Genomic DNA, 127887 nt, shown 5'->3' on the forward strand with positions numbered 1-127887 from the left:
AACATCAAACAGTGCATGTCCTCGTCCTACCATCCCCAAAGCGACGGTCAAACTGAAAGGGTTAACCGCACACTGGAGCTGATGCTTCGTACTTATATCAAATCTGACGAACGCGAGTGGGAGCGTTTGCTTCCGGCGTTGGAACTTGCTTACAACACAACAAGTGATTCATCCACCGAGCTCTCTCCCTTGAGGTCATGATTGGCGAGAACCCGTTGACTGCTGCGAACCTTGATATCGTGGGCGCGTTAGCCCCTACGCTCACCCTTCTGATGACTAAGCTCTTCCGGCAACTCTGCGACAGAGCACAGAGCCACATACAGAAGGCAAAATGGCAGCAGAAATATTACGCAGACAAAAAACGCCGAGCTGTGGAGTATGCAGTGGGCGACAAGGTTTGGCACAGCAGCAAGCATCTACCGGCTTAATCTAGCTGCCCGAAGTTCGAGCACCGTTACCGAGGACCCTTTCAAATCATTGAACGAATAGACACCGTCGCTTACAGTCTTGCTTTACCTCCTACTTATGAATGCCACAACGTTTTTCATGTTTCGCAGCTAGTTCCCCACCGCCCCCGCCCTCCACACTTGGTTCCCCCGAAAGCTGACGCCGCCTGGCCCCCTATCCGCAATACAGCAGGCAATCCGACGGAGGAGTACGAGGTCGACTATATTATGGACCAACGCGGCTCAGGCGCGGACGCCCAGTACCTCGTGAAGTGGTGCGCTATTGCCAGCCCCAGTCTCCATGCATTTTCAGGAACCTCTAGTGTATGCATGTTAATTCGCAGACAAATTGCCTTACTTTGATCCTAGTTAAGAGGGTCCGTTCCCCCTCCAGTGTTGCGACCCCTTGTAGGTCGCTAGCTAGCTATCTTCTATTGGTCGCCAGCAAGCCCTATTGCAGTGCCTGTGCACTACAACTGGGCTGCATCTCCCGAGCGGCGTTGGTCCGCATATAGTCGACTTCATATTCCCCTGTTGGACTGCCTGCTGCATCGCAGATAGGAGGCCAGGCGGCGTCGGCTTCCACGGGAACCAAATCGGGAGGGCGGGGGCGGTGAGGAACTAGCTACGAGACGTGGAAAACGTTGTGGCATTCATAGGTGGGGGGCAGGGCGAGACGGTAAGCAACGGTCCCTATGCGTTCGATGACTTCAAAGGGTCCGCGGTAACGGGGTTCGAACTTAGGGCAGCTGTTGAAAGGCGGTAAGTGCTTGCTGCTGAGCCAGACCTTGTCTCCCACTGCATACTCCACAGCTCGGCGTTTTTTATCTGCGTAATATTTCTGCTGCCATTTTGCCTTCTGTATGTGGCTCTGTGCTCTGTCGCAGAGTTGCCGGAAGAGCTTAGTCATCAGAGGGGTGAGTGTAGGGGCTAACGCGCCGCGCCCACGATATCAAGGTCCGCAGCAGTCAACGGGTTCTCGCCAATCATGACCTCGAAGGGAGAGAGCTCGGTGGATGAATCACTTGCTGTGTTGTAAGCAAGCTCCAACACCGGAAGCAAACGCTCCCACTCGCGTTCATCAGATTTGATATAGGTACGGAGCATCTGCTCCAGTGTGCGGTTAACCCTTTCAGTTTGACTGTCACTTTGGGGACGGTAGGACGAGGACATGCACCCTTTGATGTTAAAGCGGCGACAGAGTTGGTTCCAGAGATCCGACTGGAAACGGGGGTTGCGATCCGATATGAGTACCTCTGGAAAACCGTGATAGCGGATAAGACGGTCTGCGAGAAGCTCCACGGTGTCTGCTGCTGTGAATGTCTTTGCAGGAACGAAATGAGCCATCTTGCTGAGGGAGTCGACTATGACAAGAATCGTGTCGTGCCCTGTCGTTGTAAGGGGAAGACTCACGTTCGCCCACCGATGAGAAGGGATGAGTAGCTGTTGAAGAAGGCCTGCAGGCTTCTGGTTGAGGGACTTTGACGCTCGACAGTGAGTGCATGACTCTACATAAGCAGTAGTTTAGGCGCGCATTCCTGGCCAGTAGTAGTGCTTGCTGAGAGCCGCAAAGGTCTTTTCCTGGCCTCGATGCCCGGCTGTGACATGGTCGTGATGTGAATGAGGAGCTTGAGTAAGGAACTCAGGGAATTGTGGGACGCAGATGCGCCACAGTCCATAAACGCGGATGTGCAGGTAAGGCTGGACGTAGCGAAAGGTGAATTGGCGATTACGAAACTCTATTTGCAGAGCTTCTCCTGGTTGGTTTGCTGCGGCTTTGTAGGGAACACGAAAAACGGGACATTTCGAGTAAGCTTGCGGCCAATGGCGCATATCAGGAGGGTCAGCTGGTGTCTTCGTTGTGAGTGTAGGATGTTCCACCTCTGGATTGGGTTCCGGCGGCGCAGGCGAAGGTGCGGACGGCAGGTTGCGTCGTCTGGGTCGTCGTGAACGAATTCCGGCGAGCTCCCTGTAGTTGGCAGCCCGACCACGAGAGCGGGGAGCCGCGCTGGCTAGTCCTACTTCGAGCATCAGTGGTGTCGATGGTGTGTCGTGCGAGCATGTGTTAGGAAGACCGGGACGGCGAGACAAGGCATCAGCAACTTGATTGCGCGCCCCTTGAACATAAGTGGTGTGCAAATCCGGGAGCTCCGCAAGAAAATCTAGCCACCGGGATGTGCGTCCGCGCAGAGGCTTCGATGTTTGGAGTCATTGGAGATGGGTGAGAGCTTGATGATCAGGGTAAGCCGTTACTTTGGAAACACGGAGCAAGTGCGACCACTTGTCCAGTCCATGACCAACGCCAAGAGTTCCTGATCGTAGATCGAGTATCTCTGTTGCATGGGGTTCATGACTTGGCTGAGGAAGCCGATGGGCTTGCCGTCTTGTTCCAGAACTGCTCCGATCGCATAACCAGAGGCGTCCGTGTATAACTCGAAGAGTTTCGTGGTGTCGGGGACTTGTAATGTAGTGAAGTCGATTAAGCGCTGTTTGTTTGTTTGAGCTGCCGCACCGCTTGATCGGAACTATAGATAAGTACATCATCTAGGTACGCAATAACCCCCTATCCCAACAAAGGTTGTAGATAGGCATTAGTATTGGCCTGGAACGTAGCGGGAGCACCCTTAAGGCCAAAGGGCATTACTCGGTACTCGAATAGCCCGAGAACGGACCGGAAAGCTGTCTTCCACCGGCCTTCCTTAGCCATACGTATTTGATGGAATCCTGCTTCAAGATCCAAAGTGGAAAAATACTTGGCGCCTCCCATCATCTCCAGAATGGTTTGATTGGGAGGTAGCGGAAAATCAGGGACTATCGTAAAGGCATTTAGAGCCTGGAAATTAACAACCATAAGCATCTTCCGCTCACCGGAGCCATCATCACGCTTGTCTACCATGATCGTAGGAGGGCAAATAGGCGAATGGGTCGGTCCAATCCAACCATTGTCCGATAATTTAGCTATCTCCTGTTTGTGGAATGTGAGCTGATCTGGGGTCATACGGTACTTTGCAGATTTCTCTGGAAGTTTTCCAGGCACAAGTAGGATATGGTGATCATGAGGGGGCTTCGGCGGTAATCCCTTAGGTAAGTTATCGGGAAAGACCGCTCGATACTCCCGCAACACCTGGACAATCTCACATGGAATATGCTGCCCCTCCGTCAAATTTTTTCATTCATCGAACAGAGTGTGCTCGAGTTTTGCCATAGGCCAGGGAGACTCCTCGTCACTCTCCGCTGCCGCCGAGGCGATTGAGGCCCCAGCCGGAGGACTTGGGTTGATTCCCAATTAACGCGCAGCAAAGCGCGCCTTGCGATTCATCCGAGAACATTAGGGGCACCGCCGAACGGGCTTCGGGAAAAGCCAGTATGAGATGCAAACCGTGGAATGGAGCCCTGAGACTCTTTGTGTCAGCCGCCGCCTGACGAACGAGCGAGGTTATCCGCGCCTGCGCCTTAGTCTTCGCGTTGGACTTATACCTCCTTGGCGACGGGCGTAGGAATATAGCTGCCTCCTCGGCTGACATACCTGCCACTTGTTTGGCCAGTTATCTCTTATGCTTGCTCTGCCGGGGTCCTTGGGTGGACTAGGGTGGAGCTGTCACTTTGCAGCTTTGCTTCACCAGTCCTAACGACCGGCAACTCGCACCGCTGGTCATTCACATAGGTTCGGAGTTTGTCGGAGCGGAAATACCAGGCCACCTTGCATTCCGTCAGCCAATCCATGCCCAAGACTAAGTCATAGGGAACGGGTCCCACTAAAATGTCCCCGGAAAAACGTGCATATCCGCATCACATCGTCAATCCCGTCACAACCCGATCAATGCGCAATTGTTCACGTGTAGCTACAGCGAACCTATGCTCTTCTGGAAGTTTCTGCACCTTCAGCTGCAGTCGTTCGACTGTTTTAGGACTAATGAAACTTTTCAAGCCCCAGTGTCCAAGAGGGCCTCACAGGGACTCCCTGCGAGCTCAACACGAAGTACCGCCGTCGCACCCACATAACACAATGCTTCCCCTTGGTTGTAAGGCTCTTTCGTGCAAGTTTCCCTCCACCAGTGTGGCACAATCTCTGTCGCGTCTGATCCATAGCCGTCTTCTGTTGCCTCTGCAGACTTCCTGCTGCTATCCGTCGTCGCTCCCGGAGCCTCTTCACTCAGGATCGACGCCGACCCAGACTTCCACCGCGTTTCCAAAAGCGGATGAGCCCCTTCCGCGTGCCCACCACTCGTATTACTTTCTTCCGCAGTGCTGAGGAGTTGGTTTCCCCACTCAAGGGAGACTGGAGTGGCATTAGGGCCAGTTGCTACTGCACAAATCATCCCTTTGCCATCGCTACGCGGCCTAGAACGCTTGTCTCCAACCAATACGTTAGAGCCGGGCCCACAAGGTGGTCAATAAGTCCGTTTCCCCACTCGCGCGGCTCCAATCACATCTGGGTGTACCGGCACTCGATGCGCAGCAGAAAGACCTGCATAGTGCTGCCGTCTTCTGATAGTATGGTAAACGGTGCGCCCGATTCCACGTTCCCCCCTATAATAGTTTTTATCACACTCATAGCGGACTGGAATTGGTCCCACATGAGGAAGGGACTATCCCCTGGCATAACATGCACTACAATGACAATGGAGGGTCCACCTACAGTACTGAGTCAGAAGCAGTATTCACAGAGGCTGGAGCGCTATCCGTTTTATGCTGGCATTTCTTCTCCCAATATAAATTTCATTATTATTGAAAAGGCATAGCTATTTCTTAAATTCCACCGCGCTTCGCTCACGGGGCCCTATGCTTTGAACTTTCTGACGCACTACAATCTTCGCTACAATCACTCTTAGAACGCTTCCTCTGCCAAATTGCAGAAGAAGCCAATGGTATGCCCATTCTGTAATGGCTGGCAGAATATCCCTTGCATCTTTGACTCCGCACTGCCCCCTCGTTTTGCTGTGTGCCTCTGCGCGTGCTGCGCGTTACGGTTACTCCAGCCGCTGTCACCATTTGAGCCGAAGCCTCTTTTGCTATTTCTTCCCGTAAGCTTTTATATGTTAACACTGCACTGTGCGGCGTCAGCAACTGCCGTCTACGCTGTTCTTTGTCACAATTACAGTCTATCATAAAAACCGAGTGCAGCAGCTGTTATGCGTCCCCCAATAGGCCACAAGGTTCTTTTCCTTTGCCCCGTGGCACTCTCCATCAATACGCCCTATATTGTGAGTGGAATCCTATTCTTGGTGTCTAAGTGACCCTATGTAAGAACATTCATGGGTCACGTGCCTCTCCATGGACAGCCAAAAACTTACCGCGACTACACCGTAGCAGAAATGTGACTGTAGTGCAGTAGGTCCCGCAATGAAGAAACGAACGGCCGCACAAGCTGTTTTCAACGCCTCCTGAAGAGATTGGTGCGGGAGTGAGCTAATTCCACAGGGCCCAGTTCGCTTGCGCCAGAGCTCTCTTGCTCCCGCACACTCCTTCAGCTTCTTGGCCAAGTGAGATGCATGACAATTAGGCAGATCATCTTACAGCTCTACTTCAGGGGCATGGAGAAGCTTGAGATGATCATTTGCCCTAATTTGTCGTTCTCTCGTGCAAATTGAAGGCCCAGGCAGAAGCATCCAAAGAACTAATTGATGCGTGTTCAAAAATGTGGCCGAAGAAGCGTTCTGCCTCTGACCTCCTCTATAACCTACACTATTAGTTCCTCTGGGCTATATCTTTTAGACTTTTTCTTCTGCGTCTCTGGTTCTGGAGGTAACTGGGACCTCGTCAGAGAGCGACAGTTCCCTTCAGTCCGCTCGGAGCTACTGCTAAACGATCATAAGGGCGCAACTGCCGATCGCGGGAACCAAAAATTCCGTCGACTGTAGGGTCCTCGAGGTGGCCTCTGCTTCCCACACAGTCCATTTTGGGTCTCAGCATGAAGACTAATGCGGAGTCACCCAACGTCACCAAGGCCCACGTGCTGTTCGCTTTGTCCACACGTGAGCTCAAGACCGAGCTTTGCTACGTCGCTGCAGTTACAAAATTAATTTTGCTGCCAAATGTTCCTGATTAAAAGTTGTGCGCAGTACACTTACCCCCATATGTCGCGGTTGCCTCGCTGTATACAGCAGGGTTGCCGACCCACCCACTGAGCGCTTCCGAACGACGACCCACATGGTGAACGATGGCATCGGGGGTAGTACTGATTACTACACTTAGACCAACAACCGGGGGAAAATAATGAGGGCTAGAGAAAAGGACTCTTGGAGGAAGTGTTGCGCAAGGTCCACCACGGCAAGACCACGTGCTTTTTAGGGCTGGCAGGAGCTGCACGCAGTACGACGAATGCGCGGTGTCTAGCCAGCGCCCCGTCAGGTGGCGCCTGGGGCTACGAAGCAATGCACATGAGTAAAAAAGATAGTTTCAAACCGTAAGAATGCTAGAAGCAAATAAATAAATAATAAGCTGACGTAATAAGTCATATTGCTGTCCACACCGTGGCGCAGTTTAAGAGGAGCCAAGCCTGTAGGTTGCGTTCACACTACTACAGGGGAATAGTGTTTAAGCCTTTTTGTGTCTATAGAAGGCTCATTGTCCATTTGGTAATGCGTGAGTTATGTGTTCTGGTTAGATAGCTAGAGAGTGGTGCTAGGCGTTTATACCACTGGGCCACCACGCATATGCAGGCGCCTAGCAGCTACATGCAAACAAAAGGAAGCGTGTCAATTGACGGATTGATAGTGCCCTAGTATATATAAAGCTAAGCAGTATCTGCACATTCAGGCCTTTTCTTTCAAGAGCTTTCTTGAAGGGTAGGACACTCTCCACAATTCTGGGACATCGAAGAATAACCCTACTGCTACGATGACCACACACCAGCAAAGCTCAAGTAGCGAAGAGTCAGCCAAGGGATAGCGCCTCTGGCGATTCGTACCGCGTAGAGCGAGAAAGAGCAGCCAAAGGCCTTTTACTGGTCTTTTTCGCGGAGCACACATATAAGCAGAGGCATGAGTAACCTCCGCAAAGGCTACACACGGACCAACTAAGAAGATTTGGGTCCAGCGGCATGCAACAGGTCATGAAGCCAAAATAGCGGAGAAAAAGCAAACCCAGGGTCACCTATGATAGAGGATTCGTGTCAATTGAGGTGAACGAAAATATAAGGAGTGAATAACGAGCACTGCTCTTCTAGAGAAAGAGGGTTGGTCGCTAAGAGGAAAAGACAACGACAAAACAAGTATCTTTGGGGTCCTGCGGCTAGCTTAGGAGAGTCGTTCGAGACTTATAGCCGATCTTCAAAGAAAGAGAGCACTCACTTGTTCCTTGAAGTCTTCATCCATGCTATGGTTATCTGAAAAACGTATTGGAAATAGTTTGAAAGTGCGTCGGACAGAGATCTCAAAGACGAGCCCTCATGCCATGGTTCCTTTTAACTGGGCAGAGGCCTCAAAGGTACGCACTCGTGCCATAATTGCTTAACGAGCTTTCCAATAATATTGCTAGCGCATCTATCTCCGGTGAAAATAATATCTCCCAAGGACAAACTACGGAAAATTCTTAGCGTAGTGCGCTATTGTAGCTATGGAGCTGGAGGCGACGTCTCGCTGGGGTAAACCTTGCCTGCGAACGCACAACGGCTTGTCGTTTTTCGGGCAACAGGCACGAAGAAATCGGAGCGGGCCCCAGTCTTCTTCATACAGCGATAGCACTTCCCAAACTGTCTCTTCCAACGGCAGGCCGTCACTTGCTTTAAAAATACCATTCTACCCTCATATGGGAGAGAGTTTAACTACTTCATCTTCTTCCTATTAGCTCAATCATTCTTCGGGAACAATTGAGTTTTTTAAAAATCCAGAAAAACCAGAAATGATCTTTAAGTATTCCATGTAACATAATAGCTGTGAATAAAATAGTGTTTCGGCAGAAACACTCCCTACCCCTTCCCAAACTTCATCCGGGCTTCATGTAAAGGTAGTCAGAGCCCTGTAGATCATTCATATGATGTGTAGTGTCCTGGAAATGCCTTTGATAAACATCATCGCCCCAAATCATTGCTTGAAGGTGATGAAGCTTTCGCTGAAGTGACGGTTTCTTTGCCGTTGTGAGTCAGGCTCCCTTAAGCCTAATGTAACCCGTGACCGGGGTGAGCTACCTGTCTGGTGATGATTTTCTGTTGGTGTTAGGCATGATTTCAAGGCATAATAATTCCACCCTCCCACGTCGATGCAGCTGGCTAGGAAACCAGCAGTTACAATGTCCCCAATGCAAAAGGTAAGCATATGTCAGGTCGAAATATCCTCTTTACTGCCTCATGAGGGTCATCTCTCAGCTACGAGACGGGCCAAACCACAGAGGGACTCTTCCCCGAGCGCTGTTCCTGGTGGTTGCTGGGCCTTATACCGACTTTGCTATCTGAAGGCACCATAGTATCTCTGCGAAAAGAGTGTATGCACGTGACGTCTGTATGTTCGTGCGAAATGTGTTTAACGTCTGTACTATGTGCATTGAGTGAGCGTTCCTCAACAGTGGTACAGGCAACGTACCCAATACAAGTTGGTCCAAATAGCTTCCGAGCTACTGCAGCACGGTCAATAAAGTGCCTGGCTTTACGGTATTGCTTACATTGCGTTTGGGTGCACATTATGCTCCAATGCCCCACGGAAACACCTGCTCAACTACGTCATGGATGTACCCCATCTGACTACACAGCTTACCTTCCAAGCTGCCACGGAGTAGACTACAGTCTCACTGATATTTAGTTTACTTGTCACTGCTCACACTACTTCGAAAACTTGCCGGTACGAAGGGCGAAATCAATCCGGCGCCAGCCCAATTTGTACGCGAAGAAACCCCAATAGACGCTGCGCCAGCGCCTCCCAACCTACCCCCTTGAACAGACGAGGCAGCGGGCTCTCAACATAAGCACTGGTTCAGAAAAGCTACAGCTACGCGTAGCACCTCCTTAGTAGCGGCACGATCGGCTACCGACGCATTCAACAGCTTCGAACCTCTACAGGTACCCAATGATCAACAATCTCGGAGACTATCTACCTAAGAAGCAAAGAGGATTTATTCTCCACAGCAGTGCACTAGCACGACTGCGTTGGATGCATACCGCTGGGAAATTTTGGTAGAGTAAAATAAACATATATTCTCGCTGTCACCTCAAGAAACAAAGAGGCTCCACTTCCTACAGCAGAGCAGCAGTGACACCGCTTCAACCACATGCTGGCGACGGTGCTGCTGCAGTACTGCACAATGCCGCTACAAGACAAACGGCCGATTTATGACTTTCGCTGCGTTTTCAGTACCTACTCTTCCTGTCTCCTTATGAAGTCACTGCCTCCGCACTACACAATGCCGCGGTATTACACGGGGTTGCTGCGGGATTTTCCACTGCGTCTGCGCGTCCCCGACGTCTCCAACTCGAATGCCTCTGACTTGTCTAGTCAGTGGTGGTTTTGCCCCATAGCTCACTACTCTGCTAGCAGAGAAGCCGTCAACAACATCACATGTCACTAGAGACTACCGCCAAGCCATTATATGTCATGCACCTCACATTCGCCTCGACGAGCATTGAGAGTGGGTGCTTGTTGTGAACCCTTGCCTCGCCGCTGTTTCTGCAGCATGGAACCTAATGGATGAAGGCCTGTTCTGGCTGGCCTCCACATCTTCAATAGTAAGACGGTTGCACGACGCGAGGGGCTGCGGCCTGCTCGATGACGAAATCGCCTGCACTGAAGGCATTGAGTGAAGTTCTTGCTGGTAGTGCCACTGTTCCTGCAGCAGCTGCTGCTGCTTATACTGCCAGCAGTCACTAGAGAACTCCTCTAAGGAGAGGTAGCTCCCCACAGAGCCGCATGTTCCATGCCAGTTGCATGGCGTCTTGTCCATTGGTGCCTCTGCTGTTGGTCTTGAGGTCGTTACTGCAGGATCATCCAAAACGTGGTTCCACTTTGACCTGGAAAAACTGCCAAACCGCGACGCCGCCTCCGCTGGGAAAAACTCAGGGTTGCTGGCCACCGGCGACAGCCTCAACTGATCTCCTACTGCTGCGACTGCTGCCCCTGCAGCTGGTACGCCACTGTACTGGGTGCAGTCTTCGGCAAAGCTGCTCTGGTTCATGACAATCCCATCTTCCTGTGCAATTTGGTCATCTTGCCATACAAGTCCATTTGCAGCCCGCCGTCTATTTCGCAAATGCTGTTGTCCCTGCACGTGCCACATTTGCTGCATCTGTAGCATCACCGTTTGCTGCTGCTGCTGCTGCTCCAGCTGCGTCGGTCCAAAAGCCTCGTGTCCGCACAGCATACTTCCTGGCGCCACTGGTAAGGGGCTCTGCAACGGAGTGTTGTCCCTTCGGTGTAGCGGTCGCACAAGACCACACCACTCATCATCCTGAGCAGCATCTACTTCTTCTGGTCCCCCAACGTAGTAGTTGTTGCTCTGACTGTGGATTTGGGCGCCACTGTGGCTGTTTCGGCAATTGTTATGGGTGCCGCTGCTGCTAGTACCGATCGAAGAAGAGAAGCCGTCTTCGAAAAGCAACCCTGAAGCGAAAGATGGCACCTCAGCTTTCGCTGAGGTACCGCGAAACGCGATAGCAGGACAGGAAGGCAACATAGTCTTGCTGCTGCACACTTCCGTCAAGTACGGGGGTCCTCGCGTGATGGGGGACTGAGATTCGGGGGTGCAGCAGAGAGAGCTTGAGCTGCTGAAGCTGCCACCCAAACTGCTGCTACTGCTACTGCTACTGTATTCTCCTGCTGTTCTCCCTACAGTTGTCGCGCAGCTCCAGTCACTGCTCTTCCGGGGGTTCAAAAGGTACGCATCTGTCGCATGAAGTGGCTGGAAAGGGCTCTTCCCACACCATGTCTGTCCCGAGTCAATACTGCACTCGCTCCAGGATTTTGATGCTGAGCTCTGCTGTTCTGCAGCCACCGCGGGAAGCAAGGCTACGGGTGCACTCCCGAGGGAGACGCTGCTGCTGCTCTTGATGCTGCTACCACTGTTGCCGGTGCTGCTGGTGCTGCTGTTGCTGCTGATTCGTCCAAATGTCTTCCGGTCGTACGTGGCAGCGCTATCTATGAGGGGTAGACGAGGATACAGTGGTATGACGCCTAATGATTCGCCCGCTCCTCTCACTGCTGCTCTTGCGCAGTATGCTACTGCCTCCTGCGTTGATGCCGTTCCCTCTTGTGTAAAAGCTGGCAGCACCATGGGCCCTTCACCATCGAACTGTGCGTGGTTCTCCCCAGGAAGGTCAACGTTCCTGTTGCAACCATCTGTGCTGAGCGTGTCGTTTGCAACCTCGAAAGGAATGAACGAAAGCGAATCCCCACTACCAATGGACGCATGATTTGGAGGCTCAGAAGTCACCTCCGGATCAACTAAAGCAACGTCGATGGCTGTCTGGTGCTGGCAGCGTTGAGAGGGAGCCCAGTTGGATTCCTTGTGTGTGTCTGCAAGTCCGTGAGAGTCCTCTGGGGGCGATAAACCTCGGCAGCCAGGCAAGGACCGATTTCGCGCCGAATCGAGCCTGAACAGTAGAGCAAGGACGCGGTGAACGAAGAGGCTCCGACGGTAAGTCCCCAGCACGCGCAAGGCAAACCAGCTACAACGCACTACAGGAGATTCACCTCGACTATACAGCTGGCTAGCTGAAAGTGGCGCAAACTACCCATACTTGGTGCAGCAGCCTCGCCCGCTACTGCAACAGCTACTGGCGCTCCTGTACAGAGTTAAGACACAGAGCTGCCGCAGCTTTACGTGTGTCGTAGAGAATTCACCATGGGTGCTCTAGTGCCTCTGCTGCTGTCTGAATACGTTTTCTTGGGTCCATCTCCAGGAGTCTGCGACACAAGTCTTGCGCCGAGGGAAACTCAACAAGCGAGGCAGCTTCGAAGTCAATACCCCCTTGTTGCTCGGAGACCTGCTTCACCACAGCCAGAGCAGAACGTGCCGACGTCATGAACTCCATCGGAAGGGGAGGGGAACCCTGAAAATCACACATGGAAGGACAGAAACTAGCAGACACTGATTTCGAAAGTGCGTGTTCATTCTCATCATTTTTCCTGCTTCTACCCCTTACTTACGGTATGCCCTTACTCCTTCACTGCCTGCATGAGCAAATCAGTGCGCTCAGCGCTATCTCTATGAGTATGTTGCCACGCCCCATTCATCTAACTGTCCAAAGCACTTGCAATATGTGCTGTGCTGCAACTAGAGAGCACAGTCCTTCAGTTGTCTGTGTATCTCCCTTCAGCATGCCTTTTTCATTTTCTCATTCAGAGTTTACATATTGAAAGCCACGGTCCCGCACTCTCCACACCCCATCCACTTTTGAGAGAAGACCAACTCACCGTCATTAGGATATACAGGATAACTCCGACACTCCATAAGTCCGAGGCAGGGGTGTAGCAGCCCGACTTGAGCACTTCAGGTGCCAAGTAGCCGTATGTACCCACCAGCCGTCGATGTGGAGTGACGGCCTCATTAGAATTTCCTGAAGGGTCGTCGATGAACATCGACGTGTCAAAGTCTATGAGCAGCAGCTCGTGCTGCTCCTCCATTGACAACAGAGGAGGCTCTGCGCTGCGGTTGACCCTCTGCGCTACGCCTGCTGTTGCTCTCTCCACCTCTTCCAGATGTTTCTTTTCCTCTTCGTCTACCTCTAGTTGCTGTTGACTTTCCTGCTGATGATTTCGCTGCTGCAGCCGTGTGGCAGCGGCAGAAGCAACGTGGCTGCGTACGCGTCGGCGAAACATGAGATTCTCGGGCTTGACGTCCCTGCGCCCAAATACAACCGGGAAGAAGGGAGGAACAAACCACTATGGCTTCACCATCGTGCCATGACTACGGCGAAGAAACGACACAGAGCGCTCCGATATGACAGTGGAACTACCCGAGCCTTTGGGGCAATCTCGTACTGAAGTTTGACGTACCTGTGAAGCAGGTTGTGTCTGTGCAGATGATCCAACGCCCTGAGAATCTGCACCATTATGAACTGACACACGTCCTCGTGCACCGTCTTTTCCCGCAACAAGAAGTCAAAAAGCTCTCCACCCTCCAGTTGCTCAGACGCGAATACATATGCCTCCGAAGTCTCCAAGACAGCCTCGAACGACAAAACGTTAGGGTGAGGCGGCAGGTTCAACAAGTGCGTGCACATGCGTCGCCAGGAACTGCAAAAGCCACACCAAAACTGAACTGAGGACCGTAAACACCACGTCGTACCTGTTGATCTCAACCAAGCGCATTAGACCCCAATACTAATATAATCACTGTGCTACTGATAAAGTATGCACCCTCTCCGCTAAAGAACAAGCGGACAAACGACTACGGCAGAGGACTCAGGATTGAGAGCTATGTGTTCTTCGGTTTGGATCTACTTCTCTGCTTCAGATTGCAGCGCCCCTCGCTTCTTCTTGATAACTTTGAGCACTCTCTTTTCGCGTCGTTCGTCCCCGGTAACAGCGTGGTAAAGTAGCGGCCGGTTGCCGTCTCCTGGAGACACCCCTTGGCATGCATTCCGCTGACCCGGCTTCAGTCTGTGCTGTCCCTGCTGCAGGGGCTTGAGTAGCGAGCAAACAGACAATAGCTCTCCTAGGCGGTAGTAGTCATGCACTGTTGTCGAGCCCGTCAACAGCTGAATCGACTTGCGAGGGGCACGGCTGCTGCCATGACAGCAGCATTGGAATCTACCGATTACCGAATCGAGCTGTCTGAAATCTGTGCTGTTGCGGCAATGTGTACATCCGGTTGAAGTCTCTTGCTCCACGGCAAGCCGTACAGGAGACACGGGGCTAGTACTCGGAAGTCCAGATGACACACACTTGAGCGCGTTGCTGCAGCTGCTACTGCTGCCATTGCCGCAGCAAACGTTGCAGCAGCTGTCCGCTCTACGCCCTGCGGGGACTGATACAGGTAGGTTACAAGTAGCACTCGCGCAGTGCCTTTGCTGCCTCTGCACTTGCTGTTCTTGCTGCTGCTGTCGCTCTTGGACAGGGTGCGGTTGTGGCTTGTGCTGCTGCAGCTTGTACTGCTGCTGTAGGGCTTGAAGCGGATCCTGGAAGGCTCTGCAGGGATTCAAGTGATGCTGCTGCTCTCTAAAGTCAACGCGGGTTTGTCCCATACCGTCCTGCAAATACGACCACACTGCAGCTGTTGCAACAGATGAACTTCCTTCCGCACTGGCTGCAGCCGCGATAGTTGCTGCTTCTGGAGGTGAGCGGTGGGTCGGGAAGCCTTCCTCTCGATGCGACAAAAGGTCAGGTGACTGCGTGTGCAGCTTTTGTTGTTTCAATCCGTGCAATGATTGCCCCTGCTGCACTTCATGCTCATGCAGCTGCTGCTCGTGCAGTTGTTGTCCTCCTTGCACTTGCCGCTGCTGCTGCAGTTGCACCTGCTGCAGTTGTCGCTGCTTCCGTTGCTGCTGCAGTTGCTGCTGCTGCGAATGCTGCCGCTGCACTTCCTGCTCCTGCACTTGCTGCTCCTGCACTTGCTGCTTCTGTTGCTGTAAATGCTGCTCCTGCGGTCGCTGCTGCTGCAGTTGCTGCAGGTAAATTCCGCCGTGTGTGCTTCTGTGTTGATGAGGCGACACGCAAAACCCCTGGCGCTGCAGCACAGAGCCATCGAAGGAGCCCGATGTACCATCTGGCGCTCCTGTCACTGCTGCTACTGGTGCAGAACGCTGGATTGAGAGGTCCTTCGGCGGTGCGGGCTCTCCACTAAAAAAATGAGTGGAAACACTACAGAGGGCTTCCAACCCTGAGCAATGCAAGAAGTCCCTCGAGCACCGCCGGAAAGCATATTCATGGTAGGACGGAGGCTCTGGGGCGAATGAATTTTTCGCCGTCGTAGCTGCTGTGCGTGCAGCTGCTGCTCGTGTGGCACCTGCTGCTGAATGTGCAGACTCAGCATTGTAAAAAATGCATGCATCGTTGCTTGGTAGGTCTGGTAGACGCACAAGCAATTGCTCCGGTGTCCTTTGCTGCCGCTGCTGTCGTTCTGTTCGCTGTTGCTGCTGGTGGCCTACCTGTTGTTGCTGCCTTCTCAGTTGTTGATGGTGCTGCTGGCTGGGTTGTTCATCATGTCGCTCCGGGATTTTCGATATAAAGGACATCTTGGTGTCCTCGAATTCCGCAAGTCCTTCTGAAGCTCCGTGGACCACAGCAAAAACTAATACGAGAAGGGCACTCCTGTGACTCAAGACCTGCCAGCTCAACACCACGCTCCTCCCCCTCAAGACTGGGTAGCCGTTGATAGGCTGCAGGATGAATGAAACAGTGCTACCTGAGTATGAAGCCTCAATTCAGCAGGATGACGCGCGTGACACCCGGGACCCTGGTAGTAAGTGGTGCCCGCTGGAAGCGACAGGAGCAGCTGTGAGCGGGATAAGTAGTAGCGATGAAGGATGCAGGAAAAAAGAGGGAGACATAGATAAGTCATGGAAACGAGAAAATGCCAAGATACCGGCACAGCCACTCAGGGTTGTGCGGTGATGGGGACGAGGGACAGCTCGGTCTTTGCGCTGAACGTCTTGTTCCCACTCCTAAGAAGCCAATGAGCCATTATGCTGAGCGTAACGCAAAGTTGTGAAAAGTGTGCCTGGCAGTGCCGATAAGCCCCAGTGTTTCTTGACACCTCGGGTGTTTCAATGTGCTGCTCGCGATGCTGACTGTGTAGCACAGAAATTTAAAAAGAAAAGACCAGAAATTCACAATAAAAAGCGTTTCAAATGAATAACGAACACCATTCTCCTTCCATCTACATGGAGATTCAAGTTCTATAATTCGCGAGCACGCGCCCGGTCGCAGGCACGCCTTGCACGCCTCGCTCACTCTGCAACTCCAGCACCTGAACTTAGCAACTCCATAAGTGTTCTTCCCGATTTGCAGATTTAAGAAAAAAGAATATCAGATTTCACATGTTGGGATTAAATATCAAGAATGTGTGACTCGGTTTCACAACCCATTTGCTTCAACCCACTGGAGATCGAGGCAATCGATACGCCACCAACCGATCAGTCCACCAGCAAACGCAGGAACTAAAGGCCTGGAGCTTAGCTCTAGATGAAAGAAGATCATAACCACGTTAATGTTCTCGAAATGTAGAGCTAGCAACTGACATACACAAAGTGCTTCAGTCAAGGTGAAGGTGTGCGGCACCTCCCGCCTCATCCCTACCAACCCCGCCCACCCTCATAACGACAGCACGCACGGGAGCATGGCACAAGATAGACAAAATACAAGGCACTGCTAATACGCCATCTCTCCCTGTCCTGTTCATTACCTCTGCCCCTGGCAATCGCAAACACTCCCGTAACACGACGTAACACACCGCGTAAACTCCGATCCCCCCTTATGAAAACACCCGTGAGTATCTTTTCACTATTTACAAACGGGAAACAAAGTTAGAAGTGAATCCTACCCACCTGGGTGGCGTGAAGTGCTTCCTCCCTGTTACGCGCTGCCCGCGAAAATTCACCCCGCAACACCTTTACTTTGAAAAAGCACTATGGGTGGCGAAATTTTCCTCATGGAATCAAGTGGGTTAATTCACTTCTAATCACACAGGAAAACATGGCCTATGGAAGCAGCAGCACGCACGCCCCCATTAGCCGCGAAATGACTTTTATGTGCGGAACGCTACGAACCCCGCATACTTAGCAAACGCACCCAAAAGTCCGGCAGGCACAAAGACCATCACAACAGCAAAAGCACGTAGACAGGGCTCCATGGGACACACTCGAGGAGATGTATGAAGATTTAGAAAGCATTCACCCGAAAAATCGAACAGGTGCGGGTGCGGCTGAGAGGCGCTCGGGTTGGTTGGCTGTGTGCTAAGCGCGAATTTCCTTGTCCATACCTCCATTTGCACCGTCATAAACCTGTTCGGCAAGCTTGGAGTCGTCTTAAGCACAGTGTGATCAGTCGCCTGCTATCTTTTCAGAGGAGGGCCTCGGCTGAGTCCACTTTAACGGGAAGCTTAGTTGATGGAGCTGCGTTAACCCAGGAAGACAAAGATACTGGAAGCATGCGCCTATACGCCTACGTGTGGCTTCGTGCTCTGCAAAGCTTGGGACATCCTTCCCCTTGCTACTCATTGCGCCGATTCCCGAGCGCCACAGCGCATCAGTGTACCCATCGTACAGTCCCCAGGCCCTTTGAGCCGCGCAGCAGCCAAGTGTGTGGATTACTCTGAGACGCGGAGAGTTCGTGATAACTACGGTAGTGTGTCACTCGAGCCAAGAGGAGAGCAAGTAGCGCCGGCGGATCAACAGTGGGGCCTTCTGGATGGGAAGGAGGTCGGGATGAAGAGACACACTGTATAAGTGGTCAGTCTTGGAAAACACGCAGTGTGAAAAAATCTTGGAAAAGGTTCTAATCCACACAACACCACCCGGCACGGCTGGTTGACTCGGTGCGTCTCGAAGGAAGCGGATGCAAGCACTGCAGAGCGTCTGCAACACAAAAGGGCGCTTTAATGTGATGGTGGAAGGAAAAAGGAGAAAAGCTTCTCCACGCATGTATGCATCACCCCCAACCCTTCTCTAATCGATGAGTTGACTGCTCAGGATGGTCTCATCCAGTCACCCTGCTGTGCACTGACGGAGTAACTGGGGCTGCTGAGGATGCCATTTGTGCGCGTAGAAGGAACCATTTGATTCAGAAATTTATAATTAAGAAGCAGTTTATACATTATACGTGTAGCGGGACGTTTACTACTATTTTAGTCATTCAACAGCGCACGGCCAAACCCACATGGGGACCACTGGCCTCAACTAGATGGTGAGCCGAGGCCAATAAAAAGCGACAGTTGATGGCGCGCCATCTATTTTTAATTTAGAGTGTGCATTGTATTACAATTCATAGAGGTGCAGTAAAAGTGCAGGTCCAATATAGGAATTCAGCAACAACATGCCGTAGCCATCTGCCATGCCGATTACACTGGTCAGCTCGCATTATGGGCAATGCAGCACTTGCTTTAAGTGCTGTTATTGTTGTGGCTCATGTACTAATTCACAAAGAAACGAGCAAAACGGTGTGATATTTCGGTTAAAATGTTCCGAAAAAGAACAGTAACACTGTCGTACAGCCACCACCGCTCAAGGCATGAGTGAGGTTGTATACTTGCGTAGTCCGAATATACATATTGGATGGAAATAGAAGTGAGCTCCTCTCGAAGTGCCTGCCACGTATGTATTTGGTTTTACCTTATTAGTAAGAGTACTGCCAAAGCCAACTGCTTGTGCCCTGCATTGTCCGTAAAGCCTACATGGGACGCCACGCAACACTTTAGGGCAAGTGTCGCTACACCACAGCACCTGGCTGTGCCTGGATTTTTCTTGACGCACAACTTTGGAGAAACATATGGAGAAGCTTTGAAGGCACAGTACCACGTGCAGCTATTCAAGATGGGGGACACCACCAAGGCAATTGGGAATGAAGGACACAGGGAGCTCAGTTTAACAGCACAGACGGCACTTCCGCCGCCACAAGGAAAAGATAATAACGACATTCACTACAGAGGCCATGCCATTCAAGATACGTGAGTCCTCTGCAGCTGCCTACCTCAACTGTCCACATAGATCACCCTGGTAAACAACGACTACGTGTGCTTCAATCTGTAGGATCTCCCACGACTCTGAGACGCCGGAAAAATCGAGAAGATCCGTTGAGACATTGGAGTCCGTTGAGGAGCATTTGAAGTGGACAACTGAGGTACACTGACAGCGCAAAAAGTTGGCAGTGACTGGTTGCCTCTTGCTAGACTACACTGACGCCCTAAAGGTGCCTTATTCTTAGTGCAATCAAGTTCAAATAAGCAAGCCTTTGGTGTGACTGTACAGGCAAGGGCAAATGTAGATGAACTTGCAGCTGAGGTCTTCCTTGAAAAATGTGCTTGCTGCTTAGTGGAAAGTGACCTTCTGCAGCAAAAACTAGCCAAGCTCATGCAATCTGTCGGAGCTCTAGCTAGCGAATTGAATGGCTAGTATATTTTTTCAGAAGTTTTACTTGGCGTGAGATAGTTCTTGGCAACTAAAGCATCGCACGAAGATATCGGCGCACTCAAAGCACCGGTTAGAATGTGTTGAAACCAACGTGGCCTGTTACCGCTTGACCGCGCGGCTCAGCGAATTCTGCGTCACCTCTGCAATGATTCGCTTTATTTCGTCTTTTGGCACCATGTGCAGACGTCTAACAGTAGGAAGAGACACTAAAGTTTACTTAGTCATTGTGTATCTAAACGTAAGCAAAGCATGTATGGCGCTGGCCACAATGGTTTGCAAACAATGGGGGCCGAACAGTAGTTCCGAGAAATGGTAAGATCAAAGGACGCCTGGCGTGTAAAGGTGTACTCTTAATAAGTAAGCACATCCAACTGAGTTGGTTGATTGCAGCCAGCAGTTGCTCTCTCATGAGTTTAGTTTTTCCTCGGTAGGTCTGATCTAAGTGTAGCACAGCCATTGATACTCAGGGACCGAAGAAAAAATGGACACAACGCAAAATGTACTCATGTGGGGATTTAGCAGACCCGACGGAAGTGCAGCAATGCCAGTGGGACAGCTTAGCGCCTGTCCTTCTTCATCCCGCAGCTAGAGCGATTCCAACGTCACTGCAGCTTTTTCCACGATTAACGCGTCTGGGGCCTAGGAGCATTTTACCTCCTGGAAAAACCGCTAGAAGGCAAATGGTCCTCGGCAGCTACGATTTCCTTGTGCTTACTAGGCCCCCACTTATGACAGCTGCGATGCTGTTGGCGCTCTACAGCTCTACAGGTTGTGCAAAATGTGTATTAACTAAAAAGAACGAAAGCCTTTTAATTGTATCTCTCCTGTTGCACCTTTCTAGTTCAGAATACAGTATCTCCTTCACCTACATAGAATTAGTTATGCTTTTTTGACACGTAATAGCGCCCTTACTTTACTTTAAGCAATTTCCGTTCCCAGAAGTGTGAAGGCTGAGCCCAAGTCGTTAGTCTCTAGGACCTACTTGACTAATTAGAAGTCCATGGCCGGAATCGTAAGGGTTGCAATGTCAAGTAAGTGTTCCTGCTGTGGGGTCACGTCTGGCCACTAACAGCTACTGGTGACGAAAATGTTGCAAACTTTGGTGAAATTATCTCACACTGTTAGGTACAGGAAAGCTTTCTGACATTCGATCAGTGCCTCTCTAAGATATCTGCTGAAAGGGAGGTCTCACGCCACTGCTACCTTTTTCCGGTGTATGAACAAGTATTTCACTTTTTTCAGACAGTTGACGGGGTCAAAGGGCTGTATTTTGGGCATGTTTTGTTCACCAGAGATTCAGGTTTAGAGCTCTGAGCGTTTTGTAGCTTGTCGCCCTCCCCTGCGAGGCCTGCACCATTTCAACCCTATCAGCAATTCATCACACTTTCAGCACTGCATCAAGTTCGCAACTATGCTGAAGTCTAAGCTACATGAAAATATCCTGGCAAAAGTTGGGGATGAGTAGAGGTCCAAGAGCTCGGCTGCGGGAGAAGTATATCCGCCTTGCGAAGCCAGCGGTTGGTTTGTGCGCCAAGCTTCGTCGCACAGTCGATTTTGCGTCTGCTGATGCTTAAACCAAGAGAAGACACTAAAATACGTCCTGAAATGCAGGCCAGAAATACGAAAATTTGTGCAAAAGGGATGCACGCATTCGTCCAAGATGACCCACTGCAGGCTTCATGTGGGCGCTCCATTGCCTGAAGATGCCTTGCTCCCATGGAAGTTGAAAATAAGGCTCTTCCTAGTTTTTTACTGATTTAATGTGGGAGCAGTAGTCGGACACGTCTTTCATTCGAACAAGGGGCAAAGTTGAAATGTAGCGAAGCCTCAGATGCTAGTGAGTGAACCCTAAGGCATGTATTATTTCTATGCTACATAATCCATCCTTCTTCAAACGCATTATAAAATGACGTCTCTTTTTGGTGCTTCGCCTGTGTAGTAGAACTCTAGCGGAACAAAACTGAATACGCAGCGGACCAAAGGTCCCCTTGGTCCCTTGTGTGTGGGCGCTTTCTCAAACCGGCTGTGCTTGGGGACCCCCTATAGCAACCTCCGGTAGTTCGAGTACACTGCTTGTACTGAGGTGCATAATTTATAATTTCCAAATATTGAATTCCACAGGGTGAGGAATGCTGTGCACGGCATGCCGAGAGCTGCCTGCACGTGCCGGATCGGACTGGCTCAGTTCCTCAGGTCAAACAACATATCAAAATTGGGCCACAATACGCCTTCAAACGTTTCCATTAACTCAAATATAAAACTAAATTATTTTTTCAATGATGAAAACGTGTATAAAATACCTAAATATGGCGGAGACAAGACAGAGGATCTGGTAACGACCTCGTCTGTTGGGCAGGCCAAGGCGCGTCATGGTCCAAGGCCAACAGAGGGAGAGGCCACCTCATGATACTCTGACAGTTTTGCCCACACACAATTACGTAGATTACTCGTCTCCGAATTGTTGTGGCTCTAATTCATCGGCTCAGGAGCCCTGGCTCCTGTAACGGTGCTGCCGACCTCGTCCTGCTGGGCAGCAGTAGAACAGACCACCAAGACGCCGCCTCAACCTCAGCAGGTGTGATGCAAAGACAGGGACATTTTCATTGTCCGTCATTTGACTGTAATTTCTTTCTATGCTACTCAGTCGCTCAAGAAGAGCCTGTGTCTTGTGTGTACTTTGCAGTGGAACAGGGCCTCCTGTGCCTCAGTTACACTGCCTGTCTCCGCTTCGGGTCTCCGCAAACCTCGCACCAAGACGGAATAGATTTTGGGGAAAAACATGCTCTCATAGTTTTTCAAGGGGCTTTCGAGCTTTCTAATGGGCGAAAAGACGTCGCCTGTTTAGGAATCCTCCTATGAAGCTCGTGCAACCTAAGGTGTCACTGGAGGTGTTCCAACACGACTGTCTCCGTGACCACTGGACCGTCTCCAGCTGCACCTGGAGGCTGTCGTCATTAGGCCTCTGATACAGGTGAGCGCGACGAGCTGACGCAGTGAAAGGCGCTTCTTCGCCGTTAGCCCTCTCATGAAGGCTTTGCTCTCGAGTGATGGGGAATAGTGACCGCATAACCTCATAGGGGTGTCAAGTACATTGTACAGACTGCGTGGAAATATGTTTCTGCACTTTGCTCTCGACTCAGTCTCTCAACTCAGTCTTGGGAACACATTACGCCAATGGCTTCAAGCAGCGGGGTATCACCTGCGCTCTGGCGGGTGCGGCTTCCAGCACACCTGTGCGCCTTTATGTTGTTTTACGCACTCTTAATGAATGTTATGGCGACCCCTGTCGAGAAAAGCATCGCATCACACAACTTCTCCCAGGACTATTTGCCACCGCTCAACAGCTCTTCTTTGAACGGTGAGGCGGGGTGATGCTGCAGATGTACTGAATATTTAAGTATGCCTGTTTGCATAGATGTGCCTGTGGAGCAATATGTACACACGCATGTGTGTACATGTATATTTACTTGTCTGAGAGGCCTACAATTTGTGCTCCAGGACACAGAATACCTGGCATTGAAGCAAATGAGACTAGCTTTGTGCAAGGGGGAGAAAAGACCATGTGGGTTGGCCTATTAGACCAAGAATTCATAATGCAGTCCTCACATGCGCTGGTTCACGCATTCAAAAGAGGTACGTCTAGACTTCCGTAGTCTCCAAGGACTACATGTAGGCATGCGGGTTCACCTACATATTTTTGTGGCGTTTGTGTCTCTGTAATGATAGCATCAAAGTACATATATTCTCGAGGCTTCGTCAGGACTCTGCACTTGACTAATCCGTGGTTGCGATACTCAATTACAAGCTTGGAACAGAAGCTGCAGACGGTGAAGCAGCTGGAAAAGATTGCGAATGGCTCCAGGCTACGCTACCGCAGTACGCGCTCATTACTCAAATAGAGTCATTTGTGGCATGCTCGCAAGATGGAAAGAAAAGATAGAAACACGAACAGACAAAATGTGACGGCAAGGGGAGACAGAAATGAAAAGCATGGCACAGAAAGAAACGAAAATCCCCTTATCTGTTTTCTAAAGGGTGCAATGCTTCGCCGGAAGTGTGTGTATATTCAGAAAAGCCAGAGAGCGCTGCAAAGCTTCTTGCGCATCTGTCACTGGACCGCGCATTCCCGCTGCGATCAAAACTGTTAGGGTCTGAGAGGCGCCAGTACGCGAAGCACATGAAGGAACTGACGCAGGCTTTGCTGCAAGCAAAGGCAGGGACATCTGCTCTAGAGTTAATTATGGCATCCAAAAGTGAGTGCTACACTATAGCCAGCGACCACAAAAAGCTGGAATTCTAGGGGAAAAAAAGGCCTCACCAGCAGCGTAGCGAGAAGAATCCTAGTGCAGAACTCGGCATTAGTTATTCACAGGTAAAAAATCGTCTAATTGCGTCTTGTTTTGCAGCTCTCCCGCTGTACTCTTGGACCGAAAGTTTACTGAACCATCCAATTGTCACGTTAAAGAATACTGTTGTTCAGGCATTTGAGGACACGATTGGTGGAGTGACCGGTTTGTTTTCCAGTGAGGTTAAGAGTAGCTGTTTTTCATTTGCTCATAGAGTCAACACCATTGCGCCTTATACCGTAGTCTATCCCGGCGGCATTCTTGGGAGCATTATGAAGGGGCTTGTGCGGTCATACTTTCTGGTCTTCCAACAATCTTTGGTCAACTTTAAGGGCATTTTTGCCTTGCTTATTGGAGTAATTTGTAAAACGCGAATCATTCAGTCTGCTGCCAACGCACTCAAGCCTATTTTTCGAATGGCAAGAAGAGGAGCAAGAGCATATCAAGCATTCAAATCCAAGACAATAGGTATGTAAACCGCTAAAGGCCTTCATGAAATGCACAAAAGATGTGTCTGCCTTCTTACGGGGCGCATTGTGTTCCCATTCGTATTTTTCAGCGATGAGGGGGGACCCAATCGGCAGCGGACTAATGGATCGTCTTCTGAAACGAGATGCAGTCGTCCTTACGACTATTTTATTCCAAATGCATGCTGTCAACGTTGAAAAGCAGTGGGAGGAGGCCGATGAGTTCAAGAGTGCCCTATCCGGTGGAGGTGGAGGTGGTTCGTGGGCTCTTGCCGAGGGACTGTTCATTGGCGCTGCAGAATTCAGCCGTTCGTTTCACCGCTTAGTTCGCAAATACATAAGCAGTGCGGATGCATATGTGAAGGCTTGTCAAGCCCTAAGATTCGGCGCATTTGGCCAATCAAGTCAGTCCCAAGAATCCCCACCAGCTCAGCTCTCTGCTGAGGACATAGATCTGGAGAGTATTGTAGATGAGGCACTCGAATTTTTCTCTGAGGCACATCCTGAAGCCTCAGGAGGTGATGAACCGCTCACCACTGCGCAAAAGGTGGAATTACTGCGGCTAAGTTGCAGGAATAACCGGCGGTTCGTGCAGAATTTCAAAGAAAAGCAAGCCGAGTATACTCAACGCGTAGTTCTTCAGATGGTCCGCCTCCTCCAGTACCACTTCAAATACTTCAAGACTTACATTTCAGACATTCTCTCGATATTCTACGAGTCCTCAGTAGCGATGTTGGAAACAAAAATAAATGACTCATTGGGCGGTGTGGAAGGAGCTAACAGCCCGGCCGATGAAGTGGTGGCAGCTGAGGCGCGCCATGCTGCCCGAAGAAGTGCTGCTCAAGCAGCGACGGAAGACTCTCATCTCCCGAGAAAGCTATTTCGGGCGACAAAGTTTGCGTCAGAGGCTGAAAAACTAGCATATGGCCTATTTCATGCAAGTAAGCTACAATTGTAATTACTTGGTCCGGAATACGGGGTGAGTGGGTTGGTCCCGAAAGCTGACAGCAACCTACCACATGATGCTTAATCCTTATGTAAATGTCTTCTTGTTGCAGCCGGAGCACTGTCGCTCTTCCAGGTCACAAACGGAGAAACAAGGGAGGGCGCAGCTGCTCAGGCCACAGCACTTCATTCTCTAACCAAGGCGACGGACAGCATGCGAAAAGGCCTGGGTGATATATACAAGCGCTTTCTGAATAGCCAGCTTCTGTTATCCAGGGTTGAGAAGCATGCAGAACGTATAAAAATACTTGAGCTCATCGCCAAGTGCCAGACGCCTCTAGAAGAGAAAACGGAGGAGGAGAAGCGCTTATGCGGGACAACGGTTACCAGCGAAATCGACGAAGACGAGTTTATTGTCAAGTCGCTGGTTTCTTTGAACCTTCCGATATCCTCTCCAGAAAACGACATTGCATTTCATTCTCATGGTGGCGTCACGCGCGTATTCGAGCATTGGGCTCAGTTCACCAGTGAAAAACGGCTAAAACATCATGCGAGACTCGCTCAACTTGCTTTAAACGCAGGTGGGAACTGTATCCAATGGCGCGTTGGTGCTCCCGCAGAGGCTGTGGCGACGAGACTAGAATGCAAGCTGCGTGTCGTATTATTTTTCAGGTTCCAGTACTGTATTCATAACGCACCTGCGCAGAGCTGCTCTTGACAAGGTACTTCACCGAACGATAGAAATGTAGATTCACATGCTCACCTGGTGAACTGTCCTTGACGAGGTTATACACGTAACGTTTGTGGTATCGCATTTGATTTGTGACAGTTAACATTTAGGCGTTTTGAATACGTAGAAGGAACCGCAAAAGTCATCCTCTATGACGAAAATGGCAGAACGCTGACGTTCACTGGTGAGCCCACAGCTATAAGGTATTCAGTTTAGCTCTTTCGCTTTCCAGTCATGGTGACTAGTTTTTGGTTTAGTACGATGAATCTTTGTGATATGTTTCGATTTTTGTGGCCCTTCTGCCTTGCCTGCAGGTGACGATGAATCAAGCGTGAGAAGTAAGTTAACTTCACTACTGGTTGCTATAAGTAAGCGTAGGTCGAATTGGCACATGTATACTGTACACTTCACTGTCAGATGCATTGACTGTCTGTGCCACTGAGCAGATCTTGTTACTGCGGCACACGATAAGAGTGGCAGAAGTAAGTTAACAGAACCCTAATGACTCACAAAGTTTGCAAGAGGCAAAGACGGCTGCAGTGTATTCCTTCAGTCAAACTGTATGCACCCTACCTCCGTTTACCAGATGCGTGCAAACACTGCCTCTCAGGCATCACCAAACCGGATCCTCTAGATTGCAATAGTTCCTTTACTGTAAAGGAAAGCAACAAGGGGACGCTGTCATTCTTCGTGGCTGCTGGCCAGCGACGTGGAGAGGCCTCAGGACATCGTCACCAAAATTTTGCAGAAGCCCAAATCACGCCTGCAATACAGCTGGAGGGTTCCATTGAATACAACGACGAACGAAGGGAGCTTTTAGACATTCAAAATGACCCATCAGCCATCAGGGACACGATCGTAGCCCACTTCCTAGACAAACGGGGCCGTATCGCTGCGGAAACAGTGAGAATCATTAGCCTACATACGCAGAGAAGGAACACGCTGCAGGAGCAGTGCACAGTCAAATACTGTTTTTACGCCACATTCAGCACTGTTTTCGTTCGGTTTGCTTACAGCTCGCTGGCGTATTGATGCTGCTTCACCGACGGGCCCCAATATTTTGGAAAAGCAGCCCAGTTGAGTTCTTGCAAAACGTGACCCCAAAAATGTTCTTTGACATTCTTTATGTCCTCTCAACTCAAGCCTACGACCAGTCCGAAGCAACTGTGATGCTTGATGGAAAGTTGTACACGTTCCCCAAGTCGTTCGGAGCGATGAAAGATATTGTGCTGAGCGCTTTGAATAGGGCAATCGTTCGAATGCACAGCTTGAACGCTTCAGATGCTGCCCTTCTTATTACGATGGGGAGTGTTCATTTTGCCTACAAAAAGATTCAGAAACATCGCACTGGGAGGACAGCAACCATGCACCTTTTCCTTAAAGAAGTGAACCACATCATGAACATACTAAGAACTAGCCCTGATCAGCTCAAGGTCCTCTACCCAGAATGCAGCTTCATTTCAAAGTGGGGAGAACCTACTGAGGAAGGAGTCCTCAAGTGTGCGGTTTTCCGTTTCATGAAAATTGGCTCCCTCGCGAACCTTGGGGATTCGGAGGTCAGCTTAACCGCCGACGCCTGTGCTTTACACGATTCACCTCAACTTCCGTGAACGCTTCCCTATTAATCATGGCAAGCCTTAGTTTCTGCGTGTTCTTCAGGAAGAAATAATCACGTACGTCACTGCTTTTGTGACCAAGCTCGCCGAGCTTAAGGGTGAGGTGACGTGGAGATCCTATTTGAATCTCGATTACTTCCTCAAGTCCGCCAAAAAGTATGGGAAAACTGCGGCAAAGTATAAATACGAGGTTCTTTACAACCAAATAAACGACCTTCCGGGGACAGATGAAGAGGAAACTGAATTAGCCAGATTAATGAAGAAGCTGCACCCGTCTGTGTCAGGGCACAGACCTCCAAGGCCCAAAAAAAAGCAGGGTTTGTTGAACATGCTAACGAGGTTCAAAGACAACTTTAATATCCTGCCAACAATAGTAAGGGAAAGAGTCGCTCTTGAGTGGAGAAGCTGCTTGGCACGCATGAGGCGCTTCTTCGGCAACAGAAGGTCAATGCTGCGAAGCTGGAGGTACATTTCCGTTCCTCTTTATGCCTAATCCAGGTCGCACTTTGCCTGCTGCCATACTACACAGCTGTGGGCTTCGCACAGGAACCTTTGGATGTTTGCTTGTTCACGCATTTTTGGATCACAGGATTTCTCCTAAGGTCATTCAAGGTCCTCATTTCATGGGAGCACTAAAATTTGCAGAAGTGACCACGTATCCAGACCTTGACAGCCCTCGAAACACATTCATCGAAGTAGGAGACCTGGAGGAATTTAGCAAGGTGCTTCTGACACTGGAAACTGTCACAGGCATATTGGATAGTCCTCCGAGCATGTACAACACTGTCACACAAGTGCGAGCAACACCTTCTTTTACCCCGTCTGCACGAGGTGAGCACCTGAGTTGTGAGACATCTTCATTCAAAAGCATCACTTTAGTAGACATGTGCTGAGCAATGCTTCTTCAATTTGCTGTAAAACCAACTGGCTAGCTCTGTGCCTGGTGAGCTGCAGAGGAGCACGAAAAACTTATGAAGCGTGCGAAGGCGTTAGGACAAGCTACAGTAAAAATCGCTGCAGGATGGGTCCTCAAAGCAGCTGGCGGATCTGGAATTGGCATGGCTTTGGGTCTTCTGGCTCTGCAAGATGTTTCGGGTAGATTTGTGGACAAAGCTCTCCAACTACGCTACTTGACTTCCGAGGCCCTCACATTCCTCAACTCGAGTCTTGATTTGGCATACATTATTAAACACCTTCCACCACAGACTCCCAGGGATGCCGAAATGCTGCGTTTCAGTAAGTGTTTAAGGCACCCGTCCTGACTGATAGTCGCCAATCCACGGTAGCATTGATTCGAGCTCTTGCTGTTGGCGCGTCGATGTGCTGCGTACCAATACCATTCCTATCACCCATAGCAAAGAAGCGAGCTCTTGCTTTTGCAGTGTCGATTTGCTGTGTACAAGTGCCATCCCTAACACTTGTGTCCACGAAAGCTGCTCGAGTTTTTTCCGTTGTGCATTCTTCAGACCTGAACTCTGGGAGTCGCAATACTTTTGTCGTTAAAGCACAGTGTGAGCCAAAAGGCCTGGGGGTGAACACTGCTGAGTCCGTCAAGGTTGCGGATGCAATTAGGCGTATCGAGGACGTGCTCGCAAAGCAGGATGGACTCCCAGTGAGTTTGCTGCTGGTGCTTGCCGCAGGCGCACTTTCAGAGAGCAACAGCACACCGAAACACGTCCTTCGAGGGTGTCAGCATCCCGTCAACCCTTTCTCTTATTGCGCTGCAGGACGGACCTTCTGACTTCGAAAGATGCTCAGCCTTAGTTGGCTCCATTCTGAGACGTCCATTCACATCGACAACATCCCTTCCTCACGATGCACTCCTTGCTTCTGATGCTTTTGGGCTATGTTTCCTCCTGTTGAGACTTCGAGCTTATATCGCTTCAGATGCGGAGACAGTCACTATTGACGAATTACTGCAAACAATCTACATTGACAGGCTGCCACTTGCAGAGCACCTGAGCTTCCTGCAACAAAGACGAGCTGACATGGACGAACGGAAGTCAAGGGCGAAATACATTAGCCCCCTGTTGCGCTTCCTCCTTATTGCTACTGTAGACAAACTAGGAGAGAGCCTCGGGGGACTCAGCTTCAGGTCTTACGATTCTGAGTCAAAAATGATCTCCTTTCAGTACACATTAGAGGAGGTCTCTCCTCCAGGAAGTCCTGCAGACACTCTGGCATTTGCAGCCGATTTACTCTTAGGGACAAACAACGAGAAAAAACACAGATTCGTTGCCTTCGCTTTCGATGGTGAGATGCCAATGCAGAGAATGCAATGCATGCCTTTTACCGTTGCTCTGTTGCACAGTCTCATTTACGGGGTTTTTGTTTTTGCGTTTACAGGCCCGCAGTTTTTGATGGATTGGTACAGATATGTGCTGCCTGAAAAAATGCGCGGCGTTGTGGATGCTGCTAGAGAGCAGAATATTCCCATAACGTACCAGGATATGATGAAACTAAGCAACGTCTACACAGTCACCGACCTTGCGGACCTAGCATACAGCTTGCGTCAAAGCTCAAAGATAAACGTGAACAACATCGCAAGAAAGGCAGCTTTAAATTTAATGGGCGACGCAAACAGGCCACCACTAGAGCGCTACGGTCTTGCTTACATGCTTATGGAACTGGTCAACCAAGCAGCGCACTTGAAAAAAAAATGCATGGGAAAAGCACTGGAAGATTATGAGACATTTAGCAGCTTGACAGTGCTCGACAAAGAGCTCTTCAGGTATGATTGCTTCTACACCAAAATGAATGAGTCTCACTCGTTTGCTGACGTTGCTAGGAGTGTTTCCGAGAAAGACATTCGCGACGTAATGAGAGCAATTGACGCAGGTGCGTATCGCAAGGGCAGCAAACCGAATGAATCCGAATTTCATCACATGTGACTCAGCCATGTAGCAGTACTACGTGCTGGCTGTTGAATTTTTCGCGGCTCTCTGTCCTGTTGCTCTGGTGTTACTCAGCATACGAAGCTGAAACAAAGGCTCTGTACGATAAGCTACTCAGTAGCAACATTGATCATACAGTGGTGGCAAATGTGGCCTTTAAAATTGCCCAGCAATTCCCAATAATCGGCATGGTCGATACCCTTACCTCAGACTTTCTTAAATGGGTGCGGGAGAAACGAAGTTGGCAAGAAATCCTTCCTAATGTAAAAGCACAGAGAAGTGCCAAATGGGTCGCCAGTTACAGAACAACTACTCTAAATCGGCCCGTCACCAACAGAGAGCACCCACTACTCATGAATCCCTTCCAGATACTGATAGACATCATGCTCGCAAGCATTGCCGGTAAGCAAAACCTTTAGTAGTCAGCAGCCGCATGTAAGGTTGCCGGTGAAACGAAAAAATATGGTTGACTGCCGAAGTTGGCCAGTGCAGATCACTTTTCCTCCTGGCTAATATATATATATATATATATATATATATATATATATATATATATATATGCTATATTCTTGCTGTTGGCTTCCAGGTTCTGCCAAGCGGAGACAGCTACCAGTACTAGCTCCACTCCAGCGTCTGAAAGCAATATTCGCCAGCATAAAGCCCGGAAAGAAGAGCAGAGCAGAATATAAAGCAGACGTGAAAAGGCGCCAGCGTACTGCCGAAAATCAATTCGAGGAGTACACTAAGGACCTTAGCGAGGGGAATCAAGAACCTCAAGTGCTTGAAAACCCTGAAAGCACTCAAGGGACGGAGGACTTCCAGGAGTCTCTGGAGCCACTACAACCTCAAGGCACGAACCCACCCGCAGAGGCGCCGCAAGAACAACCGTCTCTAGAACCACCTCAGGCTACGTTGCCTGAAGATACACAAGTAACTCAATAGGTTGTCGAAAGCCGACGATGGCCAGATGAATTTTGTCCATGCTTGCCTCTGCATGATAAATCCACGGTTCCAACGGACTGTGGCATTTCAAGGCTGGGGGAGCTTGAGAATTGTTTATAGTACTAAGGGAGGCAAATGGCGAGAACAGCTCCATCGTTTGGAAAATCGCCAGGAAGAGAGGTCACCCGTATTTGTTCCTTTTCAAGCATTTCCACCCTCTCCGCAGTGCTGACACGAATAGAGCTGTGGGACTTTGTGGCAGCCCTCGTAAAGTCAGCACGTTCTGTGCTTTGGCTGAGGCTGTCTACGCCAAAGCTCGAACAAGGGATTAAAAGCTAAATAGGAGCTTTGTTAAGTGCAGATATTTGCTCTGCTCCCTAGGAAAAGCAGCCACGCTACTCGGAAACGAGAATGTGCACCAAGCGAGACTCGTGTAGTTCAGCGGCGCCCCTCCATGATTTTGATTGACAAACCACGGACACAAAGGTCTTCTACGTGCCCAGTGCTACTGTAACCGAGTACTGCAAAGATGTCGGTTGAGGAAAGCTGCTGCAACTGCACCCCCTCCACTTGCTGAGGGTCATGTCTACGTCTGACGAACTTTTGTTTTGCAAAGGTGCCTTCCCTTTCAAAACCGATAGTGTGCAAATTTGTATTCCAGTTTGATGTTTTTCAGTGTAGTCTGCCGGCAGATATATGTCACCGCCATAAAATAACACTACAAAGCCGCGACCCTTTAGTGCAAAATCATAGGACTTTCGAAACAGTGGAAAGAAGCATAGCAAGATCTATCAAGGAAAGCAATAATCTGAGTCATATACCCTACGCTAGATAGTGTGCGCTGACCACTTGCAGTACTTCATCTAAAGATGGCAATTCACTTGAATTCAATTGTCCATCCATATGGGCTGCGTCAGCGTGCTCTCCTAATCGTCTTCTACCCGTGGTGCGACAGCCGCACAAAGCAAACAAGAAGGCCCACTCGTGGTAGAACGTGGTGGGAACGCTGCCCTCGATGCCCTACTCCTAGAACGCGCTTCACCTTGTCACCATGGAGGGAACGAGTGTTCACAGAGACACCGAAGGACCATCATGCGGTGCGCGGAACGCATATATTCGTCCTAAGTAATACAACAACGTCGCAGAGTAAGCACCACCCTATTTCTTCAAGTGTAAGGCCTGAACCGCGAACTCATCGCTGATCCCCAATGCGCAATCCCCCGTTCTGCCGCAGGTTAGAGTTCAACGCCCACGCACAGTACCTGGAATGTCCGTGATTCTTCAGTGCTGCGAGGGCCAAATCCGAAATTGGTGTTGCAGGCTGTTTGCGTGTTACATATGCCCTCATCTTCGAAAGCACTGTTCTGTTTCCCAGCAGACTCTGGATGAGCGATGGAATTTTGTGGGTCCGCTTCAGCCTCCCGCAACTTCTTTGCTGGGCTGTGCAACGCTTCCGTGTCACCCGGTTTTAGCATTAAGCGGTTTACTGCACCAGTGCGAGAAAAGTAAAGGCCTTCGAAACAACAATCGTAGAGAACGAGATTGCTTGCTGGCGCCGGGTGAAGCGCCGTGCAGCAACTTTCCGTAGCTAGTCTCAATTCTTCCACTTCCGTGCTTCCTGCCCTAGTCATGGATGCAGATTCCTCGGCAGCATCCAGCTTTGCTGCTTCGACTGCTGCTTCGACCTCCAAGCCTTCCCTCAACAGAGTTGAGATACATGCTGCAGGCCACGCTCCACGCCCCACTTCCATCAAAGCTGCCATCATATACCGGACCTAAAGCGCAACAGGCCCAGGATCAGTGTGGCAATGTCTCATCTCGGGTAAGCAGCAGTGTGGGTATGGCTGAGAACTTTTATGCTGCCCTACGGATCTGCGACAGAACGGCAGCTATGCGCCAATTCTGTAAGCCCATAAATAGGAGAGTCATACTTGGTGCCACAGAAACGACACGCCTACAATGGTCGCTACACCGAACCCATCTTCCTGTAACTCCAAATCGAAGCGAATAATGCGACGCCTGATGAAGAATGTACAAAAAGCATCCTCAAGGACTGTTTCAAAGAGAATTGAACACGCGAGTCATAAGAACGTTGCCCGTTCATTTCACGAAGCACTTTTGTGGACAGGAGACTGATACATTCCGAGAGACCCATAAAATGCAGTGAGCTGACGCAAAAGTGACTGACCAGAGGCTCCGCTCCTGCTTCCTGTCAACTTTGCAAAAACGAAGAAAGTTGTGCATCCCTAGCTGTAGCAAAGTGTCAAACATACGCGCGTGCATCTCAATGCTGCCATGAACGCACTCAATTCTGGCTGCGCCACTTTTACCAGCTAGCTATAAAACTCATGACGGTGCTGTTAGGATACATGCGAAACCACAAAGACGCAACTTTCAGAAAAAATAAGTGTCCGCCACAGCTATTATGCAGTGTTGCAGTGGCACTACACTGCAGTCAAGACACAGCGACGGTGCAACGACGCTTGATCCTCGCTTACAAATTGTTTGGCAGCGGCTCGCATCCTAGAAATATCCAATCCAGCGGTGCCAAAGAAGTACTTATACACTCTAAATAAACAGTCAAACCTGCGAAATCAACAACAAAGGCCGCTATTTTTACCTTAGAGGAGCAGCTGACTTGTACGGTGAGAACAAGGTTTAACCAGCTTCAATTCAAAAGGTTGGCAAACAACAAATCCAGCAATTTCTGCTGCGAGGCCCTGACTCCGGGAAAGTAAGCAGAAGCCTACCTGGCATCGAACGTAGGAGGGACCTGGGTGGCAGCAAGGACACGGATATCTGGAGGTAGAAGTCGATTCAGTAAAGGCACATATACCGTACATCCACCTGCGGCTCGAACCAGCCAGAACCGTCACTGACGTTTTTCCACAGCTCCAGTCAACACAACTTGCTGTTTTGCTCACGTGCAAATCCACATAAAGCCACAGCCAAGCCTACGTGCCCTGCGTAGTTGCACACATTTGCTGTCTACGGCCCACCACTGTCTTGCTGAGCTGCCCCTTGTCTGCACCCGCAGCACACAAACACCCGGCAAGCATCCCTCGTATGTATGCTTCCCATCTAGAGTAATGATGTAAGCTTGAGATAGGGTCACTCACATAACGCGCATGTCAAGGGAAACGTAGTTGCCCGCTGCATGCACGCCCTTGTCTGTTCGTCCGCACCGCGAGAAGTTGCTGCAGCAAAGGTGACGATTCAAGATAGCTGCCTCTCAGTAACGGAAGTACATACACAGTTTTCCCGGCGTCCCTTTAGTGTACTGAGACTCAGGAAATGCTGAAATGATTTTTTAGCTCCTCCCGTTCAGGTGCTTCTGCTCATGCAGGCTTGAATGTCGACAGCAAACAGTGCACACGGCCAAAAATCATTCACCGGAAGAATAAGAGTCAGGACAGGGATGAATGCAGCGAAAAATGATTTCCTAAATAGCTTCGTGCGCATCTGTGGAAGCAAACACCGCCGTGCTTCACTCCTTAAGTAACAAGCGAACTGTGGTTTTGAGCTATCATTCTCGCAAAATTAACACCGTGGTTTTAACTGCCTCCGCCTAGTGAGGATTCTTAAATACAACCACATGCGAGTACTAGAAATGTAACCAGTAAAAAGGAACGCACAAGTGCGCACAGAGGCGGCAACACGCTGACCAGCGCCAAGACCGCCCGGTGTCACCACAGCACGAACCTCACCAAGCGTGTCTGTTGGGGATGAGACACGCCCTCTCCATACACCTAAACAGGGTGTCTTCGACTGTGGGAATGCCTGAATCCTCGGCCTGCGCTGCCAAGCCCTGCAGCAAAGGAAATGAACAGAGCAAAAGATCCGAAATGAACAGACAGAAAGAGTCAGTAACGCCAAAGTCGCGCATAGAAATCTGGAGTGAAATATGTGGTACCACTTCTGTCCCTTTCCAACCTGCTTATCTTTGAGTACCTCCAACAGCTGCTACTGGCGTCACGCCGGCACTCGCTACCGCCCGCTCACAGCATATGCTTCTCCATTGTACGCAATTTTAAGTAACACCCTCTGCAGCTGCACCTTGCTCCAGTCAAAGGCACGCTGCTTTTTCTTTGGCTTGTATTGACGTTCAAGTGGGGACCCGGCATGACGGTTGGCCTCACAAGCACAGCTGGCAGTGTTTTCTGTGAAACCTTGGTTACAGTTGTTGCTGTTAAGAAGGTTTCGCTTGCCGTTGCTGCTTCTGTCCCCACTGCTGTGCTTCCCATTGTCATTCTGTTGGACGCAGCATATCTTCCTCCCACGGATGCACGTGATGCTGCCTGCACACTTTTCAGTGTGTGTCATGATCCTTTCTCTCCACACAGGTGAATTTGCAAGGGATACCAAACAACGGGACGCGTGGGGAGCTTATGGATCTCTAGTGCTGAAGAGGAAGGTATACATATGGCGCACGTAATGCAGATGGAGAGACATCGCTGCGTTAAGGGGCTTCACGGACCACTCATACTGAGGCGCCGTTAGCACTACGGGGGGAAACATCATAGCCCTTCAGCTTGCTTGCATCCGAATGATTTCATGCATTGACAACAGTCTTTAGTCCCAACAAACCCGAGCAACAACGCTGGCACAGATATGCGAGAGGCGGAGTTTGGGGCTTCTCAGGGCCCCCCAACAGCCAAGGCCTCCCGTTAATGCAGGTTGTGCTTAAATGCACTCTGGTCTTGCTTTATGGGGAACTACATAAATTTAGTCTACATAAAGCATTACAGTGCATGATCTATTATATGGAGTCCAGGAAAACTCAGCACGTGGCGACGTAAGGTCCAGGGGTCTCTCCTGCGCGCCAACAAAATAGTAGTTGCGGAAAACCACTACTTTCCCCCGTATTTTTGAGTTTTGGCTTGTCCATATTTGGATCCATGAACTGTCATTTTTAAGCTCGACAGTTGCCACCTGCAGTGTTTCTTCGTGGATCTCCGTCCCCATGAACTTGCATACCATCTAAATACCCTATGAGATCTAATGTCGAATGTTACGGAGGTGTGGAACAGTGAAACAGTCAGGTTGCTGCCACACGAGTCTCACCTCTGCCCCAACGGCCTCCCGTCGGAGTGTACGTACACCCCATTTTGGGACCGTTCATTTCGTTCGGGTTCCTTGTTGGGTTGCGGCAGCACCAGCGGGTGCAGTATAGTGTATCGAGGCAGAAGCCCTGAGCCTAGTTCTCTGTTGACTTGTTACTTGGGGGGCTTCAAGCTGCACGATAGGTCTCTCCCACTTGGCCGCATTTCTAAGAAAACATTCAATCCCCTGCTCGAGGTGGAGGTGGTGAACGCGGTCGGAGTTTGCTATTTTGACCAGCTGCTGTCGGATCACCCTCTTTGTCTTTGCCTGCAGCCAAGTTGCTGCTGCTGCAGTGGAAAGCTTCCCACAGACCCCGACCCCTACAGCCTGCGCGGCGATGGCAAAAAAGCAGCAGCTGCAGCAGCAGCAGCAAGAAGCAGGCGTGTTACAGTGCTTGAAGAATATGTTCCGTACGGCGCATTACAAGAGGTAGCTAAGCATGGAAGGCGTACCCCGGTCCTTGTGCTGCCGTGTGGTGCAGCACACAGCGCCCTCGAGTTGGTAGCAATATCCCATAAAGTCGGCGACGTTGTTTATACGCGAGGGCTCCCCCGCAATATCAGGAGCCAACAGTACAGAGGGGAACGCGGATCGGACAATGAGAGCCGCGAAAGAAGGATAAGAAGAGTGAGGCACGGCATTAGCAGCAGTAGCAGCAACAGCCGAAGCAGCAGCACCGGCAGCGATCAGTCCTTGGAAGGGGAGTCTGGTAGTGACAGCTTTGGCCTTTCTGAATGGGAGACGTCTATGCAAGCAGCTGGATGCTCGCTGGGTCTTGAAGGGCGTCGGCTTGCGGAGTTGCATCCCAACGTATTTCAGTGGACTCGTGGGGAAGGCCAGCGTCTGCGTCGTGACGGCACTGCTAGCTGCGAGAAGCAAAACAGCAGCAGCAGCTGTTGCTGTTGCTTTTGTTGCTGGTGTCCCATGGGGGACGAAGCGGATAAAATAGGATCAGCAAGAAACATATACGCACGCGGAGATGCCCGTCACGCCCCCGACCTCGTCGACACCATCAAGCCCAAAGAATCCGTTGTATCTGAGAGGGTATTGGAGGTGCGCACAGACGACAAGCACCCTTTTATTAAGCTTGTCTATGCCAGGAATTCTAGGGGTTTGTACGTAGCGAGGCTAAGGTACGACGAGGACGACTTCGATCCTGCAGAAGCTACGGAAGCGCTCAAAGCAGCAACGCGCAGGCAGCAAGGGATACAGGGGTCCCAATCTGAGACGGATATACGTGGTTGGCTTCAGGATGGAGGCTTAAGGCGGCAGCTGAAAGTGGAAGTGTTGCATGACGCGCCTTATGGCTACCGGGTGCCACGCCAGGAGGGAGGTCGGGCTCGACACAAAGACAGGGAAGCTGGCGTCCTACGTTTTGGGGTCCCCAAGCAAATTCCAGCCCATCCAACAGTAATCAACATCGCCGTGAGCCCTGCCGATGTTGGTGAAGCTGCACTGCTCTACAGCTCGCAGTACGTGAGCCTCTGGAGAGCCGAGGAGGCGCGAGTACGTCAGCACTGACTATCCAAGTAGGCGAGTACCTTTATGTAACCAACTAAACCCGAGTTTCATCCTTGATTGCATGAAGGCGCTTAGCAACGTAGCGACATACGGATGCAACGGCAACCGTTGTGTTTTGAGAGTTTCCCCTGCTGTTTCAGCTCAAATATTTGTTTGATGTTGGTTGCTTTGGCGCCAATATATTTGCTGATTGAGCCTGTGCTATTTCGAATTCTGTAGATGGAAGTGCCCGCGCCCGTTTCTCTCTCTGTGGTCACTCGAAACATCAAGCGGGCGTCTCGGCCGTCTATGCGATACAGACACCGCGCTGTTCTTGCTGACCCAGCTGCGGAGGCCTTCCAAACCCTTTGCTATTTACCCCACCAACGCCAAACTCTTCTTTTGGGGAGCGAAAATCTCTGGGCTTTGGACCTCAGGGTTGGTTTTAAAAGCGTCGTTACACATTTCAAAAGCATCTCCCACTTTTAGAGTCATCAGATGCAGCTCCGTTGCAACTCTTTATACTGCTACGGAGCGCTTACCTCTAGTGTTGCAACGGATGCTAGCTGCGTGCTGTTGAGATAAGACAAGGATACTACTGCCGCTGCCATTTTTTTGAGATTTAAGATCTATATCTTCTGGCATACGGAAGTCGAGGCTTCACTGGAGCTGGACTTTGTGAAATGTTGGCTGGATTCAGGCAAAGGGGATGACACGGCTTTTCCCCGCGTTGCATGCACCGACGCACAGTAGCACTCTGCAGTGCATTGCGGAGACGCTGTACGCACCATGTACAGCCAATTCGACCTACCACACGACATTTACTGCTTTGGCTCCTCACCCAGTCCATCCCTTCCTCCTTGCCGCAGTCCACGATGCTACAGAGTCCATTTATCTCTTTGATGTGAGGGCGATGCATGAGCCCCTCACAGTTGTTGGCCTCCCCACAGTCCGCAAGGTGAGCTCCGCATTTCGCGGCATCTTGTGAAGACCCCTAAAGGTGGTATTAAGGTTTTTTCCGCAGGTGAAAGAGCATAAACAGCAGCTATCAGGCACTCCTCGAGTAGTAGTCTAGCTGATCACGGCAGGCTACTCTGAGCAGCCGCAAATTCGGCTTGCGTTATTTTCTTTGCAGATGGGTTCCAGATATCGCAGTTTATTGTGGCACAGCAGCACTGACAAGTGGGCTCAAGCAGAACACCTGGAGTCCATGAGGGCTACTCGTCTATCTAGTGATAATGCCCGCAAGGCTGCCTTCACTTTTGGAGCATGCGCTGCACATCATGACCCTTCCTACACTCACGACCTCCTTGCTGCGTTCTCTTGGAAAAGCGACGACGTGGTCTGCAGCGCGCTTCGAGTACACCCTGCTTTCTGCCCTCGCGACCCGATGCAGCCTTTCGGCACTTCAAGCCGCGAGGAACTTCCCCAAAGCATCCACTTCGGGGGGTCGGGGGTCTCAGCTACGAGGCAGGACCATCCGCGCCTGCACAACAAACGGCCTTATTTTGAAGCCTCGCCACTAGAGGCCGTAAAGCGGAGCTGTCTTCCAACAGTCATAAACAGAGAGGCAGTGGAGGTTTCGTGGCAAGTGAGTATCTCACTAATAGTGTGAATGCAGGTAATGAGTTCACTTGTCTTACATAATCCAAATGCAGGTGGGCAAACCCAGGCACAACTTGTGCATCTTTACCCAGCCCGTGGTGTGCAATGGGTCTGCATGCGACTGCAGGCAGAAGTTTCAATGTTTCCCCGTGTCAGCTGGGGCCTTGAAAACCGGGAGCGTTGCAGCTCCATCCCATCTAAGACTCCTATTGGTTCTCCTTGGACCCAACAGAGGCCGTTGCAGGTGACTGTAGATGAACATGCGGCCACCGCTACTTTCCATGGGTATGCAGGGGCGTGTCTTTTTGAGTTGCCAATAACGGGGGAGACACGACAAGCACTCGCTCATGAAGGCCATCAACAACCAACGCGAACTGTCCGCTGCAGCGTATGCGGGAGCCGCAACCCACTGGCGTTGGCAGCAGCCTGGAGCATTAGTAGCAGAACTACATTCTGCAGGAACTGCTTAGCCCCCATCAGCCACGCTGTAAGTGTGTCCAAAGAATCAACGGGCTCCCTCGTTGTCCTCTCTGCGCTAACCACCAGCGGCCGTCTCACGTGCAGGCCCTTAACACTAAATGACCCAGTGCTAAGGCTGAAATTGCAGAATCGCTGCCGCCTGTACTCAAAATTGGCAAGGCGGCAGCGGTTCAAGAGGAAGGAGGACCAGGAAGCGTTTAGTGCTTTCGGTGTTGAGCCAGGCAAGTCCCCGCAAGCTAGTGAGCCCTCAGAGGCTCTGGCTGCCCTCCTGTCCTTCCATACTCGTCGATTTTCCCGCGAATATCCCTGCAGTATAGCAAGTGGTAAAGGCAGCATAGCTACTTATAAGCCGTCCGGTCATCAGGCCGTACACGTTCTACTAAAACATCTGCACGCTAATTTGAACGAAAAGCGGGTCTTGCCCCAAAGGATTTCGGTATTGCTGCTACAAGCGCAGCTGCAGCAGACTTTGCAGCGGGAGCTACTATTCCGTGCTGCGGTAAAGCTGCAGCGCAGTCAGCAGCTGCATCTGCTGCGTCGAGTTTCTTTTGAGGACCACTTGGTGCCATGCGAAGAGGTAGCTGGCGCGCTCTTGGGCGCTTTGAGGCTAGGCTTGGTGGCAATGAAATTCAGCGGACTCTGGCCGCGAAGGCTTGCTTCGTTTGCTTTCTGTGATTCGGGAGCCTTCGGCATACACAGGCCTGCATTTATCACGGAGGCCTACGACCCTGAGCCTGTCGTTCAGGTGCTTCTAGCTAGCCGAAATCTTGATGCGTACCTAAACGGAACTGCAGAAGGTCACCCCACAGAGTCAGGGAAAGCAAAGGACCTCCAGGATGATGAGCAACGAGCAAGTACAGAGGGAGAAGCGGATCAAAACAGCTATATGTTGTCGTTAGCAGGCTCGGAGCATTCCCAGTCCCTCCTTTCTTCGGACTTTAACGGCAAGGTTCCTTCCAGTGGCGGCTACTTACCAGAGAACGAAGAGCCCCAAAGATTTGACATCGCATCAGCTGCCAGAGAGTTGCTGGAGACAGAGCCTGAGGAGCCGGGCTTTACAGCAGTAACGGAAATTTCCGCGCTACCCTTCTCTACATCCAGGAGCCGTGCGGTTTTCCGCTACGCTGTAGAGGCTGTGGAAGCCTTGAGCTATGTGACGCCTGGAAGAAGTCTCTTGCAGTTAAGAGACGAAGGCACTGTTCTTCTGCATGACGTACTGATGGCGGTTCAGATGTGGCGTGACGGAGTGCTGACAGATGCTCAGGTTCTGAGCTTATTGTGTCACTTCACAATTAGCAGGCCTTGTACAACCGGTATCTTAGACATGCAAAGAACCACTTTGCCATTGAGTGTCCCTGTGGCTCGCTCCCCTCAAGAAGCTCTAAAGACCGCTATGGAAGTGGCACAAGGGTCGCATCTACAAAGTGTATTCAACTCCACAAGGCGTGCAAACGACGGTGTTCTTAATAAGCCGACTGTAGGGCCGGAGGAAGCGTATGCATGTCCTTCTTTGGAAGCAAATGAGTCACCCGGCGGATTATCTACGGGCGGGACAGGGGAGATCAAGAATGAATTCTGGAAAGTATCAAACCCTGCACTGGCTCCAGCTGTGCTGTGTTGTTGCAAAGTCCTGCTTCAGCATCACTGTGATGTGCATGCATGTACTGTGGGAGATCAACCAGCGTGGCCAATGCCTGGAGGGGACTATAGGGGGGTTTTGTACCCGCATACTGACGGTGTCCAAGCCTTATTGGAGGTGCTTAAGTCACAGTTCAGAAATTATCGAGCAGAAAATCGATGTGGCGATGCAGTTAGGCATGCCTGCTTTATCCCGCAGGCCATCGTGGATGAGCTGGCGGAGGCCCTGTTTCTGACGCACGAGGTGCTGTTGCTACCAGTAGGGGACTACAAAGCACTTGAACCGTGCCACCAGCCCACAAAGGTGTCCTGCTGTGGCTCAGAAGGCCCTACGAGTAGCTCTGCAAATGATTTAGCCTCAGTAGAAAATCCAAGCCGTCGCTGTAGTGGCCACCAAAATTTGCCGAGGAACGAAAGGAACTTCGATGCTGGGGTTCCTCAGCTGTTCACTCAGAAAGTTGGAGGCTCATCTGCAATTGATGTGACTTCACCGAAATGCCCTTTGGCTTCCCCTTGGATCCCTTCTTATTGCATTTCGCGCCATCTGCACACCTTCTCGCGAACAGATACATTGACTGCAGAAGACGACCACTTGCAGCAGGAACTCCAACAGTACGCGTGGCGAGATCTGCTGCAACATCAGCAGATGACACAAATGGCCAATGCTGCTCGCCCTGGCGATTTCGCCGAGCAGCACTTTTCGCGGTACCCGAGCAGCCCAACCCTACGCCTGCCGCAGTCCATGAGATGCCGCCTCCCTGACCATGTTCTTCAGGGCCTGGCCCACAGCAAATGGGGACGACTGCTCTGTGGCATCGCTGTTAATGACGTACTAATAGCGGACATTCTCTCGCATTGGGATGTCTCTGCAGTTCAGAGGATGCGCGGGACCGCAGAAACGCAGCGCCAGGTAGAAAGGCGCACTGAGCTAGATCGTGAGGATGGCAGACCTAGCCGCCGAAAAGGTGCACTAACGGCTGTGGATGACTTGCCGAGAGACCCGGCAGGCAGAGTGTCTGATGAGCTCTGCAGGCTACTGGGGTTGCTACCACAAACGCCTTTGCAGTATTCCTTGTTCGTTAGCGTGCAGGAGCGGCAGCAGGAGCAGCGCCGCGTCCAGGCAGAGCGGCAACAGCTGCTCGAAAGCATTGCTCAGGCGATGCGCCGACGAGCGTAAGCGGGCATGGAACGTCTGTCACAGTTTTTAAAATGAAATGCAGCATGGAAGGCTGGAACAGCCAAGGAAGCCGACCTCTGCGGCGTCGTGTAACGAGGAAGGGCGACCAGCATAGACTTATTTTCCGTAGTTGTCAATTTGCCGTTTTGTGCCCACCTAAGTAGGGTAGCCACATTTTACTACTACTGCCACTGCGCTCCTGCCGTATGCGCTTCCGTGTGTTTACTTGCACTGAAGTGCATGCGTGTAATGAATGCAAAGTTGCAGGGACACTGTCCGTACGGCACGATATCAAAGATAGTAGTGGTTGTCATGACGCTGTGCCTAGGTGATTCGACCCTCCGAAACGGTGGATTTTTAGTACGTGCAGTCAACGACATGGTTGTCACTGTGCTGCCCTACGGCGCTCAATATAAATTCGAGTTCTTCGTACGTGATGTCTCGGCCGAGTCATGCTGGCAAGTACTATCATGCACAGGCCTTTTAGAGGCTGGCGGCGGGTAGAGAAAAGCTTGGGACACTAAGCCCTAAGACTGATTTAGCATAGTGCATACATGTGCGTGAATTTGCGGTGGTTGATCTCGTGGAAGTGTAGGGCTGGCAACATTGCCTTTAGGGGGTGCCGCTAAATCGTGGACCAAAATTAAGCCTCAAGTCAACCTTCCTAATATACGAGGATTGAAATCCAAATACATCACAGAAGGCCTACCCTTAGTGGTTTGAATTCGGCGACAGCACACCGGCTGTTGTTGACGATGGCAGTCCCGCCGCCCATGCTCTGTTACCGCAAGGAAAGGAACCTTTCCTCGAAGCTAACATCAGAAGAGTCTCTGTTCTGCGTGCACAAAAACATTCAATAGTCTAGAAAGTGTTTTGGTATCCCAAAGTTCAGTTGCTGGCTCTCTGCCTGGGATATCTTGGTTTTCCATGTGCCATTGACCTCCCACCTACGCTTTCACTGGGTCGAAGAGACAGCCACTGCAAAACACTTCGGATATTTTTCGCGTGGTGAGGGCTAAAACTGCAACTGCAATACTTGCATGTCTCGCTGCCCAAAGACTGGATGAAAAGTGCCTTTGGGACTATTCCTTTTGTGAGTGCTTGGCTAAAGTCGATGGCTGAGCGCTCAACGGGCTATCCAAATCCCCTTGTTTACGCTGTTTCACGCTACTTTGTTTGGGCGACCAACATTTCCTGTAACGCCTTTCTGGTCAGTTGCTCACAGGATAGGCCATCGGCTGCCCACCATCTCGATATTCTTGCCGGCGCTGTTAGTGGCAAGGTCTGGAATATTGAAAAGAAATTATTTGTTGTATAGAATTGCAGTTAACAACTCTCTTCCTGGCAGTTATCTGCGGGGTCCCTCAGGGAGTTGCCATGACCGCTCTGCGTTCCCATCTACAGTTTAGTTTGTACGTAGTCCCGTTTTGGCGATGGTACAGCCTTACTACGAATCCAAGCGCCACATTAAACATCTAAGAGCAGCACAACTCATACTACTACACGTGAGAGTTAAGTGTAGCACAAGTTGGAGAACCTTACAGTGCAGCCTAACTTCGTCACCTAGCTCGATGACTGGAGAATTCCTCAGAGTCCCCAAACATTCCTGCTTTGTAGATTATTAATTGTGATTGAGACGTGTTCAAAGTAGAGTTTCCTCTCTTTACTAGCGAAACCTCACTCCATGCGCAGCATGCACGTGACACACTGCCGCTCATCCAAAGAAGCAGCCATTTTGGCCGCTAACAGCAAAATGCCCTTAATTCTCAATACAGAGCACTGCACTAATTGATCTGGGAGTTTTTAAAGAGTATCTGGATTGATTTTACACTCGAGCTCACCACGTTGCTGTGCATTGAGCACCAACCTTGTCGTTGGTCTGGCACGCAAGGGCTGCAGTCTTCACAAGTTCGTACTTTCCCGGGAATAAAATTTTGAAGTAACCGAGTAATTGTCTAGCTGCAGCAGCTACGTGATCCATGCGAGTTCCGAGTCTTTAGGGCCTTATTCCACGTTCGCTTCAGTGGGAGCCCAGAAGCCTTGTTTACATGCCTTGTCTGCACCTTTTGATCTTGAGCCCCAACATTAAACATGGCCACGCGAATAGGAGGGCTCCCTATTCGTGTTGGATCACTGAGGAGGCAACTGATCCCACCCGTATGTAATTCATTTGCACGGTTGCACAGTTCGACGAGCCCATTCGTAGCATGCAACTGCCTGCTGCCTTTTCTTCCCAATGGAGGACTCTCTGGTTCTGAAACCTCCTGTACTGGGGTAGGGATGAGGCTTTTTTCTACCAAGGGGAAAATGACGGATGAGGCTGGAGCCCAGTCAGTGGAGGAGCAGCGGGAGCCAGCATCCACCACACACGCTGCAAGTGAAGAATCAGCGCATCCTAATGACACTGAGGGTCCGACCGAGGCTCCGTCTAGTTTTTTGTTGGACGAAGTATCTGCTGGTGATCTCAGCGACTGCCCGCCAGCTCTCCACGAGTTCGTTTTCACTAATCCAAATCCCTTTCCCTTCTCGGTGGACCCCGAAGCGTTGGAGCCTTCCCAAGTCAAGGAGGTTGTGAACCTATTGCTTGGAAGTAACCACTCAACACGTATCCGTGATAATGTGTATTCTGAGCGTTCTAGGTGGTGTTCCGGGGCAGTTTCACAAACAGACCCAGGTGAAAGGTGGTTGCAGTACCCTGAGCCCAATGTTCTCTGGCCAAATCCACTTTTGCACAACCACAGGCTTCAGCCCTTTACTTGCACATCAACTGACGCTGTCGGGCCCATTCAGGTTGTTTCAGGGGCCAAGCATGCTGATAAAGTGGACAACGATACAACTAGTGGTCGACATGCCCCGTCAGATGGTGTGGAGGGCGTTTCAAATCACTCCGCGCGCATCAACGAACTACAGTTGCGTGTAAACAGAATTCGCCTTGAGCAATTGTGGAAACATTTAGGCGTCTATGGGACGTCGTGGGACGAAATAGACGAGGTGTATCTCAGATTTAGACAGCAACTAGAACGCCGCAAAGAGAGGTGGGATAGCAGGAAACAGCAAATCCTTGAATACGCAGGTGCTGTGTGCTCCAGGAGAGTTCGAGCACAAAGAACAGAATTTCTCAGGTCCGCAGGGGTTGAGTTGGAAGCTTTCGATGACGAAACAAAAGAACAGCTACTCGTCCCTCGTTCTCTCTTTAGGCGAGCTACGCGCAAGTACGCAGATGTTTTGCATACATTAAGTTTCTTGTTTCTTGATGCCCCGAGGTCTCCGTAGATTTCGTTAGGATATACTACCTTAGCGAGGATGTAGAGAGTAGACATAGGGACATGCAAGAGGTGCACGTTTCACACTCAGAATGGTCCGCTGCTTCATTTTTGACAGTTTATTTGCTCTGTGTAACCCTCTTACCAGCTTTTATGAAAACACGTCTGTTGAGCTTGATGAACTGTCACCCTGCGCGTGTTGGGTTGTATTTCTTCAGATTGTACTACAAGTGGCACGATGCGTACTTCGCTCCATGGAGGCCCGGAGGACTTCAGTCTGTGCTGAAGGCACACGTGACTCTGCGGATGTTGCAGCGTGAAACAAATGAACGCCTTTTGCATCTTGAATTTGCGGGTATGTCACGGAGGGTGTCAACTGGTTTGGTGCAGAGTGAAGCACGCGGCACCGCAGCTCTTGTAGATACTCCAAAAGGTTCTGAGAATGAACAACACGTGGAGCAAAAGCTGCTGCGCATTCTTAGACAACAGCACGTTAGGAGGCCTGTGGGAAGCAGAGGCGCAGACAAACTGGGTATAACGTCAAATACTGGCGATGCACAAGCAGTAGGGGAAAAGTCCACTGAGACAACCGAAGCGAATGAGCAAAACTGGGATTTTACGGGTGTTGGGCGCCGCTGGCGGCGGCACAACCGCTTAGTAGATTTTGATGCAGTGAAAACCTGACGCAAACGACTCCTTTGCAATATTTCAGCATTAAGCAGTCTTTTTGCTGCGCACATCAGAGCGATGCGAGTGGCATATTCAGTTTGAAGTATGATGGATGTGTACCAAAAAATAAGCAGATCACCTGCCCTGAGGTGCAAACTGTAATTTGTAGCTTGGCGATTGTCTAGACGCCGAATTATCCCCTGAGGCGGTTGTACAAACACCAATTAGGTCACCCCCCTTGGCTTTCGACGGACGCAGTACTGTGCATAGAGTTGTTCTGTAGATGCCTGAAGTTCCTGTTGTATGCATCTCATGTGAAACCAAGAGTAGCTCAAGGTACCACGACCACTTCCCCGTGCCCTGAAGGCCGCCGGGAAGTGGTCGTGACATTTTATGCCTCGATTATGTCCCCAAAGTACTTAATTCTTACAACATATTACCCAAATCTCGAGCGGAAACTAACCGAGGAAACTGCGCAGGAAGAATTTCGAGTACGAGTGCATTGTAGATCAATCGAGCGTGCGCAGATGGCACTTTCCGCTAGACTAGGCAAAGCCTAAACTGGAACAAGCTTTCTAACTGCGGAAGGCGGTACGCATAAGAATGAGCAACACTAATGGACTACATGCCGTAATAGGGAAGTTCAGTAACTCCAATGGCCTGTTGCTTTACGTTCTTTATATGGCAACTCGTCCAGCTACCGCTGCAAAATCTCGTGAGTACGAACTTTTCGCCCTAGACCGCTTGAATCCGTGCATTTTCTGCAGTATCCTTCTCGAAGCTCTCCTTCCTCGAGCACCACTAGCTTGCGCTATTCTCTACCCATGGATTTCTGAGCCGTAATCCTAGGACCTTGGGCAGCACATAGATGAAGCAGTAGCAGTTACCTAAGGACTTCTTTATGCTTGCCTTATTCCTTGTTTTGCGTGTGATTTACAAGTCAAATTTCAACTTCAGGGAATGCTGCTCCGCATTTACGGAAGGAGACTTCTATATGTTTTCCAGGGAAAAGAAGAAATGCCACTATCGCCCAGTTGCTTTTCATATTGGGATAAAAATTCATGCATCTTTCCCTAAAAAGCGCTGTTTGCATGGGCTTACCATCCTAGATATTTGTATTCAGCGAAAGCTACATCGAACGGCAAAGTGTTGAGTCACGAAATACTCTGCAATATAGTTCTCCTCTTGAGGTTTTGAGCAATATGGTGCAAGCTTTACACGCTATTACTACCCTAAATGACGGAAGCAAATACTCAATCGTCTATAAGTACAGTTTCATGATTTGATGTCGGGAGCGAAGCACGTGCCCGCCTCACAGTACTTTTCGAAGCAAGACGGAAACGAACGGAGGCGCTTAGTGATTAAAAATCCCGGAAGCTTAGACAATTGAGTGAAACAAAATGCCTGGTTTTTTATTAAACATGGTTTGCATACAAGCATATGAAAATATTCACGGTGTACACACCCTGTAGTCCTCAAGCATCGCTCGGGAGCCGCTCTCCCCTCCAGAAGCAGCCTCTATGTCCACAGTTAAGAGCGGCCATATATCAACTTCGTTATCTTCCATCAGCTCAAATATATAATGGTTTTGCGTTTTGTAGTCAGCTACAATGCATGCCTCCCTCGCCACGTAACTTCGAAGTAGACCTTTCACTGTCGTTGCTTCTGTCTGTCAACTGAAGTCTTGCAGTTTGACGTGTGACAGTGGACAGAGTTCCAACTCGCCATGCTTTGGCCACACGTCTGAACAATATAGTTAAAATGCAATGAGTGGAAAGCAGTTCAGACCGAGTGCTCTCCCTGGCCCTGCGCCCACGGCGGACAGCCCGAAAATGACAGAGGCGAGGCCCCAAACCCCAAGGAAAGACTTGGATGAGGCTCCCAGGCAGAAGAATTCCGAGTCGGATTATAGCCACGTGTGGAGAGGCGGCTCGAGCCCTTCGGCTGACCGCGGAAACGGGCATCCCGGAAAATCTCGGCGAATTTTCGCCGTGGCTGCCCTTGCAAGCTTCATCGCTGGGTTTTTGCTCGTGTCTTCTGGATGGATTGGCGGCACACCGAGGGTAAAGGGGAAATTCTGGCGCAAGGAGACTAAATTTCTCGGAGGGGCGAACACGCCAAACCGGGACCTCTCTACCGAAAACGGTGCAGCAGACGAACTGGAACATCCCCTGCAAGCTCAAGAGCTTCAGCAGTTTCAGGATCACCAGCAACATCTTGAGCCTTTGGAAGCTCAGGATGTTGAAGAGCAGGAGGAAATCAGTGCACCATTGCAACAGCAGGACCCAGGACAGCCTGAGGAAGGCGAGCAGCAGCCTGAGTCTTCGGAGGTTCAGGACCACGAGCAAGAGCTTGATCCTTTGCAGCCACAGGAAACCCAGCGGCTTGGTGAGAACGAGGCTAACGCTGAGTCGCTTCAGTCGTTGACGGAAGAGCAACCGCGAGATCTCCAGAGCCCCCAAGAACAGGAGCCCGAGCCAGCTCAGGAGCAGCTGGAGCCGTCTGATGCTCAGCAGCCAGAGACAACTCCTCCGGCTTCTGGGAAGAGCCCTCCACCGGTTGAGTACTATTTCCAATACAGTGCAACTGATGGGGGAGAGGCTAGGACTGGTGAGACGTTGTGGGGTGCAAAAGGTTCGGAAGCATCTTCTTTGGACTTTTCTTCCAAGGGAGAAGAGCTTGCAGTGGAGGTCTCCGTTGTCCCTGACGGTGTTTCCCCAGAAGGTGATGAAATGCTTGATACCGATGGTGGAAATTCCGGTGTTGAGGAGACAGGAGAGGGGAACCAGCCGGATCTTGGCCTGCAGGAGAGTCCGTTGACGGCTGTGATGGCCTTTAATAAGTTTGTCGAAAGTGTCAGTCCGTCTGTGGAGCGTGCTTTTGTTGACCAGTACACATACGAGCCTCTCAGGACCTCGCAAGAGAGAAATACTGCGTCCTATATCAACCACCTCGTAGAATTAGTACGTTCAGTGGCACCGGGGGAGAATGCGCAGCCCCACGAGCAAGCAGTGCATACGGTAAGGGAAGCTCTCATGCTGTCGCTGCTAGAGGCGACTACGACTCGTATTATGGATTTGGAGGAGCGGAGACGACTGTTTTCTGGAGCTGCAAGTGTGGATCCCTCCTTGGAGCCTTCTCAAAGCTTGAATGGCTCTGCAGGCTCTCCGAATACTGCAGCGGTATCCGTCGAAGATTTGGACTCAACACCTGTAAAGTTCTCGTTTTTCTTAAAACGTCTCAGCAATTATGTAGGCGGCCTTAACGAGATTATACTGATTGCCGAAGCGTTAGAAGACGAGCGGGAGAAGACAAACCAGCAAAAATATGTCGCCAAAAATGAGGCTACTAAACTAGCTAGCTTTCTTGGCGGTACTATCATACAATTTTTGGATGATCGGGAAGTCCCCTTCAAGATGCTAGATTACTTCGAAACAACAGTCGGCCATATTCTAGCTCGGTCCAATGTGGGGCCGAAGTCTGCTAGTCCCGAGGCGGCACCGTGGTATGAGTTCCTGAGCACTTACGGGTGCTCACAGGAGGTGTTAGAGAGGGCTCAAGTAATGTACGACGAATTTGGAATCCTGGGGGTAGTAGGTGACTTTCTGCGCGTTTTTTCCAAATCTGTAAACGACATGAGAGAAGCTCCTCACCACGATATCCAGTATTTGAGGGAACTAGAGGAGAACTGGAAAGGAGGTCAGGTCGAGGAGCTTTTCAGCAATATGAAAAATAATGAAGAAGACGGCAGAGCCAACGCGCGGAACTACAAAATGTCGGCCTTGAGCCTCGCACAGGAAAAGTTGAGACGGATACCACCTGGAACACACGATGTTGATGCGCAACTTCTTCAGGCGGCAATTGCTCTACTGTGAATTCCCCAACGGCAGCTTTCTCATATGGCCGTGCGTTCGCGTGTCCGCGTATCGTTTTCTCTGTGCTGCTGTGTTTGGTGTCTGTCTTGTCTTTTAATTGCTTGGTCTTTATGCCTTCACTGACGTATGTTTGCGTTTGCACTTATTTGTCCTTCCCCCATCGACATTGTGCCTCACTGTCCCTTATGGGTTATTGTGCGTCTTTCTTTGGGCGTCTGTTTGTCCACAGAGGGATTGAAGGGGACAAATTCTCTTTTGCTCCAGTATGCTCTGGGTGTGGGGTGAAGAATTTGAAATGACGTGCGATGCTTCCTTTTGTATAGTGCAGAATTCGAAGGCCCATTTGTAGTGGTTCCCTTTGCATGATGCAGTATTTGAAGTATTATTTGCATGTCCCCGTTGTATAGTGCTGCGCATTTGTAGTGGTGCACTGAGCTGTAACACAATGAGCTTTACTGCCCCACAAGATCCAAGAATTGTTGAGTGGCCCCAAAGAGAGGTCATTGTCTTACCCAGCAGCGACAGTTAAATGTTCAAGTTTTTTTAATGTTTTATTTTCGTGGACATGACCATGCAGACTAAGGCTTCTTTAACATGATGCTTTTAGAATTACGAACGTAGTACTGTTAGGCTTACAAATGTTTCCGCGGATGCAGTTTGCTGTTGTCTTTGTTGCCGGTACCACCGTTACTGTCTGCAGTCGTAGTTGCCGCTGCTGTGGCAACTGCATTTGATACTGTCTTCCACAAAGTCTCATGAGCGTAGTTGGTTGCCGAGAGTATTTTCTTGCTAGGCGTTCGTTTGAGCTGTCAAACACGGTCACACGCAGTTCAAAGAAGCGCAGTTAGAAACTAGAACGGGGAGGTGTTGCAACAGCTGGCTTAACCTACTGCGGCAACATGTGCTGCTGTCCGGAGAGATCTGTCAGTTTTCTTTCGCTCAAGTGTTTTCCCTCTAATGACTGGAAAAGTGGTTCGCCATTGAAGGTCACAGTGGAGAGAAACCGAAGGACACCGCCCTTGTTAGCAGGGAGAAGGCGAACATAAGCTCTTCCTTTTTGTCTTGCCAGCATTCCCCTTTCTATTCAAACTCACTGCCGCATTTGGTTTGCCTCAGTAGAGGCTACACAATCTTCATGTTGCGGGGTTTACTTCAAAACACAATGTGGACGTATTGTTTTCATTGTCGCCTTTTGCTTCCGCGTTTTATCGCAGCTCCAGGTGGAACGATCCAGTTTGATGACCTGAAGACAGTAAGCCTTCCTGTTTGCTCGCAAGGAATACGCCTGTATGCTTTGGCTGGTCTCCCGTCACTTCAACTGGGCGTACGCGACTCTGACTCCCATTAATTCTCTGGAAATTTAGGAGCCAGGGGAGCTGTCAAGATCCTGGCCCCCACAATACCGAAGGGGCGGCATAGGGAGCTTAGAAAGGGGTCGCTTCTCTGCCGTGCAACCAGCTTCACTACAAAGACGGGAGTGTCTTGCAAAAAGCAAAAGAGGCAGACGCTGCAACTTGCAGATATGCTTGGACTAGGAGCATGGACAGCACCCTGTTGATGCTCCTACATCAACAGGGTGCTGTCCATGCTGACAGGGTGCTGCCTAGTCCAAGCTTATCTGCAAGTGAGAACGACCAGACTTTGGAAATTGTTGTGGTCTTCGTAGCTTTGTTACTCGATGCGTGGCTCTTCTCTAGCGTTATGATACCTTATCTAGTGTACCACGCTCCGTCTGTTTGTCGGCCTGTACCGTGACGTTCCTGTCTGACTAAATTTACCAAGAGTTTTGCGTTGCACTCTCGGCCTGCTGTGACTTCATGGAGCTTTTTTTCTTTGTTTGTGAAAACCCTTCTGCACGTTTCCCCTCGGTCGTGCGTTACTGAGTATGCACGCCCACTAATGAATGGGCCTTTCAAGGTGACAGATGACTGGGCGCAGAAGCGGCCAGTTGCGCAGTTCCTGCTGCTTCACGTAACCACATTGGCACCACCTGTGGCTTGCGGGAAGACTGTTGATCTGAGCCGCCACCAGCGAAAAGTCTTCGCCAGCCAACGCGCTCGTGTGTGCCTTGCTGCGGCTGAGAACAGCTGCTGCTGGCGTCTACAAAATTACAATCTACCCTGCTGGAGCCCGTATCAGAGCCTCCTTTGTAGTACACATTATTCTGTGTCAAGAAGACAACTGTTAATTTCGTTTTGCCTCAAATACCCGAAGTGGTGCAACTAGCCACTCCCCATGGAAGCTCCGGTAAAAACCGGATAAGCAGCAGCAGCTACGCAAATACAAAAAGTTAAGCGCTTGGCATTAGAGGAAGCAGAACAGTTCCACAAGAAAAGGCGTTCAGCACTCTGAAACAAAATTGGTGCTCTCCCTCACAGGACTTTTGCCGTGAGGCCTTAATTTCCTTTACTTATTAAAAATCGTTCCGTTTGTGTTTAATGGTGTTCACCGGTCTCATTTAATGACCAGATATTCATCACCAAACGAAAGATCTAGAAACTTGATGTGTCTTTCCACAAACAACTTCTGAAGAGCATCATCTCTTCAGCTTGTGGTCCCGCGGGTTCTAATTTGCTTGGGCCACTTTGCAGAAATAACTTGAAACCACGAACTTTGTTGGGTGCACACGGGCTGCTCTCCGTGTTTCAAGGCTTTCCCATAAAAGGATTGCATGCCAATATGCGTGGAAGATCAATACACCATATTCTGAAAATATACAGGCGAATAGCATGTACGCCCAATGCATAAGATAAACATATGTATCAACATATATGCTCAAATGGGCGTACGTTTGCATAAACCAAAAAGACCTTTTTATTGGTACTCAATAACAAGAGGGAAACGTTCTGTACAAAGTCCCCGGCAACGTGGAACGCAGCACAGGTATTTTAGCCTCCTCACACACACGCAGATACACACACACATACACACAAATGATTCTCCTTCTGTTTCCTTTGCATCCCCCACGCCCTTCTTCTCTTCTTCTAACTGCTGCTCAGGCCGAAGGGGTCGAAGTAAAGGGCTGCACCCCAATAAAACAGGCCCGCAGCAACTAAGCTGAGAGTCTGCAGGTGCACTAGTGAGACTGGGGCAAGTGGGCCCAGCTCAACAGCAGCCCCAATGCACATAACGTATAAAATAGCTGCCACGAACATTTGAGGCATCCCTCGTCTCCTCTTTAGCCTGTGTGTATGTGGGCGTGAGCGCGGTCCGCGTAGAGGCCTGTCAAAGAGCATATGTTGTAAAATCTCTCCGAGACCGGAAAGAAGCATCCCTGCAGAGGCTGCAGCGCTGGCTAGATACCGATTCTCGTAAGTCAACAACGATTTCACTTCTAGCACATTGGAAAATGATTTTCCAGGCGTGGCGAGGACATGGGCTAGTAAATAGCCTCCAATAAAAAGCAGAGCCGTCACTGCCGTTCTCAGTCCCCTCACTTTGTCGGGACTTGAACCATAAATAGGCATAGGAGCCTCATGACTCATCACTTCACCCGAGACTCTATCCACACCGCGCACACCATGGTCCTCAACACCAACTTGGTTTGTTAAGACGGCATCTCCTTGATATGGGCTACTAGTGTGTCCCTGGGCACGCACAGTGATCCTCCTCCCTTCATTCGCGTCGGCACCTTCGGGTTTCGGAGAATTAACCTTTTGATGAGTAGTGAAGCGTTCGTCCCCATTGGTCTCAGGAACGTCAAGGAGGAGAGTTGCGGTCTGCGACGGATGCGATGGGATCGCCTCAGCAGTTGCCGCAGGCTGACTAGAGACACCCGCAAAAAACAAGATCAGAAAGTGATGAGCCAAATATGCGAACTGCATTGTGGTGCTGCGGTAACAGTTTTTCCTCTTTTTGGACTCTACCACTTGGCGAGACGAGGGGTGCAATGCGATACTTCGGTCACAAAAACGAGAGCGGAAACAGGATTAGAATACTCTGCGCAAAAACCAGATGAAAGAAACCGAGGAGACTGACCAAACTAGGCTCATCTAAAACCAGGTAAATGGAGGTAATCACCCCAGAACACCACAAGTCAAGTAGAGGTCTCCTGCCCAGTCGTGGCCCCGTGCTGACTTTGTCCTAGATACGCTCGTAAGAACAAACAAGAATAAAAGGATCTCTTTCAACGTTGTAAATCAGCAATCACGTTCAAGTTTGGCCACTGCTCTGCGCCATGACAACTACGCTGCGCGCAACGTTAGGAATTATCGGGGCAGACACTGTGTGCGCTAGCAGAGACGGGGCTTCTTCTTGAGTCTTGTATTGCAGGCTTCTGCTCGTAAGAGGGAATGTACATGGATAAAACTAGTGCTAGAAGCTCACAAAACAGTTTCGGTGCTGAAGACACCACGTCTTCTCTTGAAGATGGAATCGAGTTCCAACACTTGATGGGTTTCCTTTGACTCAGACCAATGTTCATCCTCTCTTAGGTGCCTAAATGAAGAGCATGAAAAATTTTTAGTTCCAGGCCAATCAAATACTCTTGTCACGTGCGAAATTTGGGACGAAGAAGATACTTTGCATCGCGGTAACCTTGTCTTTGAGGGTTTCTAGCACACTGCGTGCGTAACTTGGTCTAATCATCAGCAATAGTCCTACTAAAATACATGAAGCTGGACTCGTTAAGGGCTGAAACTAAGTTATTGCATGCGGACGCACAGACAGTCGGAGTTTTGCTAATTGGTAGGGAGCGTCGTGCTGGTCCTTTTCTGCTCTGAGCTGTGGGAGCCTTCAGAGCTTTTCCTGATTTATTTTTTTGATGCACTTCTGGTTTCGGATACAATGCATAGTATTTGAGGGATGGAGTCAACTGACTGCATGCCTAGAGAGCTCACAATGAGGTAAGTTTTGTGCTGTTGCGCTGTAGGTGTTGCACCACAAAACGAAGTGGAGACTTGAAACCTTAAATTTCTAGCATATGAAAGCAAAACAATCAGGGAAGGCGATAGATAAAAACAAGACAATACAACGGAAGCGCATCCTCAAAAAACCGATCATGGCTTCCCCAGTTCCCTCCAGTTGTGTGGCTAGACGGTATGGGAAGGCGCAGGAAAGGAAACAGTGATGCGCTTCATGAAAGAATTACGGCACCACGTTGACTACTCGGAAATCGCGCACTTGAGGTTTCCTGGGTGCTACAATCAAATGAGTGAACAGTGGCTTCTCCGAGTTTCATCTTTATTTCCGCATTGGAGCTTGCTATCGTCTACCGTTATTCCATCAAGACGCCATACAATCTTTCATGCCTTCAGATCGGTGTGTAGCACACCATACTTTCCATTAGCATGCCCATGACACTGTCATTTTCATTCTCTGTCCCGTATTTGGCTGAGCCATAGTTCACCCATGGCTGTCATGATGGTGTGCTAGCACTGCTAACACTTCTTAAAGCCTGTGTTTTGCAGTACTGCTTTCACTCACTATTCTACCGGCCTGCAGCTACAGAAGTATGGGATAAGTTGAGTAGGGTAAGCATTCAAAAGGTAACTTTGTGTTGATGGTGAAATGTAAATTTTTTAACGGCGTTAGAAGAGAGTGTGGATTATCATGTTCTTGCGATCACGCACACAAGACGCTGGCCCTCTTGTTCAGCGCCTCCATTACGCTGCCCCCAGCCGTGTCACTTATTTCTGAAACAAGCAGCGAGCTTGCGTCTATCATATGACGCTCTTGCTTTTGTTTTTGTAAAACTTGACGAGCCTGGTTTTTCAGAAGTTCCTGCGACGTTTTCTTTCATTTCAGAAACATTCGCCTACCTCTCTGGGATTTGAATTTTCCTCATCTCACTTTTGTTTCCTCGTGAAGAAAATGTAAGGATTTTCCCTTCCACTTGAATCATCTCGACGCCAGTTGCATCGATTTAGCTTTTTTTCGCAAACAAACATGCACGTAAGATTGCCCTTAATCCCGAAGCAGTCCACGCGGACAGAAAACCATACGCCCTGACAGCCTACTACACCGTGCTCTCACCAGGCCTTCCAGAGTACACAAAGCTAACGGGGAGGTGCCTACCTGGCCTAATGTTTGCTAACAACCTTTGCTTGGTGTTCGCGTTTTCCCTCGTTGCCGTTCCACATAATGTAAAGTGATAAAGTGATAGTATCCTGCAAGACTACTGCAATAACTAAAATACATGCAAATACTTGACTTTAGAGACCCAGACGTTTTGTTTGTATACTAAATAGACGTGGCTTCTTACGATGCCCATGACTTCCACAACGGGGCACGAGCGGGGTGCCGTTCCTACGTTGCTGCTGTCCCCAACTGCCAGACTTGCAAAAATCTGCTGGGGAAGGCTCCACTCTCGAAACTCCTAGCTTCTACTACTTATCTTGCATTCATAGCTCAGACCCGTTTAAAGTACTTTATTCCGGTTTGTATGCCAGCTCCAGGGCTTCGTGTGTCTGGCACTACTACTTCCCGGCCTCTATCACCAGGATGCAGTCTTGCGAGCAATGAAATTTATTTTTCTGCCTTTTTTTCCTTTCTGCTTAGTAGACCGTTGTTACGCAATTGTTGCAACGGTTTCTGTTTGTGTTGCTCCAAGTGCGCTTTCCTGTGTAGCGCCGACGAGACATCTGATGCTTCATATATTTTTAATACTCATTTGTAACATCGGTTACTGATGCTGATGCTCCACATGCGCTCTCCTATGTGACGTTGACGCGACGTCTGACCGTAATACTGCAGCAGACGTCCCGCGATATCCGAAGGTGACACGTCCCAAAGTGGCGAGCTACGTAGGTGTTACCTCTGCAGCGGCTTTCTATGGTGCATTTGCAGTGGCCGCCGCTGCTGCATCAGCTGTGGCTGCCTATGTTACCGCCGCTCCGGCTGCTGCTGCTTTTACAACAATGATTGTTGCAGTGCAGTTGCGCATGTCGCTACTACTACGAATGCTTCTGCGAGTGTTACTGCAATTGTTGCTACTTATGGTGCTGCAGTCATTGCTGCTTCTGCTGCTGCAGTTGCTGCTGATTTTGCGTTCGTTGTTGTGGCTGCATGTGCAGCAGGTGCTGCTGTTACTTTTCTCTGCCGTTTTTGCTGCTGCTGCTGGTACGGTTGTTACTGCCTCTGCATTCTCTGCCTCGAGGACGGTTTTTGCCACATCTGCTGCTGTTGGTGTGTCTGCTGCTGTTTCTGTTGCCGACGCCGTAGTTGCTGTTCGCTGAAGTGCTTGCTTCTGTCTCTGCAAGTGTTGTCGCTGCATTCTGGTCTTGTTTTGGTTCCTCAATCTCGTTTGCCACCAGTATTGCTGCTATGACTGCCGCTGCTTGCTGCTGTCTCTGCCACTGTTGTTGCTGCATTATGCTCTTGTTTTAGTTCCCCAATCTCATTTGTTACTAGTGTTGCTGCTATAGCCGCCACTTTCCCTGCCATTGCACCTATTGATGTTCTTCTGCTGCAGCCTCTGATGTTATTGCTTCAGCTGTTCCCTAAGGTCACGAATTTCTTCTTTCAGCTACTATTATCGGTGCAGCAAGAATTAGTGCTGCTGCAACTTCAGCTATTTTTTGTAGGGGCTAATTGTATTGCTTTATCTGCTGCTGCGACGTGTGTTTCTCCTGTCGCGGCTCGCTCATAGGGTGGGGCGACTTCGATAACGTACATGAAATACCTTGCCTTCATGTGCTTGACTGTTGGCTGTACTAAGTTATTCATTTTGATGTCACTTGCGCTTGATTGATGTATGGGTGCGGACCAGCTTGCGTTTGGGTGAAATGCTTACATTGCCAGAGTTTTCCACGAATCCACACGCATGGTTCTATAGGTGCGCATACCCATTAGCCGACGACGTGCACTTAATTCGAAGATTCTATGCCATGTTAGTCATGCAAAGATCAAAACTCCTGCAAGCAAGACAGGTGAAAACAGGCTGTTGCAAAATTTCCGAGGGAAACGTGTTGCTCGTCCACATCCTGGCTAAGCAGAGCTATGATTCCCTACATTATCGATGTATGCAGTGACACTTTGTAGAATTGAGCCATGCGATGATATGTTGGCGTTGGTTGAACTCCAGTTGGGTCTCCTAAGAAACCGACGGGCATTGCCATTGTCCTTGAAACAGCGGGGAGCAACCTTCCACAACCTAGAAAATATCAATTTTCTCCCAACAGGTGTAATACAGTCATAATATTGGGTGTAAGGACGCCAGAGGTAGGTGTTAGGGCATTCAACGCTTTGAGCATCAGCAACCACATCAACTGTCCATTGCTTGCTTGAACCGTCAGTGTTGCAGTGCCCAACAGTACAACTTTGCCCAGCTGCTGTATTCAAACTCGTGTAATTTATAATGCAATGACTAGCGCAATAATTTGAAGTAATTATCCTGCAAAAGAGGGTGGTCCTCCAGTGGTCAGGCCCAGTTCCAGTGAGGCCCAGAGCTCGATGCAGAGCTCGGGGCTCGTAGCTAGGAACAGAAAAACATCCGAGACAAACAGAGGTATTCCTAAAGTGAAACCAAAACTGATAGCATTTGGATCGTTTTAGTCCTTACAGAGCTTCTTTAGTGAGTGCTGATAGGTATGAACCTACGTAGCCAGAAAGGCAGGTAGGAGCAGAAGCGAAGCTGCACTTAGCTCACTATGAATGTGCTTCTGAACCATGATTTTCTTGAAGAATATTCGGAATTAAGCGGGAAAAGGACAAAAGTTGGGGTTAATTTAGGGATTCCCACGTGGATTAGCTGGGAGCTAGCTTGGCCAGGCAGCAAGCAGCAAGTGTCTTGGGCACACTCTTTGGCGGCGGTGCGACAAGTAGTATGACGAAAAGTACAACTCACGTTTCACGGAATACGTCGACAATATTCAAAGGAAAGTTCTTCGTTTCTACTGGCTGCATCAACGCATCAAACAAAACGCATATTAGGTTGAGGAAGGACAATGGAGTTTTAGGAGGGTCCACTAATCTGGGCGTTTGGTAGGTCAGACAGTAAGGCAGTACGTAAGTCAGGCTTGAATCTGTCCTCAAACCCGACAAACAAGGAACATTTAAATAAGATGGCGAGACTTGAGAGTGTTTGAAGTGCGCTGTAAATTGCTAGGAAAACATTGCTTCAGGCTTTGACTGCAAGCCTACCCTCTCGTGAGATCACCATACGAGCAAGGCACAGGCAAGGGGAGCCAACAGTACAACAGCGATAGGCGGACATGCGGCACAAAAACCATAGCCCACAGATTTTTAGCAGACCAATGCCCTGGAGAAACTGCAGCATGGAACAGTGAATCATGTGCCCAAACTGGAGGCAACAGGTGCGGGGTGCTGTTGGCGTTCTCCGTAATACACCCCAATCCGGAAGCATTTTGTTGCCATTGCCTGCAGGCCGCTACAAAGCGTTCTGTTGCTGCCTTGGGGAATTAAGCACGGCGAATATCCACGCTGCACATATAAACAGAGTGTCCAGCATCCTTTGGTGGTAACAGCTCACACAGACTGTAATGCACCTCTACGGTATCCTACTGGCGCACCACTCACTGGAGCCGTTGTGGCCCGCACTTTTCAGCGAATACATTCTCCCTACGTTAGACCTGCGCCATATAGATGTGTATAGAATCATCGAAAGTTTATATATATATCTGTAGTATCAAAATCGCACTTTCTCAGAAACTGCAGTCTCTTACTTGCTAGGCAGTGGCTTGCTCGATCCAATTCAGCTTGTCATTTTCATGAAGGAACTACACAGCCCTCTTCAGGCTTGAATTACAGTTAAGTCAGCATATCCCTCTTCAAGCTTGAAGTACACGTCAACTCAGCGTGGCTTTCTTGTGATATTTTTAGTGGGGACACTTTAAATGAGTCCACCGCTTAGATTCCGACGAATTCCACTACTGTGCTACTCGTAGGAGCGAAGTATGTCGAAACGCATTGGCTTCTAAATCAAGTATCTCGGTGGCATAGCTCACCAGCAGTGGTTGCCCCTCTATTTGAAAGTTTCATAATGCAACGAAGCCTCTATCGTGGCGCAGCATTGAAAAGTGCAGCTGTGGTCTAGGATGCGTACACTTGTGCATGGCTGCGATGAGCCCGCCAGCGAAACCCAGAATGAAGGTTGTTGGGTCCGTAGAAATAAGTTTAACATAGAGAAACAACAGTGAATATTTATACTTGCCGAGAAAAGTCAGTGGGTCAGCAGCATTCATCGCATGCAGCACGCACTGGTATGGTCCATAACGACGACTCCGTCTGGGAAGCTGGTCTTAGCTTTTCATGTTTTCGGTTTTGTTTACCTTTATTCTCAGTTTTTCCTCTTTTGCCCTTGGCTAATGAAGAAATATATTGCTGGTTGCATTGGCTATAGATTTACTTGCCAATGCATGGGCACTTTTCGAGGCTCTCTGCTGGCAACCATCGGCTTGACAGCTGGCAATAGCTGCTAGGAGCGGCGGCTGCCTTCAAGGTTATTTGTCGGCGTTCTATTGTGGAATTACAAACAGTGAAGCTCCGAAATTTTAAAGTTGATTTTCAGTTTACTTTTAGGCATGCAACTGCATGAGCTCCAACGGGCACGAAGGTGCCAGCCGTCACTGCCAAAACTGTGCTTTGCGTAGCTAAATTTCCCAGCTTTCTCTCTCTCCCATTCTTTTTCCATCGAGTTTTCCAGACGGAGCTGGAAAATCTCAACAGATTACTCTAATGCAACAGTTTGTCCTATGGGGGAGCCGCCAGTTGGTTCGCGAGGTGGCACTCAGGACTGATTCACTTTGCCTTAAGTGGCCCTTCTACTCGTTTGCAAACTATAGAACACGGTGGCCACTTGGAATGTAGCGAAATGCCGACGATTCTTTCCCTTGAGTCGGGTGTGAGCGCAAAGCACCCTTCAGTGAACATCTCCAAGCAGTCGATTGACACCTTGCCTCCTATATCACCTCATTCACATTGGTGCTCTTGTAATTTCTGCACAATTTCAACTGAAAATGTGTAGTCAAGTTCGGGCCTAACGTGTGTGGCCCATTCGTAAGCAGCTGGGATGGGCACTTGCCTTTCCCCGTGGATGTTTTTGCATGCACAGAGTGGCGTTTTAGAGGACTCGAGGAGCATAGCGGACCAGATAGGGCATTTAAACATTCTTTGGATCGTTCTAGGGGTCTGTGCATTACTGACCCTCCTCTTTGCCATCTTTACGCTCACTTTGGGAGCTTGCGCCACACAACGGTGAGCTACTATAAATTCTTATCGTCTTCATGCGTAGAGTGCTTGTTCCACATCTCACGAGGAGGAAAGGGAAACCCAGATTCTCGTGCTTGGGCTAGAAGGGAATAGCGCTGCCCACCAAGGGCAGATTCTTTGCGTTGCACCGAGCTGGCACGGATGCACGTGCGTATAAGCAGATGCGTGTGAAGCCCCTCGTAAGATAATGAAGCGGGGAATAGGTCTCTGCAGTACAGCAATTGGAATGATGCCTGGCGTTCAGGGAAAAGCAAAATGACGTGGGACACAAGACGAGCTCATCTTTATCGACGTGAGACGCCTACCCGCCCGGCTCGCTTTATAGCCACATCATACGCAATAAGGAAGTAGTGGAATGTGGGATAGCGGCACTTTCAATTACAAGTTCAACCGTATGTTCAGCTAGGCGTTGCTTGAACGGAATCTACTAAGCTGTGTATGCTCGTGCTGCCCAGCACGTCTATTTGAATTTGCGTAACTTTGGCCACTTGATTTTGGTATTTGTAGCCCGCCTCCACAAGAATACATGTGCACGCAATGCAAGCTTAAAGCGTTTGTTTGTACGCGTCGTTACTGTTTTTCACAGGTCTGGCGACCAAGACGAGGACAGACCCCTCATAGGCAGGGCTTTAAGGAGCCAGGCAGGGTAATTCGAGCGTGAACCAAAAAGCAGTTGCACCAATGATTCCGTTGTTTTGCGTCCTAGCGAAAAGACGTAGAAGTGGAAGCACCAGATGCTATTCCAAATTCTCCGCAGTGACGTCACTTTCGAGGTTGCCACTTTTTGCACATCCTGTCCTCAGGTCTCACCGCTCCAGCCATGGCTCCGCCTATGCTCAGTCCCTATAAATCACTGCGTGAATTTCAGTGCTTCATTGCTTATTGGCAGTGAAGTGGGGAGAAGACAGCGACAATGTGCCTGTGCTGCTCGGATCAACAACGACGCGCACAATGGCTTCCGCACAGACTGAGGGCAGCAACTGTCCCGGCATAGTGATAGGACCTTAAAGCCCGAGCTTCGAAGCATCGCGTGGCCACTTGACGTGCTACTCACGCAGCAAGACCGCAGCAACGGAGGGCAAGCTGCAGCATAGAGCACCTCGTTGCCGTCTATTTCGTCTGTCTCCTTTGTTGAGCTTCCCCATGTATTGTGCGAAGCCCCCAACAGCTCATCCATGGCCCGAAGTCGAAGCACGTAAGGCGAAATATAGGTATTGATGCGTGAGACTCGTCTTCACCCGGCGCCCTGCTACTCCGACCTTTGCGCGCTGTGCTGTTCGTAACAACGATGGCAGTGCATGTTCCTCCTGCATAACGTTTTCCTTGGTTCTTTGAGCTCCAAAACTCGAAGCGCTTTGTCAAGAGACAACCGATCATGCCAAAGGGGTAGAAACGTGCAAGTATGCAGACTGAAGTGCATGTAACTGCAAATTAGCATGCAACTGCATGCTACTGGCACATTTGTTAGATAGGCACTGTCGTACATGGGCATGCAACTGTATGCTACTGGCACATTTGTTAGATAGGCACTGTCGTACGTGGCCCTGTCTGCAGCGCATCTGCTCTCCACCGCAGCGCTGAAACGTTGAGGGGGATAGCGGGGCGGGGAGGGGACAGCCCCTTCAGTCCGAGAGCTCGAAGTCCGCTGCAGTACGCAGTGACGCAGAATACCGCGCAGTGTCACATACAACAGGGCACGAGACCGTAACTGCAGCCTTAACATCAGCATACACAACATCCAGCTGCCCGCAGAGGAATTACGTGGAATATAGTGTCTCGCTCTGAGCTAGTAATATTTGAGAAGAAAACACAAGACAGGGCCACGAAACTAAGGTGTTAATTTGTGTGGCTTGGAGTCGAACTCCGGATCAGCTTAGCGTGAAGTATGTCACATTTATCTATGCGTTAGGGGGGATCCCAAAGACCTACAATGCAACAACTGGCGTATGCGCCCTCTCGCCTGTGCTTCGGCAGCAAGTTCTAAGGATCTGTCTTCAACTGCCACCTCCTTCGTTTGATGCAGCTGCTGCTGCTGTGCTCGCGACTGCTGTTGCTGGCGTGGCGGGGGAGGGCACTGCTGCGGAGAGAAAAGAAGATGCCCACTGGCACTCACGGCTCCACCTTCCGCCAGTACAGATCCAGCACTTGGCACTGCTTTCTTGGAACGCCGAGAGACAGAGGGAGCGGCAGCGCCTTCAAGTATCACCACCTCGTCGTCAGACTTGTGACCTTCCTCTGCATTCTCCCATCCTGAGGAAGGGGTCCCACTTTGGCTAGAAGCTGATGCGACTTCGCATCTCTGCCTTTTCGCATGTTGCCTGATTTTTTCTAGTGCTCCCTCTGCAGCAGCTGCTGCAGTAGCAGCAGCCGCAGTTGACGCTACTGTGCCTGGATCTGTACCATCACGTACCTTCGATCCAGAGGCGGTAAACAGTTGCGTTTGAGCGGGGGGGCGTACATTTCTGGTCGAATTTGTTGTCTGCCCCGCATGAGGTCTCGGTTCTGCTCCAGTGGCGGACAGGAATGCATGCGCTTCGGCTTTGCTGGGAGTGGCACACCGAGCCTCCAACGATTGGCGGTTTTCACTGTCAGTTCCTCTGCTGCCCCCCTCAAGGAGGGGAGACGACGCTGGAGCCTTCACAGTCTGTATCCTCGCGGGTTTGGAGCTGCAGCTGCCCTCTTGGGGCTGGGAATTGCAACTGGGTTTTGGTTTGTGGCGGGGGCACGCGCCGTCCTGGTAGCTCGTTTGTGACGCTAAGCTCAAAAAATTCAACTCGCACGCAGCATACACGGCTGCTTTCGCTCTGCTAGACCCCGTAACGGTATTATGGTGTGTACGCAGCTGTTCTGGTCGAAGCAGAAACCGCGAAGCCACTCCTTCCCCGCCCTCCACAGAAGCTTGTCCCAGTGCTTCCGCGCCTTCTGCACCACATCCTACACACCCAATAAGAACAGATGCATGCACAAGCTCATGAGGGCAACAACACAGAGGAAACCGAGCCCTGTCCCCTCCTTGAGTACCCACTTATTGTAGTAAAAGAGCAGCTACAGGCATGTCAGAGACTGTAGCTGTAGCTAGCCTGAGGGAGGCAAGTACAGCCATGTGCAGCGCTTTGTCTGACCGCATGCTGCATTTCGTATGGCAAAGTCAAGATTCGTCAGGGCCGTCTCGACAGCCCCTGGGGAGACTGTCCCCAAAGCAGGTGTTGATTGCTGTTGAAGCGCATCCATACTTCGGCTGGTACCATCGTTATCCTGCAACTGCATAAATCCCAGTGGCTGTGCTGCGCCCAAGGGTCCGCTGCAGCAAATCGCCTGCAACCTCTGAAGCAGAGAGCTCACGGCCCGCAGAGTGGAGGGGGGAGGGAAACATACGTCTGCAGCAACGAAGAAACACCGCACGACCATCTCCTGCAGGGGCAATTCACAATATAATACAAGTGCTGAACTTTAAACCTCACTAAAGGCAAACGCTTCTTGCCGCTACACTGCTCTATTCTGGTGGAGAGTCCCCTCAACCGAGGTGGCCTTTGCTTACGGAGTGTACAACAAAGACAGGCAAAACAAGCAGCAGCTGATATATGTATGACATATGGATGCGAAGGTCCGAAATTTGCTCGTGAGCTACTGTTATGGGCTATACCTTCTACCCTATGGCTGCCTTATCCGATCCGAGGAAGCTAAAAATGTGAGTCAAAGCCCTTCAGCCACCCTGTTTCCTTGATGTTTGTTTTTCATTAGAACAGTATGGAGCACCAAAATGCACGCAGTGCTGGCACCCACAGAGGCAAAATACCTCTGAATATGATACTGCGCATGGTGCCGTGTACTCAGTGTGAGTCGAAGGGTCCTTACTGATGGAGGCAGTAAGCAGACGGAGAGCCGAAATAAGTGAACACGGGTCCGAGACAACGAAACGTGCAAAGTGATGTGGTTCTCCTTTCCCAGGTCCACAGGAGAGGCCTCTAGAAGCACCCAACACACGCAGATTAGAACGAAATAAGGCATGGCAAACAGTCATGTTCTGCATGCGTGGATATCCATCAAATGCAAGGTGAATAGCAAAATACACAGATATTCTTTGTAGCTCGCTGAGCGCCCCACCCGCACTGCTAGCAAGCACACAAGAAAGCAGCGCAAAGGACCTGAGATAACACTGGCACGGCGCGACGCAATATCAAAGATACACGGCAACGACAGCACACAAAAGATAGCAATGCGAAGCCTATTGCTTCCTTGCCCTACGTCGTGAGGACTCCTAAGACAAGAGCATCCGCAAAGGCCTCAAGCTGCACCGTGGACAGCCCCAAGACAGAGAGGCTCCCTGCATAAAGCAACTCTTCAATAAGCCCGCAGGTACTCCGCCATGCATGTGCTAGCAGCAAAAGCCCCTCGCTTCCCGTAGCGTGTAGACCCCAAAGGACTTCTTCGGCCGTCGTAGAACCAAGGCTCCCACTACAGCTCTCTGTGGAAACCGTAGGCCGCAAAATACCGATTTGGCGTGTGTGCAACTACATTCACCACTGCAGTCGCTCCTGTTGCTGCTGTTAGTGATATACAAATGGAGCAAGGTATATTGGTTGGTTGGATACGTCGTCTTACTGCCATTTGCCTGTTTGTTTCTGTATGGTTTGGTCATAAGACCCTTCTCATGCATGAAGGCAAGAGGCTCCCCGTCCTCCGCAATGGCTAGCTGCCTAGCCACGTGACATCCATGCCTCCAGTGTGTGTCTGATAGCAGGTTCCGACAAACTGCCACTGCGTGGAGGGAGCAGAGACGATAAACTGCAGGTGATGCAGCAGGGGTCCCCCGCAGGAGACAGCGAATGAAGGAGAGAAGGCAGGAGCCAAAGCGAGCAGCGAAGATGCTGTGATGAAGGGGAGACGGCAGGCTGAAAGTACAGGAAGAAGCAAGATAAAACGGCAAAAAGTTAAAGTGATGCATGCATTTGCATAGAAGGATTATAGCAGAGGGTCTCGCAGTACTTCCACACCACCGGCGTGTGCCCTAAAGCACAGAAAAAAAGACGGGGCCGAAAGGGAAAAACAGCACAGAAGCAGGGCCAGTAAATAACAAATAACGACAGAAACAGATTCAGCGAATTGAGCAGGATGCCGGCAAGAAAGCAAGAACACATGTATGACTGACTTGAGGACAGTCTGCAACAATCCAGTGAAAACCGACAGACACGGCAGAACACCCCCGGGGCCTGCCACTTCCACGAGGGCTCCTGCCGCGTTCAGCGCTGCCTGTAGGGTTGCGGCGTTCGTAGCAAAGAGCTCCGTCTCAGGTAGGTCATCGAGCTGGTTTAACACAATGCTTGCTGTTGCTGCTGCTGCTTCTGCCTTGCTACTACATTTCCCGCGCTTCTCTGGCTTTCTGCTGGTGCCACTCGGGACACCCTTCTTGCTGTTGCCACCGCTATCACTGCTAGTGGACCCACGGGCACCTTCCCTCTCTGCGCTGCTGCTGCTTTGCAGTACTGAAGCCGACTGAGAGTTCCGGTCATTCTGTTGCTGCTGGCGTTGTTGCTGGTACTGCTCCATTTGCTGCAGCTGCTTCCTCCACTTTTTATGGCTACCCTTACCGCCTCTTCGAAGGAGAAGCGGCTCGTGCTGCGGTTGCTCCTTCGGCGTCGGGGGCAATGCAGAGTCCTGCTGCTGCTCTTGCTCCTGCTCCTGCGGTGCTGAAAAGTCCCCCACAGCTGCGGCTGCCGCAGTGACTCCAGACACAAATGCCTCGCAGCACCTAGCCGTGGCAGCAAGAAGCGTTGCCCCCAAACTATGAACGTTAACGATAAAAAATCGACCTCCTTCTTCTTCAACTTGAAGCAAGGCGGCGGAGACCGCACCCTGTGATGGGAAGGTTTGGCCAGCACCTGCAGTGCCAGCAACAGAACAGCTGACGGCAGCTGTATACCATGCATTTCAGTCTTTATGAAGGGAAGATAGCATGAGCAACATGAGTAACGCTACGCAGTGCTGCTGGTGCCACAGCAACAAAAGCACAAGCAATAGCAGCTACCGCAGCAGAAGTAACCACATCCGCCATAGCAGCCACAGCCAGCGGCGCATGCTCACCATACAGTAACAAGTCTCGGATGATCTGAAGAGATCTGAGTAGGAGGAAGCGTTCAGGACCTCTGGAGGCCTCCTCACGGTGGTCACCTGAGTTGTGGGCACCCAAGAGGCCAACGACACTTTGTTGCGCACTGTTGAGGGCCTCTGAGAACAGACATGGAACACCGAATGGGGTTTGCTGCTCCCGCTTTTGCTGCACGGGATCCCCCTGAGCTGCGCGTCTTGAAGAGGGACGCCACAGCCAGGTGAGACGACACAACAGTGAACGACCCATCTGCAAGCACAGCAGACGCAAATGTGCATCTTGACGCATGAAGTAAGACACATCTTCATTCACGAAGCTCTATGGAATTCTCGAGCCACGGATTACCAGTTATGAAAATTTGGGTTGCGGGCTTATGGTTTGGGGTTGAGGGTCTCACAGCAGCGGTGACGTCGGATTTCATAAGGGCCCCCTTTTGAGCCACTTCCAGCAGAGACGATGCAAGAGGACCCACAGATGCCCTTAGGGAACCCCGAGAAACCCCACGCCAGTGCAGCACCGCATGCGCGGCAGCAACAGCCTCCTCCTGAGCATGAACAGCAGCCGCAGTACCAGAAACCGCCAAAGCTGCAGTAATAATAAAGCTGCAGCAATAGATCTCCATGGAGACGACACAAATAGCAACAGTGCACAATCTAAACCAAAGCAGAAGGACCTCTGAGTGGAATTTAACGTACCCTCATGACAGTTGAGGCCCCATCAGTGCCGTCTCCTGGAGCGTTCAAGATGCCCTGAAGAGCCTTCCGCAGGACTCGCCGCAGTATCTGCCTTCTCTTAGTTGAATTGTCTTGATTTTGCGCCTTCGTGGGCTCTAGCGTGTCCCCTGGAAACATCCCATGGGAGACACTGAGTGCCATGACCGCCATCAGCAAGAGCACCTCGCCGGAAGCCTTCCTCGTATGCAGCGGCAGCTGCACAAGTGGCGCAGCACGCAAGAACCACAGCCACCCACAGGAGCACATGAGTAAATATGGACAAGATAGAAAGATGGACTGCTCCAGCTTGGCACAGAGCTGCCGAGTGGCAGCAAATGCGAAGCGTAGCAACGCATGGTTGGGGTCACTAAACTTGCGCTGCAGTACAAACAGCAACAACAGCAGCGACATCTGCGGGTTGCACCTTTGAGTCTGCTGCCACAGCAGCGAGCGGGCTGGAAAGCTGTTCCATCTCCCTACACACAACTGTAATGTCTGGGGGGCCTTCATCTGCTGCATTTAGTGCTGCTGCTGCTGCGTCAAAAGCAAGCAGCTGCTGCACGTGCTGCAGCCAGAACTCTACAGCGCAGACCCACGCATGAGCCACTTCCTCATGGGTCCTCCGAGGCTGAGTGCCGTCCTGCGGGCAGCTGTTCTGGGGCCCAAGGGGGCTCTTCTCCTCTGTGTACCCCAGCGTCTTGTGTAATATTGCGGTAAAAGAACTGAGCTGCGAGGCGACAGACTTGGCACATAGCTGTCTGGATTTTGCAGCAGCTACTTGTCGGAGGAAGTGGCGGCGACCTGGGGCTGATGCGTACATACACCCTAGTAGCTGGCGTTCATTTAGGCTCATGCTCAGGTACGCCTGGAAGGCCTCTGCCACGTTTTGGAGAGACACAGAGGCTCCAGCCCCGCAGTCAGCTCCCCACGCCTCCATCTTGACCTGTTGTACTAGGCGGTGGCTGAAAATGAAAGGGCTTACTGTTCCAACGTGAGTGAGGCACGCTCAGGCACTGCGCGTGCCGAAAGCTGCCTGCTAAGGGAATTTCAAGCCCAAAGTCCTGAAACTTAGCCGCTTACTAACAAATACCATTGTTTCCCATTCAAATTCAAAGAAAACTTTAGTCAAATTACAAGGCTGACGGTCCAGAGGTACGGAAGGAAGCCCTTATGTGGGGGCCCCACAAGCCAAACAGCCGACAGATCTTTAAAACCCTCGATACCTCCCTCAAATTTCCCGTAATTCGGTAGCACTTTTGGCTCATGAATGCATATACCGCAAATTATTTGGTCTCTTTCAGGTTGCGTTGTGATATTGAAACCTGTTAACATAATGGGGCCCGAGCTTCAAAGCAGATACAGGGCCCTCCTCTGCTTGCTCCACTACTTCGGACTCTAGAGTACCTCCATTTTCTTCAGAAGTTCAAGAAAACATCAACTCTCCGCTGGTTTCCTATTTTTTGCTTCTTTTGCACTGCAGCGCGTGGTTGCGCTTGCTCATTACCAACGCTGACAGCGGGTCCTGACGAAGGTCTCGTAGGCCTCAAAAGCACCACGCTCATCACTTCCTACAGCCTGTAGAAGACTGCTAGAGATTTCAGTCAGATTTAGATGCGGGGCAGGGCCGCCCAGAAAGCCCGGGGCTTAGGGGCCTCAGGGTCTCCCCTTTTGAGTGACTTCTTATTGGCACTTCGTGGCCAGCCGAAGGCTGCCCCTAAACGTGCATCGACGAATGAAAGGTTGCATCCCTCCGTTGGCGCCTGTAAGAATAATCTCGAGGCATTCTCCACAGGGGCCCCCGAGGGACAACAGGGGTCACAGAATGGCGTCAACTGCCAATTTCCTGACTTTCAAGCCCGAGTGGCGTTCGGACGTGCAGCTCCTAAGGCGTGCTACTTTCCTCCTCACATGTCTCGTGGTGTGGTAGAGCTTCAGAAGAAGGCAGCAGAGGTGGATTGCCTTGTAGAGGTGGGTCTCGGTCGCTGCTCATTTGTCCTGTCCCTGCTCTGCACTTTCTGCCTTCGTTTGCTTTGTTGTCAAATCCGCATGAGTGGCTGTGCCTTGAATGCGGAGAACTGTTAACACAAGAGGAAGGAAGTGAAAGCGCGTATGCAGGGCCGCTCGTATAATTCTGGGGCCACTGCTATTGCAGGTTAGAGATGCGAGAGCCCCTCTCACTTCGAGCGGGTGTCTTGAAGCCATAAAGCCTTCCAAGCATCTGAAGCGGCTAATTGTTCTGAACAAGTGCGACCTTGTCTCCTCTACAGATGCGAAGGTGGGCCCCAAATGATTTAGGGTTCAGGGTTCAGGGTCGAAACGTCCGTCAATGAGCGCTGGTTTGGAGGGCGTTGCTCTGGGCCCAGGCCCATAGCATACGCGTCACTTTTAGGAAGAAGAAATTGTGTGCTGAGGGTTAATTTTGCCGCATAATAGAATAGCTTTATACTCCATTTATACATTGGTTTTAATTGTTCTTGCTAGAATGTGCTCTTGCTTTTCATTGCAGAAGGCCCAAGAACTACTCCAGGCAGCCGGCCTGGAGGTGATCCACTGTCTTTTAAATCAAGAATTCACGCTTCGGGCGTAGGGTTTATGGCATTAAGTGTGGGGATGTCAGTGTTAAGGTCAAAGTGGCTACAGCAACCAAGCTTACTTTAGTGGGTTGTTTTGTTCAGTTGTGCTGCTGAGTGTTTTGGATGAGTGGCTGCCTGAGACTCTTTATCTTATTCAGAAAGAGCCGCTTGTTCTTGTTCGGAACGACTCTTCAGAATATCCACTGAATTTTGTGAACGGGTCGATGAATATTTGCGTTTTCCGCCGAAAACGTCAAATGTGTCCACGCGCGTGTTTCGGCGCATGAGTCCTTGAAATATCTGCGTTCTTCTGTGCTTACTTGTACGTTTTTCCTTTGGAACTCCTTGCTATATTTTTCCGTTTCGCAGTTTTTTTCCACACCATCACATCTACTTGCGTCCATGCACCTTTGTATTTGTACGTTCTCCTTCTGCTCTTCAGTTTTACCTTCAGTCTCTCTGCCCCTCCTTCCTGTTCGTTTTCATGCAGTCTGTCCTAGTCTCTGCAAAACAGCGCAAGGGCTTGCACAAGGTTACTGAATGGGTGCTGGGGACCCCGGAGCCTAAATTTAGCAGCATTGGCCGCTGGCTGCTTTTGGCCGGGCTTCCCAACACCGGCAAGTCTTCAATTCTTAATGCGCTCAAGGCGCTCGCCTTCTCCGTAAACTGTACACTCTAAGTCTCGCACCCTGAGGGGCTAACACGTAGACTTCATACGTTTTTCCCCCACCAAGCAGTCCTAAACTATGAGCCCGAAAGTGCAGGCCTGACGCAATTGATCACAGAAACCAGCCCCGAACCTGCCTAAGGCGAATGATTGTAAAGGTATTAATTGAGGGTGCTGCATTCGTGCTACCGTACATGCTTCGTTGTTCCAGCCGTGGAGTGGGTGTGATGGATGGGGTTGATGGGGTCAGCTTGCCCCGCACAGCAATGTGAAACAGGGGACTAGATTTTTCTCGAGAATTTGTGTGGGGATTCCGTATGTCTGTTCTGCTAAATTTCTCGAACAGCTGGAGCTTTCGGGCATCTGAATGCGTGTTATTTCCGCAGGCGAGCTTTCACGGGAAACCTGGCAATCAACTCGTTCAGGGCGTCAGTGAGTCATTCTAACCTTAAAAGCTAAAGCTTGGACCTGAACTTCCAACTAGAAACCCGTTGAGCCTTGGTGTATGCTCGTTGGGAAGGTGCATTCGCATAAACAGACAAGACATAAATTCAGCTCCGTGCTCACGACCGCGCTCAATGAATAGATGCAAACTCCAGATGAGAATCATACAGAGTAGCACATGCGCAAAATGGCCTTCGCATAAATGGAAAACTGCTTTACACAGCGACAAACGAAGAGAAAAGCGTAAACACAAGCGTACACATGAGCATGAATGCTGTGGATGCACCAGCTGCGTGCGAGTCTCAGTTGTGGCTTTGGGTATAGTGTCTTAATCGGCTATGTAGTGACGATTTCCAGCTCTGCAGAGCCCTGTCTTCTTTGTCGCATGTGCAGTTGAGTGCCCCACGATTTGCACCTTGCTTCTGTCCCATTGGTGCATTTTTCAGATAAAACAACAGCGAAAACAGGGAAGCTGCCCGGAGTAACGCGAGATGTGAATGCGTTTCAATTGACGAATAAACCCAAAGTTTTCTGCTTCGATTCTCCAGGCATTCTTTTGCCTAAGTCGGTCTGAATGTGCATGCACGCTTTTGTTTTCAATGATTGGCCTGTCTTCCTTTATTTGTGTGCGATGGTACCTGTGCAGTAACTGTGCAGTGCAATGCTCAACGCACAAGTTTGTGTGTACGTACACCGATGTGTGGATCTGAATGCAAGCACACGCAGACAACCGCATATGTTTCGATTCTGTGTCTTCTCGTGCAATACTTGCCTTTGCACGTTCTTCCCAAAAAGCTGATTTCTGTAGAGCGAATTAGCTTCTAGCCTCTCCCAGTATTCAATGCACTTAACGTCTAGTGCTGGACAGCAGTATGGAGTAAAGAGCACTCAGATTACATTTGGAAGTGTTATCCCCCTACAGTAGAACCCCATTCCGATATGTGCAGGAATTGCGACCAGGGCAGAAGTTTGATATTGGGAGTGTTGGGCATTTTGCCAGAACACCTTATAGGGGAAGAATTGGCTGCAGATTATCTCCTCTTCCAGCTTAACAAGAACCGGCAGTTTGGCTACGTGCAAGTGCTAGGGTTAAACGGGCCCACAAACGATATTTACGAGGTAGGTAAAGGCCATTGCCTGCTTGTCCTGTCCTTCCTTTCCGTCGCCGTCTGTATGCTTTGAAGCCCTCTCTTCCCCAGAAATACGGCCAATCCTTGCTTTTTGGCGCATTGTTTTGCGCTGTGGTTTATTTGTTAAGTATAAGCTTTGCAGTTTGCGTTTTGCAGGTGTCCCGCCACATTTGCCAGACATTAGGCCGGCGACAAGAGCGCTTCAGTCTACCGCCTGTGGACCTCTCTCCCGGTTTTGTGTTTTTTCTGAATTTATTCAGAGAGGGCCACTTGGCCTCTCTTTGCCTCGATACCCTGCCTTATGCCGCAGATGTAGTGCTGCGTAGAGACGTCCTCGGGCAGCAAAGGTGCGCTCGAGATCCTCTTCCGTTTCCCTGGTGAAGCAATAGTTTCACTGTAACCCTGAGTTTACGTTCAGAGTGTGTGCACGGCGGAAATGTGCGTGGGTAGAGGAGTCCACTGTGCAACTATACCTACATTACCTGCGTGCGGTCCCTCACTTTCCGAATGTTTTCTCCGTTCTCTGTGTGTATACCTCCAATTACATCCAATACGCATCTGTGGCATGCAAGAACCTGCAGTTTACAGCCACAACGAGTGTACTGTTTTTGTTCCTCACTCTCACGCAGTAGTTTTCAGAATTCACGCTTAGTAATCGGCGGCGAAAATACACTATCCTGCATGCAAGTGCTCTGTGCCTGCGCACAAGCGTATACACATTGTTGCCCAACAAGCTGGCTTTGCGGCTTCCGCTATCTCGTGTTGCCTCAGGGAACCACCGGATCCGTGGCTTCTAACTGACCAAGAAATGCCCGTACCAGGCCTGAACTAGCTACTCATTCCACATCGTTTTGCTCAGCTAGATGAAATCTACGGAAACTACAACCAAGCTAGGAACCTCGCGGTTCGTTTCCCAGCAGCCAAATCGATATAGGCCCAAGGCCAAAAAGGCCCTCAAGCAGCATGACTTGGGCAGGGGTTCATGAAATGCAGGCCTGCAGACAAAGGGTTTTCTGTGAAGGCTCTCACCATCATTTTGGCCTGCAGGCCTTATGAGTTGATAAAATAACATGAGTACGAAAACGTGTCCGTTTGGTTCTTTTGACGGCGGATTTGGTTTTTGAAGAAGCTCTCCAGATAGGCCTTTTCCACAGTTGCGTTGCAGTGGATATGAACCAAGAAGTTCTAGCAGCAGCCTGCAATCTCGTGCGAGGCTGCCACAGAAGCAGCTGCGTTCTGCGGCTGCACCCCTGGCACTTTATTGCACTTATATGTGGCGCCTATATCCCTCCTTTTCGTGTGTTTGTTCATCGAATGTCAGAAATCTAGGTGCCGCTTGCTTCCCTTTTCATCACCACGAACCGGTCGCGGACCTTTCCGCCGTTGAAGCTGGCGGCGAAAGCCCTGCACTCGGGGTTGGGCAAAGTGTCCTGCTGCAGCCGGGTAAAGCCGAAGTTTTGCAATGTGCAAACAACCGAACTTAGGCTCACACCGACACACCGCTGGAACGCCACGAGTCGCAGCCGGCGTGCTGCCTTTAGGTAGTGGTGAAATGTACGCGGAGCTGTCATCAGCCGGTGAACATACAGCTGTTCCAAGCCTTCCAAGAACCTCACGGGAGGCCCAGAAGTTGCCTGTTTCTCAGGCGCATATGGGTCCCTCTGTTCAGTTTTTAAGGGCGTTACACGGGAGCTAACTGGTGAGGCCCAAAGGTCAGGCAGAGGCCCAGGGCCCCAGATGACTCCCTCCACCCCCCCAGGTGCTGGGCGTTGAGATGTTTGTAGGTCAGACGGGTCTGGAAAGTTTGCTAAGTCCAAAACCAACGCGTGCAGGACGCGGAGTTGACGGAGGCCCTGGCAAGCCTGCGCGAGTTCCGGCGGCGGCACCACCAAACGGCCCCCGTACAAAAGGGTCTCCAGATGAGGCGTGCAGCCGCTCAACAGATATTGATCAGCAAGTTCTGCGTTTTCTATCAACTGCAACAAGTAAATGACAGTGCGTGGGGAGGGAAACCAGTTATGGAATTCGTCAGCCTTAGTTAGACAGGCGCAGTTGCTGGGAAAAGGTACGAGAGAGGGTTACAAATTAAGTCAAGATAGAGACCACAAAGGATGGAGTAAACAAATAAGAGGGGAAAACGGGCAAATGCAATCCGACAGAAAGGCGTTGCATTAAACAACAAACAAGAAGACAGGGATTGACACAAATGCAGAAGACTGCATACGGCAAAAGGAACGGCCAGACACTTGCAGCGATTCTCGCACTGCGCGTTGCTATGCTACACACCACAGAAGTATTGTACGCCGCTTACAAGAAGAGGCTATGGCGGGAACCCGTAAAATATACTTAACAGATCTATACACCGCAAAGTGAGCTCACCTCAAGTCTCTTCAGTTTCGGGCAAAGCTGCCACGCATTTAAAATACATCCCGGCCCCGAGAACTCCGTGAGGGCATCAGCCTCTTGAAGAAACGCTGCCGAGGCTGAAGATCTCAGTCCTCTCAGTCTATCGCTTTTCAAGAGTATGCCTTTGTGTGGGGCAGTCTCGTTGCTCATGTTGCCGCTGCTACTGCTTTCGGTCCAGGTACTGACATTTTTGGAACCGGTTAGTCCGCGAACGCGTACAGTCTCCAACTGTCTCTTCTGCTGGAGAAACGTTGTGAGCCTCCGACTGTCTCCCCAGGTGTCGAGGTTCTTGAGGGCGGGGAGGACGCTGGAAGCTGCGCTGAGCTCGGCCAAGAGGCAGCTGGGGCAGCTGAGGCCCCGGAGGTGCTGCAGCCCTACAGCCCGCAGCATGGAAGCTGATGAGACACGCCGAATTGCCCCTGCGGGAGCCTGCCTGAGGTTTTCCTGTGGCGTAGCCGCCGCCCCACCCCACGTGAGGGCGTGTCTGTGCAAAAATGATACCAGAAGAGCCGTCTCAGCGGAGGTTTTAGAGCCCGCCAAACCCTCAGGCCGACCCGCATGGCGGTCTGAGGGGACAGTGTCGAGCCAGTTGGAGGGGACGTCTTCTGCCCAAACGCTAAGCCGAGTTAGGTGGCATCCGTATAGTCTAAGAAATTCCAACAGTAGCAACCACTCCCCGCTGTTGCACACATTGACCTCCAGCTGTCGAAGACAGGGGGCGGAAATGAATGCAAGAAATGTTATGTCGTCTAGTCGCAGCTCCTCCAGCTCTGGAAGACGGCAACAGCCAATCCAAGCGCTGGTCCCCGTTTCCCCTTGCCGCAACAAGATGCATTCTCTGCAGTACATCTCAGAGTGCTCAGTCGCACCACAAGCCATTCCAGGGCCACTAGGGAAGCTCTCACGGGCACCGCGAGGGGCACCCATTTCATAAGCTTCCACAAGAGGGCAATCTTCTGTCTTTTTCGTGTTAGCTTCTGCAGTTGGCCAGCCCTCTGCTTGCGCCGCAGGTTGCTGGTCTGGTAGCTCCTTCTGTTGCTGTTGCAACCGTTGCTTATTTGCGGATGCATTTTTGTTGGTGGATTCGAGGGCCCTTCTGATCCACTTTATTACGCCACTCTTGGCGGGGGGCTCCATGAAACCCACGATGTCCATGACGCGAAGGTGAGCGCCATTGAGGGATATGAATCTAACTGCAAGGCAGGGGTGCGTGAAAGAGACTTCTGAACCCCAGTAGCGATGGACAGGGACTTGAAGGGGCCCGCGAAGACCCCTCTGGGAAGATAGCCCTGCCTCCTGCATTCTAAAGATAGACTCATGCCTATGAGCCTCTGAAGTGAGGGTAATAGCATTCTCTTGGAGTTTGGGGGCCTCGAAAAACTCCAAAAGCTGGAAACCTTCTACTGTTAGCCGCTTGAGGATAGGCAAGTAAAACAGGTTTCTCTTACGCAAGCCCTGCGGAGAAAGACGAGGGGAGTCTCCTGGAGACGACCCCCAATCCGTGAGGCAACTGACACTGCCCTTGAACGTCTCCCAAGAAGCGGAGCCCAGAGAGATTGGACAGTCATCAGATCGTGGCGCTGCCGTTGCTGCTGCAGTCTCTGCTGCTACTGCCGACGCATGGGGAGGAGAGAGGGGAGGGGAAACGGGGACAGAGAAAGCACCGGAGGCGGGAGGAGAGGGCAGGGGCCTTCTGAGCTGCGGGTGCAGTGGGCTAGGCTCCCCGTTGTCCTGTTCTTCTTCCGTCCTTTTAGATGTAACACCCCAGTTTTGCGGCGGCTCGCTGTTACTGCTGATGCCACTGCTGCAATCATTGCTGCTGCGGCTGCGTGCGTTGCTGCTAGCGCAGTTGGCCTCAATGCTCGGTGACAAGGGTCTTCTGGGTAAAGAGTCTATGCTGCACCCTGATACCAGAAGAACGCGCATGCGCCGGTGCAGGGTGGCCCCCCTGAGCTGCAAGGTGTCTAGCGTATGGGTGCTCCTGGATATGAGTCTGCACAACTCCATCACAAAGCTGCCCAGAGGAGAGTCCCATGCTTCGAGGTCGAGCGACAACTCAGCGGCGTGGTGCATCCCCGTGAATATGTCTTTACCTATTTTCTCAGCGGCGCTCTGGAGAGCGGCTGGGCCGGAGACCCTCGAAAAATCAAGGAAGAGGGAGGTCTGGGCAGCACGAGAAAGCAAAGACACAAGGCTGCTCCTGGTTTCCTGCGGCTGCCGCAGTAGTAAAGCTACGCACGGGAATGTCACCACCACTGGGACCTCCCCCATGTCGATCTGCTGCTCCAAGGCACCAGCCCAGCTTAGGCATGTAAGCGATAAAGGCAGGAGAGCTTCTACTGTGTTCAGCCATGTGATACAACAACGACAGACCACGAAAGACCGCAAGCTCTCAGACAATGAACCACAGCCGGCCCATGCAAGCCCAGAGGCCCGTATCGCGCGAGACAGACATTCTGCACGAGGGTCCCCCATAGTGTGCATGCAAATAAAGGACGGGAAATGAACTACAATGCGGTCGAAGCCACGCTTAAAGAGTGGACCGGCAGGGCCCGTAAAGACAAGCCGTTGAGGCAGAAAAATACAAGGGGGGATCAGACAGTGAGATAAAGACAATTTGCGAGGCAACGACGGTAATCATCGGGCAGAGGAAGGTGTCCCCTAAATTCATTTGTGCATTTCAACTCCAACAATGCGAAATTAGCCTGACGAGAGACAAGGCAGCAGACGAGCTGCAGAAGGAGTGGCAGCTACTGCCTCTGGGTCACCTCGCAGCCACGGCAGTTTCTCTGTTGGTGGTACATGCCTGCTTCCTTGCTTAAAAAGCCTATGTGTTGATAGCTTATGAAAGAAACCACAGTTTTTTAAACTAGACTTGATGAAGAAGGCCAGAAAGGACCAATGGACCAACAGGCGTGATTACTGGACTAGCGACCGAAGGCCAACGAGGCTCCACCTGCCTCCTTACCCGCCCTTTCCACACAGTTGCAAAATATGCCAAATATTAAATATCCTTGTTTCCCTGTTAATTTGGAAGGGAAAGTACAAGAGGAACGGACGGATACCCTTGTGCAGGCGCCTCTGATTGGCTGGCACGGTGTGTGCATGGTTTGTTTCCATCTACAGCAATGGCAGCAGCAAAAGCAGCAAGAGCAAAACGAAATTCAGATTTTGATGTTCTATTTCACGATAGCAATCTTTATTTCAGATCAGAAGACGTAAACACAGCAGAACAGGTGCAACGTTCGTTGCTCGTTGGATGAGGCACAAGGGAGTAATGCTGATCTAGCACATTTCCTCCGTAGCATTACTTAATCACCCCACTAGCAGCACTTGTTTGTCTCCCATTATTACTGCCTGCCAGACCTCCCTGGCCAAGAGCTTGAGCATGAGACTTTCACGTAAGTGGCTGATGAGGACAAGCCAGCAAGGCCGGTTTCTCGACGGCAAAGTGATCTACCAGCCATGGATTTCGCCTTTCAAGCTAGTAACGGCGGCTTTGGCCCATTTAGCTCGTAGCTTCTCCAAAATGTGGCTTTGTTCTTTCGTTTTTTGGTCTAGTGGACACGATGTATCACAATCTACCCGGCGATGTTCCTTTTGTTTGAGCTCTTACGCGCTGTAGTACTGCACATTTTCCCCATTGTTTAATCACGAACCGTTGTCAAGACGTGCTTCGAGAGCCTCAAAGTGTATGTGTATCATACAAGTTAAATTTCCCCGTTGGCACAAGAGGTCAAGGGGCTTGGAAGGGGACTGGAGAGAATTCATGTAAGTTTACTCGGCAGTAAATTGCTCCTAGACTTGAGGTTCTGGAAAATACGAAATGGGATCGAAATGGGGGCACGAAACGGGATCACCTGGAATACACCTATTTAGCGGGCTGTAGAGCCATTGTGTGGCTCTACAGCCCGCTCATCCCGTTTTGCAAAAGCTCTATCGTGTTCGCTTCGCAAGGTCAAGCGTTTGTGTAGATCTGATTCTGCTTAAGAATTCTAGTGGCTACGGTACGAATCCCACTCAAAAAAGACCCCCGGTGAGAGCCTCGCGCAAGCGTCGTCGTTGCAGTCTGCGACCTTTGTGCGCCTTCTCATCAGCCACCCTGACAGCGCGCATCGGCTTCTATCGCTTCGCAAGGGTTTACCTTCTTTTCTGTATGCGAGCTGGCCATCCACCCAGATACCAAGGCAGCTACACAACAAGTACATATCTACAGACCGTGTGGCTAGCACGCCTACGGGGGTAATCCGGCGCGGGCGTGGTCTAGTGGCTATGACGTTCGCCTCACACGCGAAAGATCCCGGGTTCGATCCCCGGCACCCGTATTAGTCTTCCTGGCCACCGGATTTTTCCTAATGCACTAACTTCAATCCTCCAGATTCAGCTGTTCAGCTTGTGGACTATTTCTCAACCCCCAAGAACTATCTGGCTAGGCGTCTAGCTACCAAGCCACGTATTCAGAGTGATCAGTGATCACTAGACACATTGACGCAAGATAAGGAGTACCTCTAACTAGACACGCAGGAAGGGGGTGGCCACCGTTTGGGGTGGGCGTGGTCTAGTGGTTATGACGTCCGCCTCACACGCTAAAGATCCCGCGTTCGATGCGCGGCGCCCGTATGGTAATTTCTATTGCACAGTATTAGCTTCCTACAACTAGCGTTAATTGCCTAAAAGCACGTACTTAGATTCTGTCAGGTCCATGGCATTCTCAACGGTTCGCAAAGTGGCTGCATACTCGCTGCCCAGCGACAGAGGGAACTAGCGAAGAAGGCGGGAGGGAAATTTCGGTTTTTGGTGGATTACCCCTGCTTAGATAGAAAGGCAAAGACCTGGAGGCCTATTTCGCGGGCGTGGTCTAGTGGCTATGACGTTCGCCTCACACGCGAAAGATCCCGGGTTCGATCCCCGGCGCCCGTATTCCAATGCTGTGTTCGTACTTGAACCATATGTTCTTGATCATGAAGATAGCAAGGCCGTAGCTTCTCGAATCTCAAGAGTAGCTATGCTGAAAGCTCGCTAGAACGAGTAGTTTTGGCTATATAACTTTTAAGGTATTTAGTTAAATAGACTTACCGGCAACGGGCTAGCTACGGGTAGCTGACTGGCTAGGTAGCAACTAGTATAAATGTTAACCTGCGTGTTGGTATGAAGTTCCACTTATTGTTTTAGTAAAAGGCATACGTCAGAAAAGACAGGGAAAGGCAGGCGGCCCATAGATGCTGCCGAAGCTCTCAAGGCTGGAAGCCTCAGAGGGCTTCTGAAGTGGGGATTCGCCCTTGACAGCAGCCTCATATATTTGAGCAAAAGAAGCAAGCTCCTCTTCATTAGCTCTGCTGCGTAGCATATCTCCTTTCTCACCTCCCTCATGAGGGCCCACCCCTACGTCTGCAAACGTATTAGTTTCTTCAGCAATCACCTGCTGCTGCTGCCTTTTTGTCCTCTCAGCGGCTGGTTTTATTTGATGACCTGGGGTAGAGGGAACTCCACAGATCGGTTGAAGTTTCTGCTGGGTGCGCTTCAACAATTGTGGCCTTTCGACTTTGATGGCCCCCAGAAAAGGTACATGGATCGCCATCTCTTCACTTACGGGACGCTTTTTCCAGGGATTCTCCGTGGCGCCCGCTATAGAGACCCCGTATGTGGTGGCACTACTTGCCCTGGAGTGTTTTGCTTCACCTCCTGTACCATTCCTAGATGCGGAAGAAGCGACCAGACCACACTTGACGCCCAGTCGCTTCTCTGCATGCCCATTGAGACCATCTGATACGCCTTCTGTAGCGTCCAAAACCACCATACGTTGCAAATGGCCCTCAAAATTGCCCACACAAGCCCCTGCAGAGGCCTCCTTACTGTTTTGCTTGACAGCCCATCCCGTCTCCCTAAAGCTGGTCCCCATTGGAGGCCCCAGGTTGACGCGCTGCCAAGCTGTGTATATTAGGCTTCGCCCTTGGCTACTAAGTTTTCGTAGCCCCAGACGGACATCCACCGTGAGCGAAAGAGAAGAAAGCGAGCCCTCGAGGGTGCAACAGCCCTCAGTGGCATTAGTCCAAATTTGGTGATGAGAGCCCTTCAGACTTCGGTGATTCCAATCTGGTCTCAAAGCTACACGTAGGTTGTTGGCATGCTGATGTGGGGGCCTTCTGGGTCTGAAAGTTCGTCGGGTGCTCTTTAAGGGAGCTTCTCTAAGAGGGGCTCTCCTCCGGGAATCTCCTCTAGCGCCGTCTCCCATTAGGTACTGTGGGCTGCAGCAGTCCCTGAGTATAGACCCCTCCATTACCCGATTCAAGATGGAAGACCTTCTGCTGCTCCTTTTACTTCTTCTTTGGGTCCCGCCTTGCAAATATTTGGAATTCATCTTTGAAGCGTTCCCCACTGCACATGAATCAAACGTAGGGAAAGGGCAATCGCTGTTGTCGTCGCATGTCTTCGCCTCCTGGGACCTTCTCTGCTTGCTGTTGGGGGCCCTGAAAACTCTACGAGAGCTGGAAGAAGAAAGCTCTTTCGGAAGAGCCCCCTTTGTTTGTGTCAGCCGGGAGGAACTCTTTCTGTTGTGTTTTCCGTGAGAAGTAGACTTAACGGTGCATGAAGGCTTCCCCGTAACCACAGAGCCCTCTTCTAGAAGTTGCTTGGGACCACTGAGCCTCCTCAAAATAGACCTTTCTATGGCTCTGCATCCACTGTTACTACACAAGAGATCCTGTGAGGGCTCTTGGAGCCCCATAAGGGCCCCGGAGGTGCTGTTCACGGAGGAGCTTGCGAGAGAGACCACTTGGAGACGTTGTTGTTGATGCTCTTGGAGATGCAGGAGCAGCAGCTCTTTCTCCCGTAGCAGCTGCTTCTCTAGCTGCAGCATGTCGAGCTGCTTCTGAAGCTGCTGATGTTGTTGCAGCTCGTGCTGCTGCATGTGTTTACTCTGTTGCAACTGGCTCTGCTGCACCCGCTGTTGATGCTGCAGCTGCTTCTGCTCTTGCTCCTGGTGTTGCTGAATCTGCTGCTTCAGCTCCTGCAACTGCTGCAGCTGCTGCAGCTGCTGCCTTTGTTGCTGTTGTTGAATTTCTCTGAGAAAAGACAGGTGCTGCAGCTCCTGTTGGTGTTGGTGTTGTTGCAGCTCTTGTTGATGTTGATGCTGTGACAGTTGTTCCAGCTGCGCTCCTTCCGTGTGCTGCTGTTGCTGCTGCGACCAGTGCTGCTCCCGCTCCCGTTGCTGTGTGCTCTGTTGAAATAAGTCTGCTGCGTGCTGCAGCGGGACAGAGTTGCCCTGCTGCATAAGCACTCTCGCTTTGAGAGCCCCCTGCAGCGTTTCGCTGTTTTTCTGTTCATGCTGCGGCCTCACTTCGTATTTCTGTTGCACAGAAAACCCAACTGCAGGCAGCGAACCCCCAGGAGGCCGAAGCAGCTCATGCTCTGCCTCTACTGTTTGCTTTAGAGAAGCTTCCTTCGCTTTGGTTGATTCTAGGGGACCTTGACACGCTACAAAGCGCGAATTCACCCACGTGATATCTCTTAGTGGTGGCAACCCAGTTATATCCCTTCTGTAACACTTCACTGAGGCTTGCGAAGGCTTCCCCGCCGACACCCTTTCACAATGGTTTTGTGTGCGTTCGGATACCAGATTGGGCAAATTGCTGCTGGGATTTCCTTTGAGGCACTCGACCCCCCAGTGTCGCTGGATGTCCTGCGGCTCCTGGGGTTCTTGGTTATCTTGTGGGTGGACCAGCTCGTGAGAGTTGACAGGACGGAAGAGAGGGCGGACAACAGCGTTTTCGGGCTGCAACAACAAACACTTGATTTTTGTTGTTGGGCTCACGGCATAGAGCTTCAGGTCCACGTCTTAGCTCATACTGCATATTATATGCACCACACTTGGTTGTATGGCTTCAGACCCGTACCTCAAGGCCTCGTACCTCAAGCGCGGCGACATTTTTTGTGCTTTCGTTGCTTCTCTGGGAGGTCGGTGATGAGGGTGCCTGAGGATACGGCAACAGCAACAGCAGTAGCAGCAACCGCAGCAGCAATGTCAGCCAGAAAAATAATGCAGAATAATCTTAATCGCTTGTTCCTCTTGCCAGAAGACAGTTTCGATGTCCTCTCTTGTCAGTCCTACGCCAAAGACGTAAACCCGTGAGCTTTGACCCCTAAATGTTACATTTGACATGCCGTGGTTGCTGGCTCTTTGTCTCTGTTTCTTTTTGCTTCCCTCCCTGAAACCACGCCAAACCCTGTATCCTGAGCCAAAATTACTTGGCATTGAGTAATAAACAGTGAAGTCTGCCTTGTTAGAACTGAGAAATGGGTTTCCATAGGCTTCGAAGGCTAAACTACAAAGTGTATTCGTGAGTGCCTAAGCCTACATCGCCTACGCATGTCCGCTAGCGTTTTAAGTGGCCCTTTCCGGTCTCGAGGGAAGTTTTGCTTGGAAGTCCAGGAATGCCTTCTTGTGTTAGCGTTCTGTAAAGCACACGAAGGAACATCCGTGGCCTAGGGATACAGCAGATACCCGGACTCCTAAACCTCGGTTTTAAGTTCTTTGTATTTAGTGCCAATAATGCATGGCCTGCCGATCTACCAAGCCGAATTCAAGGGCTTGCTGAATGAGTAGAATTCTCAATGCGCGCAATGTGACCGATTTGTTTTCTGCTGCATTGACTACATGCTTTGCAGACTAGTCAACACAACAAAGCTTTTCGCGAGACTTCACTGTACCTAACCTACCATAGCTTTGTGTCGCATGGAGGATGGAAATGAAGGCAGAAAAAAGCGTACGGGGTGTATACTGTCCTTTTCAGTCTCCACCGTCTCCTTGCTGCGCTGTCTATTTCTCGCAAGCTTTTGCTGTTGCTGCCGTAGCTGCTGCTGCTGCCGCAGCAGCACCCAGGTGATTTTAATGCTCTGTCTTCTGTATGCCTCAGTATGGAGATCTTTTCGATTGTGCCGAGGATGTTGGGTTCTGTGGGCAGCACGGAGTCGATATATGTGCGACTTTTTTGCCTTGGCATGCGAGCTATCTTTTGTCGCCTGCTCAAAGGTACCCCGAGCCATGGGGACAGACGGCTCGAAAGTCCCCAAAGGATCGAACTGAAAAGAAGCACTAAGATCTCAGACTCCTATCCTCAGGGGCAAAGAGGGGAAAGCATTCTTCAAATCTGGACGTCAAGATACAGCGCAAGCAATAGGCCCCAAAGGCCTTATGTGCTCAAGACTTCTCTCTACATGTTTGCTTTCTGTGACTACTGGATTCCAAGCTCCTGAAGCACTGTGCCGCACGTCCCGAAAGCTGAACCCGGCAATCTTAACGCAAAGGTAAGTGAATACACCAAAGTGGGCTAGGCTGAAGGCGTTCTCGGCAGGGAACAAGCAATAAATGATTTTGATCGGAACATTAGCGCTAAATCCTAAACGCTTAAGTGAAAACACCGTAGAACAGCCTGCCCGATCTCCAGGCTGGGCCTTGAGGCGTTTCAGGTGGGACCATGCGGCCTAACTCTTAAACTAAACCCTGAAAGCTAATCCTTTTCATGTGTTACTTCCAGAAAAAATAAGCATTTGGGCATTCTCTTGAAATTTCATCGCATGGCCAGTAGAGACTCGAGCACTTTTGGGGGCTGGCCAGCCTCCTTAGCCCTAAGGCCTGAAATTAGAATTCTATACAATCATCTCACGGCCATTTCACCCTTCTGAAATTCAGGAGAAACGCTGTGAAGCTCTCCGCTTATAATGCCTTAATAGGTCATACAAGCCGTAGAAAATCTCACGTCCAAGGTCCTCGGCTCTGAACCATGACTGGACGCATAGGGTTCACAAAGCCCAAGAGAACTACGATAGCCATTTCAGAAGCGGCTTAGGATCTACAGATTCAGCAGCTAACAGTAAGATCTACACTGTAAACCCGAATTCAGAAATGCTACACTATGAGTTCGAGCCACGCTTGCTGGCAGGCGTAGCCAGACGGTCACCCGAGTGTAGTATCTACGGAATCAGCAGCTAACAGTAAGATCTACACTGTGAACCTGAATTCAGAAATAATAGACTGCGAGTTTCAGACACGCTTGCCGGCAGGGTTAGTCAGAGGGTCACCTCAGTGTCAGTGTAGAAACACTGCAAAGAGTTGTACCAGCGAATAACAGGGCACCTCCGCAAAGCGTATCTCCGGAACAAGAACTCGTGTCACCACAACGTGACACCCTTGGCCAGACTCTCGGCGACAGGCGCGCTCTGGGTAGCCCTAGTCTGAATCTGTGCACCACCGCTTTATACCTGTATGTAGACGCCTGCCAGTCCAACACCTTTCGCGCTAGGCCTTATGCTGCAACAGTGGCAGCCCGAATCCATCTACCCACATTCAACAGTCACAAAAAGTACTCCTGGTGGGAGCTGCGCTCGAAAACTTGGAGGTTTACAGCGCCCTCTGATGCCACCGGGATTTGCCTAAGAAAAATGTAAGTGTATGGCTGGAAGTAATGTAATGTAAGTGTGCAGTTTATCTGTCAACCACATTGAAAACAAAATGAAAAAAAGAAATTGGCAAGGAAGTCCCCTTTAGACAGCGCAGAGACAGCCCTTGTGTGCGGTGAGGCAGGACATACGGGTCCTATAGACCTTTCTCTCTATGAAGGCGGATCCCAGCGACCTTATACTATTTATTAAAAAGAAAGGAGTTCAAGTATCCCTGAAAATTCCCGGGAGCCTTCTTCAGCATGAACGGCCCTATGATGCTCTCCTTAAGGCAAAATGGCGTCGGCAGCATAGGGCCAGTCAGACGGTGATTTACGTTGCTGCTCTGTATCCTGACTAAGAGATGAAAGTGATCCTTGTGACCAGCTCTTGAGAATTGTGGCGCCTTGAAGCGATTCTTCAGTAGCACCTCGCGGCGCTCTCGGAGTTCCCTCTTCGGGGTTCACCAAAGAGCTTGTTCTGAGCTCCTCTAGACGTTCATCCCCCTGCTTCTCCAAGGGCTTCTCTACGGGGCTTTCCGAGAGCTTCTCCGCGGAGTCTTCTGAAGTTGCACCGCATGATTCCGCTATAAGTCCCTCAGGCGGCGTTGGCGCCCTGTCGAACAAGTGCAAAGGCTCTAAAGCTGTAGTTTCCTCTTCATTCCATTCAGAAGGGATGCAAGAAACTCCCTCTGAGAAGCGTTCACTTAGAAAACTCATGCCCTGCAGTGTACACACACCGCAAGGATTAAACTTTGAACAAGCAGCCTTCAACAATTGTCTAGGACAGGTGTTTGAAAACCAAAGCTTCTGGTCTTACCTCTACTAGCAAGCGGCCCATTTCCTCGGAGAGCCGAACCTCCTGCGCGCAATGTCACAGCACCACTCTTAGCAGCGTCATGCCTCAGCAGCGAGACAGCAGCAGTGGCGACACACCCGAAGAGGTACATTGAACACAGATGCTGTCGTGGTAACGCTTGCCTCCTCCCCAAGCAATGATGCTGCAGGGGAACCCCAGACCTCCCCGGTTCCCCAAGGGGGCTTCTTGAGGCCCTTTAGGAGGGGGGCCTCCAGGGTCCCTAGGGGCCTTTGAGCAAGGGGCCCTCAAGGTGTCTTAGCTGTCCCCCGTGGAGATCCCACCCAACTGGCGTGCGGCTGCCATTTTAGCGGGCTCCACTTGGGGCTCGCTTTGCAGCACATGCATTGAGTGGCTCCTGTTGATCTATTTTCTGGCCGTGCGGACCCCGTAAGACTACAGGGGACTCCACTAAAGAAATTAGACCAAGGAGTTTCCTGGCTATTGCCCGTAGGAGTCTTCTGCTCGGTTACTGTTGAAGAGTTCCTATCATGAGAGGCGTCTGCTATTCTTCCGGTGTCAACAGGACCATGTTGCGCCCCCAGACATTTGCGTGAGGGCCCCCCCTCCGGTGTTTTGAGAGCCCCCTTGGGGACCCTGGGGCCCGCTGGCAGCAGCCCCGCTTTTCTGTCTCTAACCTGGTGAGCGTGCTTGATAAACCTTCCAAAGGAGACAGCTGCCCCTGCTGCCACCGCTGCTGCTGTGGCTGCAGCTTCTGCTGCTGCCATGGCGGTGGCCGAGATCCGCGCTTGGGTGTTCAGGCGTTGCAACTGACGAGCAGCAGCGGCGGCAGCAGCAGCAGCAGCTCGTGCTCCCCCCTTAATCGAATTGGCCTGTCGCTGCAGCCTAAAAAGCCATGGCGGCACGTGGCCAACTCCCAGCAAAACACACAAGTGATCCGCAAAGTTCACGCAGTTCCTGCACAGGCAGCAGTATCCGCACCGCAAGCTTAAATGATAGGGCAAGCATGCAGCTTAAAGAGGCAGCACCGCTGCTCTCTGTGGTGAGAACAATGTCCTGCCAAGACGGGAGGACATTCTGTGGTGCTAATACATCCTAGACCCTAGACCCTAAAATCTGAAGGAGTAACCGACCTGCTGAGAACGTCATATGAGTTGCCGGGCCATTCGACCTTCAGAACTTCTACAAGGGAGAGAAACTCATCCATGCCCAAGTCGGCCGGCCTGCAGAGAATTTCCAGACCCGGAAATCTAGACCCGAGGCCTTGTACCTGGGCCTTCCCTTATTAGCAAGATCTCCGCCTCCTGAACAGGACGAGAATCTTCTCTGATGGCTGGAAAAAGGCTCAGGCTAGGCAACTAGCTTCCACATGGACTCTAGACGATAACCATACGACGTAGACCCTAAACTGTGCTCACCCGCCTACCACCCAAGTTACTGACGAACTGCGTGAACCCGAAACCCTGTAAACATTGCCCTTGCTCGCCTACCTACCCCATGGGTACGGTCTCTCTATAAACATGGGCCGGGTGTTGCATGGGCTGGCATACGCTCACGCCAGTCGTTTCATCTGTATCCAGGATAACAAGCACAACAGCTGCTCCCGGTAACGTCGCTGCAGCTGTCCATAATGTTGATGGCTCCAGTGATGCCGTTGCACTCCCGTAGTGCCTCAGAGCACCAGCAGTCGCTGAAACACTAAATGTGGCCCACTCAGAAGCTTGTTTGCTATCTAGCTACGTAGGTAGCTAGCTGCCGGGCCAAATTCGTTGCTAGCTGCGCAGAAACGTGGGTTCTCACCGAGTTATCTGGCGATCCGAGCGCTGGCAATCTGTCTCTCTGGATAATTGCCGAGCTCGCTGTTCAATTCTCTAGCACTCTGGCTAACTGGTTTCCTAGCTACAAGTCTAGCTGTGCATTTACCTGTCGTCTGCCCAAAAGAGTATTCCTGTCCGTAGACTTCCACCCCTGCATGGAAGGCTCCAGCACCCAGAGGCCTCATAATTCGATTTACGTAATTTGATATGGCTGGCGTAAGGTCGTACACGTGTAGCAGCACCATCCGGGGAGAAAAGGGAGGCAAGGGGCCACCCCGAGGACCTCTGCGGACAACCGCTGGAGCAGGAGGGGGCACTGATAATGTGGGAGGGCCCCACGGGTCACAAGAGCCCTGGCTGGCACCGACACTTGTGCAAATGCTGCGCTGTTGCTGACGCAGCAATAGCACCTGTTGCTGCTGCCGTGCCTCCGCTAGCTGCTGCTGCAGCAGCTGGCGCTCCCTCCGCAGACGGGCAGCACGTCGGTGGCCCTCAGCCCGCAGCTGCAGCAGCTGGCTTCTCAGCTGCTGCGCTGCTTCGTTGTCATCTTCAGATTCCGGATGCTGTTGCTTTTTTCCGCTGCTTCGTGCTAGAGCCGTACCCACATCCCTAACTGGAGATGCCAGCAGCCACTCATCTTTAACCTCGGTATCCCCTCGTACGCTACTTCGGGTTCCGCCGAATATGTCACGAGGAGCAGGCAGGAAAGGATACGAATGGGAGGATCCCCAGCCTTTTTGAGAGCTTGAGCTTTCACAGGCTGAGGCTGCTTTGGGCTCGCTCAGGGATAAGCCCCTGTACATGCATTCAAGAGCCGTGTCCGACCACGCGGATGCACCCCACTTACCCTGCAACCCTGCCTTAGTGCGAATGGCGATGCCTGCTGAGGCTCTCTTTCTCAGCACAGATTCCGCGACTTCCATTGTGGGACGAGGGGATGCTGCTGTTCTGCTACAGTCTATGTTAGAGTCACCGCAGCTCTCCCCACTGTCAATGCTTCCAATATCATTGCAACGGAAGCGCCACTAGGTTAAAAATTCCAGTGTCCCAGGATAGTTCGGGGGCCCCCAGTGGCGCAAAGGAGTGCGGGGTGAATGGGCCCGCGTGAAACAACACTGAACGACGCGAAACGAGTTTTCGGTCCACGTCGGCGCCTAAAGAGTCAACAAAAAGCATTTAAAACGCTTTAAAGCTAATTTGGACTAAAATACGCGTATAAAAAAAAACAAACCAAAGCGGCAATTGACCCGGATGGATAGGCCGCGACGGCATAAACCTAGGCTCTAGGCCCAAACACTGGACAATTTGCCGTATCCAAAGTATTGTCCTGACAAATAGGCGCAATGAAACCTAGAATTAGTATTTGAATGAAACTAGCAGAGCACGAGTAGGTTCCATCGTACTCTTCAGGCGTAGCGGCCCGGGCGCAGCCGACAAGCATTCTGGCGCGTCGGCGGCTGTTGCTGGGGCCCTAAAGGACTTTCAGAAGGGCCAAAAGGCCGCATGAGTTATATGCACCTTACTGCTTCTTCTTGGTTTCCCCGTAAGTACTGATCTCCCTGAGTGTACGTTTTTCAAAGGGAGAGGAGGCCACAAACTTGGGGGACTGTGGCCTCTTCTCCCTTTGCTCCCGTTTCAATGTTTCCTTACACCAGAACTGCATCGGTTACTATTTGCATTGGCCCCGCATTACAAGAAAGTCGGTAGGGAAAGAAGTTTCTGCGGGAATATACCAAAGCAACAGCTCCAGAAGTATGAGCAACGTCAGCAGCAACAAAACAGGGTATGGTGCTATCTATAGCATGAAAGCCAGCAAGATGTACGAGCAGCTACTATAATTCCCCAACACCGTGGCCTTGGCAGAATCTTCATGCTTCCCTGGGAATGGAGCTACTAGTTCATTCCCCTAATGTCAGCCCGCCCGGTTCCTGGATCCTGGAGCTCCCAGAATTGCTTCGGAACCTTTACCAGCCTCTAGAAAGGCTCTAGCGGAGAGCGGTCACTTCACGCTTTACAGTTGGGAGCCAAAACGCTTCATTGGGTCCTGGGTGTCCTCTAATTGCGACTGTTCTGTGGCTGCCTCGTAGCCTCCTTACACGACTACTCTTTTTGCCCTGGAGGTGCAGATTCGTTGCTGTGCCTCTACCTGTCCCCAGGTTGTTACTGCCATCTTGCTCTCACTGATTACAGCCGGCAATATACGCAACCCCCACCGTGCCAAAATCGCCATCTATAGCCAACAGATTGAAACCGGCAGTCTGCTGGTTTGCACTTCCTAAAGAACCCCATACCAGCAGAACCGTCCTCTCCCCCCCAAAATAATTCCGTAGACTGTGCCCCATACCAGTAGAACCGTCTTTTCCCCCCAAAAAATTCCGTAGACTGTCTTTTTTCCTGAAGACACAATCCGACTGAAGCACTCAACGAATGAAACCTGGATGGCGTTCATTCCAAGGATACACATTCTACACATTCGACCATTCCATTCAACGCCATCGCTCGTCACAATACTGACAACTAAAGCCATCCCAATTGACCGCCAGGAAAACCTGAATACTCGCAAGCCCCTGTGAAACGAATAGACATACCAAACGCAACAGACCTCGTAGACAAAACGCCTCGGAACATTTAGACCATCCCTCGTACTAGTTCAATAGACAGTCACTCCTGCGTGCCCCACACACCAGCCCATCACACTGACGACTTCACATGTGCCTGAAACCAACGTGATTTCCAGTAAATCCGGGGGACTCGCAATTCAGGTATACCAAACGCGGCCAATCATAGATAAACAGCCACTTCCGCGTGCCCTAGACACCACCTCTCTGGCAACCCACCCTCCCACGCAACCTCCAACCCCCACACCCGCAATGACAACCGTTAGCAGCCGCGCGAACACGTACTGCTGATCAGAAATTCTGCTGTGGAGCCACCCTCTAGGGGCGGGCCTAGCCAATCACAGGCCGCTGAGTGCAATGCGCTGCTCATAGCTACGACAGGGTGATGCCGGAGCCACCCCGAGCGCCAGCCAAGTAAGTTTAATTGGCGAGTCTCGAGCAGCTTCTACCCTCAACCGTGCTGAACGGCGAATAGGCGTCAATACAATCACGAAAGTGCACGATGCAGAACTGTACGAGAGCAGCAGTACAAAATATATGATGGAGTTAAAATTTTCAAGCTTATATCTCACACGTAATTGAGGTAAAGGACTTCCTTCAATCAAGCACTGAAGTCGCCACTCAAACGCGGGGTTACTGCAGCAGGCTCGTGACCCTGTCTAGGGCTGAATTGAGGCTATCCAAGTGATTTAATGTTCAGTGGGTATTGATTTCAGTGTTTAGTGCACTTATGACCTTTTACTGTGACACACACACATGTTGGCTGTTGAACGGTGCTGTTGCTCTCCAGACTGCTTCCACCTTCCTGAAGAAATCTCTGCTAGCGTTGCTCGTGGCAAGCACAGTAGTTTAGTTTCAAAAAGACTTCAAATAGGGCCACAGTGCTATTGCGGACTTTCGGCTCCCAGAGTGGCGTATGTGGATGGGCCATTAGGTTTCTCGTTGAGGGCATTGCTGCCTGGAGAGTCTGTACGCCCTGGTCCTTCAGAGGGTCATGAGGAGCCCTTCGAACGCTTCTGCATAAAGCTAAACGTAAACTTATATGCAAAGACAAGCCCAATAAAAAGTACAGCCTGTGGGATTGTAGCGCCACGACACCTTGAGTGGAGCGTTACTGGGCCCTCAGCGCTGCGATATTTTAAGTTGTGTTTGTTTGCACCCAACTTCAAGATTCGCTGGAAAACGTCACGATCTAATGAACGCAGTGAAACTGTCCCAAAACGTCGTAGACTTTGAAGCATCGCAAACGTGTAGGTGCGCGACATTGATGCAACTGAGGTTGTTTCTCCCTACTGCTGCCTCGTTTCTTCGCAAACTTGCACTCTTCACACTGGACAAGTTTCAGTTCAGTCTCAAACAAAACCATCCACTATTGCGATTTTGACGTTATTTTCTACGTTCCTCTATGCCATGTCTCGTCTGAGCTGTTCCCGATTATCACGGTTCGGATCCTCCTTTCTCAGGTGATGGCGGAAAAGGCAATCACGTCACGAATGCGGCTGCCACGGTCTAGAATGCCATGAACTTTTCGGGAAAACTTATTGTATAACATTTTTGCAACCCCCCCCTAAGAGTTTCATTCGGGAGAAGCGTTGATGCACCCGATAAACGCAAGAGTCGCAGTAGGGGAAGGTACAGAAGTTGTAGAAAGCATTTGTCTTGATGCAAGGTCGTTTGCAGATTTCGTTCTATGCCAATTATTACGTTTTGTCCCGATGTAAACAGCGATGTTCGGCTTCATGCTTTCTCATGCTGCGCAACGCGGTATGCCCTGCCCACCCAGCAGAGAGTCTCGCGCCTTGGGCTGCATGAGTGTTCAAGAGATCTCTCGAGCACTGACTTGATTCGGTGTGTATAACCTTTGGCATAGGGTTATTCTGTACATGATATCAGGTGACAAGAACGACTGTAATTACCCTAACAGAAAACCAAACTGGCTCACCACGCAGCAACGCTGGCGGATGGCGATCCCTCACTCATCCTACCGAAGCTAAGATAGGAAGTGTTCTGTCCGCTAATGCTTGAACTGAGTATGATAAGATTGCCCCACTAAAGCTGTCACTAGGCTCAGTTCCAGGGAGCAAACCAAGTCAGTGGTGCGCCAGCAGCGCCGTCCAGACAACGCCACCACTTCACTTAGAAGTTAGCTACTGCTTCTTTGTTAATACCGCACGATACAGCTTCTTCGTTTGCTAGCATGTAAATAGCTTGTGCAGACTGAGCTCGTAGGCACCACCCGACGCAATTTTTAGTGGCCGGAGTCCAAAAACCCAAGTGCAGGACAGGGAAAAACGTGAATTTTCCGCCGACAAGTTTAGGCAAGCGCCGAGAGAGGATCCGGGACGGCGGCTGAGAAGGCCCTATAAAGCAAGAGATAACAGACAGCTGAGGGGTTGAAGAGAGGAGTGTGCAGTCAGAGTGTAAGGTTTTCCAAGAGAAGAACAAAAGCACCGAAGTGCTGAGAAGGCTCAACTTAGTCAAGTGTCAAGGCTGCTTGAAGAGTCTTCAAATATCCTAGCCAATAAAGTGCTCTTACTGCCTCAAGATGCTTAGCAGGCGAAACTTTCTCCACAGCATCAACACGCCTAGATGCCACAAGAAACGCTTGCTACCCAGTGAGCTACTTTTATACTACAATGGCCATGTAGCCACTACGAGCACCTGAATGATCACAGAGAACCATGTAAACAGTACATAATGGTCCGAAGTGGAGAGGCCTTAAAGATTCAGATAACGTTGGATGAGAGTAGTCTCGTCGTCTAAAGGGCCTCTGGCACTGCAGTTTGCCTCCGCTCGTTTGGTTGAAGAATTCAACACGCATTTCGCATTTTAAAATATGCGCAACTGACGTCCGGTGTGTTCAACCGCATATATAGCGGGCATTAGAATATAGGTCGAGCTGGCTTCCAACCCAGCTGCTGTACCCAATAGCAAGAAGACAGCTTGCTTGGAATCGATGCGAGTTTGTTTCCTAGTGTATGCGCCTTGCGTTACTTTCCCCAAGGCTACTAAGGCTCCAGATTGTGCGCACTTCATGTATCATTGTTTGAAGTGAGTCTATTCAAAGCTTTTAGTTGCAAGCGAATGGAGGGCACGTAGTGTCATGAAAAGACAAATTTGTTGGCACCTGACAACACCTGAAAAACGTAAAAAACTGACACAAAGCACTGAGTCTGTCTAATTCGATGGCCTTGCTGGCAAACTCAACCACACATTGTGACAACTGTAGCTCATTAAGCTGGAACCAACACTTTCGAAGGATGTAACGTACTCGTTCATAACGAAGGTAAGCGGTGCTTCAGTGCAGGTTAAGCAACGTCGTCATCCTTGGACCATTGAAAACGGAGGCTTTCAATGATCTTTTCCTTGTGAATAAGCAGGCACGTTGCAGCGAATAGTCCTGAAGTTTTGAATTTTGGAGGCTTTCCTAAGTTTCCTTAGAAAAGTCTGCTGTGGGTGCAAGTAAGCTAACCCGCTGCAGCACGTTGGTCTGAAGTGCCTGCAAAAGTCCGTGGTTGCCCAGCGTGCTTATTTCGGCTTCTTAATGTGGCGAAAAGAATCATTATGACACGTTAGAAAGAGTGGCAGCAGCTCCAGCCGAGTGGCTAGTCACGCGCTTCACCTTCCCAAACATTTCCAGCGTAGAATTTACAGAGGCAGTATGCTCTACACCCGGAGTGCTTGGGGACGTTGTCTTCTCAAGGGGAAGAATATCGTTTTTGGCTAAGCTGTTGCGCACTTGAAAGAGTCATCAGGTAGAAGCGGCACGTGACTGGCCTTTGGCCGCGTAGACAGCCTCTTGGTCGTTTAGGTATTCATCAGCATGTCAGGGACAACGAAAGTCCGAAAGGTTCTTTACCCAAGCAGTTCTGCTACTGTGAGTGTGGCGCCGTAACACAGGTATAGCGCAGGCTTCATGCAAGCCGCCGACACGAGCAGCAACTACCGAAGTAAGCGAGCATCATGGAAAAGTCTTAGGAGAACGCATGGATTTTCCGGGGATTTATTTGCCGCCGCGGCATTGCTATTCGATGAACCACAGGGTTTTCGAGTCTGGCAGCTCTAGGAAGCTTTGGGATTCCAAACGCTTAAGGGCATCACTGCCATCCACGAAGAGGCTTCGGTGTGGCGTCAAGCTGGTATCTGAGTCAAAAGCCCAAGACCAGTCTTACGGAGAGGAAGTCAGATGGACGGGAGCCAATGACACAAGCAGCAGCAAGTCGCGAATAGAGTGGATATGATGGGATAGCGTACGAACTGCGTAGGGGAGACGAGGACACGATAAGCGCGCTGCCACCAGTATAGCAAAGAGAAAGCAAATTCGCGGCCGCGAAAATCAGAGCTGACGCTAATGAGCCGTTGTCCCTGAAATTTACCCGAGGTACAGCGTGCTTGAGCTATCGTACCGGAAAATTTGGAGCGCGAGGTGGGGAACTAGTGAAGACAGAAGACTCATAAAATTGCTGCAAATAGGGATAGGATTAGTATTATACTACACAGAATGGCGATTGGAGTACTTAGCCGTTCCGGCCAGCCAGCCTGAAAATCCCGAATGACTGGGATCTCGCAGAAAGCCCGTATGCTTTTCTACGGTTGTGTGTGCTCTCATGTCTGCTGCTTTTCACATTCGCACGAGTCGCTTTACTGTTGCAACTAGCGAAATGCTATATCGCAGGGAAGTCAAGCAGCAATAGTAGCACCAGCAAAACCGCAGCAACTGCAGGAGTAACGCATATGGTGAGCTGTGGAGCCATCAAAAACGCACCTTCTGTTGGTACATCCCCGTAAAGACAAAGAAAAGTAGGATAAATCCGTGGTGCCGTACGATCGGTTCGGCATTTCCAGAGTGTTTGAGTGGACCTAGATCGTGAATGTGAAAAATAAACTTCCGAGTTTTGGGAAAATACAAAAGCCGCTCAAATCTTGCCCGAAGGCTTCAGCTCCGCCCCCCAAAAGTACACTACAGGGGATTCATACATGGTTGGAAGAATAAGTGAAGCAGAGTTCCACTGAACCTTCAACAATCAGCAGCAAAAGGGGTTGCTCGAATGCCCAATCTATTCAGGGAAGCAAGCAACACTATATAGTTCTCCATGGGTGCGCTACCGTTTCCATCATTCGCGTACCACTCAACAACTACGGCCTTGCTTCTGGCTAGTCCATTTCTATCGAAAAAAACCTCACGACTTTGTTCTTGCCTTCGATTAACGGTGGAAAGTTTACATTCTGCTTATAGGTTCCTCATCTCTTCTCCGCGGTACATTGGTATTCTGGCTCATCTTCGACAGGAACTTGCAGAAATACCCCATAAGAATTTTAAAAGCTCCTCAATTCTCAGCACCCGACTTTCCAGTACATATGACGCAGTAATGGACAGTAGTTTGCACAGGCTTTTCAGAGACTTGTCATCGATTTTCACGCACTCTATCTGCTTATTCCCCTTTGGAAATGCTCTCGTTTGCTGTAAACTTGACTGCCATCTATCTATATTTTTGCTTTGTTCTTTTATGTCCCTTCGATGGCTGCAGCAGCAGCTCCGCATTGCGTAGCCCTACATTTTCGGGTGTATCCACATAGCACCTTCTCTATTCGTGATACAACTCCCCAAATGGCCCCCCAATTCTTGCTTGATAGGTTTCAGGCTAATCCTGTTATGACCTAACTCTGATGAAACGCTTTGCTAGCTTACTATGAAGATCGAGCTGGCCTTCAGGTCAGGCGAGTACCCCCGTACAAAAGTGTTTGAAACTCATATGCGGTGATTAATTGTGGAGCTCCTATGGGAATTACTGCACTCATATTTAGCGGGGAGCCTGGGCCTTTTTTAGGAAGCATTACGTAAAGGGAGAATGATCAGTGTAGTTGCTGGTTACTCCTCCTAAAATCAATGGTATCTAGGAACTTCGCACTGAATGAATATCCAAGTCGAACAGGGAGTTACGGGGCAAAACTACGGAGATAATGAAGTAGCATATAATTCCAAGCATTGGAACGGCTGGAGGATCCTCATCTTCAGCGTGAACATCCCAGGTGCATTGGAGGAACATGTGTGTTTGTCGGCTGCAGCTCCAGCAGACCTTGGGGCCACAATGGGAACCTCCCTAATGAACTTTGGCCCTCCAGAAGAATTTTATGACTGTTAATCAATATAGACAGAGGATAAGCCTGTACAGAAATGCGTGTACGTGGGTATAGTGTTTCAAGCCAAATTGAGGGGGGCCCCCCAGAGTTCTCGCGATATTGTAGTATTGCGGCGGTACTGTACCTATTTCCGCCTCAAATGGAACGGCTACTGCTTTTGTGGACTCAATATTAAGCACAGCAGTATCGTCAAGTGCAGTACATGCTGCAAAAGCAACGCTTGCCGCTGTAGTAACTGCTCCAACTAGGAGCAGTACCGGCAGTGGCAGCTATGATCACTCCAGAATATCTGCATAATGGGAGGTCCTCTACATCTTGGTGGGGAGCTACACAGTGGCTCAGTCCTCCATGTCACACTTATGTATCTCAGAAAGGGAGGACTTCCAAAATTGTCCTTTCAGGGTCAACGGCAAATCCTTTGGAACGCCTGGAGCTCCCGTCTGTGGGCTCCGTGAGGCCAGTATTACTTACACGCGCCGTTTCTGCATCTCCTGGCCTTGCTGGTCTAGGTACACCTGCTGGTCCGGCGGCTGCTGCTCCTCATTCTGTTGCAGCTGCAGCAACAGACCCTACTGACAGCTACTGTGTGGGTCAGTTAGTGACACTCGTCCCTCCGGAGCGTTTAGAGCACCAGTCTGGGTCCTGTAAGGGGTTACAGGTCTTCTGCAGCGGCAGCAGGTGCTGCTACTACTGCGGCTACCCCAGAGAGGGAAGGACAGTTTGTCTGTCGTATCAGGCTTGGTGGCTGGGGAACCCCCAGTTGGAGTGGAGGATTCCATCGGTGGACTTTAGGGCCGCGCATGAGAAACTACCCGTTGCTGAGTCCTGCGTGGCTGAGCGACTCCAACAATACCTTGAGCAAGAACGTGAGGCTGGCTGCTGCTATTGTTGCTTTTGCTGCTGTTGCAGCAGTTCATGCTGCTGCTCCTGCTGATGTTTGTTTTGTTGTCTTATGCGCTGCGGCTGTTCTAGCCTCCATAGTTCGATTGTTGCTGGTCATGCTGCAGCTGCGGCTGCTGCTTCCCTTCTTGTTGCTGTCATCGGAGACGCTTCGTTGGGCATGGGCCTCAATGCCGCACTGCAGTGCATGCTGCCAGGTATACAGCAAACGTTAGGCCGTAACCTGTATGCGTGAACCCTTGAGTTCAAGATTTTACTTGCCTCGCACATCTGGAGGCGGGCTAAGGGACATGCGCATGACTAGAAGCCCCACGCCGTAATCTCCAGGGTATAGGGTTTAAAATTCGCGCCTTTTCTGCTTTAGGCGAAGAAGTGCTGCTCCTGGTGGATGCTAGAACGGTCCCGTCTGATCTGCTTTTGCAAGGAACTTCAGCGAAGAACTCCTGCAAACCAGCAGCAGCGGAACCAGCGGCAGTAAGACTAGCAGAAAAAACAGCAGCAGTAATACCAGCAACAGCAGCACCTGGTACCAGATGGGAAGCAGAAGCAACAGCTTCAGCCATCTCAGCAGCAGCACTACCAGGCACAGCAGATGCAATCCGAGCGTTGGCGACTGCATCAGTGGCCACAGAAGCAGCAGACATGGTACATTTGTTGCTGCGCCTGCGCCTTCACTACCAAACTTCAATGAAGCCGCTCTACGTCCCTCTTCCTCTCTACAGAAGCCTTTACCGCAGGCTACTGTTCCCCCCCGCACCGAAGAGGCAAAGGCGGCCTTCACCAGCAGAAGAAGCAGCTACTGCTGCTTTTGGAACTGCTGCTCCTGGTGGAGGAGAGCCGCGTTGCTGTTGTTGCAGCAGCGAAGAGGCGTTCAGCGGAGCTGACGATCCAGACTCCGATGCATGCAGTACCAGAAACATGAGCAGCAGTTGCACCAGCGAAATCAACAGCAGGAATGCGAGCAGCGACAGAAGACCCAGCATTAGCAACAATACCTGCAGTATTTGCAGGGAACGACAGAGGGCTAGGGCCAATCGAACATCGAAAAACATCATCTCAACCCCCTGCGCCTTCTTCGCGCAACAGACAGGGCTTGGTGGAGGGCCTTCAGGAGGGCCTTCAGGGGGATCCTGGTGTGACCCGGGCAGCGTTAGCTGCGGATCCCTTCCAGAAGACTTATGGGAGGTGACACTTCAGTTTTCTTTGTGTCTACAGGTGTGTTCTGCCTTTCCTACGCCTGATGAGGGTGCTGGATTTTCGGATGCTATAATTACTGCGGCTGCTGCTGTTGGTCCTGCAGCTTTCAGCTGGACACTGAGAAAGAGATGATTCGGTGTCTCTGATACAGATAATGTGCAGGCACCCTAGATGGCCAACATGCTTCGCCTTCTACACTTGTTGCCGCCCAGCTTTCTCTCCGTTTCTGTTTCGCGCAATATGTTTCTGTCTGTCCCTCTTCTGTGTCTCTTGCCTACTTCTCAGTTCTGCTTATGCCTGTCTCTGTGTGTTGCTGTCTGCCTCTCCATGTCTACTAGAACTTAGTTTTGTCCGCTTATGTGTCTACATTTCCCGCCTCCCCTCGCTGTTCATCAGGACGGCACTCCTCTGAGCTTCCCTTCCGCCACTGCAGGACTGCGAGCGTCAAAAAGGAGCCCAATGAGAGAGCCTCTTGCTACTTCAGACAACCATCCTGTCTTTACCTATAAGTATACTCTGGGGGAGGGGAAACCACTCTGCCCTGCAGTCGATGTGTTTGTTAGGAGCCCTCTAGTCCAAGGGCCCCCTGTGGATTTGTGGGTGGGGCCTCTATGGGGTTGTGGCAGCCTGGAGGGAATTTCCCATTTCAGAAGTCCCGTATCTTCTAGCTCCAGAGATAGTGGGGATCATGCTCGGGCCATCTTTTCTGCTCTGGCTTCGCCTTTGCTGCTAGGGAAGCCTCTGTATTTCAAGGGCCTGAGCGTTGTGTCTGCTTCCCCACCACAGACGGGCAGCTGCAGCAGCAGCAGCAGGCTGTTACAAAGCCAAGTGCTGCGAAAGGAAGCAAACGAGAAGCTCGAGAAAGGGCAGACGCATGCGGCTCTCAGACTCTACCAGCGAGTGCGCCAGAGTCCACGGTTGAAAGCGTTCAATGACGGGCTTAGTCTGAGAAGCCTTCTTCTGTGCGTTTGCTGTATACGTGCCATTCAGGCAATCGCAGCTCTGGGGCGTCCTCCGTATGAGGAGCCCACGGAGCTATGGGCTTTTAAAGCACTCACACTGAATAAGACCCTCGCGCTGCTGCGGCTGCGGAGATGGGAAGAAGCCCTTACTTGCTCAGACGAGGCACGCTGATGCCGGTGGTGCCGCCCTTGCTGGTGTTGGCTGGTGCTGCTGCAGCGGTGCTTGGTCGGAGCACAAGCAACAGTATCAGCAGCATACACTGCAACAGCACTCTCACTGCCTCCACGACCACCCCCAGTGAGAGCTGCACCAGCAGCAGCAGCCTTTCCCTGTTTCTTTCTGTGCGGCCTTCAGGTCTTATCTCTGTCTTCTTCCAGTAGCAAAGGTACCTACAGAAAGGCAAAGGCACTAGGCGGCCTTCGCCGCTATGCAGAGGCAGAGGAGCTCTGCTTACAGGCTCACCAACGGCTTACTGCAGGAAAAGCCTCAAAATCCCCCGCGGCCTCCGAGGCAGCAGCATTTAGAAGACTCCATGAGAAGCTTGTGCGTGAAAGAACAATTTGGGAACAGCAACAGGAACAGAAGATCGAACAGCAGCAGCAGCACCAGCACAAGATGCAGCAGTTGCCTCAGCGGGATAAAACCGCGAAAGATATATCCAGAAATTATGCTAAGGAGGAGCAGAAGGACTAAAACTGCTGTTGTGTTCCTGCTGCTGCTGCTGAAGTTGCTACGGTACACTTTGCAGACATTGCTACTAGTTTGCCATGCGGATGGCTTGCTCGTTCATAATGAAAACAAAAGGTGTTTTCCGCACGCAATTTTTCCCTTGTTCGGTGATTCTTATTAGGATGTTCACGGGAACGAACTTCAAAGCAAATGAGCAGACACATAAGCAAAGGACACAAGTACAAGTAACTAATAGGCTTCAAGGCCCGAAAGTATCGGCTGAACCATACTTGCTCATCACGCAAAGACACACAGAGCATTTTGACACCTGGCACGTGGCACAAACAACTGGCACCAGGTGTCCACTCGAAGCCAAAGGCTCACGGAACGGTGCTTGCGCACGGTGTGACGCTAGCTAGTAGCGGTTGCTATAGAGCACAAGCTTAGCAAGCATCAGGTGCTTTTCTTGCATGGGCACTCCTCGGATGATACTGGTATCCGGGTGAGCGTCAGAGTTGGAAGTTCACTGAAAGTGCAGTCCTTGGCACTCTGTGTAGCCCGCTGAATATCGAATTTACGGCAGGAAGTAAGTACCTGCCAATCCGGGCTGTGTACAGCGTTGTTCCACTTTGTCATTTCCTTTATATGTTGCTTCTTGCAGGAGTGCTTAGCTTCACCCTGCGCTTAAACTGTGCCGTGATATCACATCTAGAGTAGGATAAGTAATTACACAAGGAACGGGTCCGGTAGCACCGTTGATGGACAAGCACTCCCCTGTAGTGCCCTGACAAGGGACTGAGCTAGAACGCAGTATCTGAGTGGCTTCTGCGTTTTTCTGTGATCAAGCTTCGTTCTTTTCTGCTCACGGCATAGGCCAGCTCAAGCAGCAGGACAGTACCTCACAAGGTAGCCCTGCTGTAGGGCATTCTGGAGAGGCTTGAAGTGGCCCTGTAATGTTCAATCTTATTGCAGTCCAAATTATACTTGACTTTCAATACATTCACCAGTTGCTTCCGTCATTTTGGGTAGGTGCTTGCATGCGGACGTTGCATTGTGACCTTGGCAGACAAGAAGATTTGTAGAACAAGATAAAAGGGAATCAAGCATTAGACATTTAATAACTGTACCTAATTTTTTGTCATGACACACAAGCGGGACAAGTATATAAGTCTTTCACAACAAAGCGCATGCATGCCTCACGCGGTGCTACCACCACTACTACTCTTAGTCTTATTATTAGGCGACTTAGAATGCTTCATCTTTTTATTACGCGTATTTGTGTCTCTGAAAGGTGGATAGCAGGAAAGAAAGTCAGTGAACGCCGGAACGGGATTAGCAGCAGGCAAAGGCGCGAGCGGCAACAACAGCAAGGGCAGCAGGAGCAACAGCTGCTGCTGGCCTCCCAGGCGAAGACTGCCCGCAAGACGGAATAATTATTCGAAAAGACAAGGAAAAGGCCGCTGTTTTCGTTCGCCCGTGGTTCTGTCTCGTAGCATTCCCCACAGGAGCCGCAGCAGCTGGAGGAGCACCTGCGAGAGCAGGGAAGCTGGCGAAGCAACAGTACCGTCACGTTTCATGTTAAAAGAGGGCTGCGCGCTCACTCTGTGAGCTCAGGTGTACATACACCTCGACTCATGCTATTCACAAGCGCAGCAGCACACGGTGCCATAGCTGAGGTGCATGTGCACCTCAAGAATGCAGCCAGTTAGCAGAGGCAAAAAAGCAGCAGTACTCCGGCCCTAGGAACGACGCCACTGTACTTGCCTGGGGTTCTGTTACTTACTGAGGGGCCCCCTGCATCTCTTAAAAGGGTGGGGGGCCCCTCGTGGCGTCGCAGTGGAGCAGCAGCATAATGCCGGGGGAGCAGTAAACCCAGCGCCAGAAATTATAGCAGCGGCAACTTAAGCATAGCAGCGGCAACTCAAGCTCTTGCAGCAGCGACGGCAGCAGCACCAGCAGCAGCACCAGCAGCAACGCCTCGCCAGTAGCAGCGCCAGCAGCAGCTCCAGCAACGGCTCCAGCAGCACCAAGAGGAGCTGCATCCGCCATGCTTCAGCTGCTGTAGAAGCATCGTCCCTCCTCTTGTAGTGGCAAAAGTAAAAGCAGCAGTTAGCAGCATTGTCACTATCTCCAGCAGCACTGGAGCGAGTCTGCTAATAGCAGAAGATGGCATACGCGCAGACGGCTCATTCCAAGGGCGCAGCCTCAGCTCCTCCCCTTCAGTCCGCCCCACAGCGCCAACTGCGCACTCGGCCGGTCGATGGCTCTAAACCCTTATTCATTGTTAGATCAGCGAAAGACCTTGAAGTGCTTGCTGTAAGGACTCAGGGTTTGAGCTTGGGCTTTCCGAGTTGGATTTCTGCAGTTTTAGGCTTGGATTTACAATTGCACTCGCTCGCCTTCTTGTGTCTTTTGCTTTTATCTGTCTTCCTGTGGCCTAGCCGTCGAGCATCTTGTCAACTTTTGCTCTTGTTAGCGTCTCCCTTGTGCATCCAGTCCACAGTCCACGTTCGTCTGTCTTGTGATTTAATCTATATTTGCCTGCCTGTCATTGCCGCTGTGAGCCATTCTGTCTGCGTTAAATAGTGTATTTAATTGGAGAAGATGTACCTGCCTTTGCCCGTGGCTCTCACATCGACTCATTCCCCCAGTGTGTTTGTGTCTGCGCGTCCGTTTTCTTCTTTCGTCTCCAGCGTCTTCTTTGTTTCCAGCTCTCAGTCAACTAGGTGGTGACACGGATTCGTTCATTTTGTTTGTTTATTGTACAGGAGGAGGAAGGAGTGCGCATTGACCCTGTTTCTCTGGGCTTCATATCTTCCTCTCAGTTTGTGGATGAAGGGTCGCATGCAGCCCCGAAAAAGCAACGAGTGCAATCTATTGCGGTGCCTCCAATACAGAAAGAAAAAAGACAAATACAATTAACTGACTTCGTGCAGCCGGAATATTATATCAGATCAGAGATACACCGAGACGTGTAGGCCAGCTAATATATAATTCAAAGTATAAGACGAATGAGAACTTAACGAAAACTAGTTGATTGAGTGGGAAAGAGCTGATGAGACAGACGGCATTCACATACCGAGAAAGACTCTGTACTGTAGGGACTCGTCTTCCTGCACCTGCTGGTGCTATTGGGATCGATGGTGCTGTTGCTGCTGTGAGTGATTGTGCTGCTTGTATTGCTGTTGCTTTTGTTACGGTTGCTGCTATTTCTACAGGGTGAATGGCTTGCGTCTGTCTGATGGCAGCGTAGTGCACTACGACATGCTTGAGGAGGACGAAGAGTTCATAGACAAATTGAATGCAAAAGTAAATAGAAATAACTTGCTGCTTCCAAAACCCATTTATATGCAAGCAGACCCCGGGGCGGTGCCTCCTAAGCAAGCGGATACATCACCAGCGCAGCCAGCAGCCGCGGGAGCAGCAGCAGCTGCGGGAGGCGGTCCAGACTCGTCAAACCTTGAAAACACGGAGCAGCAGCAGCAGGACTCGCAGCAGCAACAGCCTGGTGGTGCAGCTGCACCCACTTCGGGCCCTTTTCGCCTTGTCTTGGACCCTATTTGTCTGTCCAACCGGTCATTATTTTTGTCGGACTTATCTTTCGTCAAATTAATGGACGCTTTAGAAAAGGAAGCGCATGCACGGGGAGGGAGCGAGTTGTCGGTCACTGCTGATGATGCTGCCAGGATCGCCACACATCAGCTGCAGCTGGGATTGCATGCAGTCATTTCTAGACAAGTGCATGCGGTAAAGCAATTGTACTAACTCTGCTGGGTCGCTGCAGTTGATTGTGGCAGTGGTAATGGTGCTGAGTGAGGTGGTGAGGGTGGTCAGGATGGTTGCAGGTGCTTGTGTTTTTAAGGATGCTGCTGTCTGCCTGTGGTTGTTACTGCTCGTTTTGGTGATGGCCATGCTGCTGGAGCTGTTGCGAGTGCTGCTCGGGCTTCACCACGTGCGTAGTCGCATGCTTCTTCATGCACTGCTACTGTCTTACCTGCTTTTGCTGCTGTTGCTGCGTGCAGCACTGGCAGCGGCGCCGCCAGCGTTTGCAGAAGCCGCTGTTGCGTCACTTGTGGCCTCAGTCGTCACCGGGGGATACTTCACCACTAGCGGTGTTCAGGCCTAGGGTATGCATATGTCGGTTAGCCCTGTTGTGTGTCTCATTGTTTGGCCTTCTGTTTGCTGCACTGCTTTTCATTGCTTGTTTCGGCGGATGCGCTATTGTTTACTTTGTCTCATCAGAATCTTCAGTGTAGCTGCGTAAGGCCAGCCCAACCAGTGGCTGGTTTCTGTATGTGTGGGTTTCCTTTTTACCAGTTCTTTCAGTTCTACCCGTCTGCGTAATATGATTGCCTTAGGTGGGCCGTGAAAAGATGACCTTAAGGAAGCAAAAAAGGGTCGGCAGGGATTCGCTATTGAGGGCCGAGAAGCTCCTCGATGATTGCAGGTAACAGCAGCAGCATAACTAACGTCTTCATCAGGAGCTCCACCGAAAGGAGCAGCAACGGTAGCAGCAACTGCTTTAGTGTGTTGCTGCTTCAGGCTGGTCGAGAAGGTCCTGCGCCGCATGAGGACTCGCGACGAAAAGAAGGAACATCTGTTAGAGGTAAACTTGACGTCCTGAGGCTTACGGCTCACTTTGCGGCCCAGGGTGCATTCGTTTGGCTCTCGAGTTTAAAACATTAGGAACAGGATGCAGTATAGAGGTTTTAAAAGCAAGTGTCGTGTGTTTAGGATCCGTTGCTGTGGCTGAGAGGTATTTTGGTGTCTATGCAGGTCCGAAGTCTGATGTTCGAGCAGCAGCGGTTTGAGTTAACCGACCCTCTTTATTCTCACCCCCTTTGGCCGCAGCTGAGAGATAAAATTAAGGCAGCAGGAGCCCGCAGGGCTGACAAAAGGAACGAGAGAAAGGCTCTATCTCAGGGTATTGCGGCTGCTGCAGCTGCAGCAGCTTGTCCGCCCTCCGCGGTGCACGCTGGGGCTGGTACTGTGGCGGGCGGCCCAACTGCAGCAGCAGCGGCAGCTGGGGGACGGCAGCTGGCACTCACCAGCAGCCCCGCAGGGCTTCACTTGAGGCGGTTTGGGAGGCGAGATAAATTAGGGAGACAAGTAGCAAGCAGCAGTCCCTCCATTATCCTTAGGCCTAAAGGTAAGCACTGACCACGGTGTTTGGGTTTTTACATTTTCTTGCCGCTCGTTTGGTTTTTTGCTGGTAAATTTACCTCTGCGGCTACTGCGTAGCCTATCTGACGCTGGACATTCGTTTGTTTGTATGCTTTTGTAGAATGCGCCGGTTCTGTTCCCCCTGTTTGTGCCCATCAGCCTTTTGCGTGTCTGCACGTCTTGTCTCACATTTAGATATGCTTGCTCTCTTCTGTCTCTGACTCAAATGGCAGGATAGCGAAACGGAACATGCAGTTAAACCTATTAAGCTGTTGACTGGATGCATGAATCGCAAAATAGTCAGCAGATTTATTGAGTGAATTGTTTGCTTCTGCAGCCAACAGACACTGGAAGCTGCCTTCGCACTTCTTTATCGGTGCCTCTCCTTTGCCCCCGTCTCTGGTCCCTGTCACTACGCCGTTGCTGTTTGCTGCTGCTGCAGCGCAGCAGCAGGCAGCTGCAGCAACGGCAGGGGCAGCGGCACCACAGACGGATGGTGGCTCTGCGCAGGAGGATGAGGGACCTCAGGGGCCCCCTAAATGCCGTTTCACCTTCATTAGGCGCAGAGGGAGGGGAGGCCGCCTGTGGATCGACAGACTACCGTACAGCCCTCAGCAGCAGCAGCAACTACAACATGCACAGCATCAGGGAGGAGGCAAGCGGGCGCCTCGCCCGTGGGTAAACGGATCAGATACCTTAGGAGCTTCCTCTGGGGGTTCATTTAACCCGTTTGAGTACCAAGGGGAAGTCGAGGGGGCCGTTGGGGGCCCAGCAGAAGGGGCATCATCTTTCGGGGCCCCTCAGGAGGCTTTCGGGGCCCCTGGGGACACAGCGGAGGGCACTTGGGAGTGCGAAAGGGAAGACAGCGACTTCGAGCCTCCATTTGCTTCTGCGTCTGGGGCTGTGGACCCTGCCAATTGCGGCGGTAAGTGCATGCATGCAGGTTCATGCATGTCGGGGTCGATATATGTACAGTGATGGGTTTGAAGACCAGTGAATGGCTCCGTTTGTTTCGTTTGCATCTGCTCGCAACTAGTCTGCACTTGTCGTGTCATTCGCTCCGTATTCGGCTGCTTGGCTCTTTGCGCCTGCCGATTTGCTGCTGCTGTTTTGTGTGGAGTAGAGATACGGGATTCAAGTGTGTGCAGCAGCCGCTGTTGATGCCTGCATCCATGACAGTGGTCTCCTGAAGAGACCGTTATGCGCGGGTGGAGAATTTACACTTTATGGGGATGCTGGTGTTGTTGTTTTTAGGGTTTCATCTATTTTCAATCCACATGTATCTGCAGCAGCAGCAGCAGCAGCAGCTGTGTTTTGAGGGCCCGTCAGCTGCAGCGGACTGGGCGGGCTCTGAGGTTGAGTGGCAGCTGCTAGAACAACAATCGGGGGCAACAGCAGCGGAGCGGCAGCAGCAGCAGCAGGAGCTGCGAGCAGCAGCTGAAGCAGCAAGAGATAAACGCAACCGCCTCAGCCCCTCACACGAAGAAGCAACAGAAATGGCGGCAGCTTTCTCAGAGTGGATGCAGGTATTGCAGTGCCACTGTCTATACATTACAATTGTTAAGTTTCTGTTTGCCATCTCTTTTGCCTTTTTACTGCCGCGTTGTCCCCCCTCTCTACCCTTTTCACCCATTGTAGATAACCATGGTGCGGCTCTCTAGTGTCATTGCTGTTCTGTTGTCGCTAATCTGTTATTTTCGCATTGGTGTTCGCCTTCGTGCTCGACTGCTTGACTGACCTGCGTCTGCCGACATTCCCGTTCCGCGGACCACTTCCTTTCGTTTGCGTCTCTGCCGTCTTCGTATCTGTCCCTCTTTATTTCTGGTCCAGCTTTTTTGCCTTACGTCTCATGCATGCCTGTTTCTCAGCCGGCTGCATTAGTGGCTGGAGCAGTGGCTGCAGCAGTTCAGCAGACAGAACAGTAATATATTTGTAAGTGGGTGAATACAAACTGTGACATTCCTGCAAATAGTTACAATCCGAAACATGCTCGACTCGTCTTTGCTCTGTTGTCTGTATCTGCAGGTGATCACAGACCAGGGTCAGCCAGGGGCTGAAGCAGCCGCAGTAGCGGTGCCTCCAGCAGATGAAGCTGCTGCTGGTGCAGGAGACAACAGCACCAAGTCAGACGCAGCAGCAGGAGACGGATTTCTCTCCACAGGGTCACGAGAGATTCAACAGCAGCAGCAGGCAGTCTGCGCTGCACCCATCACCCAGCGTGGGGGTGCGCCGCAGTGGTAGGGGGTTGCCCACATGCATGGGCTCCCCTAAGGAACACCTTTTGGTAGACTGGGCAACCTGTTTAGTACCTCGTGACCTCTTGTCGCTACGCATTGCTGCTGCTCCATCCTGCGAGCGAGTTCAGGGTTACAAATATATAAATCTCGTTCTGAAATTACAGCGTCAAGCAGACAGTCGTGGTCCTCATGAGGGAGGGCCTCCGTGGTTAACTCTTGGCAGTTAAAAGACAAACCACAAACAAGAGGACCCTTCCAGCCTCCTGCTGTTGCTGTTGCGTCACTTGCGGTTACTGCCGACTCATCCTGTACTCCCGCAGCTGCACCTGCTGCAGAAAGAGAGCCTGTTGATTGAAGTCTGCTGAGCAGCTCACCAGGCGTTGCTGCAGCAGTAGGCATGCGCCCATTTTCAGCAGGAGCTGTAGAAGCAGCAGCAGCTCTAATTGCAGCGATAGTAGCATCGTAGTAACCACCTCCATAGCCCAGCCGGACCCCCAGCCGGCTCCAAGCCACGAGGGGTAGCAGCAGCAGATGTGGGGAGGCAGATAAATGGGGGCGAGAGGCAGAGGGGACTGGAATGCCGAACTGCACAGACAAAATTTACGCCCGTCCGCGAGCCCTCAGCCCTTGCAAACCCTAAACTATAAGTCTCAATGCAAATCAACATTCGGGAAAAGTGCACGGACAGAAGTGGGGCATCATGCCTTCCAGAACCGTCAGTCTCGTTGCAAGCCCTAAGACCCTGCCGCAAGCTCTAGATCGAAGCCGCAAGTCGTGCTGCAAATACTAGGCGTGTAGCTTGACAGCACAAAAACTGAACTCCTAAACCTTGTCACAAACCCGTAAACCACACTGTTAACACCTAAGAGGGACTGGCACTCTCTCCAAGCCGGAGACCCCTGTTTGCAGCTCTGGTCCGTGAGCCCCCATTCTAGACCTATATGCGGGAACTAAAGCTCTAATCTCTCATTCACATGCCCCCCTATTTCTGATGACCCCAGTGCCAACGCTCTTTCCTGCCTCGAAAGCCTCGAGATCAGGCCCTACTGCAGCCTTACTCTTCCTGGCTTCAGCGTTTCTCCTGGTTCGTATAGCCTGAACTGCATGCGGAGGCCGTGAGGCATACAGACAGGCAAGTACACAGCAGCTCCTAACAGAGATAAATACCTTAGTAGCGGCAGGCAGCAATATTCACTACCGATGCTGCTGTAACCTGCGACCACCAATGGACCAGCAGGAGCAGTCCCTGCTGCTGTTTTTGCTGCTGGGCCTGCTGCTACCGCTGCTTCTGGGAATGAGGCAGACGCAGTGTATGCTGCAGACAGACACAAGCATACAGAACATTTCGCGTTGCTGGACGAGTGCATGCCCGCGCCACAGTGAATCTTGCTGTTGCCGTTGCCTCGTTGTCATTCCGGTCTTCTTGCCACTGTTGCTTTCCCTTGTTCTGCAGTGTATGTACACCTGGTGCGGGATCCTGGGGATCCGTCATCTTCCCTGGGAAGCAGCAGCGGAGCAGCGCCAGCAGCTGTCCCTTCTGTCGTTCCAAGTGTTGCATGGCCACCGCCTCAGCCACTGCGTGCTGCTGTGACTGCAGTTTACTCTGGTGAAGTTGGAGCTGCAGCAAGTGATCGGCGCGAACTTGTAGCATTTTGGCGCGTAAGAGGGCCTTCGCCTCCCCTACCTGACGGCGCATGCTCATCGTGCTGCTGTTGACGCTGGCTCTGCTGCTGTCCCTGCTAGAACTGCTGCTGTTGCTGCTGCCTTCACTGCTGATGAGCCGTTTTTAGTGACGTTGCCGCTGGGGGCTACTGTCAATGTTCGGGTTACTGCGGTTGCCCTGTACTGCTGCTCTTCGCCGATGAAGAGGCCCCCTTGTCGCCTCCAGTCGGCAAATTGAGCACATATCTTCAGTTGACTTGGGCTTCAAGCTCCAGCTTTCAGGCGTTGGCTCAGAATTTACTGCTTACCCAGGTCCGAGCGGCAATTTCGCTCGCCTCGCAGATGAATGGGAATGGGATGTTAGAGTTAGCACTTACAATTAAGAGCTTAGTCTTCAGCAGAAGCGCTTACAGTTCGGAAACTAATGCCAAATACTTTCGCTGAAGCCTTAGGGGCATACGCTGCAGTTTTGATGGGCCCTGTCGCCCGGAGCACTCAGCGAAGACTGGGGACCTAGAGAAAGGCAACCCTAAAGGATCAAAAGTTCCTTAAACAAAAATTAAAATTACGGTATAAAGTTTATTCATGAGGAACATTTTTTGCGGGTTAGCGCCAGAGGAAGGGCAGTCTTTGTGTTGAGCAGCTCGTGGCTGTCTGCTGCTTATGATTTGAGCATCTGGTGTTTATGCCTGTCTGCAGCGCTCGAAACTGCATGAACAAAACCAAGTGCAAAATGCAGGAACCAAATTAACATATTTTCAGCGGGCTGATTGCCACATTATGGCATCAATGTAAGTTGTATAAGAAACTCTATGACTTCGAAAACGCGGACCCGACGCTCTACATCCTGTTCAGCAATCCCAAGTCTCTGCAGCTACCTGCCTTCCGTGTGGGGCTCACATTAACCTCCAACTGCCGAATGACCCAGCTCATCGGGGCTTAAGAGCTGCAACAAGATTGCTGCGCCCGTTGCTGCAGTTGCAGCTGCTGAAGGATGTGTACCAAAGCAACACAGCAACAACGGGGAGAGCAGTTCAACGAGCAAAAGGCACACCAGCTGCAGTGTTGTCTTCCGTAGCAGCAGTTACTGCTGCAGATGATGCAGTCTCTGCGGCATTTGTTTCAACATACGCTCCACTCAAAAAATCAAATTGAGATAGGAGGACGAACTTTGCGCATTGAGAAACAGTTAGCTGAAGGCAAGCTGTTACTGTCTCTGCTTCAGCTTTTTTCTCCAAGTTTGTTTCTGTGGCTTCTGCTGCTGCCGCTACAGCGTCCAGTGAACTAGCCCGCAGCTGTAGTTGCTGCAGCAGCTGTTGCAACCGCTGCCGCGCCTGTGGGAGCGCCTGAGACAAAGCTGCAGTGTCTCAGAGGCTGATTCAGCTTCCACTCTTTCTGACGCTTGTGAGAACTGCTTTGCTGCTCATTCTGCTGCAGGTGGCTACGCCTACGTCTCTTTGGCGCAGGACACTGTAACGGGCGAACTTTTCGCAGTGAAACGGCTACCGTTTGCAGATGAAGAGGGATTCGAGATGGCAGCAAAGGAGATGCATCTGCTTGTGAACAGACAAACACAATCATCCAGGGGAATCAGGGGAATTCCAAAGTCCCAGGGGCCCTTTGGGGGCCTTACGTGCTTCCCGATGGGCTCATAGACTGCCCGTGGCCTCCATGGGTCGCAGCAGCCCCCAGAGAGCCCCCCCATTGGGCCTCAGAGACCACATGGGGCTCTATAAGGAGCTCTCGAGGCCCGTAATGGGGCCTGCCGAAGACTCCAGGGGTGCTTGAGGGGCCCGTGGTGCAGGCGCTGGATACATTTGGTTGCACTAATAAGGGTTAGGCTTGAGAACATAATCCTTGGGGAGTTAAGATGCGCCGTTTGTGTCTCGTGTGTCGCTGCAGGAGTCCTTGCCGCATCATGAGAATTTAGTGAAGTATCACGGTAGCCTTGTGGGGCCCCCGAGGGGCCTATCTGGGGGCCCCGGTGAGGTGCTGCTGCTTCTGGAGTACTGCAGCGGGGGCACGCTCATTGATTTGCTGCAGCGGACACAAAGACCACGAGAAGGTCTGCATGAAGACGTCATCAGGCGCGTCCTCCTGCATGTTGCTAGGTGAGGGATTATACCATGGCAACGAGCGGGCTCGCTACCCACAGCTCTGACGCTGCCGGTGGATATAGCCCTATGCCGAGGAGGGGCTAGGAAGGCCCACCGTTTGAGATCAGGGGTAGAAACAGTAGGGTCTGTAGCTGCTATTCTGGAGATAATGTGTGCCGGTTTAATGTCTGCAACTACAGAGGCCTGGCTCACTTGCATACCCAAACCCCTCCCATTGTTCACTGCGACTTGAAGGCAGAGAATATCTTATGGGGTCCTCCCAGTCCGTCTTGGGGTGCTAAAAGCTCTTTAGAGGAGCCTAAGGGGCTCTTTACATTCTCTTTGGGAGGATTGTGGGCACGCGCCAAGGGCGACACACCCGACTTGCGCGAGGTGCCAGAGGGATTAGAGGGAGTGTTTAGAGTTTGCGACTTCGGGAGTTGCCTGCACGGCATCCTCGATCCCAGCATAGGAGGAAGGAAGGAGAAGCTACAGCTGGCTGAGCGAATCGAGAAACAATCGACGTTAGCTTACAGGTCTGCTATGGCTGCTTTTGCAAGGGGTTGCCTCGGTGAAACTGCTGTAGGTTCCGCTTGTGGTATGGTGGTTACGTGGTTACTGCAGCTGAGTGTTCTGCTGCTGCTGCTGCTGCACTTGCTTTGCAGCAGCACCAGCAGCTGTGACAGTGGCAGAGGTACTTCCATAGGTGCGCACTGTTGGAGCAGCTGCAAAATGCTGCTGCTTGTTCTTTTCATCACAGGGCCCCTGAGATGGTCGATCTGTATCTTGAGTACCCTATAGGACCCCCCGCAGATATCTGGGTAGGCCTAAAACTTTTTACCAAAACAGCGTGCTTGCAAGACCATGTAGCAGTACTACCGAATTACTGCAGCCTGCAGCCTGCAGCATGGCTGCCGTCGCAGTACCACAGCAGCGACAGCTCTGGAACAAATTCACTACCTGCCCCATGGGTTTTGCTTTCGGTGTTTCCCCTGGTGCTGACAGCCTTCCACGGTTTTTGTAGCTGCTTTCTTTGCTCTGCTGCAGATGCTTGGCTGTGTTCTGTTCATTTTATGTTTTTACCGGCACCCCTTCGAAGGCGCTTCTGCGCTTGCTATCAGCAATGGGGCCTATAGCATCCCTCCAGGCCACAAGTAACCATGAACTTTGATATCTAGAGCCTGAATGCCACACGATGGAATAGTATCACTAAAGAATAGAGGCTGAAGAGGTGCAGGTGAAGAGCCATAAGAGAGCAAAGCGGCGAGTTCTCAGCGTGGTGCTTTTGTTTGCGAATGCTTGTGCCCTTCCTGCTGTTGCTGCCATTCCTGCTGTTGGCATTGCTTCTCCAGGTACTCGGGTGAGCTGATGGCGCTGTTGCGGTGCTTGCTTTCTATCCGTCCTTGGGAGAGGCCCACAGCGCAGCAGCTTGCCGCTGCACTTGAAACCCCCGGGGGACTGGTTCAATTGCTGCAGGATCAGCAGCAGCAAAAACAGCAAAGGCCGAAGCACCAAGAGCAGCAGCAAAAGCAACATAAGCACCAGAAGAAGCAGCAGCAAAGGCAGCGTGATATCTTCCACGAAGAGTTGGTGAGTGCATCTCTTTTTGCAGTCATTGGTTTTGCGTTTCCACAGCTTTGCCGCTGATGTCGCTGCTGCGGCTGTTGTTTCTCAGGTGGGGAGAAGCAAGTCTAAAGGCGGAGCTGAAGCTGACACGGGAGATGAGTGCTTCGACCCCTGTAGTGCAGCACATGTGCCTCTTCCGCAGCAGCAGGAGCAGCAGCAGCAGCAGCAACAGCAGCACGCCACAGACCCTTGGGGACAACCACTTCTGCCTCAAGAGGAAGAACCGTGGGAGCAGCAGCAACAGCACGACCGGCACCACCTGAAGCATCAGCAGCGGCGCCGCCATTTGATAGATTGTGGCATTGGAGAGCATACAAATCAGAAGGCGCAGCAGCAGTCGCATAAACAGCAGGAGCAAGAGCTGCTGTTGCAGCAGGTTGACTTTCGGGGCATCGAAACGCTGTGTGCTCCCTGTGAACTCTCTCAGTGCGATGCAGCTGGAGGCGGTAGCAGCAGCAGTAGCAGCAGAACCAACAAAGCTGGTGCTCTCCCAAAGGGGTGCGAGAATAAGAGTCTCTCTTTGCTTGGCTGCGTTCCGTCCCCGAAATCCTTTGGCTTGCGTACTGCAGCACCTTCTGCTGTTGGTGCACCTGCTTCTATTGTAGCTTCTCCTCCTACTACACTGTTTGCTAGTGCGGTATCTGCTTCTGCTGCTGTCGCCTCTGGGCAAAGCCCCCCGGGAAGCAGTTCACGAAAGTCTTGCACTCCTGTCAACGGCGTGCCACGGCAGGAGCTGTTGCTGGAGCGCATGCTAGTGATGAGTCAGCAAGCCGTGCGGAAGCAGAACCAAGATGAACACTCGTTTCCAAGGTACAGGCAAGCCTCTAGCGGCAGCGCGACTGCGGCGTCCGGCCCCATGGAGCCGCCCTGGCGATCTCATATGTGCAGGACCGGTGCTTCTGTTGCTTCCGCTGGTGTTACAGAAAACAACAGCAGCAGCAGCGATAGAGCAGCAGCAGGTGATTCAGTGAGCAAGGTGAAGTTTCGGCTGTCTGGGTCAATGGATGTGTGTCTCTTGCGCTTGCGGGAGACAAAGCCACAGCCTTCTGGGTTAGGAGGAATGGATGAGAAAGAGACGGACACAAATGGCGTTCATCCAAATGCATCATCTTTTTAGTCATCATAAAAGCGGCAATAAAGGTTTGTACTGCCACTATTTTTTCTTACTGTTATGCGAAGATATGGAACGAGACAGGGTGTAAGGCATACCTGCTTGGAGACGTTTCGCCACAGTAATGTAAAGGAAGAACAGAGATCAGCAGAGACAGAATGTTACACAGATGGCTAGAGGCAGAACGCCGCATTGGGAGAAGTGAATAGAGACAAAGGAAGTGAAGGACGTGGGCCAATAAATGGTGACAAAGCAGCAGAGGCAAAGAAATAGACAGCGCTAGCTTGGTTATCGACACAAACAGCCACAAATAAATGCATGCGAAGTTGATAAAAGAAAGGGCGAACCGAAAAAAAGATAAGAAGGCAGAGTGGTGAAGAGGCAGGGAGATGTGGAAACCGAAACAAACATGCAGATAGCCAAGACGATGGAGCTTCGAAAGGAATACTGATGCGTAGGCACCACCGTCTAGTTTGTTCTTTTCCACTTAACACTGGCTCACCCAGGAGGCCGTTTATATATGTTTTCCATTTGAAGGAGATGCGTGCCCGGAGACGGTAGCGATAAGCGCCTTGTGGAGTCCATATCAGCCGATCACATAGAGCCCTTAAAAGGCTCGGACGCAAATTAAGGATCAAAGGAGCAGTACAACAACCACAGGCTTTAGTGAGCCCTGTGGTGCCAGCTTTTTACTGGTTTATTTTTCCGTTAGCTCTCTGAAGGCATTTTAAAGCTCTTTGGGCAACGAAGCGCTACATAACTGACAAGATACGAAATATTGTTGTATGTCTTTGAGGGTTTCGGACAAAACCCATACGAGTAGGGGGATGTTCGTGAGCAAGCCCGAGAAGAGACCATGAAGAGAGACGGAAAGAGGATGGCCCTGACGGGGAGCATTAGAAGCCCCTCAAGCAAGAAGCGGCAAGCACTCCAGCGAGGTCCCACGGCTACGAAGCCTGTCAAGTGTGACCATTTACCCGAATAGCAGTACAGGTAGGTTTTTGCTTGTTTGGCTTGGTATTTCAGCCGTGGAACTGAGCATGCCGAACCCATTGCCGTACGCTGAGGCAGCCGTGAAGTGAAACGGCATTCATTTACGTGGTGTAGAGTCCACAAAGAGCGCAGAGCGAGTTCTATAGCTGCGTATGTTGTATGGGACGTCATAGATAGTACGAGGTTTATTGCTAATAAACACAATTTTAAGTGGTGAGGCCAGTGACGCCAACAATGTGTCATAGCGAGCTGAGGCCTTCGCCCGACAATCATGCTATTGCAGTAAATGGAAATAAGCGGTTGAATGATTTTATCATGTTTATTGAACAGGTAATTTCAACGGAAAACGTGAGAGACGGGGGACAGACACAGAGACCCTCCATGCATGCGACTAACTAGAGCCTGTAGCATACATTTCTGCCTAGCTTCTGAATTATATAATCGATAAAAAATATCAAACCTACTTGATTCTCAGTTTTTTGAGCTTTTGTTGTCGAGATGCACATACAACCCCTACTGTCTAGCGCGCGCGAGCGCCAAGGGCCCCCTGGCCTGTTGTGTTTGTCTGCATCCACTTAGGCGCTGTGTTTCCTCGTCTTTTGAGGCAATTAAAAATTGTTGAAGCATTTTAATTTGTTTTTGTTTTTGAACTCAAAGCTTGCTGCTGTTCTGCCATATTTTTGCGCCGCGATATGCTCCAGCGCCAACGAACACCGGGGCCCTCTGGCCCGTCAAGCGGGTTTCCGATGCCCACTTTTGGTCCCCTTCTTTGTATCACTTGAGTAAATAAAACCGAAAAGAAACTTTCCAATTACTCTTAAGAGGTCAAAAAAGCCTGAAATCCAAGACGAAACCCCAGACCGTATCGGCGCGACGGCAGCAGCTCGCAAACTCGTGCCCCAGGGCCATCAACAGCATCAACAACCTTCTGTTTCAAGCTGGACTTACGCCTCCACACTCGGGGTTTCTTTTGACGATTAGAAGTATATTTACGCTGTAAATATTAAGGGGAGCCGAACAAGCGTAGGGGCCCCCTAAATTTCCCCATCTTTTCGTCGCTTTTTTGTCTCATTTGTGCCCGTAAACCCCGAGTAGTTAGTTATGGAGGGACGAACAAATAAAGTGATACAGACGAGCAGACACGAAAACAAACAGGCGACTGACCTGTTTGAAAGGAGACAGAGAGCCAAAGATAAGAAGACAACATGAGGCCCTTCCTTCCCTGCGCTGCAAACATCGAATAATCTCGAACCCGAAGGCGAACAGCATCAGAGGCAGCAACAGCGCAAACAGACGAGGGAGGAGGCGCGGCATAATGGTTTCCTCTCTGGGCCGTCTTTTGTCCCCTCTCCGTCTGTTTCCCCGTTTCATCCTTAGGAAAAGCCTGATGCCTTTATGGGGTATCTTCGACAGTTACGCGCTCTTGGTCGAGGGTTTGGGGTTAGAGTTTGTGGTACTCCTAATCAGCGTATTTGGGGGGCTCAAGGGCGCTCTCTGGTCTATTTCGATTGAGTCGCTGCTTCCCTACATGAGAGAAAAGGGGTTAGACGCCCTGGTTTATCAGCAAACCCTGACCCTCTCACTTTTACCTTGGGGAGCGAAGGGTCTCTTAGGGGCCCTCAGCGACAACGTGGCTCTATTTCGCAGGCGCAAGAAATGGTACATGCTTACTTCAAATGTTGTGGGGGTTGGCTGCTGCTGCTGGCTGTTGTTGGAGCCTAGCAGTGGCAGCGGCAGCAGAAGCAGCAGCAGTGGAGTCGGTTTGCTGGCGTTGTCCCTCCCATTTTTCGGTCTGCATTTGCAGATGGCAACGATTGACCTCCTGTGCGAAGGTTTATACTCCGCGGCACTCCGCGCGAACCCAAATTTGGGGTTTGCATTGGTAGGCTTTGTGAACTTGTGCACCACTACTGGGGGCCTTCTCGGTCGGCTGCTTGTGGGGCCCCTTAGTGACGCCTGGGGCTCGGGGCCTCTTTTTTGCCTCTGCCTGCCTTTGGCCCTGCAGTCTTTCTTTCCGGTGCTGCTTAATTTCACTGGGGAGCCAAAGCTTCAACTGACCCGCAGCAGCAGCAGCTGCAGCAATAGCTGCAGCTGCAGCAGAGGAGCATGCAGGGTTCGCAACGGATGCTGCAGCAACGTGGTACAGGTGGTGCCTCAGCCAGGACAGGGTGGGGTTGTTGTTGTTGCATTGTTGACCTCTCTTTGTGCCTGCGGAGCTGCTTCGCTCGTGCTGCTTGAGCTTGTCTCTTTATCGGTTGCGTACACCGTTTGTGTGTTGTGTGCGTTGGCGTGTGCTTCTCTGCTGCTCTTGCCACGGCGGCTGGCACTCTGTGCCCTCTATTTCTTTATCGACCGTCTGCTGCATCTAAACATACAGGGAGCCCTCAGCTACTTCTACACGGCTGCGCCTGCTTGCGTCCCTGAGGGACCCCACTTCAATTATACTTATTTTTCCACCTACACTGCAATAGCAGGCACAACAGCCAGCTGGATAGGCATTTGGGCCTTCCAAAAGTGGTTCAAGAATTGGAGCTGCAGGTAACTAGCAGAGCGTTGAGCATTTATGTCGATGATTTGCATGAACGAAGGGGCCATATGAGGCTGCAACAGGAGCTTACCGGGTATACAGTTTAAGGTTGCAAAAAAGCGTTTGACTTTACTGACACTAACAGTTCCCATTTTTCTGCTCATCCTTGCATATTTAGTTAAGAGCTCATTGCGTGGGAGTCGGGATATGCGCTTTCCGGTTTTTTCGTTTGTGTTATTCTTAGGTCTATTTTCTGGCTTACGAACAGCTTGCGAATCCTCGATTCGTTGTTTGACTTGGCTCTTGTGCTTCGCTTGAATAAAGCGATAGGACTGCCAGACAAGGTGATGTACCTGCTGGGGGACGGCATCGGGTTTGGCTTGATAGGGGCTCTCACCCACATGGGAGCCGTTGTGTCCGTGTCTCAGCTGTGCCCCGTGGGGCGGGAAGCTACTGTGTACGCAGTGGTTTCTGGGCTGAGCAACTTGGGCTTTAGTTTGAGCAAGCTGATGGGGGCATTTGCTATTTCTGCATTCAAAATCTCCACTGTACATACACCAGAAACCCAATGTGACTTCCAGTATCTACCGCATCTCATTCTACTGGCACATCTTTTGCTGCCACTCCTCGCGCTTCCTCTTGCCGCGCTTCTTTTGCCTTCATATCCGCTCAATGAGCCGCCACCGCCTGTCTCTCTGGCCCCAGTAGAAGCAGTGACGGAAGCAGAAGCAGATGCAGAAACAGATATTGAAGGTAAGGGGGAGAAGGGGGAATTGAGAGAGGAAAGATTGGGAAATAGAAGGACAAATAGGACGATGGAGCTCAGGAATGTTCAAGCTATGCCGGTAATGTCTTTTCATGCGGCTATCACAGCGGCAACAGCAGCAAAGGGAGCGGATGGGGAAACAGATGGGGAGACGGAGAAGGAATTAACAAGAAGGAACAGCAGAAAACATGCATACAGACAAATACCAACAGTGGGAGAGGAGACAGAAATGCTCCAAGTCCAAGCTGCTGGACAGCAGGAAAGCAACTTACTGTACACGCCAGGTAGCAGCAGCAGCAGCAACAGCACCAGCACTAGCAGCAGTGGAGGCAGCAGCAGCAGTCCCAGCACCAGCAGCACCAGCAGCGCCCCACGAGGATGATCGGCCTGAGATCCTATTGCAGAGCAGGCACGGACCTAGCAGCATCCATCACAGCAGCTGCACTAGTAACAGAGAAGAGCATGAGAAGCAGCAGCGAATACAGACATGCGAGCAACACAAACAGCAGAAGCCTGGCCATAGCAGAGGGAGCAGCAGCAGGCGTGTGGGTCTCCGTGTCGTTCGTTTTTGGCGGTGCTGATTTTCCCATGGAAAAAATAATGAAAGCTAGAACAATTACTGCTGTTCTTATTGAAACACTATATAAACGTATAGTTGACAGTGGTGTACTTACAGAGCAACAACAAAGAGGAGCCGGACCCCTCTCCGAACCCTCTAGTCTTCATACGCACACGCACGTGGGATTGCGTGAGTGGACGCATTGCTGTGTGTGTATGCGTTCATGCAGTCACATCCCTATGCATGCATGCAGAAGTGTTTGCACGCAAACGTGCATACTGCTATGTTCGCACGTTTGTATGCATGCATGCAAGCAACATATGTACGCATTGCGGAATGTCCACATGGTATATATATGTCTGCAGTGTATGCATGCATGCATATTTCCATCTAATGCGTGCTCCCAATGAAAACGATGCTGTCGGTTTTCCGCTTTTTTTTTGTTTTTGTATGATGAAGACGAAGAGGCGATGCAGCCTTTAGAACGGGACTTACAGTTGCATTAGGGTATGTAACTTGCCACTTAGCCGGCGTTAGTTCTTAATTAGTTTGCATCGCCACTTTCACCTCGCAGTGACTACATGTATATGTGTCGAAGTAGGCTTTTATGAAAAACACGAGTATGTCCGAATACGCATGTGTCCGTATATTTTTGAGGATCGGAAACTACGTATACATGCAGTTATATTCACATTTATTTAAATGTGCGCATACGTGATCATGGCTTATTTGTGCATTGACTTTTGTCTGACATACGTGCTGCCCTTGTGTACTCGCATTGTCACCAAGGACTCTTCTAAAATTATACATCTGTGAGTGCCATGCCTGCACGTGCATTTAATACACGTACGTCACATACACATTGCGCACAGGCAAGGTGCCTCCATAGAGATATGTGAGATACGAGCGCAGGCCACTGCAAGCAAGCAGTGTAGGGACAGAGATGGAGTCCACAGCAAGCACTGGACCGTAGAAAAGATGCACTCCACAGCAAGCACTGGTGTGTAGAGAAATTGATGGAGTCGAAAACAAGACAGGTAGATACAGGAACAGACAATGATATCCTGAATGCAAGGGGACGCAGCAATTGAACACAGGCGAGCTCGCAGGTTCCCTGCTTCCACCCCTACTAAGGACCCCAAAAACGCAGATATGACTTCGCGCTTTAACTTGAGCGCCTGGATTTAACTTTTCCTAACTGGTTCTTGCCGTGTGTGTGTGTTGGAGCTTCGTTGGTTCTGGTCGCGTGCTAGAAGATACCTGATGCAGGAGAGAAGGTTCAGTGCCCATTAGGGGACGCCCTAGCATCTGAACTCCTTACGAGCTGCCAAGAGCTGTGACGCCGGCCAGTTGAGGTAGCGTCACATGGCTGTTGCCTGTGATCGGCTCACAGAATAAGGGAAGATGAACAAATGCAAGAGCATATGCAGGTGCTTGGACTCGAAGCGAGCACTGCAGACTATAAACGTTGCCCCGAAACGGGGAAAGGTCGGGATGGCCGCAATGGGCTATGCCAGCATCCGGCTGCCACATGTGGGGATTATCGCCTGTGTTTAATTTCATTTCATGTGGTTTATGTGACTTAAGACTGGCTTGCTCCGTAGGCATGCCGTTCTGTCACTTTTGCGCAAAGATCGTATGCTGTTGCTGTCGAGCGTTTGCCGTGTGTCACGCAGCCGCAACTCATTTGCTCTTCTCTTGATAAGAACACCGCTTGTTTATCGTTGCGTGTGTGAAGTGCCATAGACACTTTTGATTGAACCCGAGCAACTCTTGAGAAGAGAGTGCTGCAATGCAAAGAGAGAGGCTGCAAACAGTGTCGCTGCCTCCGGATTCAGCTTGACATGCGTTTTCCGGGGGCCTCGTACGAAGGGATAGTGGGTATAAGCGTCCAAGTGCCTGCGGCTCCTGATACAGGTGCTCTCTCTCTACTTTCTCGTTTTCAAAAGGATGCAAGTTTTGGTTTGCTCTTTTTGAGCTCCTACAATGTTTCATTGAATTGATATCCTCGGGGCATTGTTCTGCTTGTGGCTTGTCCGAAAGCTGCGGTAGTCCGAAAGCTGCCTGTCTAAAGCTTGAACCTCTTTCTCTCTGTAGCGAATATACAGTTCTACTTTTTGTAGATTTTGCTAAAATAATTGTAGCTCGTCAGCATGCATCAGCCCCCTTCCCCTGCACGTTGCCGCTTCCTGCCGCAGATCTCTTATCTTTTATTCGATGGCTCCCGCCAATATACTTGCCGCCGAGTAATAGGGGCCGCTTGTTCCCGAATGCAAATCCAAGGGCTTCAAATGCGTGTGGATATCAAGACAGACGCCTTCAGCGTCTGTCTTGATATCCACACGCATTTGGATGAAAGTATCCTTGCTCTCCAGAACTCATCTCAGTCTGAAGATTTCCCGTAGGCTTTCCTGCAGAGATTTGGAATATTTTTCTTTCATTTCAGAGAGGGTCTAGGAACATGATGCAGCTGCTTGTGATTGATGTCCGGTGTTGATAAATGAGCAGTTGGAACTTCTGGGAGGTCTCCCTATCGAATGAACGGAACAATGAAAAGGAAACAGCTCTATACAAGTAGCTGAGTAGTGCTACGCAAACAGGGTCACCAAGAATACCGCCCAAGCAAAGGTAGGCAGTGCCACAGTGTGACAAGCTCTGTAACGAGTCTTGCGAATAGATGCGGCATCAGTTTCAAGTCTGCTCAAGGTCACAGCGCTGGCAGCAAAAATTGCTTGCTACATGAAGACTCCTGTAGGGAAATAAATTGTCTAAAATGATTGAGATCGCTGCAATCGTCCTCAACCAGGATGCCACCCTGCTCTGCAGCATGGCGCACAAGGAGATGCTTGTGCTCACTCAAGCTACCCACGAGTTGCCAAGCGAAATGCTGGGCTCTACAGGCCTGTAAGTAATTATGATGGTGTACAGGGTTAAAAATATTTTATGTTGGTAGAGTTATGCAAAATATCGTGTAGCAGCGCAATCCGGACGACTTGACTTCGGGAGCTCACGCCTAAACTAATTTGGGTTTTCCAGCGTAGATAGACACTTGGTGAGCAAGAAGATGTTGCTGTATACTTTTCATTAAGACAGACACTGACAATAAGCTAGGGAAGACTCGTCAGGACTCTCGTCAACCAAGATAGCACGCGTAATCTTCAAATTTGAAGAAAAGTACTCTATAAACTGGGTCTCAGCTTTACCTGCCAAGCTAAATTTTGTTGCGGAAGGTTCCCTGAAGAGATGTTGTGGTTATTGTCGGGTGGTTGGATCAATTTGGGAAGGAGATACATAGCAAGAGTGTGTGACTACAAGCTCAAACGAAGTACGTTCTGTGCTGGATAAACTACAGAGCTAGTAGGCTTCCAGCTCTCACTGAAGAGCTACGTGAGTTTTGACGTAAGCTCATAGTATTCGCAGTACTAAGGACTCCAATGCTGCAGCTGGACTAATGCGATTTAATTGTTACATGCAGACCTGATGAACGGAGTAAGCGTGCTGGCTATTTTTGAGACAACACGCATATGACGTCACTCCAGGCATTTTGTATTATTATCTCTGCTAGCTCAACAGCTTTGACTCAATACAGCCTTGAATGACGCAGATTAGTGGCACTTTGATGGCAGTGATGATCTGTAGTTGCGTGAGTTTGCCAGTTGCGTTCTCCGGATGCAAGTACCTCCATCAGAACTGTTGGAATATTCCAGAAGTTTGACTCATGTATCTCCCGGCAGCTTACAAAATCACGTGGAGATTAAGTCGTGTATGGGCCTGCCTACAAAAGCAGCGCTGAACTGATAATATCTTAAAGCAAGATATGGAGTTTCCCCTTGAGAATCAAGTGCATGCAATTCTGGCTTCGTATCGGACTGTATTGTAACCAATTGCTGGGTATCAAGCCGCACTAGTATCGCGCAAGCATCTGAGTATTGAGATGGGGGCAACTAGCTGAAATGTTACACAGTTGATATTCTCCGTACGGTAAGAGAGAAAAGTACAGCGGTTTCAGGTGTGGCCAAAATATATACATATGAAGGATCTTTCATGAGGCATTTCAGCAACTCAGCTGCATTATTAACCCCCCCTTTATGCTAAGACGCGCAGGGGCCTGAATAGCTCGAGATCTGTCAACAGTAAGATGCTTAGACAGTGGATGAGACAGTGGATGCCCCTTTTTATTGCTTCAAAAATATCCGCTGCGGGAAAAGGCAGCCTGGGGAACATTTAAGGTTGCTTTGACTCAAACGCAAGCTAGCTAAACCTGGACGAAGTGGATTCTGCGTGTGAATACAATTGGAAGGAGTACACTGAGCCGGTTGCTGTAGTCTGAACGTGTATTGAGTGCACATACATCATGGGTGCATTGGAAGGAACCCAAGGGACAAAGTAGCTTCCTCACAGCCCACTTTGAGCAACGGAAGACAACATCAGTAAAATAGTTATCCTTCCGGAAGACGTATTTGATAATCGGAAATCGACACCACCAGTACAGCGCTGCACCGGCTCGCTAACTGCTCATTGCAGACGATCCCAGCAGCCCCGAACAAATATCCCGGTGCCTTGTCAGCTTTGTTTTTTTGCTATACTTTCAAATATTTCCCCATTGATGTGCCTAATAATATCTTACATTTGTATGCATCGGCTTTGCGCGGCGCTTACCACTGTATTGCAGTGCAGGGCAAAGTTTCGTGCCCTGAATGACAGCATCCTCTTGGTGTCTCGATATGCTGATTGCAATAAAAAACTTTTCTTATGTATAATCCCTAGTTTCTTCAATCAGAGATATATTTTGTTTGTTTGTATAATGCTGCGCTTTCAACGATTACTCCCCTTGTGATGACAACGATAAAACGGGCTTGTCGGGACCGCCGTAAGTTAAACTTCAGCGGGGAAGGCTCTGGATGAAAGATCCATTTGCCCAGTACTGAGTCGAATGCAAAATAAAGTTCAGCGTTTCCCTTCTTATGGGCGAGTGTTCGCCAGCATAACCTCCACGATGTCTGGCCTTTCCGTACTCGCCATTGCCGACCACGATCCTGCAGCTGATATCTCCGACGACTTGCAGGACTATAGGGGTTCTGTTTCTTTCTTTAATGGGTTTCAAGTGAAATATGGAGCAACGTCATGCACCGAAACACTTTCTTCGCCAGTGGAGAGGAGAACAACCTCCAGGGCAGCCACTGCAGCGATTTTCTTCGTCGCTGCCGCAGTAGCCGCAATATATATGATCCTTAAATGCTTCCAAGGCCTGAAATTTAGAAGCACCTTTTCTGCCAATACACTTGTTCCACGGAAACTCGGCTTCAACGGGGAGACTTCATGCTCTGTGAGTCAACGATAATGTAACCAAGGAAACATACCTGCGCGGGCTACCTGAAAGTCTGACAGAAAATGGACCCTGGTTATTGTGCTGTTCTTATGGTGCCAAAGACCCTGCTTAATAAGTGGACACTCATCAAACTGGAGGTGCAGCCTCCTGGATATCTGGTGACGTCACTACGTATAGCCGCCGTGAGGCGCTGTTGAGAAGTACTTGCCGTTTCGAATCTCAGGAGTTGAGTGCAGCGCATTGTTTTAGGAGACTTAACGGACAAACTGTTCTTAGAGTCTGACTGGGAGACAGCTTGTCGCATATGCGCCTGCCTGCGTGGGCTGTGGTTCATTATGTTTGGACAACGCACGTGGTTGGACGACCACAAATACTTCGTTCACACCTTAGGGCATGAATAAACAATAGACTGCGGAAAAGAGGACGCTTGACTTAGGCGGAAAGTTGTAGTTTTGCGCGCTCGGTTCAACTGCAGCGTTGCTACTCGTTGGAAACCTGGAAGCAGCGTAGCACGAGCCGCAGACGAGGGCGTGGGAATGTGAGTGTGGGACTGTGAAGCTACGTCACTCGTGGGGTTAATTGCACCAGGTAACAGAAAAAACTGCATAGCACAAAGCCTGAAGGAGATATTAGGTTTTTTTGTCTGCGCGCTTGTGGGCAAACCGCTGCTGCCTGCGTCAGGGTGCTGCAGAGTTGGCTAAGCAACCTGAAGAGACATGTGGTGTTGGGCAACTGATGAATACCCACCATGCTCGACATGCACTGCTGATAATATGCGCCGCTGATTGTGTTGTTTGGGGGGGAACAGCTGTACCGGGTGCAAGACATAGGTGTGCTTGCCGGTGAATGGAAGCATGAAAATGGTAGAGGCTCAGTTGCTAAATTGCTGACTCAAGACTTTCAAGTGACATTGAAAATTTTGTTTCGTTTACTATTAAACACAGTGAGTCACAAGCAATGCGCAGAAGAAGTGCAGCAAGCGTCACGACTGTCTTAACCGAGCAACGCGTGCTGCTGCTCGCGTTGGCGGGCAGCGAGCCGCTGGGTCGGCTGGACGGAAGGGCGTAGGCGTGCTCAGCGGCGAGTGGGAGTCGGAGGGTGGTTTGCTTGCCGTTGGTGACTTGTTGATTTGCGGCTGTGTAGGTGCGTGGAAGGGTGTTAGGCGGCTTGGTTTTTAGGAGGTGAGTAGCACGCATTTGGCGAGAGAATAATGGCGGAGCTTTTCAGCCGCTTTGCTGTTTCTGGGTCCAAGACAAGCGTTTGTATGTGCGCAGTTTGGTGTGTGAAGGGGGGTGTTTGGAAGCGTGCAAATGAGATGCTGTGTTTGTAGTGGGGCATAGGTTTCGGAGAAGAGGCGGCCGGTCTGTGGAGCCTTGCGGGTGTGAGCGTGTTTGAGTTGGATCGCAGTTGCAGTGCGTGTTGGTGCTGCGGCATGCAGGGCCGGGCTGTTGAGAAGGGTTAGGAATTTGTGACTCAGGATACGTGCTGGAGCTGGTGTTGGTGGGCAGTGATTTGCTGATTCGGCTGGACACAATAGCGTAGGCATGTCCAGCGGAGAGTGGGAGTCGGAGGTTGGTTTGTTTGCCTTTGGTGCCTTGTTGATTTGCGGCTGTGTAGATGCGTGGAAGGGTGTTAGACGTTTTGGGTTTTAGGATGTAAGTCGCGTGCATTGGGCGAGAGAAGTGGAATGGCTTCGCTCTCCAGCCGCTTTGCCGTTTGGGTCGTCAGGCATACCTTCACAGCTGCACGGTGTGGTTGTGTTGTGGTTCGCTGGTGTGTGGAAGGGGGTGTTTAGATGCGTGCAAATGAAAAGCTGCGTCTGCAGCGCAGGAGCGGGGCATAGTTTTTGGGGGAGAGGCGGCCGGTCTGTGGTACCTTGCGGGTGTGAGCGTTGTCAGTTGAATCGCAGTTGCAGTGTGTGTTGGCGCTGCAGCAAGCAGGGCCGGGATGTTGAGAAGGGATAGGAATTTGTGACAATCAGGATACGTGCTGGAGCTGGTGTTGGTGTGCAGTGATCTGCTGGTTCGCATGGACGGAAGGGAGGCATGTTTAGCGGAGAATGGGAGTCGGAGGGTGGTTTGTTTGCCGTTGGTGACTTGTTGACTTACGCTGTGTAGGTGCATGGAAGAGTGTAGGTGTTTTGGTTTTCAGGATGTGAGTGGCTCTCATTGGGCGAGGGAAGTGGAATGGTGGAGCTTTCCAGCCACTCTACCCTATGGGTACTGAGCCAGGCCTTCGGAGCTGCGCAGTGTGGTTGTGTTGTGGTTTGTTGGTGTGTGGGAGTATTTGGATGCGTGGAAATGAGAAGTTGTGCTTGTAGCGCAGCAGTGGGGCATGGGTTTAGGAGGAGAGGCGGCCGGTCTGTGGT

At 50.8% G+C, this 127887-nt stretch overlaps 20 protein-coding genes across 20 annotated transcripts; 10 read left to right on the top strand and 10 right to left on the bottom strand.

Moving 5' to 3' along the window:
- Positions 1-197: 197 nt before the first annotated feature.
- ETH_00001345 (uncharacterized protein) lies at positions 198-1071 on the top strand (the record flags this gene model as incomplete). The annotated part of the gene is made up of 3 exons (XM_013377205.1): positions 198-395; positions 558-731; positions 892-1071. 3 exons carry the CDS (start codon positions 198-200, stop codon positions 1069-1071), a joined length of 552 nt encoding a protein of 183 aa, XP_013232659.1.
- Positions 1072-2695: 1624 nt separating this feature from the next.
- On the bottom strand, positions 2696-3444 carry ETH_00001360 (OSJNBa0079C19.6 protein, related; the record flags this gene model as incomplete). Its single annotated transcript, XM_013377206.1, has 2 exons — positions 2696-2971; positions 3091-3444. The coding sequence occupies 2 exons, from the start codon at positions 3442-3444 to the stop codon at positions 2696-2698; spliced, it is 630 nt and encodes a 209-aa protein (XP_013232660.1).
- A 925-nt stretch (positions 3445-4369) lies between these two features.
- On the bottom strand, positions 4370-4765 carry ETH_00001365 (uncharacterized protein; the record flags this gene model as incomplete). The annotated part of the gene is made up of 1 exon (XM_013377207.1): positions 4370-4765. One exon carries the CDS (start codon positions 4763-4765, stop codon positions 4370-4372), a length of 396 nt encoding a protein of 131 aa, XP_013232661.1.
- Positions 4766-9977: 5212 nt separating this feature from the next.
- On the bottom strand, positions 9978-15546 carry ETH_00001370 (protein kinase, putative; the record flags this gene model as incomplete). The annotated part of the gene is made up of 5 exons (XM_013377208.1): positions 9978-11961; positions 12212-12420; positions 12785-13211; positions 13367-13606; positions 13814-15546. The coding sequence occupies 5 exons, from the start codon at positions 15544-15546 to the stop codon at positions 9978-9980; spliced, it is 4593 nt and encodes a 1530-aa protein (XP_013232662.1).
- A 7065-nt stretch (positions 15547-22611) lies between these two features.
- On the top strand, positions 22612-31377 carry ETH_00001375 (uncharacterized protein; the record flags this gene model as incomplete). The annotated part of the gene is made up of 17 exons (XM_013377209.1): positions 22612-22795; positions 23508-23690; positions 23844-24251; positions 24343-25191; positions 25309-25776; positions 26053-26109; positions 26240-26263; positions 26536-26828; positions 26942-27481; positions 27585-28006; positions 28131-28372; positions 28496-28777; positions 29008-29153; positions 29269-29794; positions 29888-30379; positions 30511-30837; positions 31022-31377. 17 exons carry the CDS (start codon positions 22612-22614, stop codon positions 31375-31377), a joined length of 5799 nt encoding a protein of 1932 aa, XP_013232663.1.
- Positions 31378-32423: 1046 nt separating this feature from the next.
- On the bottom strand, positions 32424-35627 carry ETH_00001380 (tRNA pseudouridine synthase; the record flags this gene model as incomplete). Its single annotated transcript, XM_013377210.1, has 10 exons — positions 32424-32498; positions 32640-33152; positions 33309-33396; positions 33566-33627; positions 33876-33963; positions 34128-34224; positions 34377-34402; positions 34497-34574; positions 35085-35185; positions 35481-35627. The coding sequence occupies 10 exons, from the start codon at positions 35625-35627 to the stop codon at positions 32424-32426; spliced, it is 1275 nt and encodes a 424-aa protein (XP_013232664.1).
- A 751-nt stretch (positions 35628-36378) lies between these two features.
- On the top strand, positions 36379-42880 carry ETH_00001385 (uncharacterized protein; the record flags this gene model as incomplete). Its single annotated transcript, XM_013377211.1, has 5 exons — positions 36379-37986; positions 38221-38418; positions 38681-38938; positions 39116-39571; positions 39713-42880. 5 exons carry the CDS (start codon positions 36379-36381, stop codon positions 42878-42880), a joined length of 5688 nt encoding a protein of 1895 aa, XP_013232665.1.
- Positions 42881-44971: 2091 nt separating this feature from the next.
- ETH_00001390 (Flap endonuclease 1, related) lies at positions 44972-46827 on the top strand (the record flags this gene model as incomplete). The annotated part of the gene is made up of 2 exons (XM_013377212.1): positions 44972-46092; positions 46362-46827. The coding sequence occupies 2 exons, from the start codon at positions 44972-44974 to the stop codon at positions 46825-46827; spliced, it is 1587 nt and encodes a 528-aa protein (XP_013232666.1).
- A 1751-nt stretch (positions 46828-48578) lies between these two features.
- Positions 48579-50687, top strand: ETH_00001395 (uncharacterized protein; the record flags this gene model as incomplete). The annotated part of the gene is made up of 1 exon (XM_013377213.1): positions 48579-50687. One exon carries the CDS (start codon positions 48579-48581, stop codon positions 50685-50687), a length of 2109 nt encoding a protein of 702 aa, XP_013232667.1.
- A 2984-nt stretch (positions 50688-53671) lies between these two features.
- On the bottom strand, positions 53672-54511 carry ETH_00001400 (uncharacterized protein; the record flags this gene model as incomplete). Its single annotated transcript, XM_013377214.1, has 1 exon — positions 53672-54511. One exon carries the CDS (start codon positions 54509-54511, stop codon positions 53672-53674), a length of 840 nt encoding a protein of 279 aa, XP_013232668.1.
- Positions 54512-63478: 8967 nt separating this feature from the next.
- Positions 63479-69612, bottom strand: ETH_00001405 (uncharacterized protein; the record flags this gene model as incomplete). The annotated part of the gene is made up of 12 exons (XM_013377215.1): positions 63479-63501; positions 63786-64790; positions 64979-65267; positions 65712-65821; positions 65961-65965; positions 66102-66321; positions 66459-66748; positions 67006-67735; positions 67938-68211; positions 68360-68506; positions 68658-68891; positions 69100-69612. The coding sequence occupies 12 exons, from the start codon at positions 69610-69612 to the stop codon at positions 63479-63481; spliced, it is 3840 nt and encodes a 1279-aa protein (XP_013232669.1).
- A 971-nt stretch (positions 69613-70583) lies between these two features.
- On the top strand, positions 70584-74321 carry ETH_00001410 (GTPase domain-containing protein, putative; the record flags this gene model as incomplete). The annotated part of the gene is made up of 9 exons (XM_013377216.1): positions 70584-70643; positions 70828-70950; positions 71182-71217; positions 71739-71909; positions 72302-72347; positions 72806-72923; positions 73307-73478; positions 73646-73836; positions 74261-74321. 9 exons carry the CDS (start codon positions 70584-70586, stop codon positions 74319-74321), a joined length of 978 nt encoding a protein of 325 aa, XP_013232670.1.
- A 493-nt stretch (positions 74322-74814) lies between these two features.
- Positions 74815-78370, bottom strand: ETH_00001415 (uncharacterized protein; the record flags this gene model as incomplete). Its single annotated transcript, XM_013377217.1, has 2 exons — positions 74815-75465; positions 75869-78370. The coding sequence occupies 2 exons, from the start codon at positions 78368-78370 to the stop codon at positions 74815-74817; spliced, it is 3153 nt and encodes a 1050-aa protein (XP_013232671.1).
- A 2710-nt stretch (positions 78371-81080) lies between these two features.
- Positions 81081-84628, bottom strand: ETH_00001420 (uncharacterized protein; the record flags this gene model as incomplete). The annotated part of the gene is made up of 3 exons (XM_013377218.1): positions 81081-83666; positions 83788-83865; positions 84611-84628. 3 exons carry the CDS (start codon positions 84626-84628, stop codon positions 81081-81083), a joined length of 2682 nt encoding a protein of 893 aa, XP_013232672.1.
- A 1988-nt stretch (positions 84629-86616) lies between these two features.
- Positions 86617-89885, bottom strand: ETH_00001425 (At4g25680, related; the record flags this gene model as incomplete). Its single annotated transcript, XM_013377219.1, has 6 exons — positions 86617-87051; positions 87149-87190; positions 87823-88102; positions 88279-88368; positions 88640-88835; positions 89069-89885. 6 exons carry the CDS (start codon positions 89883-89885, stop codon positions 86617-86619), a joined length of 1860 nt encoding a protein of 619 aa, XP_013232673.1.
- Positions 89886-97992: 8107 nt separating this feature from the next.
- Positions 97993-101474, top strand: ETH_00001430 (uncharacterized protein; the record flags this gene model as incomplete). The annotated part of the gene is made up of 7 exons (XM_013377220.1): positions 97993-98587; positions 98729-98818; positions 98986-99836; positions 100215-100418; positions 100605-100718; positions 100809-100943; positions 101136-101474. The coding sequence occupies 7 exons, from the start codon at positions 97993-97995 to the stop codon at positions 101472-101474; spliced, it is 2328 nt and encodes a 775-aa protein (XP_013232674.1).
- Positions 101475-103616: 2142 nt separating this feature from the next.
- ETH_00001435 (uncharacterized protein) lies at positions 103617-108854 on the top strand (the record flags this gene model as incomplete). Its single annotated transcript, XM_013377221.1, has 10 exons — positions 103617-103766; positions 104219-104424; positions 104669-105197; positions 105473-105577; positions 105809-105897; positions 105993-106056; positions 106227-106599; positions 106951-107538; positions 107868-108139; positions 108639-108854. The coding sequence occupies 10 exons, from the start codon at positions 103617-103619 to the stop codon at positions 108852-108854; spliced, it is 2592 nt and encodes an 863-aa protein (XP_013232675.1).
- A 26-nt stretch (positions 108855-108880) lies between these two features.
- On the bottom strand, positions 108881-109780 carry ETH_00001440 (uncharacterized protein; the record flags this gene model as incomplete). The annotated part of the gene is made up of 2 exons (XM_013377222.1): positions 108881-109435; positions 109724-109780. 2 exons carry the CDS (start codon positions 109778-109780, stop codon positions 108881-108883), a joined length of 612 nt encoding a protein of 203 aa, XP_013232676.1.
- Positions 109781-112183: 2403 nt separating this feature from the next.
- On the top strand, positions 112184-115351 carry ETH_00001445 (Tyrosine kinase-like (TKL) protein, putative; the record flags this gene model as incomplete). The annotated part of the gene is made up of 7 exons (XM_013377223.1): positions 112184-112264; positions 112415-112623; positions 112809-113144; positions 113369-113429; positions 113656-113762; positions 113961-114198; positions 114284-115351. 7 exons carry the CDS (start codon positions 112184-112186, stop codon positions 115349-115351), a joined length of 2100 nt encoding a protein of 699 aa, XP_013232677.1.
- An 850-nt stretch (positions 115352-116201) lies between these two features.
- Positions 116202-120013, top strand: ETH_00001450 (BT1 transmembrane domain-containing protein, putative; the record flags this gene model as incomplete). Its single annotated transcript, XM_013377224.1, has 3 exons — positions 116202-116283; positions 117514-118876; positions 119110-120013. The coding sequence occupies 3 exons, from the start codon at positions 116202-116204 to the stop codon at positions 120011-120013; spliced, it is 2349 nt and encodes a 782-aa protein (XP_013232678.1).
- Positions 120014-127887: the final 7874 nt, after the last annotated feature.

The sequence above is a fragment of the Eimeria tenella genome, genomic scaffold, assembly GCF_000499545.2.
Source record: "Eimeria tenella Houghton genomic scaffold, Eth_scaff48, whole genome shotgun sequence".
NCBI classification, from domain to species: domain Eukaryota; phylum Apicomplexa; class Conoidasida; order Eucoccidiorida; family Eimeriidae; genus Eimeria; species Eimeria tenella.